Below are 144,179 nucleotides of genomic sequence, written 5' to 3'. Positions count from 1 at the left end.
CCAGCACTGACAATGTGTGTGTAACAGGACTGAGTGTCCCAGCACTGACTGTGTGTGTGTAACAGGACTGAGTCTCACAGCACTGACTGTGTGTGCATAACAGGACTGAGTGTCGCAGCACTGACTGTGTGTGCATAACAGGACTGAGTGTCCCAGCACTGACAGTTTGCGTACAATAGGACTGAGTATCGCAAGACTGTATGTAACAGGACTGAGTGTCACAGCACTGACTGTATGTCCAATACAGGACTGGGTATCCCAGCACTGACTGTGTGTGCATAACAGGACTGAGGGTCCCAGCATTGACTGTGTGTGTGTGTAACAGCACTGAGTATCACAACACTGAGTGTATGTGCATAACAGGATTGTGTGTCCCAGCACTGACTGTGCGTGTATAACAGGACTGAGGGTCCCAGCATTGACTGTGTGTGTGTAACAGCACTGAGTATCACAACACTGAGTGTATGTGCATAACAGGATTGTGTGTCCCAGCACTGACTGTGCATGTATAACAGGACTGAGGGTCCCAGCATTGACTGTGTGTGTGTAAAAGCACTGAGTATCACAACACTGAGTGTATGTGCATAACAGGATTGTGTGTCCCAGCACTGACTGTGTGTGTGTAACAGGACTGAGTGTCCAAGCACTGACTATGTGTCTATAACAAGACTGAGTGTCCCAGAACTTAATGTGTGTGTATAACAGGACTGAGTGTCCCAGCACTGACTTTGTGTGAGTAACAGGACTGAGTGTCCCAGCACTGACTGTGTGTGTATACCAGTACTGAGTATCCCAGCACTGACTGTGCGTATGTAACAGGACTGAGTGTCCCAGCACTGACTGTGTGTGCATAACAGGATTGAGTGTCCCAGCACTGACTGTGTGTGTACAATAGGACTGATTATAGCAAGACTCAGTGTCCCTACACTGACTCTATGTAACAAGACTGAGTGTCCCAGCACTGACTGTATGTCAGTAACAGGATTGAGTGTCCCAGCACTGACTGTGTGTGTGTAACAGGACTGAGTGTCACAGCACTGACTGTATGTGTATTACAAAATTGAGTGTCCCAGCACTGACTGTGTGTGCATAACAGGACTGAGTGTCCCAGCACTGACAGTTTGCGTACAATAGGACTGAGTATCGCAAGACTGTATGTAACAGGACTGAGTGTCACAGCACTGACTGTATGTCCAATACAGGACTGAGTATCCCAGCACTGTCTGTGTGTGCATAACAGGACTGAGGGTCCCAGCATTGACTGTGTGTGTGTAACAGCACTGAGTATCACAACACTGAGTGTATGTGCATAACAGGATTGTGTGTCCCAGCACTGACTGTGCGTGTATAACAGGACTGAGGGTCCCAGCATTGACTGTGTGTGTGTAACAGGACTGAGTGTCCAAGCACTGACTATGTGTCTATAACAGGATTGAGTGTCCCAGCACTTAATGTGTGTGTATAACAGGATTGAGTGTCCCAGCACTGACTGTGTGTATAACAGGATTGGGTGTCACAGCACTGACAGTGTGTGTATAAAAGGACTGAGTGCCCCAGCACTGACTGTGTGGGTATAAAAGGACTGAGGGTCCCAGCACTGACAGTGTGTGTGTAACAGGACTAAGTGTCCCAGAACTGACTGTGTGGGTATAACAGGACTGAGTGTCGCAGCACTGTCTGTGTGTGTATAACAGGATTGAGTATCCCAGCACTGACTATGTGTGTGTAACAGGACTCAGTGTCCCAGCACTGACTGTGTGTGTATAAGAAGACTCAGTATCCCTTCACTGACTGTATGTAACAGGAATGTGTGTCCCAGCACTGACAATGTGTGTGTAACAGGACTGAGTGTCCCAGCACTGACTGTGTGTGTGTAACAGGACTGAGTGTCCCAGCACTGACTGTGTGTGTATAACAGGATTGCGTGTCGCAGCACTGACTGTGTGTATAACAGGACTGAGTGTCCCATCACTGACTGTGTGTGTATAACAGGATTGCGTGTCCCAGCATTGACTGCGTGTATAACAGGACTGAGTGTCACAGCACTGACTGTGTGTGTATAACAGGACTGAGTGTCGCAGCACTGACTGTGTGTGTATAACAGGATTGAGTATCCCAGCACTGACTATGTGTGTATAACAGGACTCAGTGTCCCTGCACTGACTGTGTGTGTATAACAAGACTCAGTATCCCATCACTGACTGTATGTAACAGGACTGAGTGTCCCAGCACTGACTGTATGTCTATAACAGGACTGTTTGTCCCAGAACTGACTGTGTGTGTATAACAGGACTGAGTGGCCCAGCACTGACTGTGTGTGTATCACAGGACTGAGTGTCCCAGCACTGACTAAGTGCGTGTAACAGGACTGAGTGTCCCAGCACTGACTGTGTGTGTATAACAGGATTGCGTGTCCCAGCACTGACTGTGTGTATAACAGGACTGAGTCTCACAGCACTGACTGTGTGTGCATAAAAGGACTGAGTGTCGCAGCACTGACTGTGTGTGTGTAACAGGACTGAGTGTGCAAGCACTGACTATGTGTCTATAACAGGATTGAGTGTCCCAGCACTTAATGTGTGTGTATAACAGGATTGAGTGTCCCAGCACTGACTGTGTGTATAACAAGATTGGGTGTCACAGCACTGACAGTGTGTGTATAAAAGGACTGAGTGCCCCAGCACTGACTGTGTGGGTATAAAAGGACTGAGGGTCCCAGCACTGACAGTGTGTGTGCAACAGGACTAAGTGTCCCAGAACTGACTGTGTGGGTATAACAGGACTGAGTGTCGCAGCACTGTCTGTGTGTGTATAACAGGATTGAGTATCCCAGCACTGACTATGTGTGTGTCACAGGACTCAGTGTCCCAGCACTGACTGTGTGTGTATAAGAAGACTCAGTATCCCTTCACTGACTGTATGTAACAGGAATGTGTGTCCCAGCACTGACAATGTGTGTGTAACAGGACTGAGTGTCCCAGCACTGACTGTGTGTGTGTAACAGGACTGAGTGTCCCAGCACTGACTGTGTGTGTATAACAGGATTGCTTGTCGCAGCACTGACTGTGTGTATAACAGGACTGAGTGTCCCATCACTGACTGTGTGTGTATAACAGGATTGCGTGTCCCAGCATTGACTGCGTGTATAACAGGACTGAGTGTCACAGCACTGACTGTGTGTGTATAACAGGACTGAGTGTCGCAGCACTGACTGTGTGTGTATAACAGGATTGAGTATCCCTGCACTGACTGTGTGTGTATAACAAGACTCAGTATCCCATCACTGACTGTATGTAACAGGACTGAGTGTCCCAGCACTGACTGTATGTCTATAACAGGACTGTTTGTCCCAGAACTGACTGTGTGTGTATAACAGGACTGAGTATCGCAGCACTGACTGTTTGTATAACAGGACTGTTTGTCCCAGCAATGACTGTGTGTGTATAACAGGACTGAGTGTCCCAGCACTGACTGTGTGTGTATAACAGGATTGCGTGTCCCAGCACTGACTGTGTGTATAACAGGACTGAGTCTCACAGCACTGACTGTGTGTGCATAACAGGACTGAGTGTCGCAGCACTGACTGTGTGTGTGTAACAGGACTGAGTGTGCAAGCACTGACTATGTGTCTATAACAGGATTGAGTGTCCCAGCACTTAATGTGTGTGTATAACAGGATTGAGTGTCCCAGCACTGACTGTGTGTATAACAGGATTGGGTGTCACAGCACTGACAGTGTGTGTATAAAAGGACTGAGTGCCCCAGCACTGACTGTGTGGGTATAAAAGGACTGAGGGTCCCAGCACTGACAGTGTGTGTGTATCAGGACTGAGTGTGCAAGCACTGACTATGTGTCTATAACAGGATTGAGTGTCCCAGCACTGTCTGTGTGTGTATAACAGGATTGAGTGTCCCAGCACTGACTGTGTGTATAACAGGATTGGGTGTCACAGCACTGACAGTGTGTGTATAAAAGGACTGAGTGCCCCAGCACTGACTGTGTGGGTATAAAAGGACTGAGGGTCCCAGCACTGACAGTGTGTGTGTAACAGGACTAAGTGTCCCAGAACTGACTGTGTGGGTATAACAGGACTGAGTGTCGCAGCACTGTCTGTGTGTGTATAACAGGATTGAGTATCCCAGCACTGACTATGTGTGTGTAACAGGACTCAGTGTCCCAGCACTGACTGTGTGTGTATAAGAAGACTCAGTATCCCTTCACTGACTGTATGTAACAGGAATGTGTGTCCCAGCACTGACAATGTGTGTGTAACAGGACTGAGTGTCCCAGCACTGACTGTGTGTGTGTAACAGGACTGAGTGTCCCAGCACTGACTGTGTGTGTATAACAGGATTGCGTGTCGCAGCACTGACTGTGTTTATAACAGGACTGAGTGTCCCATCACTGACTGTGTGTGTATAACAGGATTGCGTGTCCCAGCATTGACTGCGTGTATAACAGGACTGAGTGTCACAGCACTGACTGTGTGTGTATAACAGGACTGAGTGTCGCAGCACTGACTGTGTGTGTATAACAGGATTGAGTATCCCTGCACTGACTGTGTGTGTATAACAAGACTCAGTATCCCATCACTGACTGTATGTAACAGGACTGAGTGTCCCAGCACTGACTGTATGTCTATAACAGGACTGTTTGTCCCAGAACTGACTGTGTGTGTATAACAGGACTGAGTATCCCAGCACTGACTGTTTGTATAACAGGACTGTTTGTCCCAGCAATGACTGTGTGTGTATAACAGGACTGAGTGTCCCAGCACTGACTGTGTGTGTATCACAGGACTGAGTGTCCCAGCACTGACTAAGTGCGTGTAACAGGACTGAGTGTCCCAGCACTGACTGTGTGTGTATAACAGGATTGCGTGTCCCAGCACTGACTGTGTGTATAACAGGACTGAGTCTCACAGCACTGACTGTGTGTGCATAACAGGACTGAGTGTCGCAGCACTGACTGTGTGTGTGTAACAGGACTGAGTGTGCAAGCACTGACTATGTGTCTATAACAGGATTGAGTGTCCCAGCACTTAATGTGTGTGTATAACAGGATTGAGTGTCCCAGCACTGACTGTGTGTATAACAGGATTGGGTGTCACAGCACTGACAGTGTGTGTATAAAAGGACTGAGTGCCCCAGCACTGACTGTGTGGGTATAAAAGGACTGAGGGTCCCAGCACTGACAGTGTGTGTGTAACAGGACTAAGTGTCCCAGAACTGACTGTGTGGGTATAACAGGACTGAGTGTCGCAGCACTGTCTGTGTGTGTATAACAGGATTGAGTATCCCAGCACTGACTATGTGTGTGTAACAGGACTCAGTGTCCCAGCACTGACTGTGTGTGTATAAGAAGACTCAGTATCCCTTCACTGACTGTATGTAACAGGAATGTGTGTCCCAGCACTGACAATGTGTGTGTAACAGGACTGAGTGTCCCAGCACTGACTGTGTTTGTGTAACAGGACTGAGTGTCCCAGCACTGACTGTGTGTGTATAACAGGATTGCGTGTCGCAGCACTGACTGTGTGTATAACAGGACTGAGTGTCCCATCACTGACTGTGTGTGTATAACAGGATTGCGTGTCCCAGCATTGACTGCGTGTATAACAGGACTGAGTGTCGCAGCACTGACTGTGTGTGTATAACAGGATTGAGTATCCCTGCACTGACTGTGTGTGTATAACAAGACTCAGTATCCCATCACTGACTGTATGTAACAGGACTGAGTGTCCCAGCACTGACTGTATGTCTATAACAGGACTGTTTGTCCCAGAACTGACTGTGTGTGTATAACAGGACTGAGTATCCCAGCACTGACTGTTTGTATCACAGGACTGTTTGTCCCAGCAATGACTGTGTGTGTATAACAGGACTGAGTGTCCCAGCACTGACTGTGTGTGTATAACAGGATTGCGTGTCCCAGCACTGACTGTGTGTATAACAGGACTGAGTCTCACAGCACTGACTGCGTGTGCATAACAGGACTGAGTGTCGCAGCACTGACTGTGTGTGCATCACAGCACTGAGTGTCCCAGCACTGACAGTTTGCGTACAATAGGACTGAGTATCGCAAGACTGTATGTAACAGGACTGAGTGTCACAGCACTGACTGTATGTCCAATACAGGACTGGGTATCCCAGCACTGACTGTGTGTGCATAACAGGACTGAGGGTCCCAGCATTGACTGTGTGTGTGTAACAGCACTGAGTATCACAACACTGAGTGTATGTGCATAACAGGATTGTGTGTCCCAGCACTGACTGTGCGTGTATAACAGGACTAAGGGTCCCAGCATTGACTGTGTGTGTGTAACAGCACTGAGTATCACAACACTGAGTGTATGTGCATAACAGGATTGTGTGTCCCAGCACTGACTGTGTGTGTGTAACAGGACTGAGTGTCCAAGCACTGACTATGTGTCTATAACAAGACTGAGTGTCCCAGAACTTAATGTGTGTGTATAACAGGATTCAGTATCCCAGCACTGACTGTATGTGTATAACAGGACTCAGTGTCCCAGCACTGACTGAGTGTGTAAAACAGGACTGAGTGTCCCAGAACTGACTTTGTGTGAGTAACAGGACTGAGTGTCCCAGCACTGACTGTGTGTGTATACCAGTACTGAGTATCCCAGCACTGACTGTGTGTATGTAACAGGACTGAGTGTCCCAGCACTGACTGTGTGTGCATAACAGGATTGAGTGTCCCAGCACTGACTGTGTGTGTACAATAGGACTGATTATCACAAGACTCAGTGCCCCTACACTGACTCTATGTAACAAGACTGAGTGTCCCAGCACTGACTGTATGTCAGTAACAGGATTGAGTGTCCCAGCACTGACTGTGTGTGTGTAACAGGACTGAGTGTCGCACCACTGACGTGTGTGTATAACAGGACAGTGTGCGTCCAGCAATGACTGTGTGTGTATAACAGGATCCAGTGTCCCAGCACTGACTGTGCATGTACACCAGGACTGAGTGTCCCAGCACTGACTATGTGTGTATAACAACAGTCAGTGACCCTGCACTGACGGTGTGTGTATAACAAGACATAGTTTTCCTGCACTAACTGTATGTAACAGGACAGAGTGTCGCAGCATAGACTGTGTGTCTTTAACAGGACTGAGTGTCCCAGCACTGACTGTGTGTTTATAACAGGATTGTGTGTCCCAGCACTGACTGTGTGTGTAACAGTGCTGAGTGTCACAGCACTGACTGTATGTGTGTAACAGGACGGAGTGTCACAGCACTGACTGTATGTGTATAACAGAATTGAGTGTCCCAGCAGTGACTGTCTGTGTGTAACAGGACTGAGTGTCCCAGCACTGACTGCGCGTGTGTAACAGGACTGAGTGTCCCAGCACTGACTACGTGTGTATAACAACAGTCAGTGTCCCTGCATTGACGGTGTGTGTATAACAGGACTGAGTGTCGCAGCATTGACTGTGTGTGCATAGCAGGACTGAGTGTCAGGGCAGTGACTGTATGTGTATAACAGGACTGAGTGTCACAGCACTGACTGTATGTGTATAACAGGATTTAGTGTCCCAGCACTGACAGTGTGCGTACAATAGGACTGAGTATCGCAAGACTTGGTGTCCCTGCACTGACTGTATGTAACAGGACTGAGTGTCACAGCGCTGACTGTATGTCTATAACAGGACTGAATGTCCCAGCACTGACTGTATGTGTATAACAAGACTGAGGATCCCAGCATTGACTGCGTGTGTGTAACAGGACTGAGTATCACAAAACTGACTGTATGTGCTTAACAGGATTGCGTGTCCCAGCATTGACAGTGTGTTTGTAACAGGACTGAGTGTCAGAGCAATGATTGTGTGTGTGTTACACGACCTAATGTTACTGCACTGACTGCGTGTCTATAACAGGAATGAGTGCCCCCGCACTGACTGGGTGTGTATAACATGATTGAGTGTCACAGCACTGATTGTGTGTGTGTTATACAGCTGCGTGTCCCAACACTGACTGTGTTTGTGAATAACAGGACTGAATGTCACAGCAGTGACTGTGTGTCTATAACAAGAATGAGTGTCACAGCACTGACTGGGTGCATACAATGGCACTGAGTGTCCCTGCACTGACTATGTGTCAATAACAGGACTGAGGGTCCCAGCACATAATGTGTGTGTATAACAGGATTCAGTGTCCCAGCACTGACTGTCTGTGTATAACAGGACTGAGTGTCCCAGCACTGACTGGATGTGTATAACAGGACTGAGTGTCCCAGCACTGACTGTGTGTGTATACCAGTACTGAGTATCCCAGCACTGACTTTGCGTATGTAACAGGACTGAGTGTCCAAGCACTGACTGTGTGTGTAACAGGACTGAGTGTCACAGCACTGACTGTATGTCAATAACAGGACTGAGTGTCACAGCACTGACTGTATGTGTATAACAGAATTGAGTGTCCCAGCACTGACTGCGCGTGTGTAACAGGACTGAGTGTCCCAGCACTGACTGTGTGTGCATAACAGGATTGAGTGTCCCAGAACTTAATGTGTGTGTATAACAGGAATCAGTGTCCCAGCACTGACTGTATGTGTATAACGGGACTGAGTGTCCCAGAACTGACTTTGTGTGAGTAACAGTACTGAGTATCCCAGCACTGACTGTGCGTATGTAACAGGACTGAGTGTCCCAGCACTGACTGTGTGTGTACAATAGGACTGATTATCGCAAGACTCAGTGTCCCTACACTGACTCTATGTAACAAGACTGAGTGTCCCAGCACTGACTGTATGTCAGTAACAGGATTGAGTGTCCCAGCACTGACTGTGTGTGTGTAACAGGACTGAGTGTCACAGCACTGACTGTATGTGTATTACAGAATTGAGTGTCCCAGCACTGACTGTGTGTGTGTATAACAGGAATGAGTGCCCCAGGACTGATTGTGTTGGTGCAACAGGACTGAGTGTAGCACTACTGACTGTGTGTGTATAACAGGACAGTGTGCGTCCAGCAATGACTGTGTGTGTATAACAGGACTAAGTGTCCCAGCACTGATTGTGTGTGTAGAACAGGACACAGTGTCCCAGCACTGACTGTGCGTGTATACCAGGACTGAGTGTCCTAGCACTGACTACGTGTGTATAACAACAGTCAGTGTCCCTGCACTGACGGTGTGTGTATAACAAGACATAGTTTTCCTGCACTGACTGTATGTAACAGGACTGAGTGTCACAGCACTGACTTTATGTAACAGGACTGAGTGTCCCAGTACTGACTGTATGTAACAGGACTGAGTGTCCCAGCACTGACTGTGTGTGTATAACAGGACTGAGTGTCCCAGCACTGACTGTATGTCTATAACAGGATTGAGTGTCCCAGCACTGACTGTGTGTGTATAACAGGACTGAGTATCCCAGCATTGACTGTGTGTGTGTAACAGGACTGAGTCTCCCAGCACAGACTTTGTGTGTAACAGTACTGAGTGTCCCAGCACTGACTGTGTGTGTCTAACAGGACTGAATGTCCCAGCACTGACTGTGTGTGTATAACAGGATTGAGTATCCCAGCACTGACTATGTGTGTATAACAGGATCCAGAGTTCCCAGCACTGACTGTGTGTGTATAACAGGACTGAGTGTCCCAGCATTGACTGTGTGTGTGTAACAGGACTGAGTCTCCCAGCACAGACTTTGTGTGTAACAGGACTGAGTGTCCCAGCACTGACATGTGTGCGTATAACAGGACTGAGTGTCCCAGCACTGACTGTGTGAGTATAACAAGACTTAGTGTCCCTGCACTGCCTGGATGTAACAGGACTGAGTGTCCCAGCAATGACTGTATGTCTATAACAGGATTGGGTGTCCCAGCACTGACGGTGTGTGCATAACAGGACTGAGTGTCCCAGCACTGACTTGTGTGTGTATAACAAGACAGAGTGCCCAGCACTGACTGTGTGTGTATAACAGAATCCAGTGTCCCAGCACTGACTGTGTGTGTATAACAGGGCTGAATGTCCCAGCACTGACTATGTGAGTATAACAAGACTCAGTGTCCCTGCACTGACTGTATGTAACAGGACTTAGTGTCCCAGCACTGACTGTGCTCTATACCAGGACTCAGTTTCCCAGCACTGACTGTGTGTGTATAACAAAAATCAATGTACCTGCACTGACTGTGTGTATAACAAGACATAGTTTTCCTGCACTGATTGTATGAGCAGGACTGAGTGTCCCAGCACTGACTGTGTGTGTATACCAGGACTGAGTGTACCAGCATTGACTTTGTGTGTGTAACAGGACAGAATCTCCCAGCACAGACTTTGTGTGTAACAGGACTGAGTGTCCCAGCACTGACTGCCTGTGAGTAACAGGATTGAGATTCCCAGCACTGACTGTGTGTGTCTAACAGGACAGTGTGCATCCAGCACTGACTGTGTGTGTATAACAGGATTGAGTATCCCAGCACTGACTATGTGTGTATAACAGGAACCAGTGTCCCAGCACTGACGGTGTGTGTAGAACAGGACTGTGTCCCAGCACTGACTGTGTGTGTATACCAGGACTGAGTGTCCCAGCACTGACTGTGTGTGTATAACAAGACTAAGTGTCCCTGCACTGACTGTATGTAACAGGACTTAGTGTCCCAGCAATGACTGTATGTCTATAACAGGATTGGGTGTCCCAGCACTGACTGTGTGTGCATAACAGGACTTAGTGTCCCAGCAATGACTGTATGTCTATAACAGGACTGAGTGTCCCAGCACTGACTGTGTGTGCATAACAGGACTGAGTGTCCCAGCACTGACTTGTGTGTGTATAACAAGACAGAGTGCCAAGCACTGACTGTGTGTGTATAACAGGAATGAGTGTCCCAGCACTGACTGTGTGTGTGTGCAACAGGACTGAGGGTCGCAGCACTGACTGTGTGTGTTTAACAGGACAGAGTGCATCAGCATTGATTGTGTGTGCATAACAGGACAGAGGTCGCAGCACTGACTATGTGTGTACAACAGGATTGACTGTCCCAGCGCTGACTGTGTGTGTATAACAGAATTGAGTGTCCCAGCAGTGTCTGTGTGTGTATAACAGGATGAATTTCTCAGCACTGTGTGCGTACAACAGGACTGAGTGTCACTTGTATAACTGTTCTCATGTGCCTCGTATGAATAAATGAACCAGCGATCTGATTACCTAATCCCTTATGAGCGATTGCCACATCGTGTCTAGCATGTTAAACTAGCCCAAAGTATTATCTCGTTATAATAACATGATAGATCCCAGGAACGATATCAGCTAAAGATTGATACAGCACTCGAGGGGATGACAATGGCACACTGAGGATACAGGGGGATCAGACATTACCTGTACTGGTTTGAAGAGCATCTTAGGTCCTCTGGAGTCTATGGTGTCTCTGCTCACAATCCAGACAGCCAATCTTCACTGGTAATACAGCGTCACGGCCGCATACTGTGAACAAAAGAAATAAGAGGAGTCTTATTGGCCTGATAATCTCACTTAACACGACAATCCTGCACTATCCACACATCCCTTAATTTACTTAACGTCCGAAAACAGAAGGGACTGGGTGTATAACAGGACTGAGTGTCCCAACACTGACTGTGTGTGCATTACAGGACTCAGTGTCCCCGCACTGACTGTATGTAACAGGACTGAGTCTCCCAGCACTGTCTGTGTGTGTAAAACAAGAATCATTGTTCCTGCACTGACTATATGTAACAGGACTGAGTGTCACAGCACTGACTGTATGTGTATAACAGGATTGAGTGACCCAGCACTGACCGTGTGTGCATAACAGGACAGAGTGTCCCAGCACTGACTGTGTGTGTATAACACAAGTCAGTGTCCCTGCACTGACTGTGTGTGTATAATAAGACTCAGTTTTCCTGCACTGACTGTATGTAACAGGACTGAGTGCCCCAGCACTGACTGAGTGTGTATACCAGGACTGAATGTCCCAGCACTGACTGTGTGAGTATAACAAGACTCAGTGTCCCTGCACTGATTGTATGTAACAGGACTTAGCGTCCCAGCACTGACTGTGCATCTATAAAAGGACTCAGTGTCCCAGCACTGAATGTGTGTGTATAACAAGAATCAGTGTCCCTGCACTGACTGTATGTAACTGGACTGAGTGTCCCAGCACTGACTGTGTGTGTATAACAGGACTGAGTGTCCCAGCACTGACTGCCCGTTAGTAACAGGACTGAGAGTCCCAGCACTGACTGTGTGTGTCTAACAGGACAGTGTGCGTCCAGCACTGACTGTGTGTGTATAACAGGATTGAGTATCCCAGCACTGACTATATGTGTATAACAGCATCCAGTGTCCCAGCACTGACGGTGTGTGTAGAACAGGACTCAGTGTCCCAGCACTGACATGTGTGCGTATAACAGGACTGAGTGTCACAGCACTGACCGTATGTGTATAAAAGAATTGAGTGTCCCAGCACTGACTGTGTGTGTATAACAGGATTGAGTATCCCAGCACTGACTGTGTGTGTGTATAACAGGAATGAGTGCCCCAGCACTGATTGTGTGGGTGCAACAGGACTGAGTGTCGCACCACTGACTGTGTGTGTATAACAGGACAGTGTGCGTCCAGCACTGACTGTGTGTGTATAACAGGACTCAGTGTCCCAGCACTGACTGTGTGTGTAGAACAGGACTCAGTGTCCCAGCACTGACTGTCTGTGCATAACAAGAGTCAGTGTCCCTGCACTGACTGTGTGTGTATAATAAGACTCAGTTTTCCTGCGCTGACTGTATGTAACAGGACTGAGTGTCACAGCACTGACTGTGTGTGTGTAACAGGACGGAGTGTCACAGCACTGACTCTATGTGTACAACAGAATTGAGTGTCCCAGCACTGACTGTGTGTGTATAACATGACTGAGTGTCCCTGCACTGACTATGTGTGTCTAACAGGACAGTGTGCGTCCAGCACTGACTGTGTGTGTATAACAGGATTGAGAATCCCCGCACTGCCTTTGTGTGTATAACAGGATCCAGTGTCTCAGCACTGACGGTGTGTGTAGAACTGGACTCAGTGTCCCAGCACTGACTGTGTGTGTATACCAGGACTGAGCGTCCCAGCACTGACTGTGTGAGTATAACAAGACTCAGTGTCCCTGCACTGACTGGATGTAACAGGACTGAGTGTCCCAGCAATGACTGTATGTTTCTAACAGGATTGGGTGTCCCAGCACTGACTGTGTGTGCATAACAGGACTGAGTGTCCCAGCACTGACTGTGTGTGTATAACAAGACAGAGTGCCCAGCACTGACTGTGTGTGTGTAACAGAATCCAGTGTCCCAGCACTGACTGTGTGTGTATAACAGGAATGAGTGTCCAAGCACTGACTGTGTGTGTGTGCAACAGGACTGAGGGTTGCAGCACTGACTGTGTGTGTTTAACAGGACAGAGTGCATCAGCATTGATTGTGTGTGCATAACAGGACAGAGTGCGCAGCACTGACTATGTGTGTACAACAGGATTGAGTGTCCCAGCGCTGACTGTGTGTGTATAACAGAATTGAGTGTCCCAGCAGTGTCTGTGTGTGTATAACAGGATGAATTTCTCAGCACTGTGTGCGTACAACAGGACTGAGTGTCACTTGTATAACTGTTCTCATGTGCCTCGTATGAATAAATGAACCAGCAATCTGATTACCTAATCCCTTATGAGCGATTGCAACATAGTGTCTAGCATGTTAAACTAGCCCAAAGTATTATATCGTTATAATAACATGACAGATCCCAGGAACGATATCAGCTAAAGATTGATACAGCACTCGAGGGGATGACAATGGCACACTGAGGATACAGGGGGATCAGACATTACCTGTACTCGTTTGAAGAGCATCTTAGGTCCTATGGAGTCTATGGTGTCTCTGCTCAAAATCCAGACAGCCAATCTTCACTGGTAACACAGCGTCCTGGCCGCATACTGTGAACAAAAGAAATAAGAGGAGTCTTATGGGCCTGATAATCTCACTTAACACGACAATCCTGCACTATCCACACATCCCTTAATTTACTTAACGTCCGAAAACAGAAGGGACTGGGTGTATAACAGGACTAAGTGTCCCAACACTGACTGTGTGTGCATTACAGGACTCAGTGTCCCCGCACTGACTGTATGTAACAGGACTGAGTCTCCCAGCACTGACTGTGTGTGTAAAACAAGACTCATTGTCCCTGCACTGACTGTATGTAACAGGACTGAGTGTCACAGCACTGACTGTATGTGTATAACAGGATTGAGTGTCCCAGCGCTGACCGTGTGTGCATAACAGGACAGAGTGTCCCAGCACTGACTGTGTGTGTATACCAGGACTGAATGTCCCAGCACTGACTGTGTGTGTACAACAAAAGTCAGTGTCCCTGCACTGACTGTGTGTGTAACAAGACATAGTTTTCCTGCACTGACTGAATGTAACAGGACTGAGTGTCCCAGTGCTGACTGTGTGTCTATAACAGGACTGAGTGTCCCAGCACTGACTGTGTGTGTATAACAAGAGTCAGTGTCCCTGCACTGACTGTGTGTGACAGGACTGAGTGTCACAGCACTGACTGTAGGTGTATAACAGGATTGAGTGACCCAGCACTGGCCATGTGTGCATAACAGGACAGAGTATCCCAGCACTGATTGTGTGTGTATAACACAAGTCAGTGTCCCTGCACTGACTGTGTGCGTATAATAAGACTCAGTTTTCCTGCACTGACTGTATGTAACAGGACTGAGTGGCCCAGCACTGGCTGTGTGTGTATAACAGGACTGAGTATCCCAGCATTGACTGTGTGTGTGTAACAGGACTGAGTCTCCCAGCACAGACTTTGTGTGTAACAGGACTGAGTGCCCCAGCACTGACTGAGTGTGTATACCAGAACTGAATGTCCCAGCACTGACTGTGTGAGTATAACAAGACTCAGTGTCCCTGCACTGATTGTATGTAACAGGACTTAGTGTCCCAGCACTGACTGTGCGTCTATACCAGGACTCAGTGTCCCAGCACTGAATGTGTGTGTATAACAAGAATCAGTGTCCCTGCACTGACTGTGTGTGTAACAAGACATAGTTTTCCTGCACTGACTGTATGTAACTGGACTGAGTGTCCAAGCACTGACTGTGTGTGTATAACAGGACTGAGTGTCCCAGCATTGACTGTGTGTGTGTAACAGGACTGAGTCTCCCAGCACAGACTTTGTGTGTAACAGGACTGAGTGTCCCAACACTGACATGTGTGCGTATAACAGGACTGAGTGTCCCAGCACTGACTGTGTGAGTATAACAAGACTTAGTGTCCCTGCACTGACTGGATGTAACAGGACTGAGTGTCCCAGCAATGATTGTATGTCTATAACAGGATTGGGTGTCCCAGCACTGACGGTGTGTGCATAACAGGACTGAGTGTCCCAGCACTGACTGTGTGTGTATAACAGGATTGAGTATCCCAGCACTGACTGTGTGTGTGTATAACAGGAATGAGTGCCCCAGCACTGATTGTGTGGGTGCAACAGGACTGAGTGTTGCACCACTGACTGTGTGTGTATAACAGGACAGTGTGCGTCCAGCACTGACTGTGTGTGTATAACAGGACTCAGTGTCCCAGCACTGACTGTGTGTGTAGAACAGGACTCAGTGTCCCAGCACTGACTGTGTGTGTCTAACAAGAGTCAGTGTCCCTGCTCTGACTGTGTGTGTATAATATGACTCAGTTTCCTGTACTGACTGTATATAACAGGACTGAGTGTCACAGCACTGACTGTATGTGTGTAACAAGAGTCAGTGTCCCTGCACTGACTGTGTGTGTATAATAAGACTCAGTTTTCCTGCACTGACTGTATGTAGCAGGACTGAGTACCCCAGCACTGACTGAGTGTGTATACCAGGACTGAATGTCCCAGCACTGACTGTGTGTGTATAACAAGAGTCAGTGTCCCTGCACTGACTGAGTGTGTAACAAGACATAGTTTTCCTGCACTGACTGCATGTAACAGGACTGAGTGTCACAGCACTGACTGTATGTGTATAACAGGATTGAGTGTCCCAGCACTGACCGTGTGTGCTTAACAGGATTCAGTGTCCCAGCACTGACTGTGTGTGTATAACAGGACTGAGCGTGCCAGCACTGACTGTGTGTGTGTAACAGGACTGAGTGCCACAGCATTGACTGTATGTGTATATAGGACAGAGTGTCGCAGCAATGTCTTGTGTATGAATAATAGCAGAGAGTGTCCCAGCACTGACTGTGTGTGTATAACAGGACTGAGGGTGCCAGCACTGACTGTGTGTGTATAACAAGACCCAGTGTCCCTGCATTGGTTGTATGTAACAGGACTGCGTGTCACAGCACTGATGTATGTGTCTAACAGGACTCATTGTCCCAGCACTGACTATGTGTGTATAACAGGACAGAGTGTCGCAGCAATGACTTGTGTATGTATAATAGCAGAGAGTGTCCCACCACTGATTGTGTGTGTATAACAGGACTGTGTGTCCCAGCACTGACAGTGTGTGTATAACAGGACTGAGTGTGCCAGCACTGACTGTGTGTGTATAATAAGACTCAGTGTCCCTGCACTGTTTGTATGTAACAGGACTGCGTGTCACAGCACTGATGTATGTGTATAACAGGACTCATTGTCCCAGCACTGAATGTGCGTTTATACAGAAGACTGCGTATCCCAGCACTGACCGTCTGTGCATTACACGACTCAGTGTCCCTGCACTGACTGTATGTAACAGGACTGAATGTCCCAGCACCGACTGTGTGTGTATAACAAGACTCAGTGTCCCTGCACTGACTGTGTGTAACAGGACTGAGTGTCACAGCACTGACTGTATGAGTATCACCGGACTGAGTGTCCCAGCACTGACTGTGTATGTGAAACAGGACTGAGTGTCCCAGCACAGACTTTGTGTGTAACAGGACTGAGTGTCCCTGCACTGACTGTGTGTATAACAGGACTGAGTGTCTGAGCACAGACTGTGTTTGTAGAACAGCACTCAGTGTCCCAGCACTGACTGTATGTAACAGGACTGAGTGTCCCAGCACTGACTGTGTGTGTGAAACAGGACTGAGTGTCCCAGCACAGACTTTGTGTGTAACAGGACTGTGTCCCAGCACTGACTGTGCGTATAACAGGACTGAGTCTCCCAGCACCGACTTTGTGTGTAACAGGACTTAGTGTCCCAGCACTGACTGTATGTGTATAACGTGACTGAGTGACCCAGCACTGACTGTGTGTGTGTAACTGGACTGAATGTCCCAGCACTGACTTTGTGTGTATAACAGGACAGAGTGCCTCAGCAATGACTGTGTGTGTATAACAGGATCCACTATCCCAGAAATGACTGTGTGTGTAGAACAGGGCTCAGTGTCCCAGCACTGACTGTGCGTGTATACAGAGGACTGAGTGTCCCAGCACTGAACGTGTGTGTATAACAAAACTCAGTGTCCCTACACTGACTGTGTGTGCATTACAAGACTCAGTGTCCCTGCACTGTCTGTATGTAACAGGACTGCGTGTCCCAGTGCTGACTGTGTGTGTATAACAAGACTCAGTGTCCCTGCACTGACTGTATGTAACAGGACTGAGTGTGACAACACTCACTCTATGTGTATAACAGGATTGAGTGACCCAGCACTGACCACGTGTGCATAACAGGATTCAATATCCCAATACTGACTGTGTGTGTATAACAGCACTGAGTGTCCCAGCACTGACTGTGTGTGTGTAACAGGAATGAGTGTCCTAGCACTGACTGTGTGTGTATAACAGGACTGAGTGTCGCCGCTCTGACTGTGTGTGTATAACAGGACAGAGTGCCCAGCACTAACTGTGTGCGTATAACAGACGGAGTGCCCCAGCACTGACTGTGTGTGTATAACAGGATTGAGTGTCCCAGCACTGACTGTGTGTGTATAACAGGATTGATTGTCCAGGCACTGACTGTGTGTGTTTAACAGGATTGAGTGTCGCAGCACTGACTGTGTGTGTATAACAGGATTGAGTGTCGCAGCACTGACTATGTGTGTATAACAGGATTGAGTGTCGCAGCACTGACTGTGTGTGTATCACAGGAAAGAGTGTCACAGCACTGACTGTGTGTGTATATCAGGATTGAGTGTCACAGCACTGACTGTGTGTGTATCACATGATTGAGTGTCACAGCACTGACTGTTTGTGTGTAACAGGACTGAGTGTCCCAACACTGACTGTATGTGTATAACAGGATTGAGTGTCCCAGCACTGACTGTGTGCGTACAATAAGACTGATTGTCACAGCACTGACTTTGTGTGTAAAGCAGCACAGAGTGTCGCAGCAATGCATTGTGTATCAATAATAGCAGAGAGTGCCCCAGCACTGACTGTGTGTGTATAACAGGACTGTGTGTCCCAGCAATGATTGTGTGTGTGCAACAGGACTGAGTGTCGCAGCACTGACTTTGTGTATAACAGGACAGAGTGCCTCCAGCACTGACTGTGAGTGTGTAACAGGATCCAGTGTCCCAGCACTGACCGTGTATGTAGAACAGGACTCAGTGTCCCAGCACTGACTATAGGTCCATAACAGGATTCAGTGTCCCAGCACTGAATGTGTGTGCATAACAGGACTGAGGGTCCCAGAACTTACACTCTGTGTGTAACAGGACTGAGTGTCACAGCACTGACTGTATATGTATAACAGGACTGAGTGTCCCAGCACTGACCTTGTGTGTTTATAACAGGACTGAGTGTCCCAGCACTGACTGTGTGTGTATAACAAGAGAGAGTGCCCCAGCACTGACTGTGTATGTATAACAGGACTGAGAGACCTAGCACTGACTGTGTGTGTGTAAGAGGACTGAGTGTCGCACCTCTGACTATGTGTGTATAACAGGACTGAGTGTCCCAGCACTGACTGTGTGTGTATCACAGGATTGAGTGTCCCAGCACTGACTGTGTGTGTACAACAGGACTGAATGTCCCAGCACTGACTATGTGCATACAACAGGATTGAGTGTCACTTGTATAACTGTTCTCATGTGCCTCGTATGAATAAATGAACCAGCAATCTGTTTACCTAATCCCTTATGAGCGATTGCCACATCGTGTCTAGCATGTTAAACAAGTCCAAAGTATTATATCGTTATAATAACATGACAGATCCCAGGAACGATATCAAATAAAGATTGATACAGCAATCGAGGGGATGACAATGGCACACTGAGGATACAGGGTGATCAGACATTACCTGTACTGGTTTGAAGAGCATCCTAGGTCCTCTGGAGTCTATGGTGTCTCTGCTGACAAACCAGACAGCCAATCTTCACTGGCAACACAGCGTCACGGCCGCATACTGTGAACAAAAGAAATAAGAGTTGTCTTATTGGCCTGATAATCTCACTTAACATGACATTCCTGCACTATCCACACATCCCTTAATTTACATAGCGTCCAAAAACAGAAGGGACTGGGTGTGTAACAGGACTGAGTGTCCCAGCACTGACTGTATGTGTATAACAGGACTGAGTGTCCCAGCACTTACTGTGTGTGTGTAACAGGACTGAGTGTCCCAGCACTGACTGTGTGTGTGTAACAGGACTGAGTGTCCCAGCACTGACTGTGTGTGTGTAACAGGACTGAGTGTCCCAGCACTGACTGTGTGTGGGAAAAAGGACTAAATGTCCCAGCACTGACTGTGTGTGTAGAACAGGACTCAATGTCCCAGCACTGTCTGTGCGTGTATACAGAGGGCTGAGTGTCCCAGCACTGTCTGTGCGTGTATACAGAGGACTGAGTGTCCCAGCACTGACCGTGTGTGTATAACATAACTCAGTGTCCCTGCACTGATGGTATCTGCATTACAAGACTCAGTGTCCCTGCACTGTCTGTATGTAACAGGACTGAGTGTCCCAGCACTGACTGTATGTGTATAACAGGATTGAGTGTCCCAGCACTGACCATGTGTGCATAACAGGTTTAAGTGTCCCAGCACTGACTGTGTGTGTGTAACAGGACTGAATGTCCCAGCACTGACTGTGTGTGTATAACAGGACTGAGTGTCCCAGCACTGACTGTTTTTATAACAGGACTGAGTGTCTGAGCACTGACTGTGTGTATAACAGGACTGAGGCTCCCAGCACCGACTGTATGTGTAACATGACTGAGTGTCCCAGCACTGACTGGGTGTGTAACAGGACTGGGTGTGTAACAGGACTGAGTGTCCCAGCACTGACTGCGTGCGTAACAGGACTGGGTGTGTAACAGGACTGAGTGTCCCAGCACTGACTGTATGTGTATAACAGGATTGAGTGTCCCAGCACTGACCATGTGTGCATAACAGGTTTAAGTGTCCCAGCATTGACTGTATGTGAATAACAGGACAGAGTTTCCCAGCACTGACTGTATGTGTATAACAGGGCTGAATGTCCCAGCACTGACTGTGTGTGTGTAACAGGAATGAGTGTCCCAGCACTGACTGTGTGTATAACAGGACTGAATGTTCCAGCACTGACTGTGTGTGTGTAACAGGACTGAGTGGTCCAGCACTGACTGTGTGTATAACAGGACTGAATGTCCCAGCACTGACCGTGTGTATAACTGGTCTGAGTGTCCCAGCACTGACTGTGTGTGTAACAGGTCTGAGTCTCCCAGCACTGACTGTGTGTGTAACAGGTCTGAGTGTCCCAGCACTGACTGTGTGTGCAATAGGACCGAGTGTCCCAGCACTGACTGTGTGTGTGTAACGGGACTGACTGTCCCAGCACTGACTGTCTGTGTGTATAACAGACTGAGTGTTCCAGCACTGACTGTGTGTGTCTAGCAGGACTGAATGTCCCAGAACTGACCGTATGTATAACAGGTCTGAGTGTCCCAGCACTGACTGGGTGTGTAACAGGTTTGAGTGTCCCAGCACTGACTGTGTGTGTGACAGGTTTGAGTGTCCCAGCACTGACTGTGTGTGTAACAGGTTTGCGTGTCCCAGCACTGACTGTGTTTGTAACAGGACTGAGTATCACAGCATTGACTGTGTGTTGTCATAACACACTGGGGATAGTACGCTGTAATATCAAGCCCCACTGCACCATTTTCCTTTTTACACAGGTTTCCTCACAGAGAGAGCAGGTTACAGAGATAAGAGGAGAAAAGTCACGCTTGCTATTACTGTGGATTTATTGGAATATTCCACACAAAGGAGAGAGAGGTTTTAGATTAAGTTCCTTTCAGGCTAGTAACTATTCAGCCGCACTCCTTCCCACACAACACCTGGTCACCTGGTCAGGAGCCCATTAAATGCTGTTGTCAGGCAGCTCCCTTGGTCCAGGACTCCTTTCCAGCACCATCCTGCCTTTTAAGGCACACATTTTTCCAGGACTGCAACATTATATACATCGCTCATCTGGTTCCAGTGGGTATGCCTTTCAATCTGCAGCCATTGTAATATGAAAATCCACATACCCGCACAAAATAAAAAGATATGTTCACTACAGTGTGTAGAACAGGACTGAGTTTCCCAGCACTGACTGTTTGTACAGTAGGACTGAATGTCTCCGCAATGACCGTGTCTGTAACAGGATTGAGTGACCTGGCACTGATTTTGTGTGTTTAACAGGACTGAGTGTCCCAAAACTGACTGTGTCTGTAATAGGACTGAGTGTCCCAGCACTGGCTGTATGTGTGTAACAGTACTGAGTTTCCCAGCACTGACTGTGTGTACAATAGGACAGTGTGTCCCTGCACTGACTGTGTGTATGGAACAGGTCTGACTCTCCCAGCACTGACTGTGTGTGTATAACAGGACTGAGTGTCCAAGCAGTGACTGTGTGTCTAAAACAGGACTGAGTGTCCTAGCATTGACTGTGTGTGTATAACAGGACTGTGTGTCCCTGCACTGACTCTGTGTGTGTAACAGGTCTGAGTGTCCCAGCACGGATTGTGTGTACAATAGGACCGCGAGTCCCTGCACTGACTGCGTGTGTGTAAAAGGACTGAGTGTCCCAGCACTGACTGTATGTGTATAAAACGATTGAGTGTCCCAGCACTGACTGTGTGTGTATAACAGGCTGAGTGTCCCAGCACTGACTGTGTGTGTGTAACAGGTCTGAGGCCCAGCACTGACTGACTGAGTGTAACAGGACTGAGTGCCCCGGACTGACTGTGTGTTTAACAAGACTGAGTGTCCCAGCCATGACAGCGTGTATATAACAGCACTGAGTGTCCCAGCGCTGACTCTGTGTGTAACAGGACTGAATGTCCCAGCACTGACTGTGTGTGTAACAGGATTGAGTGTTCCAGCACTGATTTTGTGTGTATAACAGGACTAAGGTCAAGCACAGACTGACTGTGTGTAACAGGACTAAGTGCCCTGCACTGACTGTGTAACAAGAGTGAGTGTCCCAGCCATTACAGCGTGTATATAATAGGACTGAATGTCCCAGCACTGACTGTGTGCGTAACAGGATTGAGTGTTCCAGCACCGACTGTGTGTGTATAACAGGACTGAGTTTCCAAGCAGTGACTGCGCGGTATAACAGGACTGAGTGTTCCAGGACTGAATGTGTGTACAATAGGACTGTGTGTCCCTGCACTGACTGAGTGTGTGTAACAAGACTGAGTGTCTCAGCACTGACTGTATGTGTATAAAACGACTGAGTGTCCCAGCACTGACTGTGTGTGGTACAGGACTGAGTATGATAGCATTGTCTGTGTGTTGTCATAACACACTGGGGATAGTGCGCTGTAATATCAAGCCCCACTGCTCAATTTTCCTTTTTACACAGGTTTCCTCACAGAGAGAGCAGGTTATAGAGATATGAGGAGATACAGCTTGCTTGCTCATACTGTGGAATTACTAGAATATTCCACACAAAGGAGAGAGAGGTTTTAGATCATGTTCCTTTCAGGCTAGGAACTATTCAGCAGCATTCCTTCTCACATAACACCTGGTCATCTGGTCAGGAGCCCATTAAATGCTATTGTCAGGCAGCTCCTTTGGTCCAGGACTCCTTTCCGGCACCATTCTGCCTTCTAGGGCACACATTTTTCCAGGACTGCAACATTATATACATCGCTCATCCTGTTCCAGGGGATATGACTTTCAACCTGCAGCCATTGTAATATGAAAATCCACATACCAGCAGAAAATAAAAAGATATGTTCCTTACAGTGTGTTGAACAGGACAGAGTGTCCCAGCACTGACTGCTTGTACAATAGGACTGTGTGTCCCAGCACTGACTGTGTTTGTGTTACAGGGCTGACCCTCTCAGCACTGACTGTGTGTGTATAACAGGACTAAGTGTCCAAGCATTGACTGCAGGGTATAATAGGACTGAGTGTCCCAGCACTGAATGTGTGTATATTAGGCCTGTGTGACTCAGCACTGACTGTGTGTGTATAACCGGACTGAGTGCCCCATCACTCACTGACTGCGTGTATGTAACAGGACTGAGGCCCAGCACTGACTGACTTTGTATAACAGGACTGAGTGCCCCGCACTGACTGTGTATGTAACAAGAGTGAGTGTCCCAGCCATGACAGCGTGTATATAACAGGACTGAGTGTCCCAGTGCTGACTGTGTGTGTATAACAGGACTGAATGTCCCAGCCCTGTCTGTGTGTGTAACAGCATTGAGTGTTCCAGCACTGACTGTATGTGCATAACAGGACAGAGTTTCCCAGCACTGACTGTGTGTGTGTAACAGGACAGAGTTTCCCAGCACTGACTGTGTGTGCAATAGGACTGAATGTCCCAGCACTGACTGTGTGTGTGCAATAGGACTGAGTGTCCCAGCAATGACTGTGTGTGTGTAACAGGACTGAGTGTCCCAGCACTGACCGTGTGTATAACAGGACTGTGTGTCCCAGCACTGACTGTGAGTGTAACAGGTCTGAGTGTCCCAGCACTGACTGTGTGTGTAACAGGACTGAGTGTCACAGCATTGTCTGTGTGTTGCCATAACACACTGGGGATAGTGCGCTGTAATATCAAGCCCCACTGCTCAATTTTCCTTTTTACACAGGTTTCCTCACAGAGAGAGCAGGTTATAGAGATATGAGGAGAAACAGCATGCTTGCTTTTACTGTGGAATTACTGGAATATTCCACACAAAGGAGAGAGACATTTTAGATCTTGTTCCTTTCAGGCTAGGAACTATTCAGCAGCACTCCTTCACACACAACACCTGGTCACCTGCTCAGGAGCCCATTAAATGCTGTTGTCAGGCAGCTCCCTTGGTCCAGGACTCCTTTCCGGCACCATCCTGCCTTCTAAGGCACACATTTTCCAGGACTGCAACATTACATACATCGCTCATCCTGTTCCAGTGGGTATGCCTTTCAACCTGCAGCCATTGTAATATGAAAATCCACATACCAGCAGAAAATAAAAATATATGTTCCTTACAGTGTGTAGAACAGGACAGAGTGTCCCAGCGCTGACTTTGTTTGTGTAACAGGACTGACTCTCCCAGTACTGACTGTGTGTGAATAAGTGGACTGTGTGTCCAAGCAGTGACTGCCGGGTATAACAGGACTGAGTGTCCCAGCACTGAATGTATGTACAATAGGACTGCGTGTGCCAGCACTGACTGTGTGTGTATAACAAGACTGAGTGTCTCAGCACTGACTGTATGTGTATAAAACGATTGAGTGTCCCAGCACTAACTGTGTTTGTGTAACAGGTCTGAGGCCCAGCACTGACTGACTGAGTGTAACAGGACTGAGTGCCCCGGACTGACTGTGTGTGTAACAAGACTGAGTGTCCCAGCCATGACAGCGTGTATATAACAGCACTGAGTGTCCCAGCGCTGACTCTGTGTGTAACAGGACTGAATGTCCCAGCACTGACTGTGTGTGTAACAGGATTGAGTGTTCCAGCACTGATTTTGTGTGGATAACAGGATTGAGGTCGAGCATAGACTGACTGTGTGTAACAGGACTGAGTGCCCTGCACTGAGTGTGTAACAAGAGTGAGTGGCCCAGCCATGACAGCGTGTATGTAACAGGACTGAATGCCCCAGCACTGACTGTGTGCGTAACAGGATTGAGTGTTCCAGCACTGATTTTGTGTGTATAACAGCACTGAGTGTTCCAGCACTGATCGTGTCTGTAATAGGACTGGGTGTCCCAGCACTGACTGTGTTTGTGTAACAGGACTGACTCTCCAAGCACTGACTGTCTGTGTATAAGAGGACTGAGTTTCCAAGCAGTGACTGAGCGGTATAACAGGACTCAGTGTTCCAGCACTGAATGTGTGTACAATAGGACTGTGAGTCCCAGCACTGACTGAGTGTGTGTAACAAGACTGAGCGTCTCAGCACTGACTGTATGTGTATAAAACGATTGAGTGTCCCAGCACTGACTGGGTGTGGTACAGCACTGAGTATCACAGCATTGACTGTGAGTTGTCATAACACACTGGGGATAGTGCGCTGTAATATCAAGCCCCACTGCTCCATTTTCCTTTTTACACAGGTTTCCTCACAGAGAGAGCAGGTTATAGTGATATGAGGAGAAAAAGCACGCTTGCTATTACTGTGGAATTACTGGAATATTCCACACAAAGGAGAGAGAGGTTTTAGATCATGTTCCTTTCAGGCTAGGAACTATTCAGCAGCACTCCTTCTCACACAACACTTGGTCACCTGTTCAGGAGCCCATTAAATGCTATTGTCAGGCAGCTCCCTTGGTCCAGGACTCCTTTCCGGCACCATGCTGTCTTTCAAGGCACACATTTTTCCAGGACTGCAACATTACATATATGGCTCATCCTGATCCAGTGGATTTGCCTTTCAACCTGCAGCCATTGTAATATGAAAATCCACATACCAGCAGAAAATAAAATGACATGTTCCTTCCAGTGTGTAGAACAGGACTGAGTGTCCCAGCACTGACTGTGTTTGTGTAACAGGACTGACTCTCCCAGCTCTGACTGTGTTTGTATAACAGGACTGTGTATCCAAGCAGTGACTGTGTTTGTGTAACATGACTGACTCTCCCTGCACTGACTGTGTATGTATAACAGGACTGAGTGTCCCAGCGCTGACTGTGTGTGTAATAGGACTGTGTGTCCCAGCACTAACTGTGTGTGTGTAACAGGACTGAGTGTCCCAGCACTGCCTGTGTGTGTGTGTAACAGGACTGAGTGTCCCAGCATTGACTGTGTGTGTATAACTGGACTGAGTGTCCCATCACTCACTCTGTGTGTATAACGGGACTTAATGATCCATCACTGACTGTGTGTGTGTATAACAGGAGTGAATGTCCCAGCACTGACATTGTGTGTAACAGGACTGAGAGTCCCATCACTGACTGTGTGTAACAGGACTGAGTGTCCCGTCTCTGACTGTGTGTGTCTAACATGACTGAGTGTCCCAGCACTGACTGTGTGTGTATAACAGGAATGAATGACCCTGCACTGACTGTGTGTGTGTAACAGGACTGAGTGTCCCATCACTGACTGTGATGTATTACAAGACCGACTCTCCCAGCACTGACTGTGCCTATCGGTCAGGAGTGGAGATGTTTTCTGATGATTGCAGTTCCATTTGCAACTCCTCAGATAACGAAGCAGCCCATGCCCATAGGCAAGTCTTAGGGTGACAAGTGGCAAGTAACATTGATGCCACACAAGTGCCAGGCAATGACCATCTCCAACAAGAGAGAATCTATCCATTGCCACTTGACATTCAATGACATTACCATCACTGAATCCCCCAGTATCCACATTCTTGGGGTTACCATTGACCAGAAACTGAACTGGACTAGCCATATAAATACTGTGGCTACAAGAGCAGGTCAGAGGCTAGGAATCCTGCGCTGAGTAGCTCACCTCCTCATTCTCCAAAGCCTGTCCATCATCTACAGGGTAAAAGTCAGGAGTGTGATGGAATACCTCCCACTTGCTTGGATGAGCGCAGCTCCCACAACACTTGAGAAGCTGGACACCATCCCGGACAAAGCAGCTGCTTGATTGGCACCACATCCACAAGCATTCACTCCCTCCACCACCGATGCACAGTGGCAGCAGTATGTACCACCTACAAGATGCACTGCAGCATCTCACCAAGGCTCCTTAGACAACACCTTCCAAACCCATAATCACTGCCATCTAGAAAGACAAAGGCAGCAGACATATGGGAACACCACCACCTGGAAGTTCCCCTCCAAGTCACTCACCATCCTGACTTGGAAATATATCGCTGTTCCTTCACTGTCCCTGGGTCAAAATCCTGAACTCCCTCCCTAACAGCACTGTGGGTGTACCTACACCATGTGGACTGCAGCAGTTCAAGAAGGCAGCTCATCACCACCTTCTCTAGGGCAATTAGGGATGGGCAAAAATGCAGCCCCAGCCAGCGAAGCCCTCATCCTGTGAATGAATAAAAATATATTTATGTATCACAGGACTAAATATCCCAGCACAGGGAAGCAATCTTAACATACTCCATCCTGGCTATTTTAATAACAACAGTGGTATGTCTTATTACTGTCAGCATCTGGTGCCTTCAGCATTAATAGTTGGAGTCAACTTTTCCCTGAGACATTCAAACAGCTGAAGGGTTCGGATTCCATTGGAACAATAATCTCTTGTTAATGTACCTCGGAATCAGCCTGGAGAGTGGTGACCTGCTCAAACTTGTGCGAACAGGGAGAGAAGAAATACTGAGACTGACACACACTCACCAGCAGTGGGCAGCAACCGGCTGTAAGTTCAGTCAGACAATACATCACAACATCCCACACACAGCTTTGGATGCAGGAGAATGATGTTTAAATGGCCACACTTGTTATAAGGCAAAGATCCCACAAGCAGTAATGAGATAAATGACCAGGTAATTTGTCTTTTTAGTGATGTTGGTTCAAGGGCAACTATTGGCCCAACAGTCACTCAGGGTTTGCTGCACTATTGGAGGGATAATACTGTGCGAGTGCTGCACTGTCAGAGGGTCAGTACTGAGACAGTGCTGCAGTATCAAAAGGTCATTACTGAGGGAGTGCTGCAGTGTCAGAGGGTCAGTACTGAGGAAGCACTATTCTGTTAGGGAGTCAGGACTGAGGGAGTGCCACATTGTCAGAGGGTCAGTACTGAGGGAGTGCTGCACTGTCAGAGGGTCAGCAATGAGGGAGCGCTGCACTGTCGGAGCGTCAGTACTGAGGGAGTGCTGCACTGTCAGAGGGTCAGTACTGAGGAAGTGCTGCACTGTCAGAGGGTCAGTATTGGGGAAGTGCCACACTGTCGGAGGGTCAGCACTGAGGGAGCGCCACACTGTCGGAGGGTCAGTACTGAGGGAGTGCTGCACTGTCGAATGATCAGTACTGAGAGACTGTGGCACTATCAGAGGGGAAGTGGTAACTGGGGGAAGTGGTGGCATTCCGGTAGTGGTATTGTCACTGGCCTGGTAATTCAGAGACCCAGGGTAATGCTCTGGGGACCCAGGTTCAAATCCCACCACAGCAGATGGTGAAATTTGAATTCAATAAAAATCTGAAGTAAAAAAACAGCTTCATGATGACCATGAAACCATTGCTGATTATCATAAAAACTCATCCGGTTCACTAATGTCCTTTAGGAAAGGAAATTTGTTGTCCTTACCTAGTCTATCTTACATGTGACTCCAGACCCATAGCAATGTGATTGCCCCCTGAACAAGGGCAATTGGGGACGGGCAATAAATGCTGGCCTAGCCAGTGGCACCCACATCCCATGAACTAAAGGAGTGCTGCACTCTTGGAGGTGCTATTGTTTAGATGAGCTTGTCTGCCCCCTCAAGTGGGTGTAAGATACCCCACAGCTGATGTTCAAACAACAGTCTTCGATGAACTTCATGCAAACAGATTTGCTGCTTATTTTCACATTGCAATTTGTGGGAGCTTTCTGTGACTAAATTGTCTACTGAGTTATCCTTCATTCCAACAATAACTCATCCTCCTCCTCCTCCTGGTACCATGCCCTAAAAGCAAGTCCCATTGGATTGCTCCATGATTATACTTGGCAAGGTACTGCAGTGTTTTGCAGAAAGTATGGCTGACTAGGAAACTCTCCCACACTCACCGCCAGCCATCAGGTGTATTGGAAGGATTTATAGGCTGGTAATTGACCTGTTTGGCCACATTATGAACGCACCTCCCACAGCTGCCAAGTCCTGAAGTGGGACTCAAACCTGGAGATTCTGGGCAGAGGTAGAGACACTACCCACTGCACCACAAAACCTCCCCAACAATGACTGCACTTTGAAAACACTTCATTGACTGAAAAGCCCTTTGGGACAACATGGGAATGTGAAAGGTGCTATAGAAATTCAAGCATTTCTTCCTTAGTCACTTTCTCTCTGCAGGCACTGAATGTTTGCAACATTCTCAGTTGTTGTTTTCTTTGGCTGGTTCCTACAGATCGGGAGTGACCCTAGCCTGAACCTTGTATTGATTTAACTGAGTGGGAACTGGCCATGGTGTTGGACCATGACTCCCTGGACCATGACCCCACCACTGAACATCAAGCCGCTGTTTCCAGGACTGTCACTGACCTCATCTCCTCTGGGGATCTCCCTCCCACAGCTTCCAACCTGATAGTCGCCCAACCTCGGACGGCCCGCTTCTATCTCCTACCCAAAATCCACAAACAGAACTGCCCCGGTAGACCGATCGTCTCAGCTTGCTCCTGCCCCACAGAACTCATTTCTCGTTATCTTGACTCCCTTCTCTCTCCCCTTGTCCAGTCCCTTCCCACCTACATCCGTGATTCCTCTGACACCTTACGTCACATCAACAATTTCCAGTTCCCTGGCCCCTACCGCTTCCTCTTCACCATGGACGTCCAATCCCTCTACACCTCCATCCCCCACCAGGATGGTCTGAGGGCCCTTAGCTTCTTCCTCGAACAGAGGCCCAAACAATCCCCATCCACCACTACTCTCCTCCGTCTGGCTGAACTTGTTTTCACGCTGAACAATTTCTCCTTCAACTCCTCTCACTTCCTCCAAATAAAAGGTGTGGCTATGGATACCCGCATGGGCCCCAGCTATGCCTGTCTCTTTATGGGGTATGTGGAACATTCCTTGTTGCAGTCCTACTCCGGCCCCCTTCCACAACTCTTTCTCCGGTACATCGATGATTATTTCGGTGCCGCTTCATGCTCTCGTCAGGACTTGGAAAAATTTATTAATTTTGCTTCCAATCTCCACCCCTCCATCATTTTCACGTGGTCCATCTCTGACACTTCCCTTCCCTTCCTTGACCTCTCTGTCTCAATCTCTGGTGATAGACTGTCCACCAATATCCATTACAAACCCACCGACTCCCACAGCTATCTCGACTACAGCTCCTCACACCCCACTTCCTGTAAGGACTCCATCCGATTCTCTCAGTTCCTTCGCCTCCGTCGCATCTGTTCCGATGATGCTACATTCAAAAACAGTTCCTCTGACATGTCCTCCTTCTTCCTTAACCGAGGTTTTCCACCCACGGTCGTTGACAGGGCCCTCAACCGTGTCCGGCCCATCTCCCGCGCATCCGCCCTCACTCCTTCTCCTCCCTCCCAGAAACATGATAGGGTCCCCCTTGTCCTCACTTATCACCCCACCAGCCTCCGCATTCAAAGGATCATCCTCCGCCATTTCCGCCAACTCCAGCATGATGCCACCACCAAACACATCTTCCCTTCACCCCCCTTATCAGCATTCCGTAGGGATCGCTCCCTCCGGGACACCCTGGTCCACTCCTCCATCACCCCCTACTCCTCAACCCCCTCCTATGGCACAACCCCATGCCCACGCAAAAGATGCAACACCTGCCCCTTCACTTCCTCTCTCCTCACCGTCCAAGGACCCAAACACTCCTTTCAAGTGAAGCAGCATTTCACTTGCATTTCCCCCAACTTAGTCTACTGCATTCGTTGCTCCCAATGTGGTCTCCTCTACATTGGAGAGACCAAACGTAAACTGGGCGACCGCTTTGCAGAACACCTGCGGTCTGTCCGCAAGAATGACCCAAACCTCCCTGTCGCTTGCCATTTTAACACTCCACCCTGCTCTCTTGCCCACATGTCTGTCCTTGGCTTGCTGCATTGTTCCAGTGAAGCCCAACGCAAACTGGAGGAACAACACCTCATCTTCCGACTAGGGACTTTACAGCCTTCCGGACTGAATATTGAATTCAACAACTTTAGGTCATGAGCTCCCTCCCCCATCCCCACCCCCTTTTTGTTTCCCCCTTCTTTTTTTTCCAATAAATTATAAAGATTTTCCTTTTCCCACCTATTTCCATTATTAAAAAAAAACCCACTACAGCTATACCTTGAGTGCCCTACCATCCATTCTTAATTAGCACATTCGTTTAGATAATATCACCAACTTTAACTTTAACACCTATGTGTTCTATTGTACTATTGTCGTTGACATCTTTTGATGATCTGCTTCTATCACTGCTTGTTTGTCCCTACAACCACACCAACCCCCTCCACCTCTCTGTCTCTCTATCTCTCCGCCCCCCACACACACACCTTAAACCAGCTTATATTTCAGCTCTTTCCTTGACTCGAACTCAAGTTCTGTCGAAGGGTCATGAGGACTCGAAACGTCAACTCTTTTCTTCTCCGCCGATGCTGCCAGACCTGCTGAGTTTTTCCAGGTAATTCTGTTTTTGTTATGGTGTTCCCAAGCCGGGAGAGGAGTCCGAGGGGAGGGGGTGGGGGTGGGGGGGTCACAGGGGTCAGTCGGGTATAGAAGTGGGGAGCGGCGCAGAATATTATTTTGATCATGTGAAGCATAATGGAAAAAGACTGGTTGTGTAGAGTGGTGAGGATGGCGGGGGGGAAGGGGGTGTTGCTTGAGAAGGGATGGATAGGCTTGTATTTGACTGTGGAGCTTTCCATAGTTAAGCAGCTGCTGTGTTATCCCTGTCCCACTCCACACCTCAAGAAAGGATATTTGGATGAGGCAGCAGAGTTTAACCAAAAGCTCACTGGTCCAGTGGTCTCAGCTCGAAATGCCTAACCGCAACACAAGTTTCCAGAGATTTTATTGGCTGCCAGAAACCTATTAAAATGGATGTATCTGCACCTGCTTGCTGGTAATGCTACACCCATTAGAAAGAGGCCAGTTACATCAGCAGTAGAATAGCCAACATAGACCAGTGACCCACATCATCCTCTTTCAGAAAGAGTCAGCAACAAAGAGGCTCAAGTTGAGAGGATATACTGTCCACCCCTAGACTGTGACCTGCACAACAGCCACCTTGCTGATAGGCCAACATATCACAGACTCCGGTTGTCCAATGACCCAGGGGAATCCCTCCCACCAGGAGTCAGTGAAACATGGCCACCTGTCTGTGTTTCACACGCCCTCAGGACTGGTGTCGGCCGCTACAAGGACCTTATGCAGAAGTAGGGAAACTGCCAAAAGAATTCTGTCGGCTAGGTCTGTGGAGAGTCATCCTAAACAAAATAGTGGCTAGACTCCTTGTTATTCAAATATATCCAAGCTGCAAGTAATTTCATCATCTTCTGGTGATGGGTCCTGTCATGACTGAAGAGTCCGAAGAGGAATTGGCAAGGACGTTCACAGAACTGGCAGTTCATGCTGTTGTTGGTGGTGCTTGGGGGGAGTTTTTGCAGCTGTACCATGTCGGGAGCACTTTGGATGTTGTGAGTTTGGTGTAGACGGTCCTCGAAACATGCTGAGCCAAATTTCAGTGCTTGCCTCCAAGTTGGTCGGTCAGCTGCAGCGTTTTGCCAGGAGTGGTGGTCACTATAAGCACCAGTCCATAAAAACTAACAACGAATAGCGATTGTGCAACCTGCATTAAACGGGGATGCGTAACCTCCCCATTTATAGCAAAACAAACACCATCAATAAATAAATGGATAAATGGCTAAAGAGAGCCCATTGCCTTGCTGCAGGGCTTCCCAAACTGTGGGTTGTGACCCCACTGAGCTGAGGATTTGGTGGGGGGTCACCAGCCCTGAGGCAGCAATGACTGCCCTAGAGCTCAGACTGATTTCCCACAGCCCTGAGGCCCCTTTGAATGCTCATGTGTGATTTTGTTGGTGGGAGTAGTCTAATGGACAGCTCACTGAGGCCCAATAGCTGCTGCAAAAAAAGTCTTTGGCTGGTAGGTGTTTGTTTATAAAAACAAAAAAACTGCGGATGCTGGAAATCCAAAACAAAAAAAACAGAATTACCTGGAAAAACTCACCAGGTCTGGCAGCATCGGCGGAGAAGAAAAGAGTTGACGTTTCGAGTCCTCATGACCCTTCGACAGAACTTGAGTGAATCCAAGAAAGGGGTGAAATATAAGCTGGTTTAAGGTGTGTGTGTGGGGGGTTTGGGTGGGGGGAGAGAAGTGGAGGGGGTTGGTGTGGTTGTAGGGACAAACAAGCAGTAATAGAAGCAGATCATCAGAAGATGTCACAGACAACAGAACAAAAGAACAAAAACAAAAAAACTGCGGATGCTGGAAATCCAAAACAAAAACAGAATTACCTGGAAAAACTCAGCAGGTCTGGCAGCATCGGCGGAGAAGAAAAGAATTGACATTTCGAGTCCTCATGACCCTTTGACAGAACACATAGGTGTTAAAGTTGGTGATATTATCTAAACAAATGTGCTAATTAAGAATGGATGGTAGGGCACTCAAGGTAACTTTAAGCACTTTACAGCCTTCCGGACTGAATATTGAATTCAACAACTTTAGCTCTTGAGCTCCCTCCTCCATCCCCACTCCCTTTCTGTTTCTTCCCCCTTCCTTTTGTTTTTTCCAATAAATTATATAGATTTTTCTTTTCCCACCTATTTCCATTATTTTTAAATACTTTTAAATCTTTTATGCTCCCCCCACCCCCACTAGAGCTATACCTTGAGTGCCCTACCATCCATTCTTAATTAGCACATTCGTTTAGATAATATCATCAACTTCAACACCTGTGTGTTCTTTTGTTCTGTTGTCTGTGACATCTTTTGATGATCTGCTTCTATCACTGTGCTTGTTTGTCCCTACAACCACACCAACCCCCTTTCTTGGATTCACTCAAGTTCTGTCGAAGGGTCATGAGGACTCGAAACGTCAACTTTGTTCTTTTCCGCCGATGCTGCCAGACTTGCTGAGTTTTTCCAGGTGTTTGTTTATCGTTGCAGAAACTTTCCATCATCTCCTGCCGCGCTCAACCCCATTCCCCACCCTGAGTTAACACGACCTCCCCCCCACCCCCACCCCCCAGCTCAACACAACCACCACCCTCCCCCCGATTTTTGGCTCACAAGAAGCATCAAACAGTTTGGGAATCACTGCCTCACCGAGAGGCGGGGTCACTTTAAGACCGTATTACATATTCATATTGACGTCAGAGCAGCTCATGCATAATGAATGAAGCGCCGGGCGGTGACGTCAGGGCGCTGGTTGCCGGGTGATGACGCAGGGTCCCGCCCCCCCTCGCTCCAGTCGCGGGAGGAGAGGCAGAGCCGGAGGATGGTGCTCATCAAGGAATTGTGAGTATGTCCGCTTCACCTTCCGCCATTCCCGGGGGGGGGGGGGGGGGGGGGATAGGGGGAGAGACTGACTGACCCAAGCCCCCACCCCCAGGGGGAGAAACTGACACACACCCCCATCCCCAGGGGGCGAAACTGACCCCCAGGGGGGGAGATGGGCCCCAGGGGGAAAGACCGACCCCTAGGGAGGGGGGAGAAAGGACTGCAGGTTAGGAGTAAAGGTAGTAGGTGGGGTGGGGAAGTGGGGTGAAGGGGGAGTAGGGGGGGGGTGGGGGGTGAAAGGCGGGAGGGGGATGGGGAGGGTGAAGGGGGGAGGAGGGGGGGTGAAGGAGGGAGGGTGGGAGGGGAGGGTGAAGGAGGGAGGGGGTTGAGGGAGGATGGGGGTCGGAGGGTGGTGAAGGAAGGGGGGAGGGGGTAAAGGGGGGTGGGGGGGAGGGGGTAAAGGGGGGTGGGAGGGGAGGGTGAGGGGGAAGGGGAGGGGGCGAGGTGGGTGAAGGGGAGGGGGGCGATGGGGGAGGGGGTGAAGGAAGGGGGAGGGGGCGAGGGGGGCGATGGGGGAGGGGGTGAAGGAAGGGGGAGGGGGCGAGGGGGGCGATGGGGGAGGGGGTGAAGGAAGGGGGAGGGGGCGAGGGGGGCGATGGGGGAGGGGGTGAAGGAAGGGGGAGGGGGCGAGGGGTGAAGGGGAGGGGGTGAAGGAAGGGGGAGGGGGGGAGGGGGTGAAGGAAGGGGGAGGGGGGGAGGGGGTGAAGGAAGGGGGAGGGGGGGAGGGGGTGAAGGAAGGGGGAGGGGGCGAGGGGGTGAAGGGGAGGGGGTGAAGGAAGGGGGAGGGGGCGAGGGGGGTGAAGGGGAGGGGCTGAAGGAAGGGGGAGGGGGCGAGGGGGGTGAAGGGGAGGGGCTGAAGGAAGGGGGAGGGGGCGAGGGGGGTGAAGGGGAGGGGCTGAAGGAAGGGGGAGGGGGCGAGGGGGGTGAAGGGGAGGGGGTGAAGGAAGGGGGAGGGGGCGAGGGGGGTGAAGGGGAGGGGCTGAAGGAAGGGGGAGGGGGCGAGGGGGGTGAAGGGGAGGGGGTGAAGGAAGGGGGAGGGGGCGAGGGGGGTGAAGGAAGGGGGAGGGGGCGAGGGGGGTGAAGGGGAGGGGGTGAAGGAAGGGGGAGGGGGCGAGGGGGGTGAAGGGGAGGGGGTGAAGGAAGGGGGAGGGGGCGAGGGGGGTGAAGGGGAGGGGGTGAAGGAAGGGGGAGGGGGCGAGGGGGGTGAAGGGGAGGGGGTGAAGGAAGGGGGAGGGGGCGAGGGGGGTGAAGGGGAGGGGGTGAAGGAAGGGGGAGGGGGCGAGGGGGGTGAAGGGGAGGGGGTGAAGGAAGGGGGAGGGGGCGAGGGGGGTGAAGGGGAGGAGGTGAAGGAAGGGGGAGGGGGCGAGGGGGGTGAAGGGGAGGGGGTGAAGGAAGGGGGAGGGGGCGAGGGGGGTGAAGGGGAGGGGGTGAAGGAAGGGGGAGGGGGCGAGGGGGGTGAAGGGGAGGGGGTGAAGGAAGGGGGAGGGGGCGAGGGGGGTGAAGGGGAGGGGGTGAAGGAAGGGGGAGGGGGCGAGGGGGGTGAAGGGGAGGGGGTGAAGGAAGGGGGAGGGGGCGAGGGGGTTGAAGGGGAGGGGGGTGAAGGAAGGGGGAGGGGGCGAGGGGGGTGAAGGGGAGGGGGTGAAGGAAGGGGGAGGGGGGCGAGGGGGGTGAAGGGGAGGGGGGGCGATGGGGGAGGGGGTAGGGGGGAAGGGGAGGGGAGAGGGAGGTGAGGGGGCGAAGGGGGAGGCGGAGGGGAGGGGGCGAAGGGGGAGGGGGGGAGGGGGGCGAAGTGGAGGGGAGGGGGAGGGGGGGAGGGGGGGAGGGGGGCGAAGTGGAGGGGAGGGGGGAGGGGGGGAGGGGATGGGGGCGAAGTGGAGGGGAGGGGGGCGAAGTGGAGGGGAGGGGGGTGAAGGGGAAGGGGAGGGGGGGCGAAGTGGAGGGGAGGGGGGTGAAGGGGAAGGGGCGGAGAGGGGAGGGGGAAGGGGAGGTGGCGGAGAGGGGGTGGGGAAGGGGAAGGGGGGGCGGAGGGGAGGGGAAGGGGGAGGGGCGGAGGGGGGAGGGAAGGGGAGGGGGCGAAGAGGGGGAGGGGGAGGGGGGAGGGGGAAGGGGAGGGGAGGGGGGAGGGGGAAGAGGGGGAGGGGGGAGGGGAGGGGGGCAGAGGGGAGGGGGGGAAGAGGGGAGGGGGGAAGAGGGGGAGGGGGGGCGAGGGGGAGGGGGGAGGGGGAAGGGGAGGGGGAAGGGGAGGGGGGCAGAGGGGAGGGGGGCGAGGGAGGGGGGGAGGGAGGGAGGGGGAAGGGGAGGGGGGGCGGAGGGGGAAGGGAGGGGGGGCGGAGGGGAGGGGGGCGGAGGGGGGAAGGGGGGGCGGAGGGGAGGGAGGGGGAGGGGAGCGGGGGGAGGGGGAGGAGAGGGGGAGGGGAGTGAGGGGGGGAGGGGGGAGGGTGGGGTGGGAAGGGGAGGGGGTCGAAGGGGAGGGGGGTGGAGGGGGGGAGGGGGTGGGAAGGGGAGGGGGTCGAAGGGGAGGGGGGGGCGAAGGGGTGGGGGAGTGGAGGGGGCAAAGGGGGAGGTGGGTGGGGGGGCGAAGGGGGAGAGGGCAGGGGGGCAAATGGGGAGGGGGTGGGGGGATCGAAGGGAGGGTGAAGAGGGGGAGGGGGCGGAGGGAGGGGGAAGGAGGAGGCAGGAGGGCGGGGGGGTGAAGGGGGAGTAGGTGGAGGGGGATGAAGGGGGAGTAGGTGGAGAGGGGGTGGGGGAGTAAGGGAGGGGGAGTGGGGGGGAAGGGCAGTGGGGGAGTGGAGAGTAGGGGAAGGGGGAAGCGGATAGGGGGTGGGGGAAAGGAGGGTAGGGCTGTGGGGAAAGTGGGGTTGGGGGGAAGGGGAGGTGGGAGTAGGGTGTGGGTAGTGGGGGTTGGGAGGAGTAGGGAGTGGGGGTTGGGAGGAGTGGGTAGGAAGGGGAGGGTGGAAGAGGGGTAGGAAGGAGGGGTGGGGGAAAGTGGAGGAAGTGGGAGCTGGGGGGAGTGGGGTGGGAAGTGGGCAGAAGGGGAAGTAGGGGGTGGGGAAGGGGGAGTATGGGGTGGGGAAGGGGGAGTAGTGGGAGGAGTGGGGGGTGGGAAGTAGGGGGTGTGGAGTGAGGGGAAGTGGGAGTAGGGGATGTGGTGTGAGGGAAAGGGGGAGTAGGGGTTTGGGAGTTGGGGGAAGGGGGAGTAGGGTGTGGGAGCAGCGGGGAAGGGGGGAGTAGGAATGGGGGGAAGGAGGAGTAGGGGTGGGAGTGGGAGGAAGGGAGAGTAGGTGGTGGGGAGTTGGATGGGGGAGTAGGGGAGGAGTACGGGGTGGGGAAGGGCGGATGGGGGGTGGGGGGAAGGTGGGGAAAGTGGGGGTGGGGGAATTGGGGAAAGGAGTGGGGGTAGGCGATGTGGGGATGGGGAGTGGGGAAAGTGGAGGTGGGGGAAGTGGGGTAGGCGGTGGGGAAAGTTGGAGTGGGTGGAAGGGGGAGTAAGGGGTGGGGGGAGTAGGGGTGTGTGGAGGTGGGGAGTGGAGGAAAGGGGGTAGGGTGGGTGGGGGAAGGGGCGGGGGTGGAGGGGGAATGGAAGGGTGGGTGGGCGGAAGAGTGAGGGGGTGGGGGGACGGAAAGAATGTGGCGAGAGGGGTGAGGATGTTGGGGAAAGAAAAGTGGATGGGAGTTGGGTGAAAGTTGGGGAAGGGAGAAGAGAGTAGGGGGCGGGGGGGTGACAAGTTGGGGAATGGGAAGAGTCAGGGATTGGGTGGAGGGGGCAGAGAGTGGGGCACCGGAGGGGGGGGGGGGGGGGGGTGCAAGAAGTGGCATGATGGGGTGGAGGGGGGGGTGAGAGTGTGGGGGAGGGGGAGGAGACAGTGTTGGGGGCCGGGGGGGGACAGTGGGTGGGGTGGGATGACGAGATTCGGGGTACAAGGTAAGGAAAACGGTGGGAAGAAAGTGGGGGAGTTGTCGGTCTCTCCCCTCTCCCCACTGCCCCTTCCAACCTGCCCCCCCTCTACTGGTCTCTTCCTCCCCCTCCCCCCCACCCTTTGTCTCCCCCCACACCCCAACCTTACTGGCCTCCCCCACCTTATTGTTCCCCCCCCCCCCCCCCGCCTTGCTCTCTCTCTCTCCACACCACCCCCCCAACCCCCCGGCCTCTCTCAGCTTGATTGTGTGGTCAATGAATCTCCTGAATGACCATGGTTTCTTCCTGTCCGGACTGTGTGTGTGTGTGTGTGTATAGATCTTCTGTTCCCAGTCAAGGTGCACTACCCCCACAATCCTCTGAGAGGCACTGAGAATGAGATAATGGTCATATTAAAAATTGTTGAAGTCTCCTTGAAGATTGGAAAGAAGTGTTTACTATCATGAAGTTTTTGATGGAGTAAATAAGGAGAAACTGGTTCCAGTGGTCAGAGGGTCAGTCAGCAGGGGACGCAGATTGTAGAGTATCAGCAAAAACCCAGAGGGGGAGAGAAAAAAATTTTTTACACAGTGACCTGGAATGCGCTGCTCGGAAGGGCGGTGGAAGCAGATTCAATAGGAACTTTCAATAAAGAAATTGAATAAATAGTTGAAGGGTAAAGGTTTACAGGACTATGGGGAAAGGAAAAGTGGTGTGGGACTAACTGGATGATTCTTTCAACAATGCATCACAGATACAATGGACTGAATGGCCTCCTATGCTGTATGATTCTGTGTTGACCTGGGAAGATTAAATACAGTGTATTCTGAGATATGAACATATGGAATAGGAGCAGAAGCAGGCCACTCACCCTCTCAAGCCTGCTACGCCACTTGATAAGATTATGGCTAATCTGTTTATGTTTCGAGTTCTACATTCCCATCTACCCCCAATAACCTTAGATTCTTGTTAGGCAAAGGAATCAATCTACCTCTGCCTTAAAAATATTCAATTACCACTGCCTTCTGAGGCAGAGTTCCAAAGTCACACAACCCTCTGAGAGAGAACATTTCTCCTTATCTCTGTCCTATAAGGACGATCCCCAATTTTAAAGCAGTGTCCCCAAGTTCTGGACTCACCCACAAGAGGAAACATCCTTTCGATGTCCATCTTGTCAAGACCATTCAGGATCTTGTATACTTCAATCAAATCACCCCTCACTCTTCTAAACTCCAGTGGAAACAAGCCCAGTCTGTCCAACCTATCCTTATAAGACAACCCACTCATTCCAGGTATCAATTTATTAAACTTCCTTTGAACCACCTCCAATGGATTTACATCCTTCCTTAAATAAGGAGACCAAAACCGCACACAGTATTTGAGGTGCAGTCTCACCAATGTCCTGTATAACAGAAGCATAACATCCTTACTTTTAAGTTCAATTCCTCTCGTAATAAAGGATATCATTCCATTAACCTTCTTAGTAACTTGCTGTGCCTGCATACTAACTTTTTGTGACTTGTACTAGAACACCTAGATCCCTCTGCACCTCAGGATTCTGCAGCCGTTCTCCATTGAAATAATACTCTGCATTTTTTGTTCTTCCTGCCAAAGTGAACAACCTCACTTTTTCCCACATTAAACTCCATCTGCCTGATTGCTGCCTACTCATCATAGATCACAGCATTGTTACACTGCAGAAGGATCTGATCTATTTGTAGAGAACAGTATAGATATTTGATATAAACTTGAGTCCCTAATCTCAGGCCCACCCCCATCTCTTCATCGAGAAAGCAAGTCCTACGCTTTGGCAGCAAGAATGAGCAGTGGCAAAATAAATTAAATGGTCCAGTTTTAAAGGGATTGGAAGGAAAGGTTGAGAAGACTGTTAAAAAGTACATGGGATCTTGGTTTTTATTACTAAAGGAATAGAGTAGAAAAACAAGGAAGTTATGCTAAACTTTTATCAAACATTGGTTACATTGGAGTACTGTGTCTAATTCTGAGTTTATGCAAAGACTGGAGAAACTAGGGTTGTTCTCCTTCAAGCAGATGCACTAAGTGTAAAGTTAATTGAAGAGTTTATGATTGTGGGGGTTTTGATAGAGTAAATAAGGAGAAACTGGTTCCTTTGGCAGGACAGTCAGTAACCAGAGGAGATTTATTTATTAAATGAATTGTGAGCTGGAATGTGCTGCCTGAAAGGGCAGTGGAAAACTCTATAGGAACTTCCAAATTTGCAGGCTTATGGGGAAATGGCAGGGGAGTGGGACTAATTGGATAATTCTTTAAAGGGCCAGCACAGGCATGATGGGTCAAATGGCCTCCTGTGTTATGTATCATTGTATGAAGATTCTGTTTAAGTTTGCTGATTTCCTTATATCCCACCCTTGGACTCATTCATGTTAACCAGTGATTTCTATTGGGTTGAAAGGGAGGCGAAGATTAGAAGGGGGTCAGGTAAAGATGTTCCCACTTAGCTTTGCCGAATTAATGCTCTCCATAAAATGGTGGCTGAATTATTTTGACTTAATCTTCTAAGTTGAGTTCTACTGAAATATAACATGAGAGAATTTTTTTTGGTCCCAGGGCTGTGCTTGCAGTTGCACTGAGTGAGGATAGGTGTCGAAAAGCCATTTTCTTATGAATTTGCCTGCACGCATATATATAAGCAACACATATACAGATTAGAAATGAGAAGCTTAGTCCAAAAAATAAAAGTTTAAAAAATCTACCTATCAGTCTTTGGCTTGTCCATGAGGAGCAGATGGTGAAACATTGCAGCTGTGAAGTTGGATAATTCCAGTAGAGCTGACTTTGGCAGTTGAGCAGTTGGTTTGGAGACACTTGGTTCTGCAGATTAGCTGAAGAAATTGTTCTGTTTCCTTTGATGACTTATGACTTGTCTCCAGCAACAGAGAGAGACTTTTTTTTTACCTGCAAGGTGTGGGGATAACTAGTTGATGCCCTTCAGCTGTGACCTCCACAGCGCACACTAGCACACCAGAACTAGTGCACACAGATCAGGGTTGCAGCTGGCTTTTTAACCCTTTTCTTGTGTATTCCTGGAAGGGAAAAAACAAACATGTCTCTTGCCCAGAATCTGCTTTCTTTCAACTCAGATCAGTCCACGTTCTGAGATATAACTCAACGGAAATGGTTTCTGCTCAGATGGTAATCAGTCTCCATTGTCTCCGCAACCGCAGGAGATTAAAGTTCAGCCTTTTGCATTGCATCTCTCCCTTTCAAGTGTCTCTGTCTGAAATAGGCTTTGACACCTTATAGGTGCAACATTCCATGTTCCCTGGACTAATCAGTCAAGTGTAATCCACATAGGAATTTTCCAGCAAGTGGTTATATTCTCAACAGCTTTTGCTTGTGTGTCTTTTTAAAAAAAATACACATCTTCCTTTAAAAGTTCAATATGCGCATAAGTAATCCAGGCTGTGAGCCAGTGTCACGATATTTCCCCCACACGACAAATGAAATGAGATTCATTCAAAGGGAGAAAAAAAATTATGAAACAACAAACACACACACACACACACACACACACACACACACAGCCATTCTCCTAGCCTTGGTCAATATTATCTCTTTAGTTCTAACCGGGGGTCTCTAAGTTCTGGACAGGGCATCTGCAATCACATTTGATTTCCCGGCGATGTGGGTGTTCTTTAGGTGGTACAGTTGGAGAAACAAACTACAACGGAATAACCTGGCATTCTGTGTCTTAAACTTTTCCACAAAAGTTAACAGGTTGTGATCAGTATAGACTGACCTCTCTATATCCATTTCGGACATATACCTCAAGGTCTTTGAGAGCCGGTAATAAACAGAGGGTTTCCTTCTCTACCATGGAGTATCGTTTCTGATCCTTGTTTAGTTTTTTTGGAGAAATACCCAATTGTCCTCTATCCCAGATTCGTCTTCCTGGAGGACCCAGCCACTACCTGATGTCATACACATTGATGGCTACTTTAAATGATTGGTTAAAGTTCGGAGCTGCAAGCACAGGCTCGCCTATTAGAATGGCATTCAGCTTTTCGACAGCTGTCTGGCATTTCTCAGTCCATACCACCTTTGTTTTTTTCTGTAGTGGGTCTGTCAGTGAGGCGGCTACTGTGCTGAAGTTTGGAACGAACTTGCGGTAGATCCCACACACCCCCAAGAACCTCATAATTTCCCGTTTTGTGGTGGGAATGGGGAACTAGGCTACTGCTTGTACCTTTGCAGGTCTGGACAGTACTTGAGCTTGAACCACTACGTGCCCTAGATAGGTCACCTGAGCCTTAGCGAACTTGCTCTTTGTGAGATTGACCACTAGGTCAGCTGACTGTACTTTCTGGAGGAGGGCTTCCAGTTGCTCTGAGTGAGTTCTCCAGGGGTTGCTGTACACTAGGAAGTTGTCTAGGTTCACTATGCAATTGGCTAAGCCCCCCCACTACCTGATGCATCAGTCTTTGGAAGGTGGCTGGGGCATTTCGGAGTCTAAATGGCAGGACTAGCACTGGTATAACCCATCCAGAGTTACGAAGGTAGAGATTTCCTTCTTGTGGGCAGTCAAGGGAACCTGCCAGTACCCCTTGAGTAAATCTATCTTTGTAATGTAGGCTGCTTTACCTACCCTATCTATGCAGTCTTCCAGCTGGGGTCTTGGGTAAGAGTTGGCTCGGGTCACTGCATTAACTTTTCGGTAGTCAGTGCAGAACCTTGTGGAGCTGTCTGGCTTGGGCATGAGCACAACTGTGGAGCTCCAGCTACTGCTGCAAGGCTCTATTAGTTGGTGCTCCAACATGTAGTTAACCCCTCACGAACCTGGGCCAAGACAATAGGGATGTTGCCTCATGTGGGGCTAGGGTGATGCAGCCTGGCTTGGCTCTGCATAAACCTTTAAATGCAGTGAGCAGCCTCGTCAAGTCTGCTTGCTGTTCTGCGCTTAAGTGGATGAATAACGAGTCTGTTTGCTAGTATCTCTGTGCTGGTTAGCTGGGTAGTAGGGGGTTCAATGTGGGCCTCACCCATGTCTCCCTCCAATTCACCCCCACTTCCACCCTCACCCTCTAGGTCGGTGGCAATGGGACAGACTGTTATCTGCTTGTCCCCCCTCAGCTGTAATATTGCTTTATCATGTTGACATGACACAGCTTTGTTTTTTCCCCTGACCGGGGGGTCTCAATTAGATAGTTTACTTCCCCGAGCTTCTTTGTTACTCTGTACGGGCCACTGAACCAGGCTTTTAAGAGTTAATCTGGTATTGGTAGGAACACTAACACACAGTCTCCTGGCTGAAAGGTTCAGGCCCTGGCATGTTTGTCTTGTTTTTTCAAAGCTGTCTGGGAGGCTTTCAAGTGTTCTTGGGCGACCTCACAGGCTCTCATGAGTTGCTCCTAGAACACTGTTACATAGTCTAACATGGAGACTTTGTCCTTCTATTCTAAAAAACCTCTCCTTGATTAGTTTCAGAGGCTCTCGCACTTGGTGCCCATAAACTAATTCAAATGGAGTGAAACTGGTGGACTCATTGGGTGAGTCCCTGGTAGTGAAGAGAAGAAAACCTAGGTCTTTAAGCCAGCCATGGGAGTATTCGTGGCAGTGTGCCCTGATCATTGTTTTTAGGGTCTGGTGGTACTGTTCTAGCACCCGCTGCGACTGCAGGTGATACACTGAAGACTTCGGCTCGGTCACGCCCAGGTTACCCATGACTTCCTGGAATAGTTTCGACATGAAATTTGAGCCTTGATCCGACTGGATCTCAGTGGGCAGACCATACCTGGTAAAGAATTGGGTCAATTCCCTCACCGGCAGATATGGTTCTCAGGGGAACAGCCTCTGGGAAGTAAGTAGCCATATCCACAATGGTAAGGATACACGGTAGCCCCCTTTTGTTTTGGGCAGGGGCCCTACACAGTCCTTGCTGAATGGTTCCCCAAAAGCCAGCATGGGAATCATAGGTGCAGGTCTTATTGCAGGTTGGGGTTTCCCCACAACCTGGCAGATGGGCCACATTCCTGAAAACCTTACTACATCCCTGTGGAGTTGTGGTCAGTAAAATTGCTGGCTGATGCATGCTTGGGATTTGTATATACTGACATGCCCAGCCATGGGAATTTTGTGAACTAACCCTAATGTTTATGGTACCTCACTGCTACCTGGTAGATCACTGTCCACTCCTCATTTACAGGTCTGAGAGGGTCTCCATTTCCTTATCAGCATCTTACTTAATGTAGTAGCATCCAACGGACTGCTTCTGCCTCAGCTTCAGTGTGTGCAGTCTGAGCTAATGTTTTTAACAGTGGGTCAGCTTGCTGGGCCGCTACCAAAGAAGATCTATTTATTACCTCCTTAGGGTCTTCTAGACTCCTGAGAAAGGTTTCAGATAACCAGACCATAAGGTCTTCTGTCTGCAAGGCCACTTCAGCCCCCACTGACGTTACTATACAGTCAAGGAAAATGCCAGGCACGTTTCTCCTGCGGCTGTTCGGTCTCCCTGAATTCAGTGGGTGTCTCTAAGACCACTGGGGATGCTATTACCTTTGATCCCACCAGGTCATTGCTAAGCAGGTCAACCCTGTCCACAGGCAAACTGGAGGCAACTCCCAAGGTCGCACACCAGATGCACCTGGTTTAAGGGGAATGGGCGTATAGCCTCCTCCAATCTCCTTTACCAGCACCATGGCACTTTTGCCAGCAGTAGAGTTTGGCCGGCCCCTGTATCCCTCAGGCTTACTCACTTCACCCTGGGGAAATGTGGCCACCCTTCCTTTGGATTCAAAACCCTTGCAACTCTCAGGGAATTTTTTTTAAACCTCATCTGCACACTCAGGAGAGCCTCTACAGGGATTCACAGCCACAGTCAGAGCCGTAGCCTGTGCTGCCATGTTTTCTGATTGACTCCCATTCTTTGCAAGGGGGCTATGTGCCCCTATAAATCCCACTGGTTTTTCCCGTAATCTCCAGCAGCTGGCCTGGAGGTACCCTACCTTCAGTTAAAGCACACAGGCTTCTTGGCCTCACTTTACATCTCAGCACCACCTGTTCTGCCTTGAGGGGGGCCTCCAGCATTTCCCTCCCTCCCATGGATGCTCAGTTTTCTATCACTCTCCCACCTCTATCCTTTCCTGTTGGTTGAGTGTGACTGGGGAGGCCCTCTACTGGAACAAGGGCTTGTGGATCAGCTCATAATCATCAGCCAGTGTGGCTACTTGTCTGGCCCCTGCTGCCCTCTGCTGCTCTAGATGTGTCCTTATTGGGAAGGATATGGAGTTTTTAAATTCATCCAGGAGAATTACTTCATGGAGGTTTTCCTAAGTAGCTTCTATTTTAAGATCCTGCATCCATTGGTCAAAAGCAAGTTGCTTAAGCCTTTCAAATTCCAGGTACGTCTGCTCAGGCCGTTTCCTGAGGGTGCAGAAATTCTAACAGTGCGCCTCCAGCACTAACTGGTATGCACTTAAAATAGTCCTTTTTGCTACCTCATATTCAGTGGCACTTTCCTCAGGGAGGGGTGAGTGAACCTCATGAGCTTTCCCTGAAAGCTTACTCTGCAGTATTAAGGACCAATGCTGGACTGGCCACTTTAACAGCTGTGCCAGTTGTTCAAAAGAGATAAAGAAGGCTTCCACCTCTGCTTCATCAAGCTTAGGGATTAAATGAGCAACCAGGGTTGCCTCAGCCCTCAAGTCTGAGCCAGTGGCATCTTCGAGGTTCAGAGGATTCCAGCACCTCAGCCTGAGCTGTTTTCATTTAAACTTACTTCTCCCCTCTCTGTCCTGAAACTCTCCCTTTCCTGTCTTTCCTCTTTCTCGCTTTCTCTTTCCTGAAATTTTAATTTCTGCTGCTCCAATTTTAATCTCTGTCCCGCTACTCTGACTGTTTCATTGTCCTCAACTCCCACCTGTAGACTGTTGGCCACCCCTTTTAAAATTTCAGAGTGTCTGGCTTTCGGGTGAAATTCTAATCACAAGTGCCTCATTAAATCCTTTAACTGTTTGAGGGACAGCCTTTTTAAATCCTCAAAAGTAACTTCCCATAATTCTTGAAAAGCATTGACATCAAATGTAGACATTTATACACTTTAGTGATACAGACTCAAAAAACCTTTTTTCAGTTTTTAAAATTGGTTTCAAAGGAACAATTTATTTTCCCCACTCTAATTCTTTGATTTCACCTGTGGGAACTGTTCTGGTATCGAGCCCCAATTTATTATGACCAGGCCCCGGGTGAAGTTCCCCCCAAGTTGTTATGATCCTGGACAAGTTGTTGTGCTCCCAGCTGAGGAGGGATGAACTGGCTCCCCTTCTTTATTCAACCCCATCAGTTGATTGCAGCAAGGTTAATTTTATACAGTTCCTTCCTCATGGATACCTTTTCCCAGTCCAAATATATTTATGTTTTAGAAGGAGCCAATTTAACCAGGCTTTCTTGAGTCAAAGAAAGAGAAAGTTTATTAGTTACTGATAGTGGGAAAAAAATAAAAACGCAACACATGTACGTGCACACAGATTAGAAATGAGAAGCTGAGTCCAAAAGTAAAAGTTTTTTAAAAATACACATAAGTCTTTGGCTTGTCCGTGAGGAGTAGGAAGTGAAACATTGCAGCTGTGAAGTTGGGTGATTCTGGTAGAGCTGACTTTGGCAGTTGAGCAGTTGGCTTGGAGACACTTGGTTCTGCAGATTAGCTGAAGGAGTTATCTGTTTCTTTTCTGAATGTGGCTTTGCTGACTTGTGATTTGCCTCCAGCAAGAGAGAGAGACTTTTTTTACCTGCAAGCTACAGGGAATCCTAGTTGATGTTCTTCAGCTACGACCTTCACAGCAGACACTAGCACACCAGAACTAGCGCAAACACGTCAGGGTTGCAGCTGGCTTTTTAAACCTTTTCTTGTGTATTCCTGGAAGGGAAAAAACAAACACATCTTTTGTCCAGAATCTGCCTTCTTTCCACTCAGATCACGTCTACATTCTGAGATATAACTCAGGAGGAGATGGTTTCTGCTCGGATGGTAATCAGCCTCCATTGTCTCCATAATCGCAGGAGATTACAGTTCAGCCTTTTGCATTACATCTCTCCCTTTCAAGTGTCTCTGTCTGAAGTAGGCCTTGACACCTTATTGGTGTGACATTCCATGCTCTCTGGACTAGTCAGTCAAGTGTAATCTACATAGAATGTTCCAGCAAGTGGTTACTTTACATTCTCAGCCAGCTTTTGCTTGCATGTCTTTTTTAAAAGAACACAATCATAAAAATTCAATATGCTCATAAGAAATTTGGGCTGTGATCCACAGTTATGACAAATATATACCAACATACAAGTTGCTCAGTCCCACTTAGATTTTGCCTAAGAACTGAAAAATAATTGCATCTGTAAAAATAATCATTTGGCAGCATTATTCTTCCGGTACTGAGTCTTTGCTGTTTAAAATTTACACAGATGTAATCCAAGATAATTTCCCAGTAACATCAGATATTTAGGATTTGTCCCTGTGTGAAGATGATGGAATGATGTTGCCTTAGTAACTTGGCCTGGCCTCCTAACTGTAAAATAATTTGCTTATTGTCCATGTTGTAGCAACGATCTCACAGAAGTTCATTGGCATTGTCCAATCATTGCAGTTCCAGCTTTTAACTAACTGTCCTATGAGCATTGTTTCTTAATTGTGCAGGACAGTAATTGTCAAAGAATTCACAGTTGGGGAATATGAAAGACTGGGACCTGTTATTGTTTAAATTTCTTGGCCTTTGCATTTCCTAGATTGCTGAAATCAATTCTAAAGCACCCCCATCCCCTAATATGGTCTTGCTGTCCTTCGCTGAGCAGTCACAGTCAGATATGGTGTAAAACTGCATCTGTATTTGATTATGGAGCAGCAAAGTCATTTAATCTTGGATGTGGTGGGCTGGATTGAAAGACTGCGCCTGACACCAGAGATCTCCAGGGTTTTTAGCTGAAGCTGTGACCAGCTCATTGGCATTAGCTTCAGGCTCCACCTCTGAGTATCAATACCACAATTTCAAAATTCTTATCCTTATTTTCAAATCCCTTCATGACCTCACAGCAACCCCCCCCCCACCCATTCCCCTGCCTGTACCCCATTTATGACCCAAGCCTAAATGCCCTTGAGAAGGTGGAGATGAGCTGCCTTGAATGCATCTGAATACTTTGCTAGGTCCATTCAGAGGGCAGTTAAGAGTCAATAACATTGCTATGGGTCAGGAGTCAGGTATAGGCCTGTCCAGGCAAGGATAGCAGATTTCAATCCCCAAAGAACAATCAGTGAACTAAGTGAGCCCCTGACAATCTAAGAATTCTTGAAATGAGCTTCTGATTTCGTTTTATTTATTAAAGTCAATTTAAATTTTCTAGGATTTGGATCATTAGTCCAGGCCACAGGGTTACAAGTTCAGTAATGAAACCACTATGCTAGCATACCCCGACATTTCATGGTATTTTTAGGCACAACAAAACGTTACTGGGGTAACCAGATTGTAACGTCTCAACACCACCACTTGGTAGCCCCAAACTAATCTGCCATTCACATGATTTTGTATAATCCTCAAACACTTACTTGGGTTTTTGTGGTAAAGGATTGAGATTGAGACCTCTGAGCGTATCCTGGCCCCGAAATTATCATCAGTACTGTATCCCAGTGTTATACAGTGACAGATCTGTCCCCACCAGTACTCTACCCCAATGTTATACAGTGACAGACCTGTCCCCACCAGTACTCTACCCCAGTGTTATACAGTGATGGACCCATCCCCAGCAGCGGGCCTGTCCCCAATTGTCCTGTATTCTGGGACTGTCCAGCTACACCTCTGGAGGCACCCAGTTTTGGAATGAGTTTTGTAACTGCACTACTGTATGTTTGAACTTGTTCAAGTGGATATAGAGAGAGTAAGCCACACACCCACTGTTGTAACTCTGATTACAATCGCAGGAACCTGATGGCCGAACATTTCATAATTCTTGAAAGAGCACTCACTTTGTGCTGGCATTCTTTGTAAACCTTCAGAATGCACACATTGCCTCAAACTATTATTGCCTATCTGTAAAGAGAAAACCCTTGTCACACATTTTTTTGAAGATTGCTTGAAATATTTTATTTCACGGCATTTTATGAGAGTGTCTTCAATGTAGTAAAACATCCTAACGTCCTTCACAGGAGCAATTATCAAACAAAATTTCACACCAAGATATGTTAGGAGATGAAAACAAAAAATGCTGGAAAAACTCAGCAGGTCTAACAGCACCTGTGGAGAGAGAGACAGAGATAACATTTCGAGTCCATATGACTTCTTGAAACATTATCTCTGCCTGTCTTTCCACTGATGCTGTTAGACCGGCTGACTTTTTCCAGCATTTTCTGTTTGCGTTTCAGATTTCCAGCATCCGCAGTATTTTGCTTTTACGTTAGGAGGTATTAGGCAGTTGGCCTAAAGTTTGGTCAAAGAGGCCTGTTTTAAGGAGTGTCATCAAGGCTTTAATAAGATGATTGCAGTTCAGTATTGATTTGTGTTTCTCTTTTAACTTATATCTTTGCCTCTCTATCCCCCCCCCAACCCCTCTATTCTTTCTGAGAGGATCTTAAACAGAGGCCCTATTCACCCAGCCCCTAAAGTGGTGACAAAAGATCCCATGGGCCCTGCTTTAGAGGTGAGCAGGGCACTTCACGCTGCTGTCCTGGCCAATATTTAACCCTCAGTCAACATAAGTCAAAGGTGATCTGGTGATTAGCACATTGCCATTTGTCAAATTGCTACATTAAACCAATGACACTTCAAAATGTACCTCATTGGATGTAAAGTGTTTCGGGAGGTCCTGACTGAGATTGTGAAAGGTGCTTGTGAAATGCAAGTCTTTGGTCTTTTAATGCAGCATTCTCCTTGTTTTACCCAATACTCATGAGTACTGTGAATGGTTGGTGAGTTACTGATACACTATACCACCAGCACATATTGATCTCTTAGCGGGGGAGGGGTGCAAGGGTGGGGTTGAGGGGGGTCAGTGGGTTAATAGTTTGCGTGTTTTCTTTAAACCCACACAAAGAAGGAAAGTTATGGATTTTACATTATAATCCTTCAGTAATAAGCTGTTGCATGATCTGTACTCTGGTGTTAAATTCTTCTAGGTTGTTTTTATGTGCCAGCTTGTTGAAGCGTTGACAGGGAAGACTGAATCTCTGCCAAGGTTTTGATGTTGAGTCATGCACAGAATCTGTGGTGTGAAATTCTTGATGTATGCTGTCCCCGTTTTTCCTTTATTGGAAGCAAAATTAAATTTTAAAAATGTTTCCTATATGCTGGATGAGGCTCTGCTGCCCAAGATGCCAACTGCTACTATCGATCGCAGCCAAAACCTGATCAGCGATATATTCTATTCCAAACTTCCATTCCAGCCCGACCCTGGTCCTGAAACTGAGATGTGCGGCACCTCTCTGCTGACTAACCTCTTCCCAAGTCCACATGCCTGATTCACAGCACCTTGCTGTTAACCTCTGCCCTGCTAGTTTCTGCTATGTGTATCACTGCTTCTCTGATTCCTGTTCTTCACTTGATTGAGTTTTTCCTTTCTCTACCCTGAAGCAAAGACAGTTCAACAGCGAAAGGAGCTCCTCCCATCTTAACCCCCTTATGTAAAGGATTGATAGGGTAGATGCAGAGAAACCATTAGGCACAGAGCTGAGGTGAGAGTGACTGCCCTTGACACCAAGACAGCATTTGACCGAGTGTGGAATCAAGGAGCCCCAGCAAAACTGGAGTCAATGGGAATCGGGGAAAACTCTCCATTGGTTGGAGTCATACTAGCACAAAGAAAGATGGTTATGGTTGTTGGAATTCAGTCACTGCAGGAATTCCCCAGGGTAGTGTCCTCAGCCCAAACATCTTCAGCTGTTTCATCAATGACCTTCCCTCCATCAGGTCAGAAGTGGGGATGTTCACTGATGATTGCACAATGTTCAGCACCATTCGCGACTCCTCAGATACTGAAGCAGTTCATGTCCAAATGCAGCAAGACCTGGACAATATCCAGGCTTGGCCTAAGAAGTGGCAAGTAACATTCACACCACACAAGTGCCAGGTAATGACCATCTCCAACAAGAGAGAATCTAACCATCACCCCTTGACATTCAATGGCATTGCCATCACTGAACCTCCCACTACCTTCTCAAGGGCAGTTAGGGATGGGCAATAAATGTTGGCCCAGCCAGCGAAGCCCACATCCCATGAACAAATAATAAAAAAATTCGGCCCCCCTCAAGCCTGTTCCACCATGTCTGATCATCTTGTTCAATGCCATTTTTCTGTACTTTCCCCATATCCCTTGTTTAATATTTAGAAATCTACTAGACACTCCTGTGAGGGGAAACATCCTGCACCTACCCTGTCGAGCCCCTCTTAAGAATTTTGTTTCAATGCGATCGCGCCTCATTCTTCAAAGCTCCAGAGAATGGTCTCCTCACTCTGCCCTCATAGGGCGTTCCAGTCATCCCAGGAATCAGTCTGGTGAACCTTCGTTGCACTTCCTCTATGGCAATAATATCCTTCCTTGAGTAGGGAGACCAAAACTCCACACACTGCTCCAAGTGCAGTTTCACCAAGGCCCTATACAATTGTATAATCCTGTCATTTGCCTTCCTAATTGCTTTCTGCATCTGCATGCTAGCTTTCAGTGACCCATGAACAAGGGCAACCAGGCCCCTTTGGACATCAACATTTCCCAACCTCTCCTCGTTTAAGAAATACCCCTCCTTTGTTTTTCTACCAAAGTGGATAACTTCACATTTTTCACATTATTTTCCATCTGCCATGTTCTTTCCCACTCACTTAGCCTATTAATTCCCCTGGAAGCCTGTTTGTATTCTCCTCACAACTCTCGTTCCCACTGGGTTTTGTGCCATCAGCAAACTTGGAAGTATTACTTTTGCCCCCCACATCCAAATTATTGAATAATCCCCCCTGGGAATCTCAGCGATGGGGTGTGTCTAGAACAAGGGGACAAAACCTTAAAATGAGAACCAGGGGATTCGAGGGTGATGTCAGGAAGCACTTCCTCACACAAAGGGGAGTGGAAATCTGAAACCAACACCCTCTTCCCAAAAAAATACTGTGGTTGCTGAGGTTCAAGACTGAAGTTGAGATTTTTTTGTTGGAATAGGGTATTAAAGAATATTTAAAAGCAAATAAATGGAGTTGAGGCACAAATTATTCTGGATCTAATTGATTGCCAGCACAGACTGGAGAGTCTGAATGGCCGACTCCTGTTCCTAAGTAATCTTTGACAGCAAATGGCAGCACCATTCCGAATCCTGTCCACATAAATCTCAGCAACCTTGGCAGGGTCACCGTTTCCACAATGGATACCATTAAAGCAGCTAGGAAGTGAAAAATTTGAAATGACCTTGTTATTGGAGATTTGCAAATGATATTGTTTGATAGAAATCTAACAGAGTCAGTCTTACTTTCTTTTTGTAAAGAAGTCATATCTGCTTAGAAAATGGGATGGCAGTTTTCAGGTAAAGCATTATGTGCTCTGGAAATAACTTAGTGGTTAATGATTAAGGAGCAGATGTGGTGGGGCCAGGTCTCTGAGTGCCTGACAGTTTCAGTCAATCAGTCTTTAACAGCATTATGGAAATAGCACCATAAGATTCCTGCACATGATAAACCGTGAATGATGACAAAGTTTTGTGTCCCCTCCCTGGACCTTTGATCATCACATGGTCTCTTTTTCTCGGTTCTGTTATTTACTTTTGAAACCTGTCTCCTGCAAAATCCCATTCACTGTGTATTGCAAATGCCAGGAAATCAAGTAGATCTCTACTTAAAAAGAAGGAATTTGCAGGAGAATGAGCAGGACAGTGAAAAATCAGACAGCTGCTTTACAGAGCTGGCACAGGCAGGCTGGCCTGAATGGCTTCGACCTACGTCCCTCTGAGAGTCTTCTCATTATCCCCAAGTGAACAGTGTTGGGAACAATTTTAATCTTTTTCAACTTGGCATTCCATCAGTCTTTCAAATGTCTTTTAAATAACTGGTGTGTGAAAATGTTACAAGTACAGCTAGCGATGCTTTTCTCAGAATGAAAGGAGTTTTCATCCATGTTGTACCTGTCCTGGGAATGTTTGATGGGGACAGTGTAGGGGGAGCTTTACTCTGTACCTAACCCCATGCTGTACCTGTCCTGGGAGTGTTTGATGGGGACAGTGTAGGGGGAGCTTTACTCTGTACCTAACCCCATGCTGTACCTGTCCTGGGAGTGTTTGATGGGGACAGTGTAGAGGGTTTGCTTGGGTAGATGCTGAAAGGCTGTTTTTCCTGTCTAGTCTTGAACTAGGGCTCAGTTTCATGATAAGGGGTCAACAATTTAGGTATGGAGAAATTTCTTCACCAGAATGATTATGAACCTAGTGTTCTCTAGCCCAGAGAGACATGGATGCTCAGCAGTTGAGTATGTTCAAGACAGGTTGATAGATCTTTGGATACCAAGAGAATCAAGGGACATGGTGAAAATGGAGTTGAGGTAGATGATCAGCCATAATCCCATTGAATGGCAGATCAGGCTGAAAGGACTGAATAGCCACCTCCTATTCCTGATGTGATTGTTCAGCTGGCTGCCAGCAGAATGTTAAACTGCCCAGACTTGCTGCAGGATCCCATTTGTGTTTTTTAGTAAATAGATATTTGGGCCTTTCAGCGGGTGTTGATGCATGAACAATGGTGAACTCCTTTGTCAAAGTAGTTTACTTTAGGGAGAGGCTGTGACAGGAAGTGTTCAAAGCTGAGAACAGCAAATCGAGTGACTCATGTGGTCTGCAGAACATTGGCTGTTGCTGCTATGCTGATATATCATGGGGGTCAGGGTGGAGTCTTGTGACCTCTACCTCACCTTGTGACTCACCAACTGATCCATCTACCTTTTCGCAGCCCATTAACTGACCCTCTCCCACCAGCCCCTCAGTCATCCAACTGTGTGATGCCATATCTTTCTGTTAACTGTGCAGACTGCCTCAGGGTCACCAGCTGATGAGTTTTCTCCCTATTTTCCAGGAGTAGCAAGAAGCATCTCCAGACTGGTACAAGGCTACCACCCACTCCCATGGAAAAACTATACATCACGCTGTCTGAAAGGCAGCAGTTAGAGGATCAGTTTAGCAGACCTGATCTTCAAACTGGAGCAGGTGTCTTGTTCTCTGTTTAATGTAGACAATTGTGACTATTTTTAGAAGAATCTGCACTCCTCTGTCATGTCTCCTCTCTGTCTCATCTGTTGTTGAAGTTGTCTGGTGCCTTATGCCTCTGAGGAGGCACTAACTTCCATCAGTAACACGGCCACACGACAGAGGTGACATTTACGCCCAATACTGCAGTGGTATTAAATGTCGTAGTCTAGTGTCATCCAATAGAAATCACTGACTAGCCCCAGGTGAGGATATGGCGACAGTGTTTTAAATATAAGTTCTAACTTTAGTAGAAAAGGTCTGACACACTCACATTAGAGCGTAAATATTCTTCACGTGTGTGAGTGATTACACGAGTGCTTCACAAGTGATTACAGGTCAGTGGGTCCCCGGTGACTGGAATTTAGGGAATGGGAAATTGATGAGTTCCTGTTCCTGACTGCTGTTCCATTACCCTGTGCTGGCAAACTATATGTGGACGTGAGTGAGAGTTGGATCAGCATGGCCTGTGATGCTTCCTGCAGTCCAATAGTCAACTTGACATTATCTCTTCAGGCTCTCCCATTCATTAGGCCATTTGGACAATGTACTGGGGGCAAGCTGCAGTTTGCAGAGATTCCCCTCCACACACCATCTTGGAGGATATGTGACCCAAATGAGAGTGGGTATTTACCTCTTCAGAGCTCTTTTCTTGAGAAAAGGGAAGATTGAGGGGTGTGACCTGATAGAAAAATTATGAAGAGATTCAATAGGGCAGACATAGAGAAGATGTTTCTAATTGTGGGAGAGTCTAAAACTGGAAGTCATTCATATAATGTGAAAGCAAAATATTGCAGGTGATTGAAATCTGAAATAAAAACAGAAAATGCTGGAAGTACTCAGCAGGTCTGCTAGCATCTGTGCAGAGAGAAACAGATTTAATGCTTCAGGTCGATGACCTTTCATCAGAACTCAATGAATATAAAATAGACAATTGACACTAATCGGGAATTCAGGAGAAGCTTCTTTACCCAGAGAATGAGAATGTGGAACTTGCTACCCCAGGGAGTGGTTGAGGTGAATGGTATGGATACATTTAAAGGGTAGCTGGATAAGCACATGGGGAGAGAGGGATGGAAGGACATGGGGATGGTGTGAGAGGAGGCTTGTGTGAAGCATGGATGTTGGCATGGAGCATAATGCCTGAATGGCCTGATATAACACCTTGGCAAGGTGCCATGGAGAGCGTTCCTTCCCTCGCCTCAGTCATAGGGCTTTCTCCTTCAACAGGAGAAGGGTGGAGGGAGCAGTAAGAGAAATAAGTTAGCAGGTTAGGCTGTGGAAGTGGTTTCGAAAGGGAATTTGAATTGTTAGCATTAAGGATATGAGGAGAGGTTGTGGACATGAAGATACAAAGAATGCTCGTTTGATCTAACAGCTTTTTCCTGCTCTTAAAAAAAAAATCTGAGACTGATTAGCAAGGCGGGGGAGGGTGTGAAAATTTGAAAAGTAATGTGGACTGTGTGTGTGTGCACGCGCGCCTGTGTGTGTGTTCCTTTTTGAGCTCCAAATATTTATTAAATCTTCCTTCTCTTTCAGTCGGATAATCCTGCCAATCTCCGTGGACGAGGTGAGTGATTCCATTTCCTGCAGGTTTGTCTTTCACTGAAGCTTGACTTCATTAAAGGTAACTTTGGTCAAACCTCCGGTGTTATCCACTGTATCTAACTCACCGCATTAAGTCTCATTTACCAATAGCCCACTGTGCTCAATGACCTACGTTAGCTCCTGGTCCAGAAATACTGCATTTAAAAATTTTCATTTTCATGTTCTATGGCGGTGCCCTCCCCAATATCTGTCACCTCCTCCAGCCCTCCCCATCCCTGTCACCTCCTCCAGCCCTCCCCATCCCTGTCACCTCCTCCAGCCCTCCCCACCCCTGTCACCTCCTCCAGCCCTTCCCAATATCTGTCACCTCCTCCAGCCCTCCCCATCCCTGTCACCTCCTCCAGCCCTCCCCATCCCTGTCACCTCCTCCAGCCCTCCCCACCCCTGTCACCTCCTCCAGCCCTCCCCACCCCTGTCACCTCCTCCAGCCCTCCCCATCCCTGTCACCTCCTCCAGCCCTCCCCATCCCTGTCACCTCCTCCAGCCCTCCCCATCCCTGTCACCTCCTCCAGCCCTCCCCATCCCTGTCACCTCCTCCAGCCCTCCCCACCCCTGTCACCTCCTCCAGCCCTCCCCACCCCTGTCACCTCCCCCAGCCCTCCCCATCCCTGTCACCTCCCCCAGCCCTCCCCATCCCTGTCACCTCCCCCAGCCCTCCCCATCCCTGTCACCTCCCCCAGCCCTCCCCACCCCTGTCACCTCCCCCAGCCCTCCCCACCCCTGTCACCTCCCCCAGCCCTCCCCACCCCTGTCACCTCCCCCAGCCCTCCCCACCCCTGTCACCTCCTCCAGCCCTCCCCACCGCTGTCACCTCCCCCCAGCCCTCCCCAATATCTGTCACCTCCCCCAGCCCTCCCCAATATCTGTCACCTCCCCCAGCCCTCCCCACCCCTGTCACCTCCCCCAGCCCTCCCCACCCCTGTCACCTCCCCCAGCCCTCCACACCCCTGTCACCTCCCCCAGCCCTCCCCACCCCTGTCACCTCCCCCAGCCCTCCCCAGCCCTCCCCACCCCTGTCACCTCCCCCAGCCCTCCCCACCCCTGTCACCTCCTCCAGCCCTCCCCACCGCTGTCACCTCCTCCAGCCCTCCCCACCCCTGTCACCTCCTCCAGCCCTCCCCACCCCTGTCACCTCCTCCAGCCCTCCCCACCCCTGTCACCTCCTCCAGCCCTCCCCACCCCTGTCACCTCCTCCAGCCCTCCCCACCCCTGTCACCTCCCCCAGCCCTCCCCACCCCTGTCACCTCCTCCAGCCCTCCCCACCCCTGTCACCTCCTCCAGCCCTCCCCACCCCGTCACCTCCTCCAGCCCTCCCCACCGCTGTCACCTCCCCCCAGCCCTCCCCAATATCTGTCACCTCCCCCAGCCCTCCCCAATATCTGTCACCTCCCCCAGCCCTCCCCAATATCTGTCACCTCCCCCCAGCCCTCCCCAATATCTGTCACCTCCACCTGCCCTCCCCACCCCTGTCACCTCCTCCAGCCCTCCCCACCCCTGTCACCTCCTCCAGCCCTCCCCACCCCTGTCACCTCCCCCCAGCCCTCCCCAATATCTGTCATCTCCTCCAGCCCTCCCCAATATCTGTCACCTCCTCCAGCCCTCCCCAATATCTGTCACCTCCCCCAGCCCTCCCCATCCCTGTCACCTCCTCCAGCCCTCCCCACCCCTGTCACCTCCTCCATCCCTCCCCATCCCTGTCACCTCCCCCAGCCCTCCCCATCCCTGTCACCTCCTCCAGCCCTCCCCATCCCTGTCACCTCCCCCAGCCCTCCCCACCCCTGTCACCTCCCCCAGCCCTCCCCACCCCTGTCACCTCCTCCAGCCCTCCCCAATATCTGTCACCTCCCCCCAGCCCTCCCCAATATCTGTCACCTCCCCCAGCCCTCCCCAATATCTGTCACCTCCTCCCAGCCCTCCCCAATATCTGTCACCTCCTCCCAGCCCTCCCCAATATCTGTCACCTCCCCCCAGCCCTCCCCAATATCTGTCACCTCCCCCCAGCCCTCCCCAATATCTGTCACCTCCCCCCAGCCCTCCCCAATATCTGTCACCTCCCCCCAGCCCTCCCCAATATCTGTCACCTCCCCCCAGCCCTCCCCAATATCTGTCACCTCCCCCAGCCCTCCCCACCGCTGTCACCTCCTCCAGCCCTCCCCACCGCTGTCACCTCCCCCCAGCCCTCCCCAATATCTGTCACCTCCTCCAGCCCTCCCCACCCCTGTCACCTCCCCCAGCCCTCCCCACCCCTGTCACCTCCTCCAGCCCTCCCCACCCCGTCACCTCCCCCCAGCCCTCCCCAATATCTGTCACCTCCCCCAGCCCTCCCCACCCCTGTCACCTCCCCCCAGCCCTCCCCAATATCTGTCACCTCCCCCAGCCCTCCCCATCCCTGTCACCTCCTCCAACCCTCCCCACCCCTGTCACCTCCTCCAGCCCTCCCCAATATCTGTCACCTCCGTCAGCCCTCCCCACCCCTGTCACCTCCGTCAGCCCTCCCCACCCCTGTCACCTCCGTCAGCCCTCCCCACCCCTGTCACCTCCGTCAGCCCTCCCCACCCGTCACCTCCGTCAGCCCTCCCCACCCCTGTCACCTCCGTCAGCCCTCCCCACCCCTGTCACCTCCGTCAGCCCTCCCCACCCCTGTCACCTCCGTCAGCCCTCCCCACCCCTGTCACCTCCGTCAGCCCTCCCCACCCCTGTCACCTCCGTCAGCCCTCCCCACCCCTGTCACCTCCGTCAGCCCTCCCCACCCCTGTCACCTCCGTCAGCCCTCCCCACCCCTGTCACCTCCGTCAGCCCTCCCCACCCCTGTCACCTCCGTCAGCCCTCCCCACCCCTGTCACCTCCGTCAGCCCTCCCCACCCCTGTCACCTCCGTCAGCCCTCCCCACCCCTGTCACCTCCGTCAGCCCTCCCCACCCCTGTCACCTCCTCCAGCCCTCCCCAATATCTGTCACCTCCTCCAGCCCTCCCCAATATCTGTCACCTCCTCCAGCCCTCCCCAATATCTGTCACCTCCTCCAGCCCTCCCCAATATCTGTCACCTCCTCCAGCCCTCCCCAATATCTGTCACCTCCTCCAGCCCTCCCCAATATCTGTCACCTCCTCCAGCCCTCCCCAATATCTGTCACCTCCTCCAGCCCTCCCCAATATCTGTCACCTCCTCCAGCCCTCCCCAATATCTGTCACCTCCTCCAGCCCTCCCCAATATCTGTCACCTCCACCTGCCCTCCCCACCCCTGTCACCTCCTCCAGCCCTCCCCAATATCTATCACCTCCTCTAATTCTGTCCACTTGCACGCCCCCATTTCTTTTCATTATTGGCGGCTGTGCCTTGGGTCCTAAGTTCTGGAATTCCCTCCCTAAACCTCTTCACTTCTTTCTCTAAGAGCCTTCCTAAAACCTACCTCCTGGCCAAGTATCTGGTAACTTCTAATGTCTACTTGTATGGCTCAGTGTCAATTTATATCTGATTAATGCTCTTGTGAAGCACCTCGTGGTGTTTTACTACATCAATGGTGCTATATAAATGCACACTGTTATTGTTCTGGCTTTTGTTTACGCTAAGTATATTGCCCATGTTGCTCAATTCCACAATGTAGCTGCTTCACCATTTACTGACTAGTCAAAGCCAAGTGTCAGTTAAAATCTGGCACACTTGCATTTGGTGTTGCCACTGGCACGGGGGCCTGTGGATCAGTGGCACTGACAAGCTACCTCGTTTGATACAGAAACAGTTGTAATAAATAGAGAAGCACATTCCTGAACTCCCTTTAGGAATGTTAAACTAGAGGAACTGTGTTTCAGCGAGATACCTAATCTTATCTTTGTTTTCTAACTGCACTTAACAATGGGTTCTTTGCCTCCCTTGTTAACTGATTTCCTGACAGTTTGGGTTGCAGTCATGTTGCATCTCTTGTCCTGATGAGACATTTAAAGAACATTTAGCCTTACATTTAGACTACATTTGAGAATTACTTCATTAACTGTAAAAAGCCTTTGGAAGCCTTGAGGCCATGAAAGACACCTCTAGAAATGCAAGACTTTTTCTTTCTTCTAAACCCATCCTTCGAATCCTCTGACTCTCCTATCAACACCCGTTGTATTTTGTAAAGCCCAGTACCTTTGCTTCAGGAGGTGAATATTCTAAACATCGCTCGATATTTTGAGTGTTATTTTGGTGCTGATAGCTGTTCTAAGTTTACTTGTCACTAACTTCCATTTATGTCCTTTGATTCAATTTTTGAAGTAATATTCACAGTTTATCTTGTTATAATTTTAATATCTCGATGAGGTGCTTTGATCATCACCTCTACCAACTCTAAACTTCTCCAATCTTTCCTCAATCCTTCACTTCATCCTTTTTGCTCAGTGTGCCAGGACAGGTTGAGAGCGCGGTTAATAAAGCAAACAGTATCCTGGGCTTTCTTAATAGGGACATAGAGTATAAGAGCAAGGAAGTTATGTTGCCATTTGTATAAGTCACTAGTTCGCCTCAGCTAGAGTATTGCATCCAGTTCTGGGTGCTGCACTTTAGGAAGTCTTGGAAGGCTTTAGAGAGGGTGCAAATAGTATTCACGAATGATTCCAGGCGTCTTCAGTTATGAAGATAGATTGGAGAAGTTAGGACTGTTTTCCTTGGAGAAAAAGCTGAGAGGAGATTTGATTGAGGCATTCAAAATAATGAGGGGTCTGGTCAGAGTAGCCAGGGAGAAACTGTTCCCACTCATGAAAGAATTGAGAACTAGAAGGCACAGACTTAAAGTAATTGGCAAAAGAAGAAAAAGTGATATAAGGAAAAATTTTTTCATGCAGCAAGTGTTGGAGTTTGAAATGCACTGCCTGAATGTGTGGTGGACGCAGGTTCAATTAAGTCATTCAAAAGGTAACTAGACTGTTAACTGAAAAGGAAGAATGTGCAGAGTTACGCGACAAAGACAGGAGAATGGCACTAGGTGAATTACTCATTCAGAGCCAGTGCAGGCTGAATGGCCTCCTTCTGTACGCTAACAATTCGTTGATTCTCCTACAGTAATGCAAACAGGTGACTCATACAGCATCTATGACTGGTGCAGTGTAACACAGGCTCTACCTTGCTGCACGCTCTGACATCTAGCTCCCAGTCCTGTGGCATGAGCGCTGCATCTATAATGATGGCAAAAGCAACACTGCTAGCCTCTAGTCAGTACGATGCCATGGCATTCGAACTGACCTCAACTCATCTTAAGGACCTCTAACCTATTAATGTTTATGTAAGTTTTTTTAATTGTTAAGCAATCCTGAAATAGAGACCCACGATTTGATGGAAAGCAAAGATAAAATTGCCAGAAAAACACTTCAGCTGTGACTGTAGGAAAGGGATCAGTGAGTGTACTGTTAGAAAAATCAAATACCCAAAAGAGAATTAAAGGGAGTAATCCAATCCTGGGTTTATCAGATTAGATTACTACCTTTTAATTCTTTCCCAGGGATCTGTCATTCTATTCTTCGTGTATTACAATTTGAATTACCAACTTAATATTTTGTTGCTCAGCTGATTGCAGTGAGCACCAGCACAAAGCTGGATTTGTTCACTGTTGCCTCGACCCTTTGTATTATAAACTCTAACTCCCACGCACTCTAATTGTGGGGGCAGGGGTATAATGCAGATATATAATAATCTCTCTAAAGCTCTTGCTCTCCTTTTCCATCCCCTTTCCCAATTTTCACCTTCCCGGTGGTGCTGATTCATGCTGTGACATACTGAAGGTTGATAATCTTTTCAACTGTAAATGAATAAAGTCCAGATGTCCGCACACTTGCTCAACCCAGCTAGTGGGAACCTAGCAGTTAATGCATAATCTTAATCAAGTCATTACTTTAAAAATCTGGTAGGTGCATAAGTGATTAAGAACGCATTAGACATAGTGCATTATTGCCTCATTGTGGTGTTGGCTGATGTTCAGTGGGTAGTGCTGTCACCTCTGATTCACGAGGTTGTGGATCAAGCCTCACCCCAGACCAGAGCCCACAATGTAGGCTGACAATCCTGGTGCAGCGCCGCACTGTCGGAGGGGCAGCACTGAGGGAGCACTGCACTGTCGGAGGGGCAGCGCTGAGGGAGCGCCGCACTGTCGGAGGAGCAGCGCTGAGGGAGCGCCGTGCTGTCGAAGGGGTAGCGCTGAGGGAACGCCGCACTGTCGGAGCCAACTCTACCAACCAATCTGCACCCTTTTCTCCTGTAATATAAATTGTTGTGATTGTTTGCAATTTTGCATTCTTGTGTTTGTCCTGATAAGTGCAAGATGAAAAGCTTCAGCAATATATATCTCTCTTCAGTGATATTTCCTGCCTTAGTTTGACATGGTTCAGAGCAGGAATTGGGTGGAAATGTGTTTGAACCTGAATTTATCAGCATTCTACAGCACCAGGTGTTGGCATCTCTCGCTAGGGACCGCTAATGGTAAAACTTGTATTGTGAGTAGGTGGCTTATCTTCCTACCCCTTTGCCAGCCTTCTAACATCACTGGATAGCTATAGCTGAAGGCAGCCCATTCAGCCCATTGAAATTTCATCCACTGGACTATTTTCCTATCCCATCCATTTGTTTCCTAAATGCTTTTGTCGCCACTGCCTAACCGGACATCTTATTCCATCTCAACATGAAAGAGGAGTGCAGCCAATACAATAACTTTAGTTTTGAAACCATTACTAATCACCCCCTTCCATATCCTGCCTGTGTAAGGCTTCTCACCATTAGTGAAGCTAATCTGCCTCACCGCAATCACTATATTTAAGATCCATTTACTCGCCACATCTTGCTCGTCACTGCTGCCTGCAGACACATCTTCAATGCTTATTTGGAATTTGGCTAAGAAGTTTACATTTGGGGAAGGTTGCGGCGTGGAAGGAAGCTGTCCAGCTTGTCGCGTGTGGGCAGGCTCCATGAAAGCTATCCAATTAGTGCCACTTCCCTGCTCTTTTCCCCGTAGTGGTGCAAATGTTTTCTTTTCAACAAATACCCAATTTCCTTTTGAAAGTTGCTTTTGAATCTTCATGCATAACCCTTTCAAATCACGGTAACTCCCTCTGCTTCTTTTGCCAATTATTTTAAAACTGTGCCTGCTGGTTACTGACCTTTCTGCCACTGGAAGCAGTTTCTCGCTATCTTATCAAAATCGCTCTTGATTTTGAAGTTCTATTAAGTATCCCCTTAACATTTTCCATTTGAAGGAAAAACAGGCCCAGCTTCTGCAGTCTCTCTACGTAACTGAAGTCCCTCTTCCCCGGATTAGAATTTCCAGGTAATTCTGTTTTTGTTTTGTTTTGGATTTCCAGCATCCGCAGTTTTTTTGTTTTTATCTATGGTCTTACTGAAGTCTAACGTGTGTTTTAAGAATGCTTTGCATGACTTCCTTGGTTTTGTGCTCCGCTTCTTTGTATAAATCCCAGGATCCGGTGTGCTTTCTAACAGCCTGTTCAACTTGTCTTTTCAGCAGCCACTTTCAAAGGTTAATGTGTGTGAACCTAAAGTGTTTCAGTTTCTGCACCCCCTTTAAAGTTCACGATTTAGTTTATAGTGCCAGTTTTCATTCCTCCTCTTAAATACATCACCTTATACTCACACCCATTGTTAATCGGGCACGTGAATGAATGCCTAACCACTTTGAAAATAGCTTTGGTTTCTCCTGTCGTCCTGCGTACCATTCACTCCCACTCTGAATTGATCTCTGCCAAAGCAACCCAACCAACCTGTTATAAGCAGCACAATTACTCATTCCCAACTGAGGTAGAACTTCTAACCTCTTCATTCCATCTACCGCCCCCCCCACCCCAACCTTTAGGATTATGTGGAACAGTGAGGAGGGAGTGCAGGATTGGTGGGATGCACTATGTCTCCGTCACTGTTTGAGAGGGAACCACTTTGCCCTTTGAGCCTGGCGTTCGATCAGTGCACTGATTTGTATCTCAACTTCATTTACCTCCCTTTGTTCCGTACTCCTTGACAATCTTGAAAGCTCCATGGGTCTCCACTAACCTCCAACCTCTTGTAGTAGAGAGTTCCTGATTTCCACTACAACCTTGTGTGAAAATCTCCTGAACAGCCAAGCTCTACGGAGTCCCTTACCAGAGGAAACAGCTCTTTATCTACTCTGTCAAATCTTTTAGAACATTTTAAATATTTTGATTAGATCACCCTTTAATCTTCTATATTCAAAGAAATGCGAGCTTAGCCTAAACAACCTGTCTTCATAATTGAGCCCTTTTAGCCCTGGTAAATCTGCACTACATGTCCTCCAAGACTAATATATCCTTCGTAAGAGCTAGTGCCTAGAACTGAGCACACTTACTCCATAAAAGCAAAATTCTGCAGAAGTCTTAAATAAAATCAGAAAATGCTGGAAATACCCAGCAGGTCTGGCAGTATCTGTGGAGAGAGAAACAGTTAACGTTTCAGCCTGTGACCTTTGGTCAAATTTCATCAGAACAACCTCTCTAATTTCACTCACTTCCTCCAAATAAAAGGTGTTGCAATGGAAACCACTTTGGATTCTCGCTATGCCTGCCTTTTCGTGGAATATGTGGAACAAACTTTTTTCTAGTCCTAGTCAGGCCCCCTCCCTCATTTTTTTTCCCCAGTGCATTGAAGACTGGATCGGTGCCGTTTCCTGCTCTTGCCCAGAACTGGAAAATTTAATAATTTTTTGCTTCCAATTTCCACCCTTCTCTCACCTTCACATGTCCACCTTCAACTCTCTGGAATAAGTGTGAAGTTATCCACTTTGGTAGAAAAAACAGAATTGCAGGCTACTTCCTAAATGGCGAGAGGTTGGGAAATGTTGATATCCAAAGGGACCTGGGTGCCCTTGTTCGTGAGTCACTAAAAGCTAACATGCAGGTACAGCAAGCAATTGGGAAGGCAGATGGTGCATTGATCTTCATCGTGAGGGGATTTGAGTACAGGAGTAAAGGAGTCTTGTTTCACTTGTATAGAGTCTTGGTGAGATCTCACCTGGAGTATTGTATGCAGTTTTGATCCCCTTATCAAAGGAAGGATACACTTGTGTAGAGGGAGTGCAATGGTGGTTCACTAAACTAATTCTTGAGAAAGTGGTATTGTCTTATGAGAGTTTGAGGAAATTGGGCCTGTATTTTCTAGAATTTCAAAAAATGAGAGGTGATCTCAATGAAACTTACAAAATTCTTACAGGGTGTGACAGGGTAGATGTGGATTGGATGTTTCCTCTGGCTGGCAGATCTAGAACTAGAATTAGGGGCAGGCCATTTAAGACCGAGATGAGGAATTTCTTCACTCAGAGGGTGGTGAATCTTTGGAATTCTCCACCCCAGAGGGCTGTGGAAGTGAAATCATTGAGCACATTCAAGACAGGAATCAATAGATTTCTGGATACTCATGACATCAAGGGATATGGGATGGTGATCAGCCATGATCTGTTTGAATGGGGGAGCAGGCTTGATGGGCCGAATAGCCCACTCCCATGTTCCCTTTTCTTCCTTGACTTCTCTTTATCTGCCCTTTCTGTCTCCATTTCTGGGGTTAGGCTATTGACCAATATTGACTATGAAGCCACAGACATATTCAGCCAACTTGAGTACACTTCCTCCCACCACACTTGCTGTAAGAACTCCAGTCCATTCTCTCAGTTACTCCAGATGGGGCCTATCCAGAGATTGGTACAACTAGTTCCCCATTCACTTTCTGTTCTGTTCTGAACCTCCAAATCCATTATCATTAGGATAAATATATTTATCTGGAAGGGAATCTTGAGGTGTGTATTATTGAAATAAAAAACACTTTTTTGAACAAAAACTTGATATTTTTAATCCAGGGGCTGCTGGAGACGGTTATTTTCCCTGTTGGTAACCTTTTACCTTGATATAACTCATGTAATGCTCCAGTCTCTGAGTTGTATAATATTATTAAGTCCGTCCCTTTGAGCTTCCATGCATGGTATTTAGGATTAGAGCTCTGATTATCTTTCACTCACTGTGTGTCACCAGCCTGAAATTACAGAGAGTCTGCTGTATAATATGTCAAAACTTTGCAATGTAGTAAAATTGTAAAAGTGAGTACAGCACCGGTCTCACTAAACCATTTTGAGAGCAGCCTGTGACAGCTTTGCTCAGTTAGTAGCTCGTTTTGCTTCACTCAAATCCCAACCATTCTGAGCATGTTCAGTCATTCTGCAGTGGGAGATTTCAACCCTCTTTCCTACCTGTACAATAATATCGAGGTTATTGGCATTGTGTGTTTTTCATGAAATATTTGAGCCAGTCAAGTAGAAGTATGACAGACACTAGACAGAAATTTAATGTCACAGATTTTATTTAAATCATGGAAGTGTTTCCTGAGGTTGAGGGTAGGTGTGGAACTGAATCGTAGAATCTTACAGCACAGACTGAAGCCATTTGACTCGTCATGGCTGTTCTGGCTCTTTGGAAAAGCTATCCAATTAGCCTGATTGCCCTGTGAATTTTTGGTAGTTAGTTAGCTTGGAGCCACTCAAATAGTGAGAGGTGCTAGCTTCTATATTACATCTTATGTTATGCTTCAGACATCCCAATTAGTTTGATATTCATTGAATGATCATCCAGGCCCAGGTATCATTAAGTACTGGCCAATTTGTACAAGATCCCACAAAGGGCTGATTGTGGTATTGAGGGGAGGGTATTGACCAGGACACAGATGGTGGTACCAGAACTATTACATACAGTTAGGACAGTATCTTTCCACAGCCGATACTCATTACATTGTAATCAGGAAGGACTTCTGAAATGAACAGAAACTCACTACAGGTAAAGTGCCTCAAATCCAGCTAACCAAAACCAGCAATGTCCAAAAACCAGACATTTTTAAAAGCTGCCATGGATGAATTTTAATTATTATTGGATGAGTAAAGTAACTTAGCAGCCTGTTCGGCTAGTTGCTGATTGGCAAGGTGGGGCCCTGACTAGTTATTGGTTTAATGGTCCTGTCTTTTCCTGTGGTTTGAGCCCTTAACCCCGCCTGAGCTGTCCCGGCCCGATCCAGCCCATCCTGAAAACCAGCAAGGTCAGAAATCCAGCACGGACTCAGTCCTGACATTATTGGTTTTGAGACATTGCACCTGTACTAAAACTGTCGACTTCATCGAGCAGAAATAATGAGTGAGTTCACTCTCACTCCAGCAGTGTCCAATCCTGTCTGGACTGGTGTATAACACACTTCCCTATATTGTAATAGTGATTAACACAGAATCACACAGTGCAGAAGAGGCTCTTCGGCCCATCGAGTCTGCACCAACACGTGAGAAACACCTGACCCACCTACCTAACCCCATTTACCAGCACTTGTCCCATAGCCTTGAATGTTATGACGTGCCAAGTGCTCATCCAGGCACTTTTTAAAGGATGTGAGGCAACCCGCCTCCACCACCTTCCCAAGCAGTGTATTCCAGACCGTCACCACCCTCTGGGTAAAAAAGTTTTTCCTCACATTCCTCCTAAACCTCCTGCCCCTCACCTTGAACTTATGTCCCCTTGTGACTGACCCTTCAACTAAGGGGAACAGCTGCTCCCTATCCACCCTGTCCATGCCCCTCATAATCTTGTACACTGCGATCAGGTCACCTCTCAGTCTTCTCTGCTCCAACGAAAACAACCCAAGTCTATCCAACCTCTCTTCATAACTTAAATGTTTCATCCCAGGCAATGTCCTGGTGAACCTCTTCTGCACCCCCTCCAGTGCAATCACATCCTTCCAATAATGTGGCAACCAGAACTGCACACTGTACTCCAGCTGTGGCCTCACCAAGGTTCTATACAACTCCAACATGACCTCCCTACTTTAGTAATCTATGCCTCGATTGATAAAGGCAAGTGTCCCATATGCCTTTTTCACCACCCCACTAACATGCCCCTACGCCTTCAGAGATCTATGGACACACACGCCAAGGTCCCTTTGTTCCTCAGAACTTCCTAGTATCATGCCGTTCATTGAATACTTCCTTGTCAAATTACTCCTTCCAAAGTGTATCACCTCACACTTTTCAGGGTTAAATTCCATCTGCCACTTATCTGCCCATTTGACCATCCCGTCTATATCTTCCTGTGGCCCAAGACACTCAACCTCACTGTTAACCACCCGGCCAATCTTTGTGTCATCCGCAAACTTACTAATTCTACCCCCCACATAGTCATCTATGTCATTTATGTAATATATTACTTGTCACAAAATACTTCCTTGATTGTAAAATGCTTTGAGATACCCTGTGGTTGTGAAATGATCCTGTAGAAATGGCAGTTCTTGTATTTTGATAATTGTTGATCTAGAATAGGACAGTTTTAGTTGCACTCCTGTGTTGAGTTTCCTCGGCCTGTCAAGGCCTGAGATTCAGAGGCCTGTTCCTCGGATACGGGAGGATGTGTCTGTGCCTAACCCATGAAACCCCAGAACTTAAACCCGAATGTGGTGCCCAAAACCTCATAGTGAAGGGGATGGAGGCAGTGGGGGCACGGTAAATCCTCTGTAAAAAGTACTGCCAGTCACCAAACACAGTGCATCGAGGAGTTTACTATATTCACAGACACAGTCCATGTTTCCTGTCGGAGACACAGTCCAGGTTTCCTTTGAGCACCTCCCTGGTTTTAATCTCTCCGCCATTGATGGCCATGCTTTCAGCTACCTAGGTTCTAAACTCTGGGATACTCTCCTTAAACCTTTCTCCTCCTGTAAGTCATTTCTGAAAACCTTCCTGGATGATCAAGCTCATGATCACTTACCTTGATGTTTAATCTTATGTATACCCCCTTGATCTTCACCCCTCAACTAGTGGACACAGAATGCTTCTATCTACCTGCCCCATCCATAATTCCAAACACTTCTGTCATATTGCACCATGATCCACATTCTTCTAACAAAAGGACCCAATCTTTCAAGTCTCTTCATTTTTGACCGGAAAGCTGCTGGATATGAAGAAATACAATCTGTCCCGTGCCCTCTCCAAAGCCTCTACATCCATCCTGTGGTGTTGAGCTTAGCCCCAGCATGGATGTGAAATGACTGATATTTAGCACCTCCTGAAAGGCCAAATTGTTTTTCTTCCTGCCCTGAAAATGCTTTCCACTTGAAACACTGGATGAATGTGAGCACTTGAGTCACTCTGTGTATTTGCCTAAACAGTCAAAGGCAACAGGCCAGTCATGAGGGTGGTGTCGTATCTATGCTGCATTCTGCACTCACTCAATCTGCACACGTTCCAGTTTAGGGCATTAGATGGGGTTCAGAAGAGGGAACCTGTACTTTTTCCTGGTCTTACACTGTCAATTATAGCACTCCTTTTACCTCCTAAGGATTTACCATAGTATTACAGAGTGGTTGCTTTTAAAGAAATAAGACCATAAGACATAGGAGCAGGAATTAGGCCATTCAGCCCATCGAGTCTGCTCCACCATTCAATCATGGCTGATAAGTTTCTCAACCCCATTCTCCTGCTTTCTCCCTGTAACCTTTGATCCCCTTACCAATCAAGAACCTATCTATCTTGGTCTTAAATACACTCAATGACCTGGCCTCCACAGCCTTCTGTGGCAATGAATTCCATAGATTCAGTGCTCTCTGGCTAAAGAAGTTTCTCCTCGTCTCTGTTCTAAAAAGTCTTCCCTTTACTCTGAGGCCGTGCCCTCGGATCCTAGTCTCTCCTACTAATGGGAACATCTTCCCCACGTCCACTCTATCCAGGCCTTTCAGTATTCTGTAAGTTTCAATCAGATCCCCCCCTCATCCTTCTAAACTCCATCGAGTATAGACCCAGAGTCCTCAAATGTCCCTCATATGTTAAGCCTTTCATTCTTGGGACTGAAATAGCTCCTGCATATATCATGACTCCAGGTTCGATGCACTTCTTTCTAGTTGTGGTAATACAGTTCTTTATGAGCTGTGTGTGTGTACAACCAAACAGACCAGTCCCAGCTGTCTCAAACAGAGAGAGCAGCATGCATTCCTTGTGAGTTATTGGATCAAACTTCCACTGCTACTGAAATGGAGAGTGGAGATAGTGGCTGCGGGGCCGTGAGAAAGATTCTTGTTTGTCTAGTTTAGGGAGGCATTGTGATTTGCTCACAGATTATGTGAGATGCCAGTTATATGTGCTAAGCAAGTAGAGGTCTTGTGCTTATCAAGGTGAGCCAACAGAGCCAGTGTGGGTTATTTATAAAACAGATGGTGGCAATACAGAGAGAGTGCTGCACTGTCGGGGGATCAGTGCTGAGGCAGTGCCATTCTGTTGGAGGGTCAGTACTGAGAGAGAGCACTGCACTGTCGGAGGGTCGGTACTGAGGGAGCGCTGCACTGTTGGAGGACCAGTACTGAGGGAGCGCTGCACTGTCGGAGGGTCAGTACTGAGGGAGTTCTGCACTGTTAGGGGTCGGTACTGAGTGAAGCGCTGCACTGTCAGAGGGTGGGTACTGAGGGAGTGCTGAACTGTGAGATGCCATCCTTTAGGTGGTGTGTTAAACCCTTGTGCCACCTGCACGTTCAGGAGAGCATAAAGAAATCCCATACGAAAACTGCGAATGATGGAAATACTGAGCGGGTTATCAACTCGATATGTTAACTCTGTTTCTCTCTCCACAGTTGCTGCCTGATCTGAGTATTTCCAGCATTTTCTGTTTTTATTTTATATTATAAAAAATCACATGGTGCTTTTTTGAAGAAGGGCGTTGGAGTTCTCCCCAGAGTCCTAGTCCACATTCATCCATCAACCAACATTGCCAAAACTGCTTATCTGGTTCTTTACTGCTATTTGTGGAGCTCAGTGCCAATTGGCTGCAATGTTTATCTGTTCACCAGTGACTACAGTAAAACTATTTCATTGGCTGTGAAGCACGTAGGAATCTCCTGAGACCATGAAAGTGAAATATCTATACATGCATACGTGACTGATTTTTTTTCTATAAGTGTGCCTTTAAAAGTGGAATGTAAGAAGCACTCGGCATTCAAATGTACTGCCTGGTGTTGTGCCCCGCCACATAGACTGAGAAGGCAGGCTCTGCTCTCGGTTTGGGTAGAAATAGTGCTCTGACAGTTTTCCTCGGGTTCCAAGGGGTGTTGGTGGGGCTGGACCTTCTCTCTAATAGCTTCAGTATCACTGGGTGAGAAAGGGTCAGTCAAAACTGTGATACCTTCTGTTGTTGAATAGCCTGCTGGCCCCACTGTTGAGATTTTCACAGACTCTGCTGAGGTGTGAAATGGGGTCAGTTTGTGCCCGTGTAGCTTTATTCTCTCTCCGCAGTGCCTCCATATCTCCTGAAGACTGTACTTTCAGTGAGGGCAGGAAGGGGCTAACCAGGGAGAAGAAAAGACTAACGACATCAGGCCAACAGTTCATGTTTACTGAGCATGATGGATTTACTCCAAGGATAGCATCAGTCCACAATGCAGCATCCTAATATCAGTCCCATTGTACCTGTCACCCATCAGAAGGCAGACTGATTGCAATTAAACAGGCCAACTCAGGGAACCAGACAGGAATAACCCTGCTGTCCTCTGATAGCTTTAGGGGCCTCTGCTTTAGAAATATTGTACACAATCTGCACTTTCTCTCTCTGATCACGTCAAATCCCAGCTTGAGATCAGCTGCCTGTTGTTTAAACAGAGAAGCTACTCCCAGCAATCTGCTGCTGAAAACTGTCTGACCTTCCTGATAGTTCCAATCTTTTCAAGGTAATGGGGCTTGAGGATTCTGGGATATACATGGCAATATGTATTACACCCAATGACAATATTAATTCCTGCTCCCTGGAACAGATACATCTCCAGTTAGAAACAGAGTAAAGCTCCCTCTACACCGTCCCCATCAAACACTCATCAGGACAGGTACAGCACGGGGTTAGATATAGAGTAAAGCACCCTCTACACTGCCCCATCAAACACTCCCAGGACAGGTACAGCACGGGGTTAGATATAGAGTAAAGCTCCCTCTACGCTGTCCCCATCAAACTCTCCAGAGACCCACAGTGATGCTCCAGAGATCCGATTTCGAGTTCCACCACAGCAGATGGTGAAATTTGAATTGTATAAAAATCTGGAATTAAAAGTCTGATGATGACCATGAAACCATTGCCGATTGTTGTAAAAACCCATCTGGTTCACTAATGTCCTTTAGGGAAGGAAATCTGCCCTCCCTACCTGGTCTGGCCTACGTGTGACTCCGGACCCACAGCAACATGGTTGACTCTTAAGTGTTTTCTGAACAAGGGCAATTAGGGATGGGCAACAAATGATGGCCGAACCAGCAATGCCCACATCCCATGAACGAATAAAAAAACACTCCCAGTGCAGGTTCAGCATAGGTTTAGATGGAGTTAGGAGAACTTTATCTTGACGTGGCTCAGCCCTAACTTCAAAAAGCACTGTTACTTTTTTTTTGCATTTTACTGGATGTGGGCTTCGCTGGCTGGGCCAGCATATATTGCCCATCCCTAATTGCCCTTGAGAAGGTGGTAGTGAGCTGCCGCCTTGAACCGCTGCAGTCCATGTGGTGTAGATACACTCACTGTGCTGTTAGGGAGTGAATTCCAGGATTTTGACCCAGCGACAGTGAAGGAACAGCGATAAGTTTCCAAGTCAGGATGGTGAGTAACTTAGAGGGGAACTTGCAGGTGGTGGTGTTCCCATCGATCTGCTGCCCTTGTCCTTCTAGATAGTAGTGGTCATGGGTTTGGCAGGTGCTGCCTAAGGAGCTTTGGTGAGTTTGCTGCAGTGCACCTTGTAGATGGTACACACTGCTGCTACTGTGCATTGGTGGTGGAAGGAGTGAATGTTTGTGGATGTGCTGCCAATCAAGCGGGCTGCTTTGTCCTGGACAGTGTGAAGCTTCTTGAGTATTTTTAGAGCTGCACTCATCCAGGCAAGTGGATAGTATTCCATCACACTCCTGACTTGTGCCTTGTAGATAGATGGTGGACAGACTTTGGGGAGTCAGGAGGTGAGTTACTCATCGCAGGATTCCTAGCTTCTGACCTGCTCTTGTAGCCACAGTATTTATATGGCTCCAGGGCCACATTTTCACAGCCCATCATGAAACTTTCCTGAACAATTTTGCCGATTCAATACTCAATTCGAGGGCAATGCAATGTGCAGATTCCCATTGTGAATGACGGTCCCAGCTCCCTGCAGGTCAGAACTGGACAGCCAGCAGACTAACTATACACTTAATTTTAAATGCAAGTGAAATTTGGTCTGTTGTGCAATGAGATATAAATTATACAATTGGTTGCAACTTCTGACAGTGGTTCTATTTAGAAACTGAGCTGCAGTAAGTCGGAGGGGTTTAGGGATCACGTTAATGTTATTAGAAGATAAAGCCAGGCTTGCAACTGGAGCTACACTAATCAGAAAAATGGATTTGAAGGACAGTACTCGATAAGCACTATCATGCACAAGTGTATGTGAGAACTCGAATTCCAGCCAGCCATTAACCTCACCTCCCCACCCAAAAACATTATTCCTTCTATACAAGCCAACTCATTGCTTTCTCAGAGGCTGAACTTCCTGATGTGTTGTAGCTGGTGTGAAAATGTATTTACTCACCGTGCCTCTGGAGAAGCTGACTGTATAATGTTGATATCCTTCAGGTAATAAGCAACTCCTGCTGGCTAACTAATGTCAGCTGTTGTTTTGAGAGTCTCTATCAATCAGAAGCTCTTATTCAGAGACTTGGGACACACAGCCCAGGCTGGCACAGGAGTGCTGCACTATCAGAAGTGCCATCTTTGGATGACATTTTAAACCGATTTAATGTTAATTAATTAATTTAATTTAATGTCTTCCCCCTCAGCTGGATGTAAAAGAAAAAAAATCCGTGGTGTTAGAATAGGGAGGAGTTCTTCCCAGTGTCCTGGCCAATACTTATTCCTTAAACTAAATCTCAAACAGATTCACTGGTCATTCTCACGTTGCTGTTTGCAGTGTGCAAATAGGCTGCTGCATTTCTGACATTACAATAATTGAGACATCCTGAGATAGTGAAAGACATTATAGATTTTTTTTTTGTTTAGCCTAATGCAAAATGTCAGTCATGTTGCATATTCTATTAGCCTGGGATTATTTCTGTGTGTGCTGGGCGCCCAGCAACCTTTAAGCTACAGAAGAGGCTGCAAAAAGTAATTAAACTCTTACTTTTCTTATCCCCCTTCCCCCTACAGTACCAGGTGGGACAATTGTACTCTGTGGCAGAGGCAAGTAAGAATGAGACTGGTGGGGGAGAAGGTGTTGAAGTGTTAAAGAATGAACCGTACGAGAAAGATGGTGAGAAGGGACAATACACACACAAGATCTACCACCTCCAGCGGTAAGTGGGGATGGAATCTGCTGAGCACCAACCCGGAACTGCAACAGTAGCATAGTCATTATGTTACTGGGTCAGTCACCCAGAGGCCTTGGGCCAGTCACCCAGAGGCCTCGGCGATGTTTAAATCCAACCTAGAAATTGGAGGTTTTAAAATATGGAATATAAAGCTTATCTCAGTAATAGTGACCATGACAACTATTGTCAATTGTCATAAAAACCCATCTGGTTCACTACTGTCCTTTAGAGAAGGAAATCTGCCACCCTTACTTGGTCTGGCCTACATGTGACTCCAGACCCAGAGCAATGCCTTAATGGCTTAGCAAGACACTCAGTTGTAGTTAGGCAAATGGCTTAGCACTTGGGCATGGGCAGTAAATGCTCAGTTTATCCGTAATGCCCATAGCCCATGAATAAAGCAAAATGGCCCAATCTCTGAGGCAGTGGTTAGAGCAGACTTACAGTTGATCTCTCTGAGCAACCTCTGTGGTTAGCTGCTAAAGCATCAAATATACTAAACCTTGTCAGAAACTTCGATGGAGGTGAAACTATAACAGAACAGTGCCAAAGGGGAGAAGTTAGAGAGATGATGTGAAGTAATGATTTAAATCACACCAAGCTCTAGGTTTTAAAAACTTGCAGATTTTTGATCGACAAGGGAGTTAAGGGTTATGGGGGGGCAGGCAGGAAAGTGGTTTTAAGACCACAACCAGATCAGCCATGATCATATTGAACAGCGGAGCAGGCTCGAGGAGCCAAATAGCTGACTCCAGCTTCTAGTTCTTATGTTTTTATTGTTGTAAGAGGAAGGGAAGGTGAGCAGCTCGATAGTCAGAAAGCCCAGGGCTAGGATGATCTGCGACTAACCCTCTTTCAAAAGTCCAACATTGGCTAGCAACAGTTTGTGAAACTCAAAAAGAACACAGGACCAGGAGGAGGCCATTCAGCCCCTTCAGCCAGTTCCACCATTCAGTTAGACCATGGCTGACCCATACCTCAACTCCATACCTTCACTACATATCCCTTGATACCCTTAGCCAACAAAAATCTATCTGATCTATCTATCTAATCTCAGTCTTTAAAATTCTAACTCACTCCCCTGCTGTTGCAGTATCCACAGCTTTTTTGTGGGGAGAGAGTTCCAGATTCCGACTCCCCTTTGTGTAAAGAAATGCTTCCTGACACACTCCTGAACAGCCTGGCTCTAGTTTTAAGGTTCAGCCCCCTTGGTCTGGATTCCATTGCCTCCACCGGAGGAAGTAGTTTCTCTCTGTCTATCCCATTGAATCCTGAATCATCAACATCTCAATTAGATTACTTGTTAATTTCCTAAATTTGTGAATACAAACCAAGTTTATGTATCCTAGCCTCATAATCTAACCCTTCAGAGTCCCAGGTATCAATTTGGTGAGTCTGTGCTGCAGCTGAAGCTGGTACAGCTCATTGGAATGCAGGCATTTTCTGTGGGGAGGGGAGTAGGGATTAGGTGGAAGTGTAAAGAAATAAAAGCTTACATGTGCAGTCTGGATAATATCACTGTCTGATTCCGGCCCTGAGACTGGATATGGGTGAGGGCCGTTGGTGGTATTTTAGCATCAGTTCCCTCTGGAGTAAATTACTAAGCCTGAGTGCGAGAGGTGAGTTATTGTGCAGAGCTGATGCTTAAGATGATTTAATCACCCTGGCTTAATGGTTTCTATCAGCAATTTTGCTACCTGCCAATTACCTCACTGTGCATTTGTTACCTGCTGATAGCATTTGCTACCTGCTAATCTCCCATCCACCATGTTACTGGCCTTGGCCCCCCTGGGAGGGGAAATCAGTAGTTTCTGATGTGCATTTAATAACATTGAATTTATAGACACAGAAACATCCCATTCAGCCCAACCGGCCTGTGCTGGTGTTTATGCTACACAGAAGGCACCTCTCACCTACCTCATCTCACCCTTTCAGCATATCATTCTATTCCTTTTTCCCTCGTGTTTATCCAGCTTCCCCCTAAATGTATCTATACTATTCACCTCAACCACTTCCTGTGATAATGAGTTCCACAATCTCCCCACTCTCTGGGTAAAATTTCACCTGAGTTCCCCATTAGATTTATTAATGTCCGATTTGTATAACTCTGATACCTAAGGAGGTTTGGCGATGGAGCAAGAAATTCCCTGTTAACCTGGGGCTAGTGCACAATACAGGATGACTCAGGAACCAGAGGCAGTTTCATCATCAAGTAGCTTCACCCTAAAGCAATGATCCCTAAGCAAGTTTCAGTTTCCATTGATTAGTACTTTTATTTTTGGAAACATTTATTTTATAATCGCTATTGCATGACTCACTTTACATGTTACTCAGGACAGTAAGAGCTTCTTTAAATATATAAAAAGGAAGAGACCGGTCAAAGTGAACATAGGCCGCTTAAAGAATAAGGCTGGGGAAATAATGGGGAACCAAGAAATGGCAGAGAAGTTGAATAAACACTTTGCATCAGTCTTCACGGTAAAGACACTAATAGCCTTCCCAAAATACTAAATAATCAAGAGGCAAAAGGGGCGAGGAAATAAATACAATAACTATCAGCAGAGAAAAAGTCCTAGGAAAACTAATGGGGCTAAAGGCCGATAAGTCCCCTGGACCTGATGGGTTGCATCCTAGGATATTAAAGGAAGTAGCTACAGAGAGAGTGTATGCACTGCTAGTAATCTTCCAAGAATCTAGATTCTGGAAAAATCCCAGAGGATTGGAAAACTGCTGATGTAACAACCTTATTCAAAAAGGGAGGGGGACAAAAAACAGGCAACTATAGGCCAGTTAGCTTAACACCTATCATTGGGAAAATGTTAGTATATTATAAAGGATGTAATAGCAGAGCATTCAGAAATACATAATATAATCAAGCAGAGTCAGCATGGCTTCATGAAGGGGATATCATGCCTGACAAATTTATTGTTTGAGGAGGTAACAAGCAGGATAGATAAAGGAGACCCAGTAGATGTAACATATTTCGATTTCCAAAAGGAATTCGATAAGATATGGACATAAGGTTACTTAATGAGATAAGAGCCCATGTTGTTAGGGGTAGTATATACATGTATGGAGGACTGGTTAACTAATAGAAGACAGAAATTTGGGATAAGGGGGCATTTTCAGGATGGCAACCAGTAACCAGTGGCTTGCCACAGGGGATCAGTACTGGGCCACAATTATTTACAATATGTATTAATGAGGGAAGTGAATGTATTATCATCAAGTTTGCAGATGACACAAGTAAGTGGGAAGCCAAGTGGTGAGGAGGTGATGGCGTAGTGGTATTGTCACTGGACTAGTAATCCAGAGACCCAGGTTCGAATCCTGCCACAGCAGATGTGGAATTTGAATTCACTAAAAATGTGGAATTAAAAATCTGCTGTCCTTACCTGGTCTGGCCTACAACAACTCTTATATGCCCTCTGGACTAGGGCAACTAGAAATGAGTAATAAATGCTGGCTTAGGCAGCGACACCCACATCGCATGAATGAATAATTTAAAAAAAGGATGACAGAGTCTACAGAGGGATATAGGTTAAGTGATTGGGCAAAAACTTGGCAGATGGAATATAATGTGGGAAAATGTGAGGCTATGCACTTTGGCAGGAAGAATAGAGGAGCTGAATATTATTTAAATAGAGAAAGGCCGCAGAAATCTGCAGCTGATGATGGGGGTCCTCATGCAAAAAGCTAACATACAAGTTCAGCAGGTAATAGGAAAGGCAAATGGAATGTTTATTTCAAAAGGAATGGAGTATAAAAATAGGGAAGTCTTGCTAAAACTATACAAGGCACTAGTTACACCACACCTAGAATAATGTGAATAGTTTTGGTCCGCTTATCTAAGGAAAGATGCATTGGAGGCTGTCAAGAGAAGGTTCACTTGGTTGATCCCGGGTGTGGAGGGATTTTGTTATGAGGAGAAGTTGAGTAGGTTGGGTCTGTACTCATTGGAGTTTAGAAGAATGAGAGATGACCTTATTGAAACATATAAGATTCTTAGGGGGCTTGACAGAGCAGATGCTGAGAGGTTGTTTCCTTTGTGGGAGAGTCTAGGACCAGAGGGCATAATCTCAGAGTAAGGGGATGCCCATTTAAAACAGGTGAGGAGGAATTTCTCCTCTCTGAGGGTAGTCAATCTGTAGAATTCTTTACCGCAGAGGGCTGTAGAGGCTGGGTTGTTAAGTATATTCAAGGCTGAGATAGACTGATTTTTAATCGGTAAGGGGATCAAGGGTTATGGGGAAAAGGCAGGAAAGTGGAGTTGAGGATTATCAGATTAACCACGATCTCCGTAAATGGGGGAGCAGACTCAATGGGCCAAATGGCCTACTTCTGCTACATCTTATGGTCTTATAATATCAAAGCCTCCCTTTGGGGAGCTACAGTTCCTCACAGCTCAGTCATCAAGATTATTCAGTGATGTGAGGAATCCATTACCTTCAAATGAAAACCACTTTTTTACACTGTTTTACACTGAGAGTGCGAAATAGTTATCAATTCATCCAGACGATTTGTTATCCAGCCTTCAGTAGCCTCAGGCAGTCTTACTGCAGGAAGCAATCCAGAGCTCCATTCACACCCCACCGAGCTGTACAATGTTAGCACAGTTGAAATTCTGGACTTAGTTTTATAGAACTATCCATCCCAATGAACCATAAACCCCATTTTATGCTCCACACGAGCCTCCTCCCAGCTTGCTTCATCTCCCCACCCCCACCACCCCAGCCTCCACCCAGGCTGTATCATCTCCCCACCCCCACCACCCCAGCCTCCACCCAGCCTGTTTCATCTCCCCACCCCAATTACCCCAGCCTCCACCCAGCCTGTTTCCCCACCCCCACCACCCTAGCCTCCACCCAGCCTGCTTCATCTCCCCACCCCCACCACACGAGCCTCCACCCAGCCTGTTTCATCTCCCCGCCCCCACCACATAAGCCTCCACCCAGGCTGTTTAATCTTTCCACCCCCACCACCCCAGCCTCCACCCAGCCTGTTTCATCTCCCCACCCCCACCATATCAGTGCAAAAGATAAGGCTGAAGCACTTGTTACAATCTTTAGCCAGAAATGCCGAGTGGATGATCCATCTTGGCCTCCTCCGGAGATCTCCAGCATCACAGATGTCAGTCACTTGCTTAGCAATAATCTGCGCACAGATGCCCAGTTTGGGTTCCGCAGGGCCACTCAGCTCCTGACCTCATTACAACCTTGGTTCAAACATGGACAAAAGAGTTGAACTCTTGAAGTGAGGTGAGCATGATTGACCTTGACATCAAGGCTGCATTTGACAGAGTGTGGCATCAAGGGGCCCTTGAAAAACTTGAGTCAATGGGGAAAGGGGAAAGCTTTCCACTGGTTGGAGTCATTCCTAGCACAAAGTAAGATGGCTAGGTTGTTGAAGGTCAGTCATCTCAGCTCCAGGAGTTCCTCAGGATAGTGTCCTAGGCCCAACCATCTTCGGCTGCTTCATCAATGACCTTCCTTCCATCATAAGGTCAGAAGTGGAGATGTTCACTGATGATTGTACAACGTTCAGTACCATTTGCGACTGCTCAGATACTGAAGCAGCCCACGTTCAAATGCAGCAAGACCCGGACCATACCGGGCTTGGGCTGACAAATGGCAAGTAACATTCATGCCACACAAGTGTCAGCCAATGACCATCTCCAACAAGAGAGAATCTAACCATCTCCCCTTGATGTTCAATAGCATTCCCAATACTGAATCCTCCACTATCAACATCCTGGGGTTACCATTGACCAGAAACTGAACTGGACTAGCTGTATAAATACTATGGCTACAAGAGCAAGTCAGAGGCTAAGAATCCTGCACTGAGTAACTCACCTCCTGACTTCCCCAAAGCCTGTCCACCATTTACAAGGCACAAGTCAGGAGTGTGATGGAATACTCCCCACTTGCCTGGATGAGTGCAGCTCCCACAACACTCAAGAAGGTTGACACCACCCAGGACAAAGCAGCCCACTTGATTGGCACCACATCCACAAACATTCACTCCCTCCACCACTGACGCCTAGTAGCAGCAGTGTTTATCATCTACACGATGCACTGGAGGAATTCAGCAAGGCTCCTTCGGCAGCACCTTCCAAACCTACAGCCACTACCATCTAGAAGGACAAGGGCAGCAGATAGATGGGAACGCCACCACCTGGAAGTTCCCCTCCAAGTCAATCACCATCCTGACTTGGAAATATATCACCGTTCCTTCACTGTCGCTGGGACGAAATCCTGGAACTCCCTCCCTAACAGCACTGTAGGTGTACCTACACCACATGGACTGCAGCGGTTCAAGAAGGCAGCTCATCAGCACCTTCTAAAGGGCACCTAGGGTTTGGCAATAAATGCTGGCCCAGCCAGCGAAGCCCACGTCCCATAAATGAATTTTTTTAAAAACCCTGCCCCCACAGACTTTCCTGCTATTCCTTTCTCCCATCATACCTTCGAGCTCCCCCTTAAATGTGTTTGTTCCCCCTAAAGCTGACAAACCACATCCTGTTTTCGCATAAGCAGCCTTTAGAATCAGAGTTGCTAAGTGTTCTGTTACAAAAGGAAAAATATATCAATTAAATTCATGACAATGTCCTAAGACACCAGAGCAGTGGGCTGAAAGCATCATTTTGACCCCCACTCAATCTTGTCACACTGGGAAAGTGATATGCTCCTGCATAGGAAGTGGGGCACGGATTAGAGATATTAATTTCCAATCACAGACCATGCAATTGCAACAGCTTACAGAGCAGCACTGGCAGGGGACAATGAGGTAGAAAGCTACATGGGAGAAATAGGCATAGAAATAGTGAGGGAGCAAAGGACTTGTCTTGATGTGGAGTCTGTTGCATCTCAGGATGTTCATCCCAATTCTCATACATGAATTTTAAGTGTAGCTAGTTGCTATGAAGTAACTGCCTAAGTGAATTAAGATGCTGAGACAGTATTCAGACAGGACAGTGTGTACCATGGAGAAAAATGGGTAATTCTATACTGTTCCCATTCCCCCAGGGTTTGACTCCAGTGTATCCTGCGGGACTGCAGCCCTGTTGGGTGTACCGTCTTTAGGGATGAGACTTGAAACCAAGGCCCCCATCTGCTTGCTCGGGTGGATGTTAAAGATCCCATGGCACTGTTTCAATAAAGGGCAGGGGAGTTATCTCAGTGTCCCGGCCAATATTTATCCCTCAATTGAAATCATTCATAACAGCTTATCTGGTCATTTGGGATCTTGCTGTGCATATGTTGGCTGCTGCGTTTCCTGTATTACAGCAGTGATTACATGTCGAAAGTACTTCATTAGATGTAAAGCACTTTGAGATGTCCAGCGGTCATGAAAACCACTATATAAATGCAAGTCTTTTGTTTCTTTGGTCCTGCAGTCTGTGTTGTGCTTTGTTGGGAAGAGGATAAGGGTGACCATAAGACTATAGAAAAGTTACAGTGCAGAAATAGGCTATTCAGCCCATCATGTCTGCGCTGGCCAAAAAAGAGAAAAATGAAACTAGCTGCTCCTTTTAATCCCACTTTCCAGCCCCTGCAGGTTACAGCACTTCAGGTGCAGATGAGGCCCAGAGTGAAAATCAGGTGAGATTAAGTTCTGACCCTACACAATACTGATGTGGTTTCAGCTCTGTGTTTATGATGCATTCAGCCCAACACTCAGAGAAATTGGGCAGGAACACAATGTACTCTTTAAAAGTTGTGCATGATCAAATGTTTGGTTGCTAAATTTGCTGATGACGCATAGGTAGGAAAGTAAATAGTGAAAAGAACATAAGGAGTCTGCAAAGGGACTTGGTTAAGTGAGTGGGCAAAAATTTGGCAGACGGAGAATGTGGGAAAATGTGAACTTGCTCACTTTGGCAGGAAGAACAGAATGGAGAGTGATTACAGAATTCTGCAGTGCAGAGGGATCTGGGTGTCCTGGTACGCGAATCAGGAAAACTTATTATCCAGGCATAGCAAATGATTAGGAAGGTAAATGGAATATTGTTATTTATTGCAAGAAGAATGGAATATAAAAATAGGGATGTTTTGCTACAGTTGTACAGGGCATTGATAAGACTTCATAAGGAGTACTGTGTGCAGCTTTGGTCTCCTTATTTAAGAAAGGATATAAATGTGTTAGAAGCAGTTCAGAGAAGGTTCATTTGACTGATACCTGGAATTGGGGGTGGCAGAGTTATCTTCTGAGGGAAGGCCAGACAGTCTGAGCCTGTACCCACTGGAGTTTAGAAGAATGAGAGGTGATCTTATCGAAACATACAAGACCTGAGAGACTGGACAGGGTGAATTTTGAAAGGATTTCCTCTTGCGGGAGGTACTAGAACTAAAATAAGGGGTGCCCCCATTTAAGAATGACATGAGAATTTTTTTTTTCTGAGGGTTGTGAATCTTTGGAACTCTCCCCAGAGAGTGGTGGAGGCAGGGTCAATGAATAATTTTAAGATAGAGGTAGATTGACTCCCTTGTTGGTCAAGAATCTAAGGTTATCAGGTGTAGGTGGGAATGTGGTGTTGAGGCTACAATCAGATCAGCTATGATCTTAGTGAATGGTGGAGCAGGTTCGAGGGGCTGAATGGCCTACTACTCCGAATTCGTATGTTCATGTGGATTCTGCAACTACTGTTAGGTGACAATCGTAAGAAAAGACACTACAGAAAGCACAACTCACCTTGACCCGTCCAACCAAAAAGAGCCTCCAGTTCCCTCCCCGCCACCCACCCCATCCCCCATTTGCAACTGTTTCTGAAGTGACTCCACGGTCTTCACCTCTGGTGCTTTAACTGGAAATCTTTTCCATGTGCTCATCGCATTGAACAGGAAGATTGCTGACATCATTCCTAAACTTGTCTTTATGATGAGACTCGAGAAACAAGTAACCATGTTGTTCTTTCAGCAAGGTGCCCAGGTTTGTGCAGATGTTGGCTCCTGAGGGAGCTCTGAACGTGCATGAGAAGGCTTGGAATGCATACCCATACTGCAGAACCGGTAAGTGGAAAGCTGTCAGGTTCTGTGCATTGGGCTGGGCCAGGCGTGGGTGGTGAGGGGAGGGCAATAGAATATAACACTGATTTCCAAATCTTATTGTTACAAATGGAAACCAAATTGAGTTGGTTTGATATAAACTAATCCTGTTACTAATGACTTTTAACTTATTTTGATTCGGTTGAGTGTACAGTTGGTGTACTGTCAAGCTGATAGGATTCCAATAGGAAGGTGTGGCTGTGTAAACACTGCTCCTGTCCTATCACCTTTCTCAACAGGTTTTCTGTTTTCCCTCCCAGTCAATTTTGATCCATTCAAAGTTCCTCCTCTCCTGTTTTTCCTACTGAAACATGAAGCTCAAATCAGCAAGAATAATAACCAATGTAAAAAAAAATCTAGAAAATCCTTCATTACCCTTTAGTATGAAAAACAGCCAAACTAAACTAATGCAGCAGCAGAATTTGACTTGACTTCCCTCAAGTGCACTAGCGAACCACTCAATACCAGAGTGTCAAGAAGGTGGATCACCATCACCCCCTCAAGAGCAACAATGGATGGAAAATAAATGCTGGCATTGCCAGCGACACCCATATCCATAAAATAACTAACTTGGTATCACTGCTGTTGATTATCTGAATTTGAAGCTGATAATGTTGTTTTCAGTTTTCCCAAAAGCGCAAAATGTTTTTTATTCCCCACAAGGTGCGGTTCTGACTCTCACCTCTGCAGTTTCACAGCCGTGGACCTCTTGGTCATTCCAGATATAAGCACAGCCAATCGAATAAGAATCAGTTGCAGCAACAGCTTACATTTATATATCGCCTTTAACAGGGTTAAAAAAAGTCCCAAGGTGCTTCACAGGAGCGTTACCAAATAAAACATGACAAGGAGCCTCAGAGACATTAGGATAGGTGACCAAAAGCTTGGTCAAAAAGATAGGTTTTTAAGGAGCAGCTTAAAGAAGATGGTAGAGAGGTTTAGGGAGTGAATTCCTGAGCTTAAGGCCCAGGCAACTGAAGGCACAGCCGCCAATGGTGGAGTGATGAAAGTTGAGGATGTGCAAAAGGATCATGGGGCTGGGGAGGAGGTTGCAGAGCTAGGAAGGGGTGAGGCCAAGGAGAGATTTGAAAAACAAGAATGAGAATTTTAAAATTGAGGCCTTACAGGACTAGGAGCCAAAATAGATTAACGAGCACAGAGGGTGATGGGTGAACAGGACTTGATATGAGTTGGCATATGGGCCACAGAGAATTGAATGAACAAGTTTATGAAGGGTCAGAGAACAGACAGGAGTGTGTTGGAAAGGCTAGGGTGAGGGTTTCAGCTATCCAATCACATACTGCCTGGCTAATAAGATATTAGCACATGGTGGCTGAAATAATCCCACTCCTGGGTAAATGTCAGTGTTCTCTTCCTCCACCAGTACTGTTGGGTAATATCTGTTATGATCAAAACTGCACAATGTCATTCTTCATGTGTGAAATGCATTGGGTGAGGGTGGCTGGTTGGCAGAGTCCTGACAGAGTGGGAGGGGATGGGAGAGTCCTGACAGAGGTGTGGGGGGGCAGTGGTGGTGGTGAAGGTGGTGGGAGAGTCATGGCGGAGTGGGGAGGGGATGGGGAATTGAGGAGTCCTGGTGGGGGGGGGGATGGAAGAGTCCAGACAGAGTGGAGGGTGGGGGGATGGGAGAGCCCTGATGGGGTTTGACATCTGAATAGCAGCATACTCAACAAATTTTACTTTTTAAAAATCGGTTATTAGTTTTAATTCTGCTGGCTATAGGTAGTAGCTCAGCCCTGGCTCTGGCATCTCATCCCCCTCTCATTCACCTTCCTGGAGAGAACGGCCCCTTTAAGTACGCTTAAAAAAACAGCTGCAAACAACCTGAGCTGCTTGCTCTTTTTAAATGAGAGATGTTTGTTTAAGTGACTGGACAAGCGCTGGAGATTAATCTCCCCTCGCTGTCTGTTTTCTGAAGTATAATCCACCACAGATACAGCAAAGGTAACAAAGCTCCCAGACCTGCAGGTTCCTCGCTCCTCTTTAATTTATCAACCTTGGTCCAGTGCTGGTGGAATGTGACATTGCCATGACAGTGAAATGATACTGGATCCCTGTTGTATGGGATAATACAGTGTTACTTCAGAACCATGTAAATATTTCATTAAGTTTATTGGCAGATAAGAGCAAACTAGATTATAACTTGTGAGAAGCCGACCTTTTTTAAAATGTGAAGAGACCTTCTCCCAGCTTCTTATAATTCTGCACACTGAATTACTTTACAATGCAGTGATGATGTATGCAAATGCAGCTGACCTTTTGTGCACAGCCTGTTATCACGAGCAGCACTAGGACGTGTAACCTGCTGTTCATCACGTGCTGCCACGGGATCTTTTATCATCCACCTGAACCTGCAGACATGGGGCCTCGGTTTAACACCTCATCCCCAAGAACGGCATCTCTGACAATGCAGCATTTTCTTGGGACTGCATTGGTGTGGCAGCCTAGATTATGATCTCGCCTCCCTGTAATGAGATGCGAGATGCAGTAAGAACATGTTCTGCTGAATGAAAGGCCTTGCCTATTGATGGCAGGCAGTGCTTCAGCGACATTGATTGATGGAGTGGAGATTTGGGTTTATGTCTCCTCAGCCTTCCAACCCCCCTCAAATTGCAGTTATCTGCTGTTGCTCAAAGCCTTGTTTCCCTGGCCTCACTGCTCAGTCAGCGCGAGCTGCGTATCACCCTCTTGTGTATTGCTGGAGGGAGAATGAATGCCTGTTTGTTTCTCTGCACACTGTTCCTGGCTGAGTGAGGCAGAGGGCAAGCCAGTGAGCTGCACCCAAAATTGTTTCCTCCTCCATGTGAGTATTCTGATCGCTCACCTTCCATCTGTAGTCACCTGGGGGAATCGTGACCCCTTCATATAGCATTGCCTGTCAGAGTATCAACCCCCAATCCCAAGAAACAACTGGGGGAACAAGCACATGGTAGTTTTAATGTACTGAGTTGTCTGATTGCCCTTGCAATGGGCCCTTGCTGCCCTTGCAATGGGCCCTTGCTGCCCTTGCAATGGGCCCTTGCTGCCCTTGCAATGGGCCCTTGCTGCCCTTGCAATGGGCCCTTGCTGCCCTTGCAATGGGCCCTTGCTGCCCTTGCAATGGGCCCTTGCGGTTGGTGTGTGTGGGGAAGCTGGGCTAACCCTGCCTCTTGGTAGCAACCCCTCTCCACCTTTGTTGGAGAGGGAGAAAGTTTAAATTCCAGCTTGTCCACATTCCGTCACTCGGTTGGAATGTGAGCCGAGACCCCGCGCATCAAACCTGCTATGGTTCTTGGATGAGAGGGAAGTGGACTTCAAAGGCATTAAAGGCTGTTATATGCAGCACCCTCATCTCTTCAATGAAGTACATTGACCAAAAGCTTAATTCCCTACTAATACAGCAATTGAGAGTTCAAATCCTATCCTGGGAAGCTGTGAAATTGAATTTAGTAACTTTGGTAATTCCTGGATTTGCATTGGATAAAATTACCTTTTGAAAGTTGCTGAGTTGTCATTCAAAATAAAAACAAAATCTCTGGTTCTCCAATGCCCTACAAGGGCAGGGATCCTGCCACCCTTGCATGTCACTCTGTTCCTTGCCCTGCCATGGCTCCAGCCCACCCAGACTCCTGGCATTTGGCACAATGTGGGATAGGCAAATGGTGCAGCCATGCCAAGGTCACCCATATCCTGAAATTTTTTTTTTAAATACACCAAAGAATATATTAATTATAAAATAAAAGTAAAATGCTCCAGATGCTGGAAACCTGAAATCAAAAAGTGCTGGAAAATCTCTGCAGGTCTGGCAACATCAGTGGAGAGAGGAACAGAGTTAACATTTCGAGTCCAATATGATGCTTCAGAACCCAAAGAAGAGTCATGTTGGACTTGAAACGTTAACTCTGTTTCTCTGTCCACAGATGTTGCCAGACCTGCTGAGCTTTTCCAGCACTTTCTAAAGATATTAATTCTAATAGGGTGGGTTTCATTCGGAAAAGTGCAACCCTGCATACCTGATGATATTGTGAAGTGATTCCAGTTCTTCCTGCTGGTGACTGGGTTGTCAATGTTGCCTAGTTCATGAGCCACTCTTTGATGTATCATTCTTGCCAGTGTTGCAATGTCTTTACGCACTTTTCTTCTCTCTCCTATGTCCCTCCTTGCTGCGGACTCCAGTCATTACGGTGAGTATCTATGGAAGGATTAGTTCCTGACAGTAATTAGACCCGCAGGGTGGGGCGGGGAGAGTGGTTATGTTTTATTGGTGGGACTTCTTGCCCACTGGAACATCATTTCGAGTGGAGACAGAGTTTGGAGGAATGGCAGCGGAGGGGCTGGAGGAGGAAAGGAGCTGATTACAATGGACAAGGGGTGAAGAGTGTAACTTTCCAAATATAATTTACACTTAGACTTTCATAGGACTACATTGGATATATGCTGCAGAAATAAGCCATTCCCCCATCCATTCAATGCTAGCATTTTAAGCTCCACTTGAGCCTCCTCCCATCTTTCTTCATCTAAACCTATTAGCATGACCCTCCATTTTACCCCTGTGATTATCTAGCTTCCCCTTATACTATTCACTTCACCCATTCCCTGTGACAGTGAAAAGTCAAAATTACATTTTCATCATAAGCACCTAGACATTTGCAGACTGCATGGGAAAGAGATTATTTCTGGGGACATAGACCCACTGGAGGGTGTCGGCTGCAGCAGGCTAGGGGGGTCTGTTTGAGAATGCCTCACTGCCAGACGATTCCTGCACTGCCTGCTGTTTAAATGTTTTGTTATATTCCACACCTACTAACATACCTGCATCATGATTATCAAAATAGTCATCCCGTAAACCCTACTGCTTATGTTGCCAGTTGAGTCCTTTGGTGGATTAAAACCATGCAATGACCAGGCGCTTGTATAGTCTCCAGTAAGGAAACTGAGATTTGACCCAAGTTCCTCCTTGGGCCTAAAAAGTGCCCAAAACATTGCTAGGGAAGTGGACAAGGAACGAAGAGCCCTGATCTGGGAGGAAGTTGCTGATCCAACCTCACACCTTCCTGCCCCTCACTGCAACTCTCCCCAACCTCACCAGCACCCAAACAGCAAAAGCGGGTGGCAGGGTGACAGCCTGTATATGTCCCACCCTCCTACAGTTGAATACCCCATTGCTTTTCGCAGTCTCGTCTTGCACAAGAAATGGCTGATTGGGATATTAGTGACTGAAACTGGACACACAGGAGGAAATTGTATTTCAGCGACGGGGGATGGGGTGATACTGGACCTCAGGATGCAGCATCCTCCTGAAATTCAGAAAAGCAGATTTTTTCTGTGTGGTGTGATACTTTTAATTACAATTTGTTAACAGTACTTCAAACCTAAACCCTTTTACACTTCGTCTACCAGAACGAGTATATGAAGGATGACTTCCTGATCAAAATCGAAACTTGGCACAAGCCTGACATGGGGAACGTAGAGAATGTGAGTAATAGATCTGTCCCCACCAGTGCTGTACTCCAGTATTATACAGTGACAGACCTGTCCCCACCAGTACTGTACCCCAGTGTTATACATGACAGACCTGTCTCCACCAATACTGCACCCCAGTGTTATGCAGTGACAGAATTGTCCCTACCAGTACTGTACCCCAGTGTTACACAGTGACAGACCTGTCCCCGCCAGTACTGTACCCCAGTGTTGCACAGTGACAGAATTGTCCCTACCAGTACTGTACCCCAGTGTTATACAGTGACAGACCTGTCCCTACCAGTACTGTTCCCCGTTTTGACCTTGCCTGTTTAAATGTGTTTCCCCTCGGGCAGGTACACAGTCTGGAACCCAACACATGGAAAAATGTTGAAGTTGTTCACATAGACATTGCCGACCGGAGCCAGATCCACTCACGGGTGAGTTGGTTATAACTGAAGTGTGGAGCAAGCTGTCCAATGTAAAGTAACAAGGAGACACCAGGGAAAATTTTGTTTGTGTTCTTAGCACCGATAAAGGAAATAAGCAAGTCTTTGGCTGAAATTGTTGCAATTTTCTTTTATGCTTAAACCATCCCGATTCACTTAATTAGGGAGACATTTACTAAACAGTGGAAAGTTGGATTGTGGGGTTTCCCTTATAGCTTTGGTTCCTGAGCTGAAATCCCAGGATTTCAGAAGTTTTGCTTCAGTTTCCTGGTTTATTTTTTCTTCTCTACAGTGAGCAATTCCAGGTGAAGTGAATTTCACTACGGTATTTATTCCGCAGTGAATGAGGGCCCAGCACATTACATCCATCCATCAACTCTCAGTTCTGGATGCAGCCTCTCCAGATTTGTGTATCTCCCTCGGTGCCGCACTGAGACATCTGTTTGACAGCAATGCAGAGATGTTTTATTGTGCAAACCAAACATGGAAAGCTACCACAAATAGCAATGAGATAAAAGACCATATAATTAGAGATGCTGATTAACGGATAAGTATTGGCCAGGACAGCCTGGGGCGCTCCCTTGCTCATCTTTAAAATAGTGACTGTGGGATCTTTCAGTGCCCACCTGTTACATCAGATGCAGACTCCACTTAACGTCTCAACAGAAAGAAGGTATCACTGACAATGCCGCACTCTCTAAGTGAGAGCTCTCCAACAGTGCACCACTCACTTGATACTGACCCTCGGACAGTGCAGCACTCCCTCAGTACTGACCCTCGGACAGTGCAGCACTCCCTCAGTACTGACCCTCGGACAGTGCCGCACTCCCTCAGTACTGACCCTCGGACAGTGCCGCACTCCCTCAGTACTGACCCTCGGACAGTGCCGCACTCCCTCAGTACTGACCCTCGGACAGTGCCGCACTCCCTCAGTACTGACCCTCGGACAGTGCCGCACTCCCTCAGTACTGACCCTCGGACAGTGCCGCACTCCCTCAGTACTGACCCTCGGACAGTGCCGCACTCCCTCAGTACTGACCCTCGGACAGTGCCGCACTCCCTCAGTACTGACCCTCGGACAGTGCCGCACTCCCTCAGTACTGACCCTCGGACAGTGCCGCACTCCCTCAGTACTGACCCTCGGACAGTGCCGCACTCCCTCAGTACTGACCCTCGGACAGTGCCGCACTCCCTCAGTACTGACCCTCGGACAGTGCCGCACTCCCTCAGTACTGACCCTCGGACAGTGCCGCACTCCCTCAGTACTGACCCTCGGACAGTGCCGCACTCCATCAGTACTGACCCTCGGACAGTGCCGCACTCCCTCAGTACTGACCCTCGGACAGTGCCGCACTCCCTCAGTACTGACCCTCGGACGGTGCCGCACTCCCTCAGTACTGACCCTCGGACAGTGCCGCACTCCCTCAGTACTGACCCTCGGACGGTGCCGCACTCCCTCAGTACTGACCCTCGGACGGTGCCGCACTCCCTCAGTACTGACCCTCGGACGGTGCCGCACTCCCTCAGTACTGACCCTCGGACGGTGCCGCACTCCCTCAGTACTGACCCTCGGACGGTGCCGCACTCCCTCAGTACTGACCCTCGGACGGTGCCACACTCCCTCAGTACTGACCCTCGGACGGTGCCGCACTCCCTCAGTACTGACCCTCGGACGGTGCCGCACTCCCTCAGTACTGACCCTCGGACGGTGCCGCACTCCCTCAGTACTGACCCTCGGACGGTGCCGCACTCCCTCAGTACTGACCCTCGGACAGTGCCGCACTCCCTCAGTACTGACCCTCGGACAGTGCCGCACTCCCTCGGCACCGCAGTGCATACATCATCCTGGATTACTGGTTTGAGTCGTTCACGTGTGGCTTGAATCCACTGCCTTGTGACTCAGAGGTAAGGGAGAGTCCTACTTATTGAAGGACAACTGGTATCATGGAGGAAGAGATTCTTGTGGGTGAGTGTGGACTACACTATGTATTTTGTGAAGTCATTCTGATATCAGCCTGTTAGACATGAAATATTAAGTCTGTTCTTTCTCTTTTGAAGCTGCCTGACCTGCTCAGCATTTCCAGCATTTTCTTTTTTACTTTCAAATCTGCAGTATCTGCAATATTTTGCTTTTTAAGACCTAATCCTCTGTTGTATATTTCCTACCAGGTGATGGCAGTGATAGACCAGTCCCTCTGATTGTCAGTGGTTGCCAAATGAGAGCCAAGTGGCCCATGTTGTGCACTGGTGCTCTCTATGGGTAGCAGTGTGATATTACCTGATAAACTCTTATTGTTTGCACTGTGTTGCATGAGGGTCTTATGCTGGCTAGACAGTAGTAGCTGGCTGTGGTTTGCACAGAACTGTGGAATACCGCAGTGACTCCAGTCAGCTGCACAACTTAGGGAACTCTCCAAGGGTTTGCAACGACTGTAGAATGAGAATTGCATGACACCCACAATCCACAGACTGGAAATGGCAGCATGAAAGAACAGTTAGAAGCAGGTACTCTTCCTCCTGCCCAAGCTCCAAGTCGCTCAGGCAGACATGAAACAATCATAGAAACTTACAGAAGAACATAAGGAATAGGAGCAGTAGCTGGCCCTTCAGCCCCTGAGCCTGTTCCATGAGGCCATTCAAGCTGTCTCTTTGAAAGAGCTACCCAGTTAGTCCCACTTCAGTTGAATGCTGAGACTGGAGTAGCTGGAACTGTTCTCAGAGCTGAGAAGGTTAAGAGATTTGATCATGAATGACTTTGATAGAGTAAATATTTTCTTGTAGTAGCTGGCTGGGTAATCAGAGGACACAAATTTAAGGTATTCACAAAAGAACCAGACAGAAAATGAGATTCTTTTTTAATCAGCGAGTTGTTGTGATCTGGAACATGCAGCCTGAGAGCAGGTTCAATAGGAACTTTCGAAAAGGGAATTAGATAAATATTTGAAGGTAATAAGTACAGGGCTGTGGGTAAAGAAGAGGAAAGCAGATAGATCTACCAAGCAGATAGTATCTGCATGATGGGCAGCTCTTGACCTCCGTCGATGATCATATGTTCCGGACAGGATTTGTGGGGCTTCCCTTCCAGTCTTTAATTGGGATGTTTGTGTGTAAGGTGTGTGTATTTCCTTAATCTTAGTGAATTTTCCTAATTTAAAATACATTCCAGAGCAGGTTTTTTTAGTGATTTTAAAAATAAAGGTTATTTATTATCTCTCAGTTGCCCCAAATATTGAAAACTCACTGCCTCAATCACTTGTCTCACTCACACTATCATGCACACAAAAATTAGATAGAAATGCAGTTAAAACTGTCATTGTAAAAATGGAATTTATAACTGTCTCTACATTGATGCAGGCCTGATGTCATCTTGGTTAAGTTGATACTGTAGTTGGAGTGAAGGTGTTTTTTAGAAACAAAGGTTTCTGATGAAGCTGTGAAGCCTCTTGTACACAAATAGCTAGGAGATTGGTTCTGAGATGGAGTGGAAGCTGGAACAAGTACAACACTTTGGCTGCATTAGCAAAGTTTCAGCTACGATGGTTCAGCTGTTTCTGCCCTGGATTTGCTCTGTTCAGGGTATTTTAAACAGCAGTGTCTGAAAGTTAGTTTCAATCACATGACTGCGTGGGGCCCAGGCCACATTGGCTACTGTCAACTGACACTGTATCATTCACTCTTATCCCTGCCTCAACTTGAGCTCAATTATTTTTCATTGTTTAAGGATGAACCAGCGTTTGAGGGGTATGGGATCTTTAGACTGTTGGTCTCCGGGTGCCATATTGAATGATGAAATGTTTAAACTTCACAGGCGGCTGTCAAGTTCCCTTATTCAGATCCATGTTTAACTCAGTGTTGGTCACAGAGTTGAATACTGTCCACGGTCACATGCTAAGTTGCAGCCACCTCAACAGGTTCTGTGGCCACTTTCGCAAAGAATGAGATTACATACCGTAATATCCAATATCCTCATGCTTGTACTGAGCATGGCACAAATCATTCTTTGATTCTGGAGGTGGTGTGTGTGAGTCTAGAATAATGCAGCCAGCGTCCAGCCTAACCATCTCCCTTTCGTCACTCCAGGATTACAAAGCAGAGGAAGATCCCGCAGTATACAAATCCATCAAGACAGGTCGTGGAAAGCTTGGCCCTAATTGGAAGGTACATACCATGTGATCACGACATATTATTAAATGTCTGTGATCGGCTCAAACGTGTACTAGTATTATTTTTGGCTTGCAAAGTTTATACATGTTCAAACATTTATAAAGGAGAGTTAGATACTGAGTAAAGCTCCCTCTATGCTATCCCCATCAAACACTCCCAGGACAGGTACAGCACGGGGTTAGATACAGAATAAAGCTCCCTCTACACTGTCCCCATCAAACACTCCCAGGGCAGGTTAAATACAAAAAGCTTCCCCACACCTCAAATCTGCCCTCTCAAGTGGCCCTAAGATGGCACTTAGTGATATCGAAGCCCCATGGATTAAGAAGGCTCACCAACCCCCTCTCAGAGCTGCTAGTGATGGGCGCTAAATCCCCATCTTGCGAGTGGAACCCAATCCAGAGACTGAAATCTTTAAAAGCTGCCCTGTAACAGGTCCCACTGCGCAGCTCACCTCTCTCCATTCTGTTGCAGAAAGAACTGGCAAAGAGAAGAGACTGGCCACACATGTGTGCTTACAAACTCGTGACCGTGAAGTTTAAATGGTGGGGCCTTCAGAGCAAAGTGGAGAGCTTCATCCAGAAGGTGAGTGGGTGAGCAGGGAGGCAGAGCACTGAGATTTGCTCTGCCTTCCTGCTCTGTGGAGATCTGATACCAGCTGTGGGGGAGAAGTAGAGCGAAGAGGTGAAGTTATACAATATCTCCAGGCAACTCAAGTGTTTCATCGATGGTGACTGATTTCACAGTGTAACAATCCGGTGAGCATCCAGATGTCATCGTGCACTCGAGCAATATTGCGCTCGGTGGGCACGCACAAAAGTCAGAAGTGCGCCCACCGACAATTAAGAGGGCAATTAAGCCCATTAACAGTGCAATTGTGTCCGATTTTTCATTGCTTGTCCAACCTTACAGTTGGCGGACAGGAGAATTGGCCTTGTATTTTTCATCAAATGTCATCCATAGGCAGGATGAAATAAAGTAAAAATAAATTTCTGCCGGCAGCATTTTTATCAGCTGTACTTTCAGGTGATTGATTATGATGCATGGACACTTTTTTCAGCTTTTAAAACCTTTCATTTCAGCTTTTTCAGGTCGCCAGCACCCTGGGGCAGCTGTCTGCCTTCAGGAAGCTTTGTCGCAGCGCTCGCCTGTGGAAAGGTCTTGCCCACCCTCTTCCTGCCCCCACCCCCGGCAGCGCTGAGCTTTTCAGTGCGTGTTTCACGCTGGCTGGCAGTTAATTGACCAACCAGCGTGAAATTGTGGTCAGGGGCCGATCGCGGTCTGCTGTCCGTTTCCTGACTGCTCCTGGGCCCACTGATCGAGTGCGCCTGCCAAAGGTAAAATCAGGCCCAGGTGAATGCAGTATTACGCATCTCTGACAGTGCAGCACCTCTTCGGTAGTGCAGCAAAGTATTAACCTAGATGATGTGCTCCAGTCCTGTATTGGCAGTGTGAGGTGGGTGGGGTGGGGGGGGTGTTGCTGCACCCACAATCTTCTGACTGTGTGTGACACCACCTGAGTGGCCAAGTAAAGGGGGGATGGGAGGTAGACTGCCAATGAGGCAGACTACAATGAGTTCATCCAAAAGTCTGCTTGAGTCCCAACTCACACCAGGTCCAGTTCAATTCATTATCCTACGCTCACTGACCCACATTGGCTCCTGGCCAAGCAATGCCTTGATTTTGAAGTTCTTAGCCTTTTTAAATCCCTCCATGGCCTTGCCTCTCCCCCTCTCTAATCTCCTCCAGCCTTACAACTCTCCGAGATCTCTGCATTCCCCCAATTCTGGCCTCTTGAGCATACCTGATTTTAATTGCTGCCCTGTTGGTGGCTGTGCCTTCAGCTGCCTGGGCCCCAAGCCCTGAATTCCCTCCCTACACCTCTCTGTCTCTCCATCTCACTTTCCTCCTTTAAGACTCTCCTTAAAATCCACCTCTTTCACCAAGCTTTTTGCCCATCTTCCCTAATATCTCCTTATGTGGCTTGGTGTCAAATTCTCTTTAACGTTCCTGTGAAGCACCTTCAGACACTTTACTATGGAAAAGGCGTGATATAAATACAAGTGTTGTTGTGGCACTAATTGGATAGCTCGTCACAAAGAGCCAGCAGAGACTATAAGTTGAATGGTCTCCTCCTGTGCTTGTATGATTTTATAGTTAGAAGATGCCATCGGGTTCCAGTCTTATTGGTGGAAGGAAGGAAATTGGAGTTAAAATGAAGCAACTATCTCCACCGGATCAGTGAAAGTGCCCAGACTCTGGAACTGTTAGCACCACTGCAGCAATATGCAATGTGTGGACTGAGCCCTGTTGTGGCCGTGTGCTTCTGCTGGGGTTAATGTCTAACTTGGAGGCAATGTGTCGACTTGAGATTAAGACATAAACTTGTCCAGTTGGCGTTTCTGGTTGTTGAGTCTTTTTGTGTCTGTTTGAGTGCAGCAAGAAAAACGCCTATTCACAGTCTTCCACCGGCAGTTGTTCTGTTGGATGGACAAGTGGATCGGACTTACTATGGACGACATTCGACGTATGGAGGAGGAGACCAAGAAGGAGCTGGATGAGGTGCGTTGAGCCTGAGCTTAGATCCATGGTGGATCCCTGGGAGCCACCGATCCCCCAGCACAGCCTATTAAAGCAGAGAGCACCAGATATTTAGGGACCCACTGACCTGAACCATGTTGAGTTGGTGGAATTTGACTGCATTTGGCATCATTTCCCTACCCACTGGACCCACTATTATCAAGGCCAAGGCGAGAGGGGACAGCCCTAGCTCGCAGCCTGAAAACAGCGACCAAGGTCAGATGTCTTACTTTCCTGGGCCTGGTGGGTTGGAATAGGGCTCCTTTTGTTGCTGTTGCTTCCAAAATCGGAACATCGGGATATGTTAATATCAGCAACCAGAGAATAAACAGAAGCAGGGGTTGAATACCCTGGGCCACCAGTCCTGTTCTACAATCCCACCCATGTTGTGGGGCAGCAGGGTTAGCCCCTTCCCTGCACAAAGGTCTCTCTCTTCCTTTCCTTCCCCACTCAGATGCCCACATCTGTTTTGTGGCCTCCTTCATCTGTGTCTTTTCCAAAAAAGGAGCTCAGGAAACTGCCAGTCCCAATAAAATGCCTGTTATTGCTGATACAGCTACAGTATGATGGGACAAATAGCCTCTCCTATGCTGTAGCAATCTGATTTTTAAAAATTCCCACTTATATTTGAAATGGCATTGTCGGGAATCTTGCCATGGTAAGAGTTTAGGACTATGTGGGGGGGGCTTGTGAGGGAGATTGCAGCTCCTGTGGTGTATATGCAGGATATGAAGGCCACCAGAAGGCAGGAGATCCCAAGAGATAAATTGCACAATCTAACTTTGTGTCCAAAATAAAATTGTTCCAAAAACCAGTCACTGACCCAATACCCTGATCACTTGGAATTTGTTTAACAGAGATTAAAGAGTCATTATGGAATACTACTTCTGGAACATTCCCCACCTCCGAGTGTGTACAGGCACGATGATTAGTGAGTGTGGCGGGCTCAAGTTATTAAGATAGTTGCCCCATTTCCCTGAAGCTCAACCAATTTCTTTTGAAGTCAAACAAGTGTAGTGCCGGAATTGTCAGCCCCTCACTGTAATGAGCTGTAACAGCCAGAGTTTCCCACATAGTGGAATCGGAAATGGCATAATCCGCCACTTAGTGTCATTATAATCGCACTGCTGTGACACCCCTACATCAAGACAGAACCATTTACCACATCTCTCATCCATTTGTTCATTCTGTACTTAGCAACTGGTCACCAGAGGCTGGGTGTGTGGGGTTTGGGCTTTAGGGGCAGTGTTGGGTGTGTGTTGGGGTTTAGGGGCAATGTTGGGTGTGTGTTGGGGTTTAGGGGCAATGTTGGGTGTGCGTTGGGGTTTATATTGATGCTCACAATGACTTTATTCCATGTCCTTCCTCCAGATGATATTGAATGGCCCAGTGAGGGGACTGACAGCTACTGATGACTAGCCCCAGTTTCCTGTTTATGATGTAAGTACCTTGTAGCCTGTTAACCTTCAGACTGCCTTGCACCTACAAGAAAGTTTGTAATTGTAAAGCATCTTTAATGTAATATAATATCGCAAGAGTATTTAGCAGTAATTCTGAAGGTATTAAAATAATAAACAACCCAGTTACACTTCATAAAGCAAGGTATAACTCTATTCAAGGGTTTTACAGCAAGGCTAGCAGTACAAAACTGGGAGTTCTCGGCAAATCATGATTGATTAGGGCTTGCAGTCTGTGGTCCTCTACGGTGCACCTTCTGGAGGAGTCTAGACAGGAATTTCTGGATTTCCATGTTATTCCACACATGTGCAGACTCCAGAAATCACTGTCAGTTTCAGTGGGATGTTGACAGTGAACACTTAGTGTCACAATCCTTAACACAACAGTCCAGGCTGGTATCAAACAACACCTGACATCGCACCACGTATGGAAATAAGAGCATGGGTGATTATTAAGGAGCATCTTAATTGTGGGGCTGGAGGAAGTTACTGAGCTGGGGAGGGACGAGGCCACAGAGGGATGTGAAAACAGATAAGAATTTTAAAATTGAGGCATTGCTGGACTAAGGGACAGTGTAGGCCAGCGAAGACAGAGAGTGATATATGAGCAGGACTTGGAGCGAGTTAGGATTTGGACAGCAGAGTTTCGGATGAGCTGAAGCTGGAAGGTGAGAGTCTGGCCAGGAGAGCTTTGGAATACTGGAGTCTGCAAGTAACTAAGGCGTGGCCGAGGGTTTCTGCAGCAGATGAACTGAGGCAAGGAAAAGTCAGGCGATGTTACGGAAGTAGGTGATCTTACTGATGGGATCAGAAACTCAGTTGAAAGTCAAATAGGAGGCCAGATGTGGCTTTGGTTCACCCTGAGACGGTGACAAAGGGAGAGGGCTGAAGTCCATGGCTAGGGAACAGAATTCAGGATGTGGCATTTCACTGTGTGGCACAGGGCAATACAACAACCCACCACACTGTAGTGACCTGCAGTATTACCATCCCAAGTCACAGAAGTCTGTGAGGCATGAATGGCCAACACTACCCAACCCCTTTCTACCCTGTCTCTCACCACTGTATGGGTTTGCACAGCTTACTGATGCTCTCACTGGTAAGAGGCTAGTGAGTGTTGATTAAATCCCGGCTAAAGGGCCAAGTTCCATACTCCAGGAATCATTAGGCATGAGGGGATCAGGAGAGATGAGATGGGGAAGCAGTATCTTGATGAGGTCAAACTTCAACCACAAATAAAACACAAGGATGAACGATGCTGATGAAAAGCTGCTCTCCATCTCTTCTCCCCCCCGCCCCCCTCCCCACAGTGAGAGACAGCACTTTGAGAAACTGTCCCCCAGTGAGAGTCAGCACCTTCAGGAACTGTCCCCCAGTGAGAGTCAGCACCTTCAGGAACTGTCCCCCAGTGAGAGTCAGCACCTTCAGGAACTGTCCCCCAGTGAGAGTCAGCACCTTCAGGAACTGTCCCCCAGTGAGAGTCGGCACCTTCAGGAACTGTCCCCCAGTGGGGGTCAGCACCTTCAGGAACTGTCCCCCAGTGAGGGTCAGCACCTTCAGGAGCTGTCCCCCAGTGAGAGTCAGCACCTTCAGGAGCTGTCCCCCAGTGAGGGTCAGCTTCTTCAGGAACTGCCCCCCCAGTGAGAGTCAGCTCCTTCAGGGACTCCCCCACCCCTCCCCCAGTGAAAGTCAGCTCCTTCAGGAGCTGTCCCCCAGTGAGAGTCAGCTCCTTCGGGAGCTGTCCCCCGATGAGAGTCAGCTCCTTCAGGAACTGTCCCCCAGTGAGAGTCAGCTCCTTCAGGAACTGTCCCCCATTGAGAGTCAGCACCTTCAGGAACTTTCCCCCAGTGATAGCTCCTTCAGGAACTAAACCCCTGTAGGAGGAAGGGGTTAAGGATAGAGAAATTGAGTGATTGACAAATTGAAGCTGATTTTGACCTGACTTTTTTTTCTCTTTTTGAAAGTCTCTTGATGTCTGCGTCCAAGGCTCCAACACCCCAGCCAGTGAGATGCCTCTGCTCAGCGAATAAACCATCCCCATCACCTCATTTATAGGATGATTTCTAACAAATCTTCAGATGTTTCTAGAAGAAATTGATTGTGAGCGGACAAAGAAATTTAAAGGACAAGGCACTAAATTTTATCCCATACAGAATATATTGCGTGTTCAGATTTGCTGTGTGCTGTTAATGATAATACTGTGTCTCTGGACCAAAACCTGGTTGAGGTTTCTAGATGATGACCAATCTGATCTATCCCAGCGAGTGGCCATGATGTGCTGTTCTCAGTTATTTCCTCATTTTCATTCCTGTATCGGTAACCTACTAACTGTTGTTAATTTATTAGTGTATCATTAAGTTATTTGGTTATCTTAAGTGCAATAAAGTGCCCCTGTGCTCCCCCCTCCGGAGTGTGCCTGCACTCCCGTGTTCTCCAGACCCACAGAAATATTACCGATGAAAGAAAGTGTAGGGGGTGGTGGATGGGAACAAGGAGTGGCAGGGCAAGAGTGGGGGAGTTAAAAGAGAGGCTATCAGAACCTGTGCTCTACCCCTTCACTCAGCAGGGAGAGGCCAGAACAGCTTTGGGCAGTGTGGGGCCAGGTCTGGTGATGTCAATATTGGGGAGAGAGCTTAAAAGTGATCCTGGGCTGTCTGTCATTGTAACCAAGGTTTTAACGCCATTCAGATCCCCCTCCTCTGTAATGATAAACAGGCGTGTCACAGGAAGTGTTTGCCTATTATTAACGGGCTTTAATCGTGCTGCTCGTATCTGGATGTGTTCAGTTACCCAGTCCCAGGGTCTTATCTCAGGGCTGAGATTCAGTAATGTGTTGCCCCCTGTAGACGATAACCCCGCCCCATCCCCCCACCCCCACTACCATCACCACCTTCCTGGTTGACTTCACCTGTGCTGTGTGTTTATTTCATGAAATCTCTGTCACATTCTCCACCTTTCTCTTCATCAAAACCTTCCACTCTCATATTGTGACCTTGTTTTGGTTGTTTTCATTTATCGAAGAAAGTGTCACTTATTTTTTTAATTGTTTCACTCATGCAATAATAAAACAAAGTCCAATAGCACCTGAATCGCCTCTCATTCTGTCTGTGTGTGAGCACGCATTTGAACAATGTGACATTAGAACAGGAAAGCACAACCCTTACTACTGATGGAATTAGTGACATGGAGCTAATTCACAGAACTGCAGTTGTGGAATAATCAGCAATGTATGCAGAGCAGTGAAATGTACAATGGTTTTTAATGTGGGGAAAGGGGAGCTGCAGTAGGAACAGGTGGAAGGCTGCTCCGCCATTCAATCAGAACATGGCTGATCTGTACCTTAGCTCCATACCCCTCTATCCTTACCATTAAAATCTGTCTCAGTCTTGAAAAACTGCAAATGAAACCCTCGCCAAAAATTTTAAGGGAGGTAGTTCCAGATTCTGCAGGTGGCTGGGTTGGAGAAGGTGTTAAGAGTGAAGTGGGTGCCTCCTGATTTCACTCCTAAAGGACCAGGTGCTCAGTTTAGGATTCTTTTCCTTCATTCTTTCATGGGATATGGTTGTCAGTGGCAAGGCTGGCATGTGTTGCCCATCCCTCATTGCCCTTGAGCTGAGTGACTTGCTCGGCCATTTCAGAGGGCATTTAAGAGTCAACCACATTACTGTGGATCTGGAGTCACATGTAGGCCAGACCAGGTAAGGATGGCAGATTTCCCTCCCTAGAGGGCATTGGTGAATCCGATGGGTTTTTAACAACAACTCATGATAGATTCATGGTCATCATTACGGAGTCTAGCTTTGCATTCCAGATATATTAACTGAACTCACCAGCTGCTAAGGTGAGATTTGAACCTATGTCCCCAGAGCATTACCCCGGGTCTCTGGATTACTAATGCAGTGACATGACCACTCCCCCGCCCCTTAGTTCCGCATTTTCCCACCGCATTTCTCCATACCTACTGTGACGAATCGTTTTAACATGTTAACACTTCTGTATTCAGGGAATGTCAGCCAAGTTTGCCTCAGATGTGGGTATCACCGGCAAAACATTTACTGCCACCTCTACCTGTCCTCAGAATCTAACCCTTTTAAGACCCGGCATCAAGACTGAATAATTCATTTACTCTCGTTCATGCACGGGCCAATGGGCAGATGGTAAATTGTGTCAGTCTGCAATTTCCTGCAGAGTAGTTTTCCTGACCAATTTTACATTTACCTGATTTCCTCAAGTCTACCAACTGCTTGTAGCCCGGGCTTGGCAACACGCCCCATCTCACCTCACAACATGCTGGGGTTGATAAGTGCTGGGTCCTGTTGATTTCCTGTAACTGCTTCGATCCCAAGGAGCCCATTTTAGAAAAAAAGCACCTTTATGAACCTCAGGATGCCTGAAACCGTTTCACAATCAGTAAGTATTTTTTCCAAGTGTACTCTCACATAGCAGCCAATTAACACGTGGCATGCGACAATGATATACCAACGAGATTTTTACTCTTTGTGATGTTGATTGAGGGATAAATATTGGATATATCACCGGGGAGAACTCCCTTGCTTTTCTCTGGCACATTGACTTTGAATCTTTTGCATCTACCTGACAGGACGGATAGGGTTTGATATCTCATCTGAAAGACAGCACCTCTGACAGTGCAGCAGTCCCTCAGTACTGGCCCTCCAATTTATCCTCAGAACTGCACCAGATGTGTGTTATCAGGATTTTGTGTTCAAGTCTCTGGAGTAAGAATTGAAACCACAATCTCCTGGTAAAGAGGTGAGAGTGCTGCTTATTGTACCACAGGTAACACACTTTGTGCTACATTTGGGGAGAGGAGGGAATGTATTCCTGTGCTCATTGTGTATCTCAATTCTGACAACTCAAGTTTTGTCAGTGGTACTGAGTCTGGCCCAGCAACAGTTCCAAACTCCAGCCCCTTTGTCACTTTGATAGTGCCAGTGCACTGATCACAATAGTTTACATTTATATTGCACCTTCAAAGTATTAAAACTTCCCAAGATGCTTCGCAGGAGCTTTGTTCATTAAAATCTGACACCAAGCCACCTGGGACATTAAGACAGGTGACAAAAAGCTTGGTCAAAGCAGTAGGTTTTAGGAGCAGCTTGACTGATGATAGGGAGATGTTTAGGGAGGGAATTTCCAGAGCTTGGGGCCCAGTCAGCTGAAGGCAGGGCCACCAATAGTGTAATGTTTGAAATCTGGGATGCTCAAGGGGCTGGAATTAGAGATGGGTAGATTTCAAAGAGATGGCAGGAGGTTAGAAATAAGGAGAAGCTGTGGTGGGATTTGAAAATGAGGATGAAAATTTTAAAATCAAGATGTTGCCAGACTGGGAGCCAATGTAGGTCAGAGAGCACAGGGGTGATGAGTGAGTAGGATTTAGGGTGAGTTAGGATATGGGTAACAAGGTTTTGGATGAGTCAAGCTAATGGAGAGTGGTAGATGAGAGGTTGGTCAGAAAAGCATTGGAATAGTCAAGTCTGGGAGCTAACAAAGGCATGGATGAGGATTTTGGCAGTAGATGAGCTGAGACAAGAATGGAGTCAGGCAATGGAAATAATAGGGAGCTGGTTATGGGGCAGATGTGGTGAGTAGCTCATTTCAGCAACAAATATGCCACCAAGGCTGTTTACAGTCTGGTTCGACTAGGGAGAGGGATGGAGCCGGTGTCTAGGGAATGGAATTTGTGGAGAAAACGGCTTTGGTCTTCCCAATACTTGGAGGAAATATCTGCTCATCCAATACTGGATGTTGGACTCGCAATGGGGGAATCAGAGTGGTGGTGGTGCAAAGTGAACAGCGAGTAACAATTCTCTCCTGTCTGCTACTATGTGAGGTTTATATTGGCTGAATACTGAACCCAATCCACTCACGATTTCAGCTGAATTATTGCTGTGTAAACAGCTCATAACAATCATTGTAAATATTTTCAAACATATCTCTTCACGTGGTTTAGTTTTATTGGACAGACTGAGGGGTTTTCATTAGAGGAGGCTGGAAGTCAGGTGACCGTATTCAGCCAATCCCCATAAGCTTTCCTGCTTTCACAACCAACAGTGGAATAAAATTCGGCAGCGGGGCCAGCGTCTTCTGACTGACCCCTTTAAGGCTCGGCGTGTCCGATCCCTTTAAGAACGGGCTCTGTCTCTGCGGTTGGTTTTGAACGGGACGGCGGCCCTGAACTAGGAAAGGGGCAGAAGGTTTGGCCGGGGCGGGGGGAGGTGGGCCCCGGACGGAGACCGAGAGCAGGGCCGGCCGAGGGGCGGATAAAGACCCATCAGGATCCACCCACAGGTAAATAAAACCCAGATCCGGCCTCCTGGCCCCGTTCTCCCAACAGTGTGTCAGTTTCCGGCTACTTTGTTGCTAATTAGTTTAAGTTTGTTTACCCTTCACACCCCCCAGCCCCCACCCATTGCCCCCAGCCCTCACCCATTGCCCCCAGCCCTCACCCATTGCCCCCAGCCCTCACCCATTGCCCCCAGCCCTCACCCATTGCCCCCAGCCCTCACCTACTGCCCCCAGCCCCCACCCATTGCCCCCAGCCCCCACCTACTGCCCCCACCCATTGCCCCCAGCCCTCACCCATTGCCCCCAGCCCCCACCTACTGCCCCCAGCCCCCACCTACTGCCCCCAGCCCCCACCTACTGCCCCCACCCATTGCCCCCAGCCCTCACCCATTGCCCCCGGCCCCCACCTACTGCCCCCACCCATTGCCCCCAGCCCTCACCCATTGCCCCCAGCCCTCAACCATTGCCCCCAGCCCCCACCTACTGCCCCCAGCCCCCACCTACTGCCCCCAGCCCTCACCCACTGCCCCCACCGATTGCCCCCAGCCCCCACCTACTGCCCCCAGCCCTCACCCATTGCCCCCAGCCCTCACCCACTGCCCTCACCCACTGCCCCCAGCCCCCACCTACTGCCCCCAGCCCCCACCTACTGCCCCCAGCCCTCACCCACTGCCCCCAGCCCTCACCCACTGCCCCCAGCCCTCACCCACTGCCCCCACCCACTGCTCCCAGCCCCCAGCCCTCACCCACTGCCCCCACCCACTGCCCCCAGCCCCCACCCACTGCCCCCAGCCCCCACCCACTGCCCCCAGCCCTCACCCACTGCCCCCACCCATTGCCCCCAGCCCCCACCCATTGCCCCCACCCACTGCCCCCCAGTCCTCACCCACTGCCCCCCAACCCCCACCCATTGCCCCCCAGCCGTCATAATAACTTGGCCCTGTCAGCATACCTCGGGGAGAGTCCAGGGCTTGTGGAATCTATCCCAGCATCTCTCACAAATATCCAACCCTCAAAACAAGCGCTGTTTCTGGAGAGACGATTATGAGCTGCGGAGAAAGGGGGCTGAGCTGCTGGACTGGGCCTCGGTGATGTGAGTGGGAACAAGTTAAAATGGACCAAGAGAAATGAGAGTAACCAGGGATCACTGAACCCCTAACACCTCCTCCCTAGTACATTAATTCTCAGGGCAATGTCTAATTGCATTTGTTACCAGCTCTTTGTGACTGTCAAATATTCCAACACTCTCCTGACCTCCTCTTGTAAACTTCAACTCACCCAACACGTTGCTGCCCGAGTCCTAACTCACATTAAAGTCCCTTCGCCCATCACCCCTGTGCTCACTGACCTACATTACTTCTGGTCTGGCACCGCCTTTTATTTCAAATTCACCTTTTTCATAGTCTTCCATGCTTTCGCCCCTATCTCCGTTGCCCCCTTCAGCCCCACAGCTCCCTCCCCCAAGATCTCTGCGCTCATCTAGTTCTGACCTCATCCACCATTGGTCCCTTCAGCTGCCCTGAAATTCCTTTCCTGAACCTGTGCATCTCTCTTCTCCATCCCACCTCCTCTCTCTCTCTCTCTCTCTCTCTCTCTCTCTCTCTCCCCCCCCACAGCTCTCCTTAAAACCAACCTCTTTAGCCAAGCTTTTGGTCACCTGTGCAAATATCTCTATGTGGCTCAGTGCCTATTTTGTATCCAGTGACTCTCCTGTGAAGTGTTTGGGATGTTATGCCATGTTAAAGTTTTTAATTGATGCAAGTAATATTGTAGAGTTTTCATGATGCATGAACACCACTTCAATGTGCATTTCTACCTGTTCTGGCTCGGACAGGTACCAGCTGTACTTCAGTGGGTGGCTCTCTTGCTCCTCATTCAGAGGATCATGGGTTCGAGCTGCACTCCGGAGATTTGGGCACAAATGCAAACTGACACACCACTGCAGCCATGGGGGAGTGCTGCACTGTCAGAGGTGCTGTCTTTCTGGTGAGACATGAAACTGAGGCTTTGTCTTCCCTATCAGACAATGTAAAAGATCCCATGGCTGCTATCTTGAAGTAAAGCAGGGGAGCTGTCCCCTGTGTCCTGGCCAATAATTATCCCTGAATCCATAGATTCTCCGGTCATTACCGCACTGCTGTTTGTAAGAGCTTGTGCACAAATTAGCAGCCATTTTTCCAACATTAAAATGACGACACCTTGAGAGAGGGGGAAAGAGATAGGGAAACTTTCTCTACACACCAAACACCCCCCTAGGACAGGCACAGCACGGAGTTAGATACAGAGTAAAGCTCCCTCTACACTGTCCCCATCAAACACTCCCAGGACAGGTACAGCACGGGGTTAGATACAGACTAAAGCTCTCTTGAGTTCAAATAATTTCAAGTCAAAATTGGGTGATTATTTGTTTCATTTGGATGTATTTATTCTCACAAAATATAGAAACTTGAGTATTTTTTATTGGAAACACAAGATTGGAAGTGGTAACTGGCAGGAAATGATGCTGCAGAATGAGCTGCAACCACATTGACTTCCCCCTTCAGTCAGTCAGACCCGATCTCAAATGTTCATTTACGGGTACCACACCTCAGGATTGCCCCTGGAGGGGGTGTGTTGCAGATTCACCAGAATGATACTGGGGCTAAAAGGGTTAAAATATGAGGACAGGTTTTAGTGACTAGGCTTTTATTACTTTGCGATTAGAAGATTAAGAAGCAATCGTATCGAGGTCGTAAAAATTAAAAGGCATTCAATAGGATACAGTGAAACCATTCCATCTTGGGGGAGAGGGGTCCAGAACAAGGGGGCAAAACTTTAAAATTCAGTATCTAAGGAGTTGCAAATGCTGAACATTGTGCAATCATCAGCGAACGTCCCCAATTCTGACCTTATGATGGAGGGAAGGTCATTGATGAAGCAGCTGAAGATGGTTGGGCTGAGGACACTACCCTGAGGAACTCCTACAGTGATGTCCTGGAACTGAGATGATTGACCTCTAACAACCACAATCATCTTCCTTTGTGCTAGGAATGACTCCAACCAGCGGAGAGTTTCCTCCCGATTCCCATTGACTCCAGTTTTGCTTGGGCTCCTTAATGCCACACTCAGTCAAATGCTGCTTTGATCCTGGTGGAACCCAAACTGGGTGTCAGTGAGCAGGTTGTTGCTAAGCCCTTCCATTACTTTACTGATGATGGAGAGTAGACTGATAGGGCAGTAATTGGCTGGATTGGATTTGTTCTGCTTTTTGTGTACAGGACATACCTGGGCAATTTTCCACATAGCTGGGTAGATGCCAGTGTTGTAGCTGTACTGGAACAGCTTGGCTAGGGACGCAGCAAGTTCTGGAGCACAAACCTTCAGTACTATTGTGGGAATATTGCCAGGGCCCATAGCCTTTGCAGTATCCAGTGCCTTCAACCGTTTCTTGATATCACATGGAGTGAATCGAATTGGCTGAAGACTGGCATCTGTGATGCTGGGGACCTCTGAAGGAAGCTGAGATGGATCATCCACTCGGCACTTCTGGCTGAAGATTGTAACAAATGCTTCAGCCTTATCTTTTACACTGTTGTGCTGGGCTCCCCATCACTTGAGGATGGGGATAGTTGTGGAGCCTCCTCCTCCAGTCAGTTGTTTAATTGTCCGCCATCATTCACAACTGGATGTGGCAGGACCACAGAGCTTAGATCTGATCCGTTGGTTGTGGGATCGCTTAGCTCTGAGTATCACTTGCTGCTTATGCTGTTTGGCATGCAAGTAGGCCTGTGTTATAGCTTCACAGGTTGACACCTCATTTTTAGGTTTACCTGGTGCTGCTCCTGGCATGCCCTCCTGCACTCTTCATTGAACCAGGGTTGATCCCCTGGCTTGATGGTAATGGTAGAGTGGGGGATATGCCAGGACATGAGGTTACAGATTGTGTTTGAGTACATTTCTGCTGCTGATGGCCCACAGCGCCTCATGGATGCCTAGTCTTGAGTTACTAGATCTGTTTAAAATCTATCCCATTTAGCACAGTGGTAGTCCCATTCAACTCGATGGAAGGTATGCTCAATATGAAGCTGGGACTTCGTCTCTACAATGACTATGCGGTGGGCACTCCTACCAATAGTTATGGACAGATGTATCTGTGGCAAGCAAGTTGGTGAGGATGAGGTCAAATATGTTTTTCTCTCTTGTTGGTTCCCTCACCACCTGTCACAGACCCAGTCTGGCAGCTATGTCCTTTAGGACTCAGCCAGCTCGGTCGGTAATGGTGCTATCGAGCCACTCTTGGTGATAGACATTGAAGTCCCCCACCCAGAGTACATTCTGCACCCTTGCTACCCTCTGTGCTTCCTCCAAGTGGTGTTAAACATGGAGAAGCACTGATTCATCATAGTAATTATCACGTGGTAATCAGCAGGCGGTTTCCTTGCTCGTATTTGACCTGATGCCTTGAGACTTCATGGGGTCTGGAGTTGATGTTGAGGACTTCCGGGGCAACTCTCTCCTGGCTGTATACCACCTCTGCTGGGTCTGTTTTGCCGGTGGGACAGGACATATTCAGGGATGGTGATGGTGGTGTCTGGGACATTATCTGTAAGGTTTGATTCCGGGAGGATGACTATGTCAGGCTGTTGCTTGACTAGTCTGTGAGACAGTTATCCAAATTTTGGCACTAGCCCCCAGATGTTAGTAAGGAAGATTTTGCAGGGTCAACAGGGCTGAGTTTGCCGTTTCATTTCCGGTGCCTAGGTCAATGCCGGGTGGTCCATTTGGTTTCATTCTTTTTAGACTTTATAGTGGTTTGATACAACCGAGTAGCTTGATAGGCCATTTCAGATGGCATTTAAGAGTCAACCACATTGCTGTGGGTCTGGAGTCGCATGTAGGCCAGACCAGGTAAGGATGGCAGATTTCCTTCCCTAAAGGACTTTAGTGAACCAGATGGGTTTTTACAACAATCGACAATGGTTTCATGGTCATCATTAGACTTTTTAATTTCAGATTTTTATTGAACTCAAATTCTGCCATCTGCCATTACCCTGGGTCTCTGGATTACTAGTCTATTGACAATACCAATACACCACCGCCACGCAAGAGGGCAGATAGGGCCTCAGTTTAACATTTCAGCAGTGCAGCACGTCTTCAATACTGCACTGGAGTGTCACCCTGGATTTGTTTTGTGCTGAAGTCCTGACTCGGTCGAGAGTGCTAACAACTGACCCACGGCCAACACTATGGTCACCATTTGGAAGAAGAGCAGGGGAATTCTCCCTGATTATCATGAGATCAATGTTTGTCCCTCAATTGACACCTAAAACTGATTACCTGGTCGTTATCACACTTGTTGTTTGTGGGATCTTGATATGCATAAATTGGCTGCCGTCTCCTGCATTACAACGGTGATGACATTTCAAAAATATTTCATTGGTTGTAAAGTGCTTTGGGATATCGTGAGATTGTGAAAAATGCCGTAGAAATGCAAGTTCATTCTATCCCTCCTTCATCTAGTGACATTAAGCTCCTGTTCGTTATGATCTGCATAGAGACCTATAACTTTTAAAAAGAGATTGAAACTTCCAGTTGAAAGAGTGACATGACAAAATTTCACATTTTAAAAAGTATTACTGTAACAAATTACTCAAAGCACTATTGATTAAATGTTATTTTCTTTTTGTGGACAACTTATATTTTAAACTACAGGGAGAAACATTCCCCTTTATACTTATCACAATGGCACTCTCCACAGAATTAGTCCTGATAGCAAACAGTTCACAGTAGCTTCCAGTGGGTTCCCATATTCCTGCTTCACCGAGTAGCAACTTCGAGCGACTGTCTCCAGACGTTTTCCTCAGTTTTAAAGTCTCTTAAATCCACCACCAGAAGTAAAACCTGTGCCTACAATTCTCCTTTCCCCCAGTCATGCTAGAACAAATCTCCCAGAATGCATAGAAGGCTGCAGGATGTCTCTTCGACTAGAAACCATCTCCTTCCAATGTCTGGCTGTGGTAGCTCACAACAACAAGCAGCCTTTTCTCTCTGCTGACCACACAGAGCCTCTGCTGTTTGTCCATGATATTCATTGATTTGTAGAGGAGCCTGTACCTTAACTCAGAACCAGCTTCCTCTGCCTGTTCCCCATGGCAGTGTGAACCACATGAACCTTGCATCCAAGTAAAAATGCTAATTAGCTATCCTTGACCACAACTCCCAATCATCTTAGAAGTAAATGGACAGTTTACAGTACAGCTGCTTACAACCTGACACTAACAATACCTTTCTGGAATTTTGGAGATTCTGAATCTATTCATTGTAAATTCAGAGACTGCTGCCATTCTCAGTAAAAAGCCATCCTTTGATCTCTTAAACCTCCCAAGTTTACTGTCGGGCAGATCTCAGAACTCACTATCCCCTTCTTTTAGCATAAATTTAAAACTACAATTCTAAAATATAATAATCTTACAAACCTCATAATTGTATCACGATAATAAAGTTACATTAAACTTTATTTTCTCAAACCCTTATCCCTCACTGTGTCATCCCCCACTCAACCCCTCTCTATATCCTAATCCCCGCTTATAATGATTGTGATTTCTTTCCCTGACTCCCCTACCACCACCAGGACTGAGGATGGAGAGGTACCTTCCCGCTGAGGGTCTAAGTGTCGTGCATGGAGCAAACAAAGTCATCAAGTTTGGGTAAGGGACCTCGGAGACACCATTACCTCGGAGACGCCGTTACCTTGAAGACGCCGTTACCTCAGAGACACCATTACTGAGCCCTATTCACCTGTGTTAACACCATCCTGAGCCTCGTGCACTGTCAGGGTCGAATATCCCCCCTTCCCCATCTGAGAGCACTTGAGTTCCACTGCGATCTGAGTTCCAATCAGCTTACTCATCCACCTGGTCACTGAGCATCACTGGAATATTTGCCCACAAAAGGCATTGCAGACAAGTTTGTTGTTTTCCTAACCTAGGAACAGCACAAACCCAGTGGCAGAGGCATTGGGTAGGGCGGGGGTGAATTTATTCTGGGGGTCTTTTTCCTGGACTGGGGTATTAACCCCACAGTCTGCCTCCCACATAATCCTTTAATGAGAGAGCAGGTTTGGTAAGTCCTGATAAAACCAGAATCTTAATATTACAGCACAGCAGGAGGCCATTTGGCCCATTGTGTCTGTGCCGGCTCTTTGAAGGAGCTATCCAATTAGTCCCACTCCCCAGCCTTCTCCCCATGACCTTACAATGTCCTGTTCCGAACGGTTCCAGGGTGGGGGATTTAGCTACGAGGTTCGGTTGGAGAAGCTGGGATTGTTGTTCTTGGAGCAAAGGAGATTGAGGGGAGATTTGATAGAGGTGGACAAGATTATGACAGGTTTAGATTAAGAGAAGCTGTTCCCATTAGCTGGTGCTACAAGGATTAGGGAATACAGATTTAAGGTTTTGGGCAAGACATGCAGGAGGAATGTGAAGAATAATTTTTTTTACACAGCCTGGAACAGGATATGATGATTGCAATGAGGGGCTCTCCTATGATGAGGAGTTAAGTAAATTGTGCTTACATTCCCTGGAGCTTAGAAGGATGAGAGGCAATCTCATTGAAACACCAAGCACTAGGAACAGACCATAACAACTTACCAGATGCTCACCAAACAACTAGCTCCTTCCCCTGTAGTAGAGCAAGAACTGGTTTCTACAGGGTGAAAAAGTTAGAAAAAGCAAAGGAGCACCTACCTCCCCTCCTCACTGAACCCCCTCAGCTCATCAAACTCCCTCTGTTGAGGTTGCACTCCAGTGAATGAATCACAAAAAGTTAGTATGCAGCTACAGTGATTAGGAAGGCAAATGGGATGTTGCATTTATTGCAAGGGGGAATGATATAAATGCATTGGAAGCAGTCAGAGAACATTCACCCAACTCATTTCTGGGATGAGGGGCTTATCCTATGAAGAAAGGTTGAAGAGGTTGGAGTTTAGAAGAACGAGAGGTGATTTTATTGAAACATAGAAGATCCTGAGGGGATTTGATAGAGTGGATACCGGGAGGGTGTTTCCTCTTGTGGGAGACTAGAACCAGGGGACACAATATAAGACTAAGAAATGTCTCTTTTTTAAGACAGAGATGAGAAGATTTTTTTTCTCTGAGGGTTGTTAACCTGTGGAATTCTCTTCCCAGTGAGCAGTGGGGGCTGGATCATTGAATATATTTAAGGCTGAATTAGGCAGATTTTTGATACACAAGAGAGTCAAGGGTTAAAGGGGGCAGACAGCAAAGTGGAGTTGAGTCCACAACCAGATCAGCCATGATCTTATTGAATGGTGGAGCATGCTTGAAGGGCCGAATGGCCTACTCCTGCTCCTGTTCCTATGTAGAGTGGGGCAATGGCACTGACTGGATTACTCTAGAGAGAGAGAGAGAGCTGGCTTGGACTCAGTGGGCCAAATGGTCTCCTTCTGTGCCATAGATTGGGAAATGTTGATGTACAAAGGGACCTGGGTGTCCTTGTACACCAGTCACATGAGCAAGGATGTCTTACTGCAGGGTCTTGGTGAGACCACACCTGGAGTAATGTGTGCAGTTTTGGTCTCCTTACCTAAGAAAGGATATACTTGCCATAGAGGGAGTACAACGAAAGTTTACCAGACTGATTCCTGGAATGGCAGGATTGTCGAATGAGGAGAGATTGGGCCGAGTAGGCCTGTATTCACTTGAGTTTAAAAGAATGAGAGGGGATCTCATTGAAACGTATAAAATTCTGACAGGGCTGGACAGACCGGATGCAGGGATGATGTTTCCTCTGGCTGGGGGGGTTCTAGAACAAGGGGTCACAATCTCAGGATACGGGTTGGCCATTTAGGACTGAGATGAGGAGAAACTTCTTCACTCAGAGGGTGGTGAGCCTGTAGAATTCTCTACCACAGAGGCTGTGGAGGCCAAGTCACTGAATATATTTAAGAAGGAAAAAGATGGATTCCTGGACCCCAAAGATGTCACGAGATATGGGGAGAGCGTGGGAGTACAACGTTGAGACAGAGGATCAGCCATGATCATATTGAATGGCGGAGCGGGCTTGAAGAGCTGAATGGCCTCCTCCTGCTCCTGTTTTCTATGTTTCTATAATGATTCTATGACACAAGCACCTGTCTAAAAAATCTTTTGAAATTTCCTCTGGAATCTGATTTTGTCGAGCTTTCAGACTATGCACTCCAGATTATAATAAGAAGAGTTTTTCCTCTAGTCTCTTTGTCATTTATTTTAACTTTATGACCTCTAGCCACCAATCCACCTGTCAAAAGAAACAGTTTCTCCCTATTTGCTTTATCAAAACTTCTGATAATCTTGAATTTTATTTTCAGTCTCCTCTTAACCTTCTCTGCTCTAAGGAGAACAATCCCACCTTCACCAATCTCTCTACATAACTCAGGTCCCTCATCCCTGGTACCATCCTGGTGAACCTCCTTCATAACCTCGGCAAGGCCCAGGTATCCTTCTGAAGTGGCATCAAGGAGCCCTGTGCAAAACTGGGGTCAATGGGATTCAGGGGGAAAACTCTCTGCTGGTTGGAGTCATATGTGCCACAAAGGAAGATGGTTGTGGTTGTTAGAGGTCAATCATCTCAGTTCCAGGACATCACAGCAGGAGTTCCTCAGAAGTGGGGATGTTTGCTGATGATTGCACAATGTTCAGCACCATTCACGACTCCTCAGATATTGAAGCAGTCCATGTCCAAATGCAGCAAGACCTGGACAATATCCAGGCTTGGGCTGACAAGTAGCAAGTAATATTCGCGACACACAAATGCCAGGCAATGACCATCTCCAACAAGACAGAATCTAATCATCACTGAATCCTCCACTATCAACATCCCAGGGGTTACCATTGACCAGAAACTGAACTGGACCAGCCATATAAATACTGTGGTGACAAGAGCCAGTCAGAGGCTAGGAATCCTGCAACGGGTAACTCACCTCCCGACTCCCCAAAGCCTGTCCACCAGCTACAAGGCACAAGTCAGGAGTGTGATGGAATACTCCCCACTTGCCTAGATGAGTGCAGCTCCCACAATACTCAAGAAGCTTGACAACGTCCAGGACAAAGCAGCCAACTTGATTGGCATCACATGCACAAACATTCACTCCCTCCGCACAGTAGCAGCAGTGTGTACCATCTACAAGATACACTGCAGGAATTCACCAAGGCTCCTTATTCAGCACCTTCCAAACTCACAACCACAACCATCTAGAAGGACAAGGGCAGCAGATAGATGGGAACACCACCATCTGGAAATTCCGCTCCAAGTCACTCACCATCCTGACTTGGAAATATATCACCATTCCTTCACTGTCGCTGGGTCAAAATCCTGGAACGCCTTCCCTAACAGCACTGTGGGTGTACCTACAGCACATGGACTGCAGCGGTTCAAGAAGGCAGCTCATCACCACCTTCTCAAGGGCAGCTAGGGATGGGCAATAAATAGTGGCCCAGCCAGCGAAGCCCACATCCCGTGGATGAATAAAAAGAAAGTGCTGTCCCAGAATTGGACACAGTCCTCCAGCTGAGGCCCAGCCAGCAATTCATAAAGGTTTAACATGACTTCCTTGCTCCTTATTCAAAGCCAAGTATCCCACGCACTTTATAACTGCCCTATCAACATATCCTTGCACCTTTAAGGATTTGTGGATATGCACCCCAGGCCCCTCTCCTTGTATTGTCTTCGATATATGTTCTGTATCACTTCACACTAATCAGTACTAAACTGTATCCACCATGTATCTGCCTGTTGCACCAGTCTGTCTATCTCCTCCTGAATTCTGTTACTATCCTCATAATTTTGCCTATTTTGACGAGTTTGATATTATCTGCAAATGACAAAAGTGTATTGTCTAGAGTCAAATCCAGGCCATTTCTATGTAACAAGAATAGCAATGGTCCCAAATACTGATCTCTGGGGAGCTCATGGAAAACTCCCTCCCCAGTCAGAAAACGCTCTGTTCACCACCACTGTCTGCCTCTCATCTGTTAGCCAATTACATACCTAAGTTATCACTGTTCCTTTAGTACCATGTGACCCTGTTTTCTGAATAAATCTGTTATCAAATGCCTTTTGAAAGGTATTGGTGACTGGGTCACTCTGTCCTAGCTTGTTAGTAGAGAGCTTCACTAATTGGAGTCGGGTCCATTGTACAGAGAAAAGAGGATTAGTCTTGTAATCTCCGTGGAACTCTGAGGCTGGGACTGAGAGGGAGACAGAGGGAAGGAGAGGGAGAGAGAAAAACACAGGTAGACAAAGTGAATAAGGGACGAAGGGAGAGAAAGCAACAAAGACTGGGAGAGAGGAACCGACAGAGGGAAACACATGGGGAAAGCGAGAGAGAGGCGCACACAGGTACAGAGAAAGAGATATAGAGGCAGATGGAGACATAGCTAGACTGAGAGAACGCTGGGTGAGGAGAATGAAAAACGGATAAGCATGGAAGAGGGAAGCTATTGAAAATGTCTTATTTAACTTTTGAAGCAGCACTCCCATCCCCCAACTTTCTTCCCCTGCCCCCCATTCAGTGAGAACATCCTGCTCAATGGATGCCACAGTCCAAAGGTTGGGTTTAGGTGGAGCTGGAAAACCAGAGATTTGACTCCATTCTGAACTGAGTCTCTGCCTCCGGTTCAGCTCCTGAATGACTGAACCAACTCTCGGTTCCTCTTCAAATATTTGAAACTCCAGGGCTCCGGATCTGAAACCTGCCCAGAATCTGGAAACGTGTGTCCTGAAGAGAGTGTGAGAGAGCCACACCTCTCAATCTGTGCTTCAGCCCTAAGGTGAAGCAATGGTAATAATCTGCAAGAATCCTTAGATCCTGGATAAGTCCCAGAGGAATGGAAAACTGCCAATGTAACACCCTTATTCAAAAAAGGAGGGAGACAAAAAAAGAGGTAACTATAGGCCAATTAGCTTAACATCTGTCATTTGGAAAATGTTGCAGCTCTATTGTAAAGGATGTAATAGCAGAGCATTTAGAAATGCATAATATAATCAAGCAGAGTCAGCATGACTTCATGAAGGGGAAATCATGCCTGACAAATTTATTAGAACTCTGAGGAGATAACAAGCAGGATAGGTAAAGGGAACCCAGTAAATGGATTTCCAAAAGGCATTTAATAAGGTACTAGACATAAGGCTGCTTAATGAGATAAGAGCTCATGGTGTTCGGGGTAGTATATTAGCATGGATAGAGGATTGGCTAACTAACAGAAGTCAGAGAGTTGGGAAAAGGGGAGAGTTTTCAGGATGGCAACCTGTAACCAGTGGAGTGCCCAGGGATCAGTGCTGGGACCACAATTATTTACAATATATATGAATGACTTGGATTAGGGAAATGAATGTACTATCGCCAAGTTTGCGGTTGACACAAAAGTAGATGGGAAGGTAAGTGGTGAGGATGACACAAAGCCTACAGAGGGATATAAACAGGTTAAGTGAGTGGGCAAAAATTTGGCAAATGGAATACAATGTGGGAAAGTATGAGGTTATGCACTTTAGCAGGAAGACTAGAGGAGTTGAATATTATTTAAATGGAGAAAGACTGCAGAAAGCGGCAGCACAGAGGGATTTGGGAGTCCTCGTGCACAAATCACAAAAAGCTGACATATGAGTTCCATAGGTAACAGGGAAGGCAAATGGAATGTTGGCCTTTATTTCAAAGGGAATAGAGTATAAAAATAGGAAAGTCTTGCTAAAACTATACAAGGCACTAGTTAGACCACACCGAGAATACTGTGAACAGTTTTGATCCCCTTATCTAAGGAAAGATATACTGACATTGGAGGAAGTCCAGAGAAGGCTCACTAGGTTGATCCCGGGTATGGAGCGATTTTCTTATGAGGAGAGGTTGAGTAGGTTGGGCCTGTACTCATTGGAGTTTAGAAGAGTGAGAGGCGGCCTTATTGAAACATAAGATTCTTAGGGGGCTTGACAGGGTAGATGCTGAGAGGCTGTTTCCCCTTGTGAGAGAGTCTAGGACCAGAGGGCATAATCTCAGAGTAAGAGGTTGCTCATTTAAGACAGGGATGAGGAGGAATTTCTTCTCTCAAGAGGGTAGTGAATCTGTGGAATTCTTTACCACAGGGGGATGTAGAGGCTGGGTCGTCAAATATATTCAAGGCTGAGATAGACAGATTTTTAATCAGTAAGGGAATCACGGGTTATGGGGAAAAGGCAGGAAAGTGGAGTTGAGGATTATCAGATCAGCCATGATGTAATTGAATGGCAGAGCAGACTCGATGGGCCGAATGGTGTATCTCTGCTCCTACATCTTATTGTTTTATGGTCTCTGCTGCCCACTGGTCAGCAGGAGATGATGAATGTAACAGGAAGACCAGCCAGCGTTGGCCATTGGGGATCCTCCATGTGGAATCACTGGGTGGAGGGAGAGTTGGCAAATCCAGAGCTGGCCTCTCCCGTAGATGCAATCCAAACACACAGCAGCTGGAGGTGGTGGCCTGGGCACTGGACAAACCTTTCCCACCTCGTGCTGGAAATCGCCAGGCTCAAGGAGGAAACCACTTTCACTCCTGATTCACTCAGTCACCATCTGACAGAACACAGGCTCACCCCAGGGGCATAATTCTTGCCTCAGACCCCTCATCTGACTGGGGTACGGGTCCTACACACACTGACTCCTACCGGGGTACGGGTCCTACACACACTGACTCTCACTGGGGTACGGATCCTACACACACTGACTCTCGGTGGGGTACGGGTCCTACACACGCTGACTCTCACTGGGGTACGGGTCCTACACACACTGACTCTCACTGGGGTATGGGTCCTACACACACCGACTCTCAGTGGGGTACGGGTCCTACACACGCTGACTCTCACTGGGGTACGGGTCCTACACACACTGACTCTCACTGGGGCACGGGTCCCACACATGCTGACTCTCACTGGGGTGCAGGACCCACACACGCTGACTCTCGCTGGTGTGCGGGACCCACACACACTGACTCTCACTGGGGTACGGGTCCCACACATGCTGACTCTCACTGGGGTGCGGGACCCACACACGCTGATTCTCGCTGGGGTACGGGACCCACAGACACTGACTCTCACTGGGGTAGGGGTTCCTCATTCATACACCTGCCCTCCACGTGTGAGTGCTTTTTCTCATTCTTACTTCCCAACATGAGCTGGAGTTGAGCACTCCGAGCATGAGCACTGAAATCTTGTCAATCCCCTGGAGCCTTTTCTGTGATAATGTTTTATAATCTATTGTAGATATCTGTGAAGGGTTTCATTCCCTCACATTCTCTCTCTCTCTCTTTTTCTTGCCACAGACTCCATATTGTGACCTGGAATGTTGGAACAGCTGCTCCTCCTGATGACGTCACCAGTTTGCTGCATTTGGATGTTCATATGCAAGAGCCGGACATGTACATCATTGGGTAAGGGAGCCGATGATATCATTGCGTGAGGGGGCTGCTGATGATGCCATTGGATGAGGAAGGGGGGAACCAATGATGCCATTGTGTTTGGGGGGAACTGACGATTGTGTGTGGTGGGGGGGTAGAAACTGATGATACGATTGTGTGTAGTGGGGGGGTGGAAACTGGTGATGCCATTGTGTGTGGCGGGGGGGTGGAAACTGGTGATGCCGTTGTGTGTGGCAGGGGGGGGTGGAAACTGGTGATGCCATTGTGTGTGGCGGGGGGGGTGGAAACTGGTGATGCCGTTGTGTGTGGCGGGGGGGGTAGAAACTGGTGATGCCGTTGTGTGTGGCGGGGGGGGTGGAAACTGGTGATGCTGCTGTGTGCCTTGACCCTCTGTTTGTCTCCCCCCTTTTTTGCTGGGATAGTTGCAATGATTTAAGTCAACCAGTCAGATCCAAGGCATTCTCTGACTTTTCACTTCCATCTGAGCCCACACTTCAGAGGCCTCAGGCTCCTCGCCCAACAGTCACTAACTCCCTCCCATGAACCCCTCACTCCCCACTCCTTTTCGTTTGTCCTACCCTGCCCCACCCTACTCTAACCCCGCACCCACCATTCCTGGCTGACACAGCCCTGGCCAGGGATTAGACACACAGGCCTCGCTGCCCAGTGTGGATCATCAAGGCTGATCGACCCAAAGGCATTGCTAGGGCAGGATGGGTGACGGTGGGGGCCGGGGTGAGGCTGCGGTTTGGTAGCGGGAGTGCGGTAGTGGGGAGGGGGTCGGGTTTGGTGCCAGTGAGGGAGCGGGAGATTGTTTTTATTCGTTCATGGGATGTGGGCGTCACTGGCTAGGCCAGCATTTATTGCCCATCCCTAATTGCCCTTGTTCAGAGGGCATTTAAGAGTCAACCATATTGATGTGAGTCACATGTAGACCAGGTAAGGACGGCAGATTTCCTTCCCTAAGAGACATTAGTGAACCAGATGGGTTTTTACAACAATTGGCAATGGTTTCATGGTCATCATCAGACTTTTAATTCCAGATTTTTATTGAATTCAAATTTTGCCAACTGCCTGGGTGGGATTAGCCTTACCCTGGGTTTCTGTAACACTAGTCCATGACAATACCACTGTGCCACTGCCTCCCCTTGATGATGGTGAGGGCGCAGGGGTTTGCTGGCGGCGAGGGGGCGGTGATGGTTGCCGGCAGCGAGGGGGCGGTGATGGTTGCAGGAGGTGATGGTTGCCGGCGATGAGGGGGGCGGTGATGGTTGCCGGCGGTGAGGGGGCGGTGGTTGCTGGCGGTGATAGTTGCCAGCGATGAGAGGGCAGTGATGGTTGCCGGCAGTGATGATTGCCGGCGATGAGGGGGCGGTGAAGGGGCAGTGATGGTTGCTGGCAGTGATGGTTGTGGGGGTGAGGGGGCAGTGATGGTTGCTGGCGGTGATGATTGCCAGCGGTGAGGAGGCGGTGATGGTTGCCGGCAGCAAGGGGGCGGTGATGGTTGCCGGGGGTGACTGGCCTCCAGTGGGTGAATGTGACCCTCTGACCCCTCATTGTGATGATTTGATTAGTTTACAGGAACTGAATTCGAAGCTGTCCTCATTCCTCATTGACATGGCATTTAATGACCCCTGGACAATCTTATTCACAACCTCACTGGCTCCACTAGGCTACGTTAAGGTAAGTCTGAAGCTGAACTTTCAGACAGGTACAGACAGCAATTAAAAAGCTAATGGGACATTGGTCCTTATCTCAGTGGAGCTGGAATACAAAGGAGAGGAACTGATGTTACAGTTTATATGAAGCTCTAGTCAGACCCCATCTGGAGTAACTGTGTTCAGTACTGGGCACCACACCTCAGCATTGTCACAAGTCATCATTTCCTTAAATGTAAAAGATCAAGGGGTGACCTAATCACGGTGTTTAAAATGATTTGATAAAGGGACCATTTCCAGAACAAGGGGCAGAACCTTCAAATTGGAGCCAGGCCGTTCAGGGCTGATGTCAGGAAACACTTGTTCATGCCGGGGTGGGTGGGGGGGGGGGGGCGGTGGCGGGAATCTGTAGCACTCTCCTGCCCACCCCCCCCACCCCCCTTACAAATAGCTCTGGATCCCCAGGGGTCAATTGAAAAGCTCAAGGCTGAGGTTGATAGGTTTTAGTTGTCTGAGGGGATCGAGGAATCGCAAACAGAAGTGGAAAGTGGGTTTGAGGTAGGTCAGTGTGGTCTAATTGGTGGAACAGGCTTGAGGGGCCGAATGGTCTCCTGTTTCTATATTCCCTGCCTGTCCGGTAATGTTTTACAAAGTGCGCACTGCGAGCCACAGGAAACAATTCTAACACTTTAATAAACAGAGCACGAGGAACAGGAGGAAGAGCTTTGCTGCAGTGCTGCTTTGTCAGAGGTACCACATCTTAGACAAACCATTAAACCTCAGCCCCATCTGCTCTGGTTCAGCTGAGTGTTGCCAATTCTGGTTAGACACATTCCTGGAGGTTTATCACATGACTTCCCAGCTGCCCCTCCTGGTAGAGCAATATTTCTTTTACCTCTGATATTTTATAACTCATTAAAAAGAGTGATGAAAGAAAATGAAGAAGGAATTTGTTGTTGACGACAGGAACAGGAGGTTTAATTCCTCGAGACTCCAGGCCAGTCCTGGAGGGTTGGCAACCCCTTGTTCAAGATCCAAGGTCACTGGGGTACGCCAAGGTGAGCAGCAGCAACAACAACTTATATAGCGCCTTTAAAGTAATGAAACGTCCCAAGGTGCTTCACAGGAATATTATAAAACAAAGTGTGACACTGAGCTACATAAGGAGATAGCGGGTCAGATGACCAAAGCTTGGCCAATGAGGGAAGGTTTTGAAATGTCTTAAAAGGAGGAAGGAGAGGGGGAGAGGTCAACCCGCTTGAGTCCCTCAGCAGCAGATGAGCTGTGACAGGGCAGAGCCAGCGGTCTTTGGGATGGCGCAGACAGGGACTCAGAAGCTCGTCTTGGGTTCAGATGCGATGCCGAGGTTGCACACTGGCTTAATCTCCTACTGCTGCCAGGGAGAGAGACAGAGTGGGTAACCAGGCAACGGAGGTTGGAGCAGGGACTGAAAACTTTCAAGGGCACTTCTTCCTCAGTAGGAACACCACCACCTGGAAGTTCCCCTCCAAGCCACGCACGCTATCCTGACTTGGAAATATATGGCCGTTCCTTCACTGTCGCCGGGTCAAAATCCTGGAACTCGCACCTCCCCGTAAAAGATTTTAAAATAAGTGCCCTGGGACAAGTGTTTCTCTGTCAGTCAACACCAGTAAACCAGATTAAATGTTCAAGCGCCCAGTCATGTGGAATCTTGCTGCCCACAAAATGGCTGCAGCATCTTTCTGCATGTGTAATGGTCATCAGCCCCCATGAGAGAGATCGTGTGTGTGTGTGTGTGTGTGTGTGTGTGTGTGTGTGTGAACCTGTTTTCCTTCCTCTCTCTCTGGGGTCAGCTCTGTGTCTACAGTGTTTTGCTGGCCTGGTTTTGAAGCTCCTGTTGCTGCCTGACTCTGTGTTTGATGCACTGAGCTGACCTCAATCAGCCCACACAATGGGTTCCTTCATTGAGGCCCCAGAGCAGTGTGACAGTTAAACAAGGACATTTAAGGAGACAACGCATCATTGTTCCGAAGCTGGTCTCTGCGGTGCCTTCGTTCTCCCTTTCATCCTATCCACAGTCCTCTCAATCAGTCAAATGAACGGGGCAGGAGACCAGAACTGGAGTGTCCATGTATCCGCCCACCATGGTCAGTTACTCATGGCCCAGGCTTGTGTGGGAAGGTGTTTGGAGGTTGTCCTGGGGTCTGTGGAATAAACCCCTGAGCAGAGGGGACCAAATTGTGGGAAGGGAAGTAAGCAAGCAAACAGAATGGTATCTAACCTTTAACCTCTGCTCTCTCTCTCTCCCCCCAGACAACCTCAGTCCGGATGCAAGGTGTTCTGCTGCTGATCTTTGTCAAGTGTTTGCACCTGCCTTATATCCGGAACCTGGAGACCAATTACACCCGGACTGGCCTGTATGGATACTGGGTAAGGGGATTACCCCGCCTCCGGCCTTCAGCTCCTTCGTTGTCCTCTCCAAGTCTGTGCTGGTGTTGTGTGAAGCCGCTGGTGTTTAGACACGGCCTGGCTGGGATTTCTCTGACCCTGCCTGACGGCTCAGGCCCTGTAGGCCAGGAAGACCGTCAACATCCAGGGTTTACATCACGGTGACTGCAGCTGAGCTGGGTGTGCGGGGAATGTGTGTGAGCATTCGGCTGGCGATGCCCTTCAAGGATGAATAGCTTTCTAACATGGCTGTCGCCTGAAAAAAAAATGACCATTTGTTCACTGAGACCAGGAGAGGAAAGGTGGGGGAGAGGGCCAATTGGTGATAAACATGTTGCAGGAGAAACAAAAAGATGCTGGAACATCTCCCCAGATCATACAGCATCTGTGGAGAGAGAGAAGTAAAGAACGAACTTGCATTTCTATAGCACCTTTTATGACTCAGAACATCCTAATGCTCTTTCCAGGCAGTGACCGTTGTCACGCAGGAAACACCAGCACTGATTTGCACACAGCAAGATCCCACACCAGATAATTATTATCTCCTGTCTAATCATTCTGCAGTGGTTAAGTCATGGAAATTGCACCATTGAGTATTGAGAGTTTTGTCACTGATTATCAGTTCCACTCTTGCAAGTGAGATTTTTTATTAACTGCCTCAATGTTTATTAATGTGCAGGAGCTTTTTGAGGCTTTTACTCCTTTAGACAGTCTGCAACTTCAGTCAGATTTTAAAAACTGCAGTTTCTCCCTTCTTGCAGCTGAGGTGAGTTACTGGAGACCAGAGATGCTGACAACTTCCTCTCCTGCAATTTTACTTTTTTTTTCAACTTTGATTTGAAAGATTTCCAACATTAGCTGAAGAAGATTAGATCTCCTAGGAGCAGGAACAGGCCATTCAACCCTTCAACCCTGCTCCCTCATTCAATAAGATCGTGGCTGATCTGGCTGGGGTCTCAATTCCACTTTCCTGTCACCGCCACAGCTTTCACCCCCCACCCCCGCCAACCATAACCCTCAAGCCCCTTGTCTGTAGGACTGACATTTATTAAGTGTTACTGTCCAAACTAATCTGGCATGATTCCAGAACTGCATTCAACTGCTTTATTTAGAGTTCTCAACCCTGTTAGCTCCCCTCTCTCTCTGTAACCTCCTGCAGCCTCAAAACCCTCTGCGATCTCTGCATTCCTTTAATTCTGGCCCCTTGAGCAGCCCCAATTTTAATCGCCCCACCATTGACGGCCATACCTTCAGCCCTGAGAGCCAAAGCTCTGGAATTCCATCCCTAAACCTCTTCACCTCCACTCTCCTCCTAACCTCCTTGACCAAGCTTTTGACCTAAATTCCTCTATCTGGTTTGGTGTTTAGACCACTCCTGTGAAGCATCATGATGTGTTATTGCGTTAAGGATGTTGTACAAGTGTAAGTTGTCAGTGATCTAAAATCTATTTCCAGTGTGAGGTTGAACTTGCATTGGAACAGGAAGAGGCCATTCAGCCCCTTGAGCCTGTTCTGCCATTCGGTTAGATCATGGCTGATCTTATCTCCATTTAACCTCCTTAATTCCGCATACCTCAATACCCCTTTCCCAATAAAATCTACCCTTCCCATTCTTAAATGCTCCAATTGACCCCCAACATCCATTCCCTCCCCTTTGTGTGAAGAAATGCCTCCTGAAATCACCCCCGAATGGCCTGTCTCTCATTTTAAGGCTCTGCCCCCCTGTTCTGGAATGCCCCCCCTCACCCAGAGGAAATAATTTCTCTCTACCCTACCAAATCCTTTAAACATTTTAAACCCCTCAATTAGATCACCCCTCAATCTTCTATACGCCACAGAATACAAGCCTAGTCTATATAATCTGTGCTCATAATGCAACCCTTTTAGCCCCAGTATCATTCAAGCGAATCTGCACCATAAGAACATAGGAACATAAGAAATAGGAGCAGGAGTAGGCCATTCGGCCCCTCAAGCCTGCCCCGCCATTCAATAAGATCATGGCTGATCTGCCCCAGGCCTCAACTCCTCTTTGGTGCCAGCTCCTCGTAGCCCTGAACTCCCCGATATTTCAAAAATCTATCTACCTCCTCTTTAAATACTTTCAGTGACCTAGCCTCACAACTCTCTGGGGTAGAGAATTCCAAACACTCTCTACCCTCTGAGAGAAGAAATTCCTTTGCATCTCAGTTTTAAATGAGTGTCCCTTTATTCTGTAACTATGTCTCCTAGTTCCAGATTCCCCCATTAGTGGAAACATCTTCTCAACATCTACCCTGTCAAGCCCCCTCAGAATCTTGTACATTTCAATAAGATCACCCCTCATTCTTCTAAACTCTAGTGAATAAAGACCTAACCTGTTTAGCCGTTCTTGATAAGTCAACCCCTTCATCCCAGGAATCAGCCCAGTGAATTTCTTTTGAACTGCCTCCAATGTCAGTATATCCTTTCTTAAATACAGGGACCAAAACTGTACACAGCACTCCAGGTGCGGCCTCACCAACACCCTGTACAGCTGTAACAAGACTTCCCTATTTTTAAACTCCAACCTCCTAGCAATACAGGCTAAAATTCCATTTGTCTTCTTAATTACTTGCTGCACCTGCATGCTAACTTTTTGTGTTTCATGCACAAGAAAACCCAGATCCCTCTGTGCTGCACTTTTTAGGAGTCTCTCTCTATTTAAATAATAGTCTGCCTTTTGACTTCTTCCTACCAAAGTGCATGACCTCACACTTTGCTACATTAAACTTTTGCTCACTCACTGAACCTATCTATATGCCCTCATCACAACATGCCCTCCCTTCTATTTTTGTATTATCAGCAAATTTGGATACATTACACTCTGCCCCCTCCTCCAAGTCATTAATGTGGATAGTAAATAATAAGGCCCTAGGACTGATCATTGTGGCACTCCACTAGTTACGTCTTTCCAACCTGAAAAAGACTTATTAATCCTGACTCTGTCTTCTGTGTGTTAACCAATCCTCAGTCCATGCTAATACATTACCCCCAATACCGTGAGCTTCTATCCTGTGCAATAGCCTTTTATGTGACACTTTATCGAATGCCTTCCGGAAACCCAAATACACTGCATCTACTGGTTCCCTTTTATCAACTCTGCTTGTTATATCCTCAAAGAACTCTAGTAAGTTGGTCAAAAATGATTTTCCTTTCCCAGGCACCGCAATCCCTCCAAGGCCAATCCTGAGGCCCGGTGCCCAGAACTGAACACCCTAACTTCAGATGGGGTCTGATTGAAACTCTGTACAATTGAAGCATCACTGCTTCTCATTGAGATGAAAGCCAACGTTCCATTAACATTATTGATTAATTTTGATACCTGTACAGTGACTTTTAGTGATTTGTGTTCACCGATCCCCAATTCCCTTTGTTTCTCTGTTGCTCCCGCTCTCTCACCATTGAAAAAATATCCTGATTCGCCCTCCAATCCAAAGCTCACACCTCTCCATCCACTAGGCTGTCCAATCACGGAATCTTTCTGTGCCCCTTTAGACTCAGCAGCAGCAAGTTATCACAGTGTTAACTTTGTTCTGTTTGAAAAACATTGATAAGGTCTATAATACTGTGCTGTGTCAGACTGTGAGCAGTAACTGACATCAATTCACTGTGACCAACCTTTCTGAAACATTTAATTGCTGTTACTCTAAGAAACTCGTAGGGTGTTTCAGGGTAGCAGGTCCCGACAGATAAAGTAGGCCTAACATGCACAAGGTGTAGGCACCAGGGTCAGGCAGTATTGGTTAAAGTAAGAGGAAGATCACTGCCCTCATGTAGATATTACAGGAGATCAACTTATCAGAAGCAGCAGAGAAACTCCAACAGAATTAAAGGCTGTTACACATGGGAGATAAGAAACAGCAACACGTGTCATGTAAAACAAAAACAGAATTACCTGGAAAAACTCAGCAGGTCTGGCAGCGTCGGCAGAGAAGAAAAGAGTTGACGTTTCGAGTCTTCATGACCCTTCAACAGAACTAGCTGAGTCCAAGGAAGGGGTCTTGTGTTGATATGTCACAGGTCACATGGTCATGACATGTGATCATATGTCATGTGATTGAACCTCCAGAATGCTGTAGCTGGAGATGTTTGTTGGTATGAACAGGTTCCTGATGACTGCCACACACTCCCCTCAGTGTCAATATACAGTGGGAGAAGATGGGATTGGTTGATTGGCTGTCCCTCTAGCTCCTCCAGCCCACAGCTAGGCCTTGGCCTGCGATGTGCACTGAAATCTCATTATCGGTTTTTGCTGTGTGTGTGTGTGTGTGTGTGTGTGCGTGCATGTGTGTGTGTGTGTGTGTGTGCATGCCTGTGTGTGTGTGTGTGTGTGTGTGTGTGCGTGCCTGTGTGTGTGCGTGCCTGTGTGTGTGTGTGTGCCTGTGTGTGTGTGTCTCTTTCTCACTTTCTCACTCTGTCTTCCCCCTGTCAGGGTAACAAAGGGGGTGTAGCTGTTCGCTTGTCCCTCTATGGACACCTGATCTGCTTCCTTAACTGTCACCTGCCTGCTCACTTGGAGAACACAAACCAGAGGCTGGACTCATTCGGGCGGATCCTGGACGTGCAGCAGTTCACTGGCAGGGAGGCACAGGCCATCCTCGATCATGAGTGAGTACCAGAGGAAGCCCATGTGACCCGGGCAATCGCAGATAATTTCCTCACCCTCCTTGCCAGCCCTCTCCCTCCTCTCTCCATCACCAGTGCCCCCCCCCCCCCCCGCACCTGTTGAATCTTTCCTGATTATCTTTATTCTCTGAGTTCTGGTATCAATTCTTGTGCATCTTTTTGAGAGCCTTCTTCAGTGCCTCTATATCCTTTTTATAAACACTAGCTGCTGCTGCCAATTGGCCAGGTGTTGGGAACACTTGTATATATGCACTCAGTTCGCACTGCGCCCACCAGTGCATACACAGTTTCTTGCAGCCAGGCTTGTCTCTGACTATGACCAAGATTAGGCACCATTTTGTGCCTGAGAAATGAGTACCTCCAACTTTCAGCTTTGCAGAGTTTCAACATTCATACTTTAGTTTTAAAACATGTCTGTTATGTAGTTTAGGATTACGCCAGTTTTCTTACACTTAAGGATATTTGAGTGCTTGAAGGCAGAAATGACCATTAAGGTACATCTTTGCATATTAAAGGCCAGTGATTTTTAGTGTACTTTAGTGCACAGTTGATTCATGTTTTTTGTGGATTGCGTATCAGGAGGTTTATGAACTGCGCTGCGTTCAGTTGTACTTTGCTAACGTAGCTCCTTCCTAACGAATATTTAAGCGATATTTATGCTGCAGAACATCTACATTTGGTACAATGGTCGGTGCTGAGTTAGACTCAGCCAGGGTGACAGCAGAGGTATTGCAAAAAGACTGCATGTGGAGGGAAAATGCAAGACTTAGGCAGGCTCCTTCACTCCTGCTGTCGTACTTGGTTCGGCACCATTTTCAATGCAGGCACTGAGAGGTGCGCCCTCTGCAGGTCTCTCACCAAACTTCACCTTTTATAATGAACTGTTCATTCTCAGAATCACAGTATCATCACAGTGCAGAAGGAGGCCATTCGGCCCATTGAGTTGAAAGAGCATTCTAACTAGTGCCACTCCCCTGCCTTATCCCCATAACCTTTCACATTCTCTCCTTTCAGGTAGCAATCCAATTCCCTTCTGAATACCTCGATCAAACCTGCCTCCACTGCCCTTTCAGGAAGTTTGTTCCAGACTCCAATCTTCTAGGTGAAAAATCTTTTCCTCACATCACATTTAATACTTTTGCCATTTATTTTGCATCTGTGCCTTCTAGTTCTTGCTGTTCTCTTGAGTGGGAACAGTTTCTCACTATTTACCCTGTCCATTCCCCTCGGGATCTTGAATGCCTCTATCAAGCCTCCTCTCAGCCTTCTTTTCTCCAAGGAAAACAGTCCCAACCTCTCCCAGTCTATCCTCATAGCTACAGTTCTTCATCCCAGGAGTCATACTTGCGAATCCCCTCTTTACTCTCCCCAATACCTTCACATCCACCCTCAAGTATGGTGTCCAGAACTGGATGCAGTGCTCCAGATGAGGCCTAACTCGCGTCTTATACAAGTTCAACATGACCTCTTTACTCTTGTACTCAATGCCCCTATTAATAAAGCCTAAGATACAATATACTTTATTAACTGCTCTCTCAACATGCCCTGCCAACTTCAATGACCTATATACATATACACCAAGGTCCCTCTGTTCCTGCCCCTCCTTTAGAGGCACTCCCTTTATTTTATACTGTCTCACCATATTCTTCCTGCAAAAATGAATCACCTCACACTTCTCTGCATTGAACTTCTTCTGCCACTTGCCTGCCCAATCCACCAACATGTCTATGTCCTTTTGAAGTTCAAGACTACCCCCATCACAGCTGACAAAATTTCCAATCTTCATATCATCTACCAATTTTGAAATCATGCCCTGCACACCAAAGTCTAGGCTATTAATGTATGTCAGGAAGAGCAAGGGTCCCAACAGTGACCCCTGGGGAATTCCACTACAAACCTTCCTCCAATCTGAAAAACAACTATTTATCACTACTTTCTGTTTCCTGTCACTCAGCCAATTTCTTATCCAAGTGCCTACTTTCCCTTTTATTCCATGACCTAGAATTTTGCTCACAAGTCTGTTGTGTGGCACTGTATCAACTGGCTTCTAAAAATCCATATAAACCACATCAGCAGCATTTCCCTTATCAACCTTCTCTGTTACTTCCTCAGAAAAACTCCAGCAAGTTAGTTGAACATGATTTTCCCTTAATTAATCCATGCTGGCTTCCCTTAATTATCCTGCACTTGTCTAAGTGACTATTGATTTCATCCCATATTATAGTTTTATCCTTGCGGTTCTGCTGTTGACCTTGTGAACCTTTTTTGCACCATCTGCAGTGCCTCTATATTATTTTCTAAAATGGAGACTAGAACTGATCACATTGTTCTAAATGTGGTCGAACCAAGATTCAATACAAGTTTAATGTAACTTCTCTACTTTTCAATTCTATCCCTTTGGGAATGAAGCCCAGTGTTCTGATTACATTTTAGTGCCCTTATGAACCTGCATTGCTCCTTTGAGTGATTTGTATATCTGTATCTCTGGATCCCTCGGCTCCTCTATACCTTTCTTATTTTATAAGGAGTATTTGGCCACCTTATTCTCCTGCCAAAGATGCTTGTGAGGAACAGATGAGTTGGGATCTATGTTTTCCAAATCTCTCCCCCATTTTTATCCTTTCATGAGATGTGGGCATTTGTTGCCCATCCCTAATTGCCCTTGAACCTAGTGGCTTGTCATATTTCAGAGTCAACCACATTTCTGTGGATCTGGAGTCACATATGGGCCAGGCCGCATTATGACAGTTGACAATGATTTCATGGTTACCATTACAGGGACGAGCTTTTCAATTCCAGATTTATTAATTGACAGATTTATAATTGAATTTAAGTTCCACCAGCTGCCTTGGTGGGATTTGAACCCAGGACCTCTGGATTACTAGTCCAGTGACATTACTGCTACGCTATAGTCTCACCTGATCAATCTGATTGCATTGACCAGTTTCATAGCTGCTGAACAAAATGGATTTGAGTTAATTTTCTTTTGCAATTGCTGGTTGATCTGAATCTTGTCTTGGGTGTTATGGCCGTTGCAGGCTCCTTTCCTGCCATTAATGAGTCTCATTTCCCACAGTCTGGTCTTCTGGTTTGGGGATCTCAACTTCCGCATTGCTGAACACGGGCTGCATTTCATCCGGGAGTCCATCACCAAGAAACGTTACCAGCTGTTGTGGGACAAGGACCAGGTGAGGGCAAAGGTCATGGGGCCCAAAAGTGGAAGGGCAGTTTGTGGTTCCCATTGGTTTTATATAAACTTAACATGGTTAGATACAGAGTAAACCTTCCTCTACACTGTCCCCATCAAGCACTCCCAGGACAGGTACAGCACGGGGTTAGATACAGAGTAAAGCTCCCTCTACACTGTCCCCATCAAACACTCCCAGGACAGGTACAGCATGGGGTTAGATACAGAGTAAAGCTCCCTCTACACTGTCCCCCATCAAACACTCCCAGGACAGGTACAGCACGGGGTTAGATACAGAGTAAAGCTCCCTCTACACTGTCCCCATCAAACACTCCCAGGACAGGTACAGCACGGGGTTAGATACAGCGTAAAGCTCCCTCTACACTGTCCCCATCAAACACTCCCAGGACAGGTTTAGCACAGGGTTAGATACAGAGTAAAGCTCTCTCTGGACTGTCACCATCAAAGTACTCCCAGGACAGGTACAGCACGGGGTTAGCTAAAGGGTAAAGCTCCCTTTACACTGTTCCCATCAAACACTCCCAGGACAGGTACAGATTGGGGTTAGATCCAGAGTAAAGCTCCCTCTACGCTGTCCCCACATGAAGCACTCTGAGGGCACGGTGATAGATACTGAGTAAAGTTCCTTCTACACTGTTCCCATTAAACATTCCCAGGTGTGGAACAGCATGGGGTTAGAAACAGAGTAAAGCTCCCATACACTGTGTCTGTGTGTGTGTCTGTGTAATACCCAGTGAAATCCCAGCACTGTCACACTTTTCTATCCCCAACAGCTGAACAGGGCTAAGAAGACTGAACCAGTCCTGAATGGATTCCTGGAGGGACAGCTCCTCTTCACACCCACGTACAAATTCAACCTGAACTCTACGCTTTATGATACGAGGTAACTTGACTCCATGTACCTACCCACCCCGCCGAATCTACCATCGGCTCCTTGTGCCCCCAATCCCTGTCCATGGGTGTGAGCAGAATATTCTATTATACTGGGCAAAGAAGACAGGAACAGGAGGAGGCCATTCAGCCCCCTCCACAGGAACACAAGGAAATGCTTCAGCCACTCCAGCCTGTTGCACAGGAACATGAGGCTATTCAGCCCCTCAAGCCTGTTCTACTGTTTCTCTACATGAATGCACGCAACATTTGCAACAATGTAGATGAATTGACAACACGAATAGAAGTAATCAGGTATGACCTAATTGCCATTACAGACATGTGGCTGCAGGGTGACCAAGGCTGGGAACTGAAAGTTCAAGGGAATTCAGCACTTCAGAAGGATCGGCAAAAAGGAAAAGGAGGTGGGGTAGCACTGTTAATAAGGGATGGCATCAGTACATTAGTGATAGGATCTTGGGTCAGAAGATCAAAATGTAGCATCAGTTAGGGTGGAGCTAAGAAACAGCAAGGGACAGAAAACTTTGATTGGAATTGTTTATAGACCATCAAATAGTGGTGGTAATATAGGACACGGTATAAATCAGAAAATTAGAGATGCATGTAACCAGGGTAATACAGTCATCTACAAATAGACTGGGTAAACCTAATGAGCACTAATGCTGGGGAAGGTGAATTTCTGGAATGTATACTTAATGGTTTTCTAGAACAATATGTCGAGGAACTAACTACAGAACGAGCTGTTTAGCTGTTTTAGGTCTAGTATTGTGCAGTGAGAAAGGTCTCATTAATAATCTTGTTGTAAAGGAGCCCTTAGGGAAGAGTGACCACAAAATGATAGAATTTTACATGAAGTGTGAAAGTGATGTTGTTTATTCCAAAACTAGTGTCTTAAATCTAAACAAAGTAAACTACAAAGCTGAGGGGCAAGTTGGCTGAGGGAGATTGGGGAACTACATTAAAAGATATGATAGTAAGCAGGCAACCACTAGCATTTAAAGAACTAACACATGGCTTGCAACAAGTTTACATTCTTTTAAGGTACAAAAAGACAGCAAGAAAACTGATCCAACCATGGCTAACGAGAGAAGTTAAGGATTGCGTCAGATCAAAGGAAGAGGCATTAAAGTTGCCAAAAAAAAGTAGCAAGCCTGAGGATTGGAAGAATTTTCAAATTCAGCAAAAGAGAACCAAGGAATTGATAAGGAAAGCGAAAATAGAATATGAAAGTAAACTATTGAGGGACAAGAACACACTGTAAAAGCTCTATGTATGTTAAAAGGAAAAGGTTAGTGAAGACAAATGTGGGCTCATTACGGGCAGGAAATGGAGAAGTTATAATGGGGAATAAGGAAATGGCAGAGAAACGAAAGAAACTTTGTCTCTCTTCACGGAGAAAGGCGCAAAAAATGTCTCTCTGAAATACTGGGGAGCCAAGGGACTAGTGAGATTGAGGTTCTGAAAGAAATTAGTTAGTAAAAAAGCAGTACTGGAGAAAGTAATGGAACTGAAAGTTGATAAACCCCCTGGACCTGATGATCGACAACCCAGAGTATTAAAAGAGGTGGTTGTAGAGATAGTGGATGCGTTGGTGATCACCTTTCAATATTCTATAGATTTTGGAACAGTGCCTGCAGATTGGAAGGTAGCAAATGTAACCCCACTATTTAAGAAAGGCGTGAGAGAGAAAACAGGGAACTACAGACCTGTTAGCCTGACATCAGTAGTAGGGAAAATGCTAGGATCTATTCTAAAAGATGTGATAACTGAGCATTTGGAAAATAATGGTAGGATTGGGCAGAGTCAACATAGATTTATGAAAGGGAAATCATATTCGACAAACTTGTTGGAAGTTTTTTGAGGATGTTACGAGCAGAATAGGTAAGGGAGAACCAGTGGATGTGGTGTATTTGGATATTCAGAAGGTTATCGATAAGATCCCACACAGAAGGTTACTAAGCAAAATTAGAGCACATGGGATTGGGGGAATATAATGGCATGGATTGAGGATTGGTTAATGGACAGAGAACAGACTAGGGATAAACAGATTATTCTCAGAATGGCAGGCTGTGACTAGTGGTGCCACAAGGATCAGTGCTTGGAGCCCCAGCTATTCACAATCTATATCAATGATTTAGATGTGGGGACCATAGGTAATATTTCCAAGTTTGCTGATGACACAAAACTTAGTGGGAATGTGAGTTGTGAGGAGGATGCAAAGAGGCTTCAAGGAGATTTAGACAAAGTGAGTGGGCAAGAACATGGCAGATGGAATATAATGTGGATAAGTGTGAAGGTATAAGTTTGTGGATAAGTTTGGTAGGTAGGTAAAACAGAAATGCAGAGTATTTCTTAAACGAGGAAAGATTGGGAAATGTTGATGTCCAAAGAAACCTGGGTGTCCTTAGTCATATGTCACTGAAAGCTAACTTGCGGATGCAACAAGCAATTAAGAAGGCAAATGGTACGTTAGCCTTTATTGCAAGGGGATTTGAGTAAAGGAATAAGGAAGCAGCTGTATAGAGCCTTGGTGAGACCGCAACTGGAGTATTGTGTACAGTTTTGGTCTCCTTATCTACAGAAGGATATACAGGCCATAGAGGGTGTGCAATGAAAGCTCATCGCGCTAATCCCAGAGATGCCAGGATTGTCCTATAAGGAAAGATTGAGGAGACTGGGCCTGTAATCGCTCTAGAATTTAGACGAATGAGAGATGATCTTATTGAAGTGTACAAAATTCTTACAGGGCCTGACGGTAGATGCAGGAAGGATGCTCCCCCTGGTTGTTGGAGCGGGGTGGGGGGTGGTCTAGAACCTGGGAACACAGTCTCAGAATGAGAGGCAGCCTATTTAGGACCGAGGTGTGGAGGAATTTCTTCAGAAAGAGGCTGGTGCATCTTTGGAATTTTCTACCCCAGGGGGCTGTGGAGCCTCAGTCTTTGAGTAAGTTCAAAGCAAAGGTCAATAGATTTCTAGATAGCAATGACATTAAAGGGCACGGGGATAGTGTGGGGAGATGGTGCCGAGGTAGAAGATCAGTCATGATAAAGTTAAATGGCGCAGCAAACTCAAGGGGCCGAATGGCCTGCTCCAATGTTCTTATGAACAGGATGAGATCAATCAGCCTCTCATGCCTGTTCCACCAATATGTTTAGATCCAGGCTGACCTTTACCTCAACCCCATTTACCTTGGATCTATCGCCATTGATACCTTCATGATATTTTCAGTCTTGAAAATTTCAATGGACCCACATCTCATTGGATTGAGAGTTCCAATTTTCCCCTCCCCTTTGAGCTGTTATGGTAAAAATTACCACTCTCGAGTCTGTGACATTCAAGCAAGCAAGATCTTTTCTCCCAGCATATGTTGTAATATCACAGCCTGACTCTACAGGTGTCTCTCACTGATATAAGGGCTGTATTACGCATTCATAGCCTTTAGTTACAACCTTCTGTTATTGTTCGTACATACCTCACTAGGAGGCTGTTAATGTCTTCGATGCCTCCCTGTCTATACTCTTATCTCCCTAACATTTGTTTACCCAACCGGTGATGGTCATTAAGTTTTATAACTTGTAATTTAGCTAGGTTCCTGCACTGGGTTCCACAGTATTGGCTACCTACCCATCATGCCTACATGTTGACTATATTTCCCATCATGCTTAGAAAGAACTGTCACTAAATTTGTCTATTCTAAAGCTGTTAATGCATGTCTTCTTGTGAAATAATTTCAGTTATCCTACTTCCGTGCGAAAACTTGCTTCCTAATCGCACTTCCAAAAAACATGACTATAATTTTAAAACTGTGCTCCTTGTTCAGGATTCCCCAGCTGATTAAATAGTTTATTTCTCTCTGCTCCATCAAATCTTTTTGGTAATCAGAATCCCACATGTGTTCGGACCTCCCCTGAGACTCCGGAGATTTTTTGCTGCGGCTGCGATTGTTTGCAGTTCACTCCCAAGCTAAGCCACTGTTTCCCCCTTGGTGTCAAAATGCCATTTTCCAACACCCTTCTCCGTGTTAAACAAAGACTCGATTTGCCTCTCTGATCAAGTTCACCCCTCAGATCCCACTCCCTTTTTGTTTCTGACTTCTTGTTGCTCCTTCACTTCCCTGTCCAGTGAGAAGAAACGGAAACCGGCCTGGACAGATCGGATCCTTTGGAAAGTTAAAGAGTGCTCTCAGACTGAAGAGAGTGAGGCTCAAGCATCGCACTCAAAGAAGCCCATCAATGTGATTTTAAATACCTATGACAGCCAAATGGAATATGGAATCAGTGACCACAAGCCGGTGTTGGGAATCTTTTGTCTGGAGGTAAGGGGAAGGGGGAATGGACGTGAATGGTGCTGAACCGGGGACAGTTTGTAAGGGTATGCCCCCCTCTGTAAATCTGCCATTACACAGTTAAGAGAAAAGTTCCCCCTCGAGACATTTGCAATACCAACTCTGGACATTCCTGGAGGTTTTATCACATGACATCCCGCTTCTAACCACTCCATCCAATCAAATGGCCTTTTTTTCTCAATTCCAATAATTTTACAGCGGATAAAGAAAAGTTTTCAAACTTTAAAAAAAAATTTTTATTCATTCACGGGATGTGGGCTTCGTTGGCTGGGCCAGCACTTAGTGCCCATCCCTAGTTTCCCTTGAGAAGCTGGTGGTGAGCTGCCGCCTTGAACCGCTGCAGTCCCTATGCTGTAGGTACACCCACAGTGCTGTTAGGGAGGGAGTTCCAGGATTTTGACCCAGCGACAGCGAAGGAACGGCAATATATTTCCAAGTCAGGATGGTGAGTGACTTGGAGGGAAACTTCCAGGTGGTGGTGTTCCCATGTGTCTGTTGCCCTTTTCCTTCTACATGATAGTGGTCTTGGGTTTGGAAGGTGCTGCCTAAGCAGACTTGGTGAATTCCTACAGTGCATCTTGTAGATGGTACACACTGCTGCTGCTGTGCATTGGTGGTGGAGGGAGTGAATGTTTGTGGATGTGGTGCCAATCAAGTGGGCTGCTTTGTCCTGGACGGCGTCCAGCTTCCTGAGTGTTATGGGAGCTGCACTCATCCAGGCAAGTGGGAAGTATTCCATTGCACTCCTGACTTGTGCCTTGTAGATGGTGGACAGGCTTTGGGGAGTCAGGAGATAAGTTACTCGTCGCAGGATTCCTAGCCTCTGACCTGACCTTGTAGCCACAATATTTATATGGCTAGTCCATTCAGTTTCTGGTCAATGGTAACTCCCATTGATATTGATATTGGGGGATTCAGTGATGGTAATGCCATTGAACGTCAAGGGGCGATGGTTGGATTCTCTCTTGTTGGAGATAGTCATTGCCTGGCACTTGTGTGGCATGAATGTTACTTGCCACTTGTCAGCCCAAGCCTGAATATTGTCCAGGCCTTGCTGCATTTGGACATGGACTGCTTCAGTAACTGAGGAGTCGTGAATGGTGCTGAACATGGAAGGAAAACCCTGTACTGGCAGCAGTGCCCTGGAGATTAACCTTCAATCCCTGGAGACTCCAGGACAATCCTAGAGGGTTGGCAACCCTAATCCTAGACCAACAACAAGCTGAAAATAATGTTGCTGGCTTACAAAGAGAAATTGGCTTCACAAATGAAACCTCTGAGTTGGAAATACACAGGAAGTTAATCAGCATCGGGATGGGGGTGGTGAGGCACCGGCTTTATTTGGGAATCTGTGTCAGAGTGGATTTGGGAATCCTACCAGGGTAACCAGAAGAATTTCTATCCCACTGTCTCTCCATCTTCTCCCCCCCATCCCTCCATCCATCTTCTCCCCCCCATCCCTCAGTCACAGTTCTGTTGAGGCTTGCTTTTTGGGATGGATTCGATGGGCCAGTTCCTACCTCCTCTTTTAGCTGGACCATCAAATTGAACCTTCGAGGAGGTGTCCAGTTGTGCGCTGACATCCCTCCTGTTCTTTACTCTAGCCTATCCTGTAACAGACAGCGTGTGAGATGGGGGCTGGGGTTGATACTTTTGGAGGGTGGGGGTGAGGTTGATATTTTAGGGGATGGGGTGGGATTGATATTTCGGGGATGGTGGGGGGTGGGGGGGGGGTGCGGCAGGGGGATGGTACTGCTACTGATACTTTTCTTTGTCTTGTCCCCAGTTTGAGAAGCGGATCACTCAGGCCCTGGTGGAGTTGCAGCCTGAGGGTGAGTGGAAACCTGGGCGTGATGCTCTCATCTCCTACTGCATGCTGGATGAGTATCCCAGCAGCACTTGGGACTGGATTGGGCTGTACAAGGTAACTTCATAAAAACTTCTCCCCTTTACTCCAACGCGTCGCACCCACTTTCTCCTCATCTCCCTCTGTCATGGAATGTGGATGACAGTAATGAACTTTGCTGAAAAGAGAGATGTTGCTGAAGTTTTTTGTCTTACACTCATCAGGGCAAATGCTGAAATGCCAAATTTTAAACAATCACAACAATTTATGCTTACAGGATTGATTCAAGTCAACTCTGTGCAATCATCATGGCAACACTCCAGCCAACATTCAGCACCATTCATGACTCCTCAGGTACTGAAGCAGTCCATGTCCAAATGCAGCAAGACCTGGACAATAGCCAGGCTTGGACTGACAAGTGGCCAGTAACATTCACGCCACACAAGTCCCAGGCAATGACCAGCTCCAACAAGAGCGAATCTAACCATCTCTCCTTGACATTCAATGACATTATCATCACTGAATCCCCCACTATCAACATCCTGCAGGTTACCATTGACCAGAAACTGAACTGGACTTGCTATATAAATATTGTGGCTACATGGGTGGTCAGAGGCTAGGAATCCTGCGATGAGTAACTCACCTCCTGACTCCCCAAAGCCTGTCCACCATCTACAAGGCACAAGTCAGGAGTGTGATGGAATACTCCCGACTTGCCTGGATGAGTGCAGCTCCCACAACACTCGAGCAGCTTGACACTGTCCAGGTCAAAGCAGCCACTTGATTGGCACCACATTCACAAACATTCACCCCCTCCACCACCGAAGCACAGTAGCAGCAGTGTGTACCATCTACAAGATGCACTGCGGGAATTCACCAAGGCTCCTTAGACAGCACCTTCCAAACCCACGACCACTACCATCTAGAAGGACAAGGGCAGCAGATAGATGGGAACACCACCACTTGGAAGTTTCCCTCCAAGTCACTCACCATCCTGACTTGGAAATATATCGCCGTTACTTTACTGTCGCTGGGTCAAAATCCTGGAACTCCCTTCCTAACAGCACTGTGGGTGTACCTATACCACATGGACTGCAGCGGTTCAAGAAGGCAGCTCACCACCACCTTCTCAAGGGCAACTAGGGATAGACAATAAATGCTGGCCCAGCCAGCAATGCCCACATCCTATGAAAGAATAAAATAGACGACGGCAAGGATGGTATTCAGTAGCATCCCACAATGTCACGGGCTTCAGCTAATCATTCCAGATGACATGTTCTCCTTGGAGCAGAGAAGATTCGATAGAGGTGTTCAAAATCATGAAGAATTTAGATAGTTTCTCCTTATTCACTCTGTCTCTGAAGGCAGGAGGGTCAATAACCAGATTTAATATAATTAACAAAAGAGCTGGAGGGGAAAGATGAAACGACTTTTTACACAGTGAGTTGTTGTGATCTGGAAGGCACTGCCGGAAAGGGCGATGGAAGCAGATTCAGTAGGAACTGTCAAAAGGGAATTGGATAAGTCCTTGAAGGAAGAATATTTGCAGGTCTCTGGGGAACGAGCACGGGGAGTAGGATTAATTAGATAGCTCAAAGAGCAGGAACAGCACCCTCAGCAACGTGTGAAACATCTTGGGTTGTTCCTCTACCTGAAAGGGCGCCATGCCAATACAAGTTGTTGGGGAAGGTGAGGGGCTTCTCTGCGTGGAGGTCCTGGGGAGAGAGCGAGTGAGATGAGGTGGCGGTGTCACTGGCTCTGTCTGTCATTGCAGATTGGGTTCCGCAGTCACAGCGACTATGTGACGTATCTCTGGGTGAAGGACGATGAGTTAATGGTCAATGACAACATTTACCAGGTAAGGTGTGAGTCAGCTAGGGTTGCCCCCTCTGCTTGACTGTATTCCATTTCATTACCTGACCTCCAACCTTTAACCGCCCCATCTAGTCGAACAGCCTTCTACACTTGCCCTTTTTGTGGTCTTGTGGAGTCCGTGGACCATGCTTATATAGGGTGTGGTAGGCTGCACTCCCTTTTTAGTTATTTGAAAAACCTTTTATTAATGTTTTGTTTGCACTTCAGCCCCACGCTCCTGATCTATGGACACCCGGTGCGGAAGGGGGTCGGGAAGGAGGAGGACCTCCTCGTGAACCTGCTCCTGGGCCTGGCCAAGTTGGCCATTAACAGGTCTAGGCAGTGGGCGATCGACGGGGAAGTCCCACCCGATTGTTTATCCCTCTTCCGCGGCTACGTTCGTGGCGGGGTGTCTTTGGAAAGGGAGCACGCGGTGTCTGCCGGCACTCTCGAGGCCTTCCGTGGCCGTTGGGCACCGCGGGGACTGGGGTTTTTATTGACCCCTTTAATCACATTTTGGTTTAAAGTTGTAAGTTTCCTTTAAATTTTGTCTTTAGTTTTATAGCTGACCTGAATTAGGGGCTGTGCTTGATTTGTCCTCATTTTGTTGATCTGGTTTGATTGGTTTAACTTAAAAGACTCCACAAGTGAAAACACCTTCTCTATGCCTCTACCCTTTCAAACTCGCTCCTAATTTAAATAAAACTCCATCAGGTCACTCTTCAGCCTTTACTTTTCTAGTGAAAAGAACCCCAGTCTGTTCAATCTTTCCTGACGGTTCTAATCTCTCACTTCTGGTTTTGTCCTTGTGAAGCTTTTATTTTTGCACCATCTCCAGTGCCTCGATATCCTTTTTATAATATGCAGAATAGAAACTGTGTACAGTATTCCAAGTGTGAACTCAGACTCGATACAAGGTTAACATAACTCCTTTGCTGTGAACTCTACCGCTCTCTGTGACACTCACACACCTGCATCTGCACCCTCTTTCTCTCTCTTCCCCCCTCTCTCTCTCCTCTCTCTCCCCTCTCTCTCTCTCCCCCTCTCTCTCTCCCCCTCTCTCTCTCTCTCCCCCCCCTCTCTCTCTCTCCCCTCTCTCTCTCTCTCCCCTCTCTCTCTCTGCCCCTCTCTCTCTCTGCCCCTCTCTCTCTCTCTCCTCCTCTCTCTCTCTGCCCCTCTCTCTCTCTGCCCCTCTCTCTCTCTGCCTCTCTCTCTCTCTCTGCCTCTCTCTCTCTCTCTGCCTCTCTCTCTCTGCCTCTCTCTCTCTCTGCCTCTCTCTCTCTCTGTCCCCCTCTCTCTCTGTCCCTCTCTCTCTGCCCCTCTCTCTCTCTGCCCCTCTCTCTCTCTCTGCCCCCTCTCTCTCTCTCTGCCCCTCTCTCTCTCTGCCCCTCTCTCTCTCTGCCCTTCTCTCTCTGCCCCTCTCTCTCTCTGCCCCTCTCTCTCTCTGCCCCTCTCTCTCTGTGCGCCCCTCTCTCTCTGTGCGCCCCTCTCTCTCTCTCTCTGTGCGCCCCTCTCTCTCTCTCCCTGTGCGCCTCTCTCTCTCTCTCTCTGTGCGCCCCTCTCTCTCTCTCTCTGTGCGCCCCTCTCTCTCTCTCTCTGTGCGCCCCTCTCTCTCTCTCTCTGTGCGCCCCTCTCTCTCTCTCTTTGTTTCCTCTCTCTCTCTCTCTTTTTCCCCTCTCTCTCTCTCTTTCCCTCTCCTCCTCCTCCTCTCCCCCACAGCAGCTGACTGAATCTTTAGAGCTGTGACAGGGTTATTTTTGATGCCCTGTGACTGATCTCGGCCCAATCTGTCTGTGCACACACTAACATCACTGTGTCTTCCAGGTATATCTGAATGGTGAAGAAATTCCCAGCACAGGTGGGGAATTTATCCTGTGCTATTACAGCAGCAACATGCAGTCCATTGTGGGAGTCAGCTGCCCCTTCCAGGTATCTTCACAGTGCCACAGATACACCTCATCCAAATGAGAGGACAGAAAATTTAAATCTACAGGTGCCTTGTACCTGTCCTGGGAGTGTGTGATGGGGACAGTGTAGAGGGAGTTTTACTCTGTATCTAACCCTGTGCTATACCTGTCCTGGGAGTGTTTGATAGGGACAGTGTAGAGGGAGCTTTACTCTGTATCTAACCCCTTGCTGTACCTGTCCTGGGATGTTTGATGGGGACAGTGTAGAGGCAGCTTTACTCTGTATCTAACCCCGTGCTGTACCTGGCCTGGGAGTGTTTGATGGGGACAGTGTAGAGGCAGCTTTACTCTGTATCTAACCCCGTGCTGTACCTATCCTGGGAGTGCTTGATGGGGACAGTGTAGAGGGAGCTTTACTCTGTATCTAAACCCGTGCTGTACCTATCCTGGGAGTGTTTGATGGGGATAGTGTAGAGGGAGCTTTACTCTGTATCTAACCCCGTGCTGTACCTGTCCTGGGAGTGTTTGATGGGGACAGTGTAGAAGGAGCTTCACTCTATATCTCAATGCTGTTGGATGTCTTTAACACTGACACTGGCTTTAACAGCACATTCATTATTCAGGTGAATATAGCATTGCCAGTACTCTGGTTCAAACATTGAAAGGTTTAATGACCTCAGTGACCTTTTACTTTTTTCAGTCAGTAAGTTCCAGGTGTTCTGCTGACGGTGAGGAATTTTAGATTAAAGGATGAGGGAGCATTTATACTGGAGTGTGGATCTTATTGGAAAGTAAACTTTTACTTCCCTCTTCTGATCTCTCCCCTGGCTCAATTGCGCACTCACTGGGTGAGTGTTAGCACTCTCACCATGTGTCACAGATTGTGGGTTCAGGCAACTTCCAGAATTCAATCAGATAATCCAGGCTTACACTCACACTACAGTACTGAGGGAGAGCCACACTGTCTGAGGGTCAATACTGAGGGAGTGCTGCACTGTCTGAGGGTCAATACTGAGGGAGTGCTGCACTGTCTGAGGGTCAATACCGAGGGAGTGCTGCACTGTCTGAGGGTCAATACCGAGGGAGTGCTGCACTGTCTGAGGGTCAATACTGAGGGAGTGCTGCACTGTCTGAGGGTCAATACTGAGGGAGTGCTGCACTGTCAGAGGGTCAGTACTGAGGAAGCGCCGCACTGTCGGAGGGTCAGTAGTGAGGGAGTGCTCTGCTGTCAGAGGTTCAGTTGTGGCCACTGAGGTTGTGAAAGGTGCTATATAAATACAAGTCTGCCTTTCTCTTTATCACCCTCACAGATCATGCTGGAATGTGCCGGAAATGCGCTGGAGGTTGCCAATGGAATGGACATGTCACGTGACAGCTAAGCTCACAGTGACTTGGACACATATTGAGTGCCCGCTTGCTGGATCACATGCCTCTTCTTATTGCCCACAGCAGCAGGAGCAGCCTCACCCCATCTCTGCACCCACCTCCAACTTTATTTCTGACTATCTCGTCCTCTTGTCCTGCCCCATGGCTTGTGCTGAGGTTGTGCCAGAGGCAAGCACAAAGAGCCAGGCTGCCAGACCACAGCAACCCTGCTCCGAAGGACTCCTGGTTCTTCGATGTGTTGTCATGGCGACAGCAGCGACTGGATATTCCAAGCCTGCGGAGCTGGGAGCTGGTGACCAGAGATCCTCGTGCGTTCTCATCATCACTGTTCACCTGGGGCCACCCTTGTGTGCCAGTCTTGCTATGCAGCTCCCCTTTCAACATTTGATATTTGAGAAACAATAGGACTTGTTGAATCACAATTTTTGCTTCCTCAGGATTGCCTAATGAAAAGAGCACATCCTGAGCTCGGTGTGTTCAGGGGAGTGGTTACTAGTTAGTACAGCAGGTGATGCTGCTCTTTCAATGGCTCGTTGTGATGGCTCTTCATTACAACTCTCAATGGTTAGACACGCTGATTTTTTAAAAAATTAATTATTTTAATATCTTCATTGTCCTGTTACAGGAATATTTTTGTCCCATATTAAACCCAAGCTAATTGAACCAGTTGGTTCTCTCCCTATCCCTGTGCGTTATCCCAAATCTCTCATTTGTGTTCTTTCTGTCTGTCTCCTTTGCGCTCTCCGTTATTATCTTCACCTATCTCTCCCTCTCGTCTCTGCCTCTCCATCTCTGCCTCTCCATCTCTGCCTCTCCGTCTCTGCCTCTCCGTCTCTGTCTCTCCGTCTCTGTCTCTCCGTCTCTGTCTCTCCGTCTCCGTCTCCGTCTCTCCGTCTCCGTCTCTCCGTCTCCGTCTCTGCCTCTCCGTCTCTGCCTCTCCGTCTCTGTCTCTCTCTCTCGTCTGTCTCTCTCTCTCGTCTGTCTCTGTCTCTCTGTCTGTCTGCCTGTCTCTCTCTCTCTCTCTGTCGTGCCTGCTGTCTTGTGCTCTCTTATCTGTTACTGTTGCTCTTTTTGCCTCTCCTTGTCAGTGTGTGTATTTCTGCTGTCTTCCTCCTTTTAGTGAGACACTGAATACCCCGCACTTTATAATTCCCGTGAGACTCCGCCCTCGGATTGAGGAATTTTATTTATTTCCTCCCTGCAGTTTCTGCTGGGCTTAGGTCTTTCTGAAGCTTCTGTCTTGATGTTGAAGTTTAGTTCCACAGACGATGGGCAGGCTCTGGCCTCTCTCCTCAAAGATCATTCTGAACATCTGCTGTTTGACCATGAGGAGAATCGCACAGCCAGGTCTGGGAGTAACATAAGAGCAAGAGGAGGCCATTCAGCCCCACAAGCATTTTAGACAGGAACAGGAGGAGGCCATTCAGCCCCTCGAGCCTGATCCACCTTTCGGTGAGATCACAGTGATTCTGTACCTCAGCTCTATATACTGTGTACAATTTTGGTCTTACCTTAAGAATTATATACTTGTCACAGAGGGACAAAG

The 144,179-nt window shown here is 47.6% G+C and overlaps 2 protein-coding genes across 3 annotated transcripts; both read left to right on the top strand.

The window, feature by feature from the left end:
• Positions 1-34,364: 34,364 nt before the first annotated feature.
• Positions 34,365-100,818, top strand: pitpnaa (phosphatidylinositol transfer protein, alpha a). The gene is made up of 12 exons (XM_041197983.1): positions 34,365-34,474; positions 56,170-56,200; positions 74,424-74,569; positions 83,501-83,592; positions 87,805-87,812; positions 89,029-89,103; positions 89,445-89,528; positions 93,618-93,695; positions 94,176-94,286; positions 96,141-96,263; positions 97,653-97,721; positions 99,703-100,818. The coding sequence occupies exons 1-11, from the start codon at positions 34,455-34,457 to the stop codon at positions 97,698-97,700; spliced, it is 816 nt and encodes a 271-aa protein (XP_041053917.1). The 5' UTR covers positions 34,365-34,454; the 3' UTR covers positions 97,701-97,721; positions 99,703-100,818.
• A 2,997-nt stretch (positions 100,819-103,815) lies between these two features.
• On the top strand, positions 103,816-143,514 carry inpp5ka (inositol polyphosphate-5-phosphatase Ka). 2 transcript variants are annotated; one of them, XM_041198044.1, is made up of 13 exons: positions 103,875-104,047; positions 110,655-110,730; positions 118,369-118,476; positions 120,039-120,147; positions 122,418-122,534; positions 127,003-127,178; positions 130,273-130,384; positions 131,178-131,287; positions 135,418-135,610; positions 137,427-137,564; positions 139,261-139,344; positions 141,165-141,269; positions 142,558-143,514. In XM_041198044.1, the coding sequence occupies exons 2-13, from the start codon at positions 110,663-110,665 to the stop codon at positions 142,624-142,626; spliced, it is 1,389 nt and encodes a 462-aa protein (XP_041053978.1). In that variant the 5' UTR covers positions 103,875-104,047; positions 110,655-110,662; the 3' UTR covers positions 142,627-143,514. The 2 variants fall into 2 exon arrangements, with proteins under 2 accessions (XP_041053977.1, XP_041053978.1); XM_041198043.1 differs by lacking the exon at positions 110,655-110,730 and having other exon boundaries at positions 103,816-104,047; positions 142,558-143,512.
• Positions 143,515-144,179: the final 665 nt, after the last annotated feature.

Source organism: Carcharodon carcharias, chromosome 10 (assembly GCF_017639515.1).
Source record: "Carcharodon carcharias isolate sCarCar2 chromosome 10, sCarCar2.pri, whole genome shotgun sequence".
NCBI lineage: Eukaryota > Metazoa > Chordata > Chondrichthyes > Lamniformes > Lamnidae > Carcharodon > Carcharodon carcharias.
The sequence above is the reverse complement of the archived record's forward strand: the minus strand, read 5'-3'. Positions and strand labels throughout refer to the sequence as shown.

What these genes read in the sequence shown, in the direction of transcription:
- pitpnaa (XM_041197983.1), top strand. Translation starts at nt 34,455, where the DNA reads ATGGTGCTCATCAAGGAATT. An exon ending in TGCCAATCTCCGTGGACGAG is followed by an intron (nt 56,201 to 74,423) that starts GTGAGTGATTCC and finishes TTCCCCCTACAG; the next exon opens with TACCAGGTGGGACAATTGTA. An exon ending in AAGATCTACCACCTCCAGCG is followed by an intron (nt 74,570 to 83,500) that starts GTAAGTGGGGAT and finishes TTGTTCTTTCAG; the next exon opens with CAAGGTGCCCAGGTTTGTGC.
- inpp5ka (XM_041198044.1), top strand. Translation starts at nt 110,663, where the DNA reads ATGGAGAGGTACCTTCCCGCTGAGGGTCTAAGTGTCGTGCATGGAGCA. An exon ending in AACAAAGTCATCAAGTTTGG is followed by an intron (nt 110,731 to 118,368) that starts GTAAGGGACCTC and finishes TTCTTGCCACAG; the next exon opens with ACTCCATATTGTGACCTGGA. An exon ending in CCGGACATGTACATCATTGG is followed by an intron (nt 118,477 to 120,038) that starts GTAAGGGAGCCG and finishes TGATTTGATTAG; the next exon opens with TTTACAGGAACTGAATTCGA.